Genomic DNA, 143752 nt, shown 5'->3' with positions numbered 1-143752 from the left:
TATGGAGTGTGGGAGGAAACCAAACATATAAAATGCTCCAGGGATCGGACAAGCTAGAGGCAGGAAAAATATTCCCGATGTTCCGGGGGGAGTCCAGAACCAGGGGTCACACACAGTTTAAGAATAAGGGGTGGGCCATTTAGGACTGAGATGAGGAAAAACCTTTTCACCCAGAGAGTTGTGAATCTGTAGAATTCTCTGCCCCAGAAGGCAGTGGAGGCCAATTCTCTAGATGCTTTCAAGAGAGAGTTAGATAGAGTTCTTAGGGCTAACGGAATCAAGAGATATGGGGAGAAGGCAGGAACGGGGTACAGATTGTCGATGATCAGCCATGATCATATTGAATTAGGGTGCTGGCTCAAAGGGCCGAATGGTCTCCTGCACGTAATGTCTATGTTTCTATGTGTCTATCCCGGAGGAAACTCATGCAGGTCACGGGGAGAACGTGCAAACTCCGCACAGACAGGCGCTCGTGTTCAACGACTGACTGCTGTTGGTCGCATCTTCTGCGCGCACCTTCTTATAGACAATAGACAATAGGTGCAGGAGTAGGCCATTCGGCCCTTCAAGCCAGCACCGCCATTCAATGTGATTAAGGCTGATCATCCACAATCAGTACCCCGTTTCTGCCTTCTCCCCATATCCCCTGACTCCGCTATCTTTAAGAGCCCTATCTAACTCTCTCTTGAAAGCATCCAGAGAACCTGCCTCCACCGCCGTCTGAGGCAGAGAATTCCACAGACTCACCACTCTCTGTGTGAGAACAGGAGAAGGTACCCGACTGTAAAAGTCCCCCGTACATCTTCCCCAGAGATGCTGCCTGACCCTCTGGTGTTACTCCGGCAGTTTTGTGTCGATCATCTGTGTGAACCAGCAGAGCCAGTTCCTTCCTTGTCCACCGCCAAGCATGTGTTCACGGCTAATTACGTTGCTACCTAAGCCCCTCGGCCCCATTAAGGTGCACGAGCCTTCATCTTCCCTCATTATCTGAACACAATTGCTGCATCGAATTATTCACAGGATGGCTTTTACGAGCTGCTATCAGGCTATCAAGTTAATGGCATAATGACAGTCAAATTGCAGATCAGAAATCTATCACAAATCATTTCCCCCTTTGCCTCTTTCATCTGAACCTCTCGCCTCACTAAATATATATAAACACACTTGGCCGGCCAGACAAGGCCAAACATTGAAGGTTTGATCAGTGGACGCATAAATCCAGCACCTGCCTCATCTGTCGTTTGTTCGCAAGCTGAAATACCAGCTGGTACTGACTGAAGTTAAACACCATGTCTCGCCCTGAAAACCAGCCCATTACACAATGAGTTTAAGAAGGAACTGCAGATGCTGGATAATCGAAGGTAGACAAAAGTGCTGGAGGAACTCAGGGGCGCCGGGAGAGATGGCCACCTTCGTTCTTTCATCTTTTTTTTAAACTTTTAGCGTTTTGTTGAAAGTGTGTTTTAATGTTGCTCGGTCTGTTTTTGTGTGTGGGGGGGGAGGGGGGAGGGAGGGGGGGGGGGAATGGGGTAACCTTTTTTTCAGGTTCATAGAAACATAGAAATTAGGTGCAGGAGTAGGCCATTCGGCCCTTCGAGCCTGCACCGCCATTCAATATGATCATGGCTGATCATCCAACTCAGTATCCCGTACCTGCCTTCTCTCCATACCCCCTAATCCCCTTAGCCACAAGGGCCACATCTAACTCCCTCTTAAATATAGCCAATGAACTGCCCTCAACTACCCTCTGTGGCAGAGAGTTCCAGAGATTCACCACTCTCTGTGTGAAAAAAGTTCTTCTCATCTCGGTTTTAAAGGATTTCCCCCTTATCCTTAAGCTGTGACCCCTTGTCCTGGACTTCCCTAACATCGGGAACAATCTTCCTGCATCTAGCCTGTCCAACCCCTTAAGAATTTTGTAAGTTTCTATAAGATCCCCTCTCAATCTCCTAAATTCTAGAGAGTATAAACCAAGTCTATCCAGTCTTTCTTCATAAGACAGTCCTGACATCCCAGGAATCAGTCTGGTGAACCGTCTCTCGCACTCCCTCTCTATGGTTCCTGCCTTCCCGGAGATGTGAACAATTTTTCGGATCGCATTCACCGGGCTCTGCAGCCGACCATCGCTGGAGCTGGAAGCCTCCTCAGACTGTGGTGATCCCAGCCGCGGGGCGGGGACTTTAACAGCGGAGCAGGTCCCTTGCCTGGGATCGCTCCCACCTCGACCATCGCGGAACCAACACCAAGGGCTCGCAGTCTTGGGTGAGGCCGAGCGGCCCTTCAAGCCAGCACCGCCATTCAATGTGATCACGGCTGATCATCCCCAATCAGTACCCCATTCCTGCCTTCTCCCCATATCCCCCGACTCCACTATCTTGAAGAGCCCTATCTAACTCTCCTTTGAAAGCATCCAGAGAACCGGCCTCCACCGCCCTCTGAGGCAGGGAATTCCACACAGAGAGATGCCGTCTGACCCGCTGAAATACCGGAGCGTTTAGTGTCTATCTTTGCCTCACCAACCTCCTCCGGCAGCTCGTTCCATACACCCACCACCACTCTGAGTGAAAGAGTTTTCCCCTCAGCTTCCTATTAAACCTTCCTCCTTTTCACCCCAAACCGAAGTCTCCCCGAAATAGGGCAGAAAAAAAAAAAAATCAGGATAGACTCAAAAAGCTGGAGTAACTCAGCGGGACAGGCAGCATCTCTGGAGAGATTCCTTATGGGGGATGTTTCTGGTCGAGACCCTCCCACAGCCGACTGTCTCCACCTCTTCCTTTCTCCTCCCCCCCCCTCACATCAGTCTGAGGAAGGGTCTCGACCCAAACGGTCACCTATTGGTGGTGCTGGCTCGAAGGACCGAATGGCCTCCTCCTTGCACCTATTGTCTATTGTCTATTGTCTATTTCCTTCGCTCCGTAGATGCTGCCTCACCCGCTGAGTTCCTCCAGCATTTTTGTCTACCTTCTTTAGTCTGAGTCTGGAGAAGGGTCTCGACCCGAAACGTCACCCATTCCTTCTCTCCAGAGACGCTGCCTGTCCCAGCTGAGTTACTCCAGCACTTGCTTTAATCCAGCATCTGCAGTTCCTTCCTAACCAAAAAAGAGATCTGTTTTGGCTTTCCTCAATAATGTAATCAGCGTTAAAAGCAACATTTTGCTCCATAAGTGTTGGAGTTATTTATAAATCGAGCGTTTTTCAAAAAACCTTTGTCTGGCGGCTTTGTGTGGTTACTGTACAAAAGGAAGAACATTTACTAAATGTTCTGACTCATCTCTCCTCCAGAAGCTTTTAGATGTAGCGTAAACATGTGCATTGAAGAGACAGATGTTTTGTGCCAATAATCACTAGCCCAATAGAAAGGGAACAAACTCATTATACAGAGGCATCAAAGTGTGTGTATTGGGTCACTAAGGGACCTGACTACCTTCATAGATTAGGAATGGGTGATGTTTTGGGTCAAGAAGACCCTTCAGATTCAGATTCAGGTTCAGATTCAGATTCAATTTTAATTGTCATTGTCAGTGTACAGTACAGAGACAACGAAATGCATTTAGCATCTCCCTGGAAGAGCGACATAGCAAACGATTTATCTGGCGGACATTTTAGTATTTTGACATCTTTTGTGAACGCATAAACGCCACTAATTCCTAAACACAACAGCGGGGATAATGAGCGGCTTCAGCTAGAACAAATCATCGATCTTGTTTTCCCGAGTGTGCCGAATTATTTCTGCGTCTGGCTGTAGGGTGGGTGGAAGGCGGGGTGGCGCAGCGGTAGAGTCGCCGGGACCCGGGTTCCATCCCTACTACGGGTGCTGTCTGTGCGGAGTTTGCACGTTCTCCTCCCCGGGAGCTCCGGCTTCCTCCCACACTCCAAAGACGTGCAGGTTTGCAGGTTAATTTGCTCGGCGCGAATGAAAAATCGCCGGGTGGCGTTAGCGCGCGGGGACCGCGGGCTGGTGCGGACTCGATGGGCAGAAGGGCCTGTTTCCACACTGTATCTCTGAAATAAACCAAATTAAAATTTATACAGCTGGGAGATGGGGAGAAAGCTGCACAACTCTGACAGACTGAGCTGGAAGATTGACACGTTTGAAGTGTTCCACGCAGCGGGAACATTCTTCATCTGTCCTTGGCTACATCAAATATTTAGCAGGCCAGGGACTCTTTTATAGCAGGAACGAATGAAGGAGAAAGAATTATGTGAACTGATTAGTTTAGTTTAGTTTAGAGTTACAGCGCGGAAACAGTCCGCGCCGACCAGCGATCCCCGCACACTAACACCACCCTACACATTGTAGGGACAATTAACCTACAAGCCTGCACGTCTTTGGAGCGTGGGAGGAAACCGAAGATCTCGGAGGAAACCCGCGCAGGTCACGGGGAGAACGGAGTAATTCCGCGCGGGCAGCGCCCGTAGTCGGGATCGAACCCGGGTCGATGGCGCTGTGAGGGAGCGGCTCTACCGCCGCGCCACCGTGACGCCCTGAATCACTCCTCTCGTGCCATCTCCACCCGTCAATCAGTTCACGTCGTAGGCCATTCGGCCCATCAGGTCTACTCCGCCATTTACTATCTACATACACGTGGCTGATCTCTAGTCTCCCACCTAACCCCATTCACCATCACCCCTGACACCCGTACTATTTAAGAGTCCGTTCAACTTCGCCTTAAAAATATCTGACTGACACCCCAACTCCCCCCCCCTCCCCAGCGCTCCCCCCCCCCCCCCCCCCCCCCCCCCCCCCAATCTTTGCACATCTCCAATCCTTTCCACTCATCATTTCATGTTTCACGTATCTTGTTGTGTTTTAATACTGTTGGCAAACCAATTTCCCTCCTGGGCTAAAGGATGTTCTATTGCATTGTGTCGGACGGCATGGTAAAAGGCTCGATTGCAATCTTTCCGTTGCGGGTTTGCACGCAGCAAAAGCTTTTCACTGTACCTCGCTGCACGTGACAATAAACTAAACTGAAACTGAACGGTTCAGTCTGAAGAAGGGTCTCGACCCGAAACGTCGCCTACTTCCTTCGCTCCATAGGTGCTGCCTCACCCGCTGAGTTCCTCCAGCATCTTTGTCCACCTTCGATTTTTCCAGCATCTGCAGTTCTTTCTTAAAGCAGTTTGGTTTCGAGATGCAGCGTATGGTGCCGTATCGTTAGCTCGCAACACTGCGCCTCGGTACACGTGACAATAGCCTCAACTGAACCGAACACCAAAGATCCTACAGCAGAGCAAGATATCCCACTCGACGACAAAGACCTAGTACGGTCATGGGCAGATTCGTGGGTGGTTTTTGGCCCCATTTCCGTAACCGGCTTCCGTCTCCGCACCAAAGATCCCGTAGCGGAGCAAAGATACTAGCGCGGAGACGGAAGCCGGTTACGGAAACATCCTCGTGAAAATAAAAGTTAGTTGGTAAAAATCTTCTCCTCGTTTTCAGAATTTTAATTTATTAACACAAACTGTTCCCCCGCAACGTTGATTACACTGCGAGTCATAGAAACATAGAAACATAGAAAATAGGTGCAGGAGTAGGCCATTCGGCCCTTCGAGCCTGCACCGCCATTCAATACGATCATGGCTGAGCATCCAACTCTGTATCCTGTACCTGCCTTCTCTCCATACCCCCTGATCCCTTTAGCCACATCTAACTCCCTCTTAAATATAGCCAATGAACTGTGGCCTCAACTACCTTCTGTGGCAGAGAGTTCCAGAGATTTACCACTCACTGTGTGAAAAAAGTCGGGTTGGGTCGGGTCGGGTCTGGTTACTGAAATGGATGAAAAAAAGGCCCAGGTTCCGCTCCGCTGCATACTACACACCAGCCCATTGCATTTAGCAGGAGTGGCCTATCCTGCTCTGCTATAGGATCTTTGCTGTAAACTAGAGTGCTCCCAGCAGAGCCAGTCGTGGGGAAAGGTTTCATCTCCGACAGCAATTATGAATGAAGACAAGAGCGTTCACTCGGCTGGTCGTAGTCCCGCTTCAAGCCAGCGGATATTAAAACTGCCGCTGCCGAGACAGCTCTGGAGATCACACATCATCTCTTGCTCAAAAAAAACAGCGACATATTCCTCATAAGAGCTCGAGCTTGTCCCAGAGACATGTACCAGAGAACCGCTTGTCCCAATTAAACTTGAAGCGTCGCAGGCGAGACTGAAATTTATGCCAACTACTCCTGTCGACATTACAAAAGGCAAAATTGCTTCCTCAGTCTCAGCGCTCACTGGGTTTTACACCCCGGCTGTGTTCTCCTTGTTACAACTTCTGCTGAATAATTCAAACTATTCAGAATGGCCTGTGAAACAGGACAGACCATTATACACTAGGTTTTGTTCCCTCGCTGAGAGGCCAGTGAGATATTCTGCCCTTTGAGTTTTAATATATTGCAGGGAACTGCAGATGCTGATTTAAACCAAAGATAGGTGCAAAATGCTGGAGTAACTCAGCGAGACAGGCAGCAGCTCTGGAAAGTAGGAATGGGTGACGTTTCGAAGAAGGGTCTCGTCCCGAAACGTCACCCATTGATAGAAACATAGAAAATAGGTGCAGGAGGAGGCCTTTCGGCCCTTCGAGCCAGTACCGCCATTCATTGTGATCATGGCTGATCGTCCCCAATCAATAACCCGTTCCTGCCTTCTCCCCATATCCCTTGATTCCACTAGCCCCTAGAGCTCTATCTAACTCTCTCTTAAATCCATCCAGTGACTTGGCCTCCACTGCCCTCTGTGGCAGGGAATTCCACTAATTCACAACTCTCTGGGTGAAAAGGTTTTTTCTCACCTCAGTCTTAAATGGCCCCCCCCTTTATTCTAAGACTGTGGCCCCTGGTTCTGGACCCTCCTGCCCTCCAGAGATGCTGCCTGTCCCGCTGAGTTACTCCAGCTCCTTTTAGCTTTAGTTTAGCTTTGAGATACAGCGCAGAAACAGGCCCTTCGGCCCATCGAGGCCCGCACATTAACACCTCTCCTACACACACTAGGGACAATTTACATTTACACCAAGCCAAATCTGTGGGTCTTTGGAGTGTGGGAGGAAACTAAAGATCTCAGAGAAAGCCCACGCAGGTCACGGGGAGAGCATGCAAACTCCGTACAGACAGCACCCGTGGTCGGGATCGAACCCGGGTCTCTGGCGCTGAGAGGCAGCAACTCTACCGCTGCGCCACCGTGCCGCTCAGTAGATGCAGGACAAAGGCCAGAGATAAAAGCAGAAGGCATGAGACAGGCTTGATTGATTTAAATGGAAATTAGGTGAGCCTTCCCGTTAATATTCCCAGGGACCCTTCAATCCTAAATTTCGAATCCTCTGGAAAATCAATAAGCAATTAAACTGGACTAGAGCAAAGGAACTCGTTAGCGTTGATCAGCCTTCCTGCTAAATTGTAACGTTGGGTAACGACATCTCATAGCTTTATACCAATGTGGGAAGGAACTGCAGATGCTGGTTTACACTAAAGAGGGGCATTAAACGCTGGAGTAACTCAGCGGGGCGGGCGGCATCTCTGGAGAGAAGGAATGGGTGACGTTTTGGGGCCGAGACCCTTCATCAGGCTGAGTGGCTAAAGGGATCAGGGGGTATGGAGAGAAGGCAGGTACGGGATACTGAGTTGGATGATCATATTGAATGGCGGTGCAGGCTGCAAGGGCCTAATGGCCTCTACTCCTGCACCTATTTTCTATGTTTCTATGTTCCTGGTGCTTTTTTCTTGGTACAACTGTAAATGGCAAATCAAATTCTTTGTATGTCCTTCTTATATACTTGGCTAACAAATTTCCTTGTAATCCTGTAATCTTTGAAGTTAGAGAAATCCATACTCACACCGCTGGATTGTAAACTGCCCAAGCGAAATACAAAGATAGACAAAAAATGCTGAAGCAACTCAGCGGGACGGACAGGCGGCGTCTCTGGAGAGAAGGAGTGGGTGACGTTTCGGGTCGAGACCATTCCTCAGACTTTTTGAGTCTATCTCCAGTGTAAACCAGCATCTGCAGTTCCTTATTCCATCGACATCTGAGCCCAGATTGGGGAAGCACTGCCCTCTGGTGGTGTGTTAGCAATGCCACAAATTTATAGAAACATAGAAATTAGGTGCAGGAGTAGGCCATTCGGCCCTTGGAGCCTGCACCGCCATTCAATATGATCATGGCTGATCATCCAACTCAGTATCCCGTACCTGCCTTCTCTCCATACCCCCTGATCCCCTTAGCCACAAGGGCCACATCTAACTCCCTCTTAAATATAGTTACTGGCCTCAACTACCCTCTGTGGCAGAGAGTTCCAGAGATTCACCACTCTCTGTGTGAAAAAAAGTTCTTCTCATCTCGGTTTTAAAGGATTTCCCCCTTATCCTTAAGCTGTGACCCCTTGTCCTGGACTTCCCTAACATCGGGAACAATCCTCCTGCATCTAGCCTGTCCAACCCCTTAAGAATTTTGTAAGTTTCTATAAGATCCCCTCTCAATCTCCTAAATTCTAGAGAGTATAAACCAAATCTATCCAGTCTTTCTTCATAAGACAGTCCTGACATCCCAGGAATCAGTCTGGTGAACCGTCTCTGCACTCCCTCTATGGCAATAATGTCCTTCCTCAGATTTGGAGACCAAAACTGTACGCAATACTCCAGGTGTGGTCTCACCAAGACCCAAACTACAACTGCCCCTGTCCCACTTAGGAAACCTGAACGGAAAACCTCTGGAGACTTTGCGCCCCGCCCAAGGTTTCCGTGCGGTTCCCGGAGGGTTTTTGTCAGTCTCCCTACCTGCTTCCACTACCTGCAACCTCCGGCAACCACCTGCAACCTCCGGCAACCACCTGCAACTTTAGGAGCTGTAGATGCAGTGAACAGGACCAAGTTGGTGAGGAGCGGTGTGGGTCAGGCAGCATCTGTTGGCGTATATTATCCCTGCAACACAGTACTGGGAGAATACAGCAGTTGTAGTTCGCTATAAAACCTGTGACGATATTGAGTGAAGCCTAAAGCCCCACCTGTCCCACTTCCACGACCTTATTGGCGACCTCTGCCGAGTTTGCCCTTGACTCATACTCGCAGCATGGTGGGGGAGGAGGCAGGAACGGGGTACTGATTGTGGATGATCAGCCATGATCACATTGAATGGCGGTGCTGGTTCAAAGGGGCCGAATGGCCTCTACTCCTGCACCTATTGTCTATTGTCTATTGTCACCCGTAGTCAGGATTGAACCCGTGTCTCTGACTCTGTGAGGCAGGTTGGGAGTTTGCACGTTCTCCCCGTGACCTGCGTGGGTTTTCTCCGGGCGCTCCGGTTTCCTCCCACACTCCAAAGAGGTGCCGGTTTGTAGGTGAATCGGCCCGCTGTAAATTGTCCCAAGTGTGTGGGATAGAACTAGTGTACGGGCGATCGCTGGTTGGCCCTGACCCGACGGGCCGAAGGGCCAGATTCCGCGCTGTATTGAAAAATAAACATTGCTGCCATGAAGATAGAAAGCAGTTCTTCATTCCCAAGGTCTGTTGATGTGGTACGCTGAGCATTTCTTTGTTAAATTATTAATAATAGGAATCAAAGATACAATCAATATTTCAGGCTCGAGAACCAAACTGTTTAGCGGTGCTGTGTTAATTCTTATTTTGTTGGTAGTTCAGCACATCGAGTCAATGTATTGATGTTTCTGAGTCCACCATCAATAATTCAGTAGATTCTTCGCCAGAGAGAAACAAGACCACGCACTGCATGTGTAGGAAGGAACTGCAGGTGCTGGTTTCAATCGAAGGTAGACACGAAATGCTGGAGTAACTCCGCGGGTCAGGCAGCGCTTCTGGGGAGAAGGAATGGGCGACGTTTTTCGGGTATGAGGGAGGGTCTCGACCCGAAACGTCGCTCATTCCTTGATGCTGCCTCATACAAACCACCCCCTTCCCGGGTACTTTCCCCTGAAACCACTGTATTGAGGGATAATGAAATCGATCTTTCTTGGCTGACAACCTAACCATCGGCCTCCAAGATGCAGGTGCCTTATTTTTGGGTAAAAAAATAGCGTCTTCATTGCCGGGAAATACGGTATTTAACATAGAAACCTAGAAACATAGACATGAGAATTAAGGGACTGAAGTTTAGGGGTAACATGAGGGGGAACTTCTTTACTCAGAGAGTGGTAGATGTGTGGAATGAGCTTCCAGTGAAGGTGGTGGAGGCAGGTTCGTTTTTATCATTTAAAAATAAATTGGATAGTTATATGGATGGGAAGGGAATGGAGGGTTATGGTCTGAGCGCAGGTATATGGGACTAGGGGAGATTATGTGTTCGGCACGGACTAGAAGGGTCGAGATGGCCTGTTTCCGTGCTGTAATTGTTATATGGTTATATGGTTTATATAGAAAATAGGTGCAGGAGTAGAGGCCATTCGGCCCTTCGAACCCGCACCACCATTCAATATGATCATGGCTGATTGGGTCAAAGGGCCTGTTTACACACTGTATTGATCCAATCTACGACTTAGATATACAGCGCGGGAACGGGCCCTTCCGCGCCGACCAGCGATCCCCGCGCACGAAGACTATCCGACACATTTTTTTGCTACATTTACACCGAGCCAATTAACCTACAAACCTGCACGTCTTTGGAGTGCGGGAGGAAACCGAAGATCTCAGAGGGGACCCACGCAGGTCACGGGGAGAACTTGCGCACAGACTCCGTACAGACAACTGCCAGCGAGCAACTCTACCGCTGCGCCACCACGCACCTCGACAGTTGTACCAAGCGTGGAGAGAGAGAGCTGACAGTGATTTATGTGCTGCAAAGTTACCGAAGGAGATGACCTCCCTCTAATGTCAACGCCTCTGGAGGGCCAACGGACCGAGGCAGCAGATGTTTTAAAAATAAGATTTCTTAAAGCAGCACGACCGGTCTCTATAAAACAAAGACAGTTTCGTGCTCCGTACGGATGTCAGGGCTTATGGGGTGGATAGAAACATAGAAACATAGAAATTAGGTGCAGGAGTAGGCCATTCGGCCCTTCGAGCCTGCACCGCCATTCAATATGATCATGGCTGATCATCCAACTCAGTATCCCGTACCTGCCTTCTCTCCATACCCCCTGATCCCCTTAGCCACAAGGGCCACATCTAACTCCCTCTTAAATATAGCCAATGAACTGTGGCCTCAACTACCCTCTGTGGCAGAGAGTTCCAGAGATTCACCACTCTCTGTGTGAAAAAAGTTCTTCTCATCTCGGTTTTAAAGGATTTCCCCCTTATCCTTAAGCTGTGACCCCTTGTCCTGGACTTCCCCAACATCGGGAGCAATCTTCCTGCATCTAGCCTGTCCAACCCCTTAAGAGTTTTGTAAGTTTCTATAAGATCCCCTCTCAATCTCCTAAATTCTAGAGAGTATAAACCAAGTCTATCCAGTCTTTCTTCATAAGACAGTCCTGACATCCCAGGAATCAGTCTGGTGAACCTTCTCTGCACTCCCTCTATGGCAATAATGTCCTTCCTCAGATTTGGAGACCAAATGTGGAGAGGATGTGTCCACCCGTGGGAGAGTCTAGGACTAGAGGTCACAGCCTCAGAATTAAAGGACGTTCCTTTAGGAAGTAGATGAGGAGGAATTTCTTTAGTCAGAAGGTGGTGAATCTGTGGGATTCTTTGCCACAGAAGACTGTGGAGGCAAAGTCAGTGGATATTTTTAAGTCAGAGATAGATAGATTCTTGTTCAAGAAGGAACTGCAGATGCTGGAAAATCGAAGGTAGACAAAAGTGCTGGAAAAACTCAGCGGGTGAGGCAGCATCTATGGAGCGAAGGAAATAGGCAACGTTTCGGGCCGAAACCCTTCTTCAGACTTTAGTCTACCTTAGATAGATTCTTGATTAGTACGGGTGTCAGTGGTTATGGGGAGCAGGCAGGAGAATGGGGTTAGGAGGGAGAGATAGATCGACCAATGATTGAATGGCGGAGTAGACTTGATGGGCCGAATGGCCCCATCCTGCTCCTACCACATATGAACATGAATTAAGAATGTCCTCCAACTAAGGATAGTTCAGCTGCAGACCCTTCGACCTGAAACCTCACCTGTGGATTTCCTCCATAGATGCTGCCTGGCCCGCTGAGTTACTCCAGCTTTTTGTGTTTGTGTCTATCTTCAGTTTAAACCGGAGTCTGCAGTTCCTTCGAGACCCGGGTTCGATCCCGACTACGGGTGCTGTCTGTACGGAGTCTGTACGTTCTCCCCGTGACCTGCGTGGGTTTTCTCCGAGATCTTCGGTTTCCTCCCACACTCCAAAGGCGTGGAGGTTTGCTCTGTATCTCGATAAACATTCTCCGTGGATTGTCACCTTGTCATGGTGGAGAAGCTTGTGTGGACCTGAGATCCTGAGAGCGATGCCGTCTGGAGCTATCGATGCTCCTGGTAGGGCCACCCATGGCGGTAAGGTCGAGGGGGAGGTCTCTGACAAAGAGCCAATCCAACCGAGACCTCAACGGTGGAACAGGCAGAGGACGATGGCTGACCTTAGTGGAGCTAACGTCACAACGGCTGGGAAGGCGGATGAAGGCTGCAGCAGAAAAGGGTCTCCGGTCGTCTTGGACTCCATGCCACTGGATCCCGACCCAGATCTGTCAAGGGCCGTGGGGTGGCTGTCTGTGCACCAGTCTCCCCACGTTAAACAAAGTCACGCACAGGCATCCTCCACGAGGGAACCGTCATACTGCATGAAAAATGGTCCCAATATTGGGCGAGTCCAGAACCAGGGGCCACAATCTTAGAATAAATGGGAAGGCCATTTAAGACTGAGGTGAGAGAAAAAACGTTTTCACCCAGAGAGTTGTGACTTTGTGGAATTCCCTGCCACAGAGGGCAGTGGAGGCCAAGTCGCTGGATGGATTTAAGAGAGAGTTAGATAGAACTCTAGGGGCTAGTGGAGTCAAGGGATTATGGGGAGAAGGCAGGCACGGGTTACTGAGAGGGGAAGATCAGCCATGATCACAATGAATGGCGGTGCTGGCTCAAAGGGGCCGAATGGCCTACTCCTGCACCTATTTTCTATGTTTCTATGTTACTCGTTTCCAGTGACTGCCGATGATGACAATCTCTAAAACTAAAACTAAACTGAAAAAACCCAGGCAGAATCCATCTCTCCTTCTGCTGTTACAAAGAGATCTACAAGCAAGGATTTGCTATTGGAGCTTTGCCTACAAGTGGCTGATTTGTGGAAATGAGCCCTGATAAGACAGTTGGTTAGCAGCTGGTGTTGATGAATAGTGTTTGCAATCTATCGATTTGTTAAGGACTTTTTGTCTATTATTGTTTCACAGGGCTTATTATGTACTAATCCGCATGTACATCTAGTGTATGTTAAAGCATCGATAACATTTCAATTAAAACTAATAAGGTGTCCCAGTTGAATTAATAACAGCAGCTTCAGTTGCGACAACTATAATGAAACTGGGTTGACGTAATCACTTCATAAAACTGCCTTACACTTCCAGAGACGCGGGTTCGATCCTGACTACGGGCGCTGTCTCTGCGGAGTTTTACGTTCTCCCCGTGACCTGCGTGGGTTTTCTCCGAGATCTTTGCTTTCCTCCCACACTCCAAAGGTGTGGAGATTTGTATGTTAATTGGCTTGGAAAAGTGCAAATTGTCCCGATACTGTGTGTGTGTGTGTGTGTGTGTGTGTGTGTGTGTCTGTGTGTGTGTGAGTGTGTGTGTGTGTGTGTGTGTGTGGGTGTGTGTGTGTGTGTGTGTGTGTGTGTGTGTGTGTGGGTGTGTGTGTGTGTGTGTGTGTGTGTGTGTGTGGGTGTGTGTGTGTGTGTGTGGGTGTGTGTGTGTGTGTGTGGTGTGTGTGTGTGCGTGTGTGTGGGTGTGTGTGTGGGTGTGTGTGTGTCTGTGTGTGTGTGTGTGTTATTGTGTGTGTGTATGTGTGTGTGTGTGTGTGTGTGTATGTGTGTGAGAGTGTGTGTGTATATGTGTGTGTATGTGTGAGTGTGTGTGTGTGTGTGTGTGTGTGTAGGACAGTGTTAGTGTGTGGGGATCGCTGGTCGGCACGAACTCGGTGGGCCGAAGGGCCTGTTTCCGTGCTGTATCTCTAAATTTAAAAAATAAATCTGTGATAAGTTAGGAGGGGGGGGGGGGGTCATAAATTGACGGTCAGAGACTTCTACCCACCAGAGAGTTTTCACCCAGAGAGTTGTGAATCTGTGGAATTCTCTGCCACAGAAGGCAGTGGAGGCTGATTCACTGGATGTTTTCAAGAGAGTTGGATATAGCTCTTGGGGCTAACGGAATTAAGGGATATGGGGAGAAAGCAGGAACGGGGTACTGATTGTGGATGATCAGCCGCGATCATATTGAATGGCGGTTCTGGCTCGAAGGGCCGAATGGCCTACTCCTGCACCTATTTTCGATGTTTCTCCACACATATTATCCTGTGTCAGTAATATTATTTAGCGAGATGATCAGTGCACAATGCATTCTTTTCCCTAGCTCCTCTATTCATCACAAGCTGATGTGACATTACTGCATTGCTTTGATAGATACAAAATGCTGGAGTAACTCAGCGGGACAGGCAGCATCTCTGGCGAAATAGACACAGAATGATGGAGTAACTCAGCGGGACAGGCAGCATCTCTGGAGAAAAGGAATGGGCGACGTTTCGGGTCGAGACCCTTCTTCAGACTTTCTCTCCGGAGATGCTGCCTGGCCCGCTGAGTTACTCCAGCTTTTTGTGTCTATCTTCGGTTTAGAAACATAGAAACATAGAAATTAGGTGCAGGAGTAGGCCATTCGGCCCATCCAGCCTGCACCGCCATTCAATATGATCATGGCTGATCATCCAACTCAGTATCCCGTACCTGCCTTCTCTCCATACCCTCTGATCCCCTTAGCCACAAGGGCCACATCTAACTCCCTCTTAAATATAGCCAATGAACTGTGGCCTCGACTACCCTCTGTGGCAGAGAGTTCCAGAGATTCACCACTCTCTGTGTAAAAAAAGTTCTTCTCATCTCGGTTTTAAAGGATTTCCCCCTTATCCTTAAGCTGTGACCCCTTGTCCTGGACTTCCCCAACATCGGGAGCAATCTTCCTGCATCTAGCCTGTCCAACCTCTTAAGAATTGTGTAGGTTTCTATAAGATCCCCTCTCAATCTCATAAATTCTAGAGAGTATAAACCAAGTCTATACAGTCTTTCTTCATAAGACAGTCCTGACATCCCAGGAATCAGTCTGGTGAACCTTCTCTGCACTCCCTCTATGGCAATAATGTCCTTCCTCAGATTTGGAGACCAAAACTGTACTCAATACTCCAGGTGTGGTCTCACCAAGACCCTGTACAACTGCAGTAGAACCTCCCTGCTCCTATACTCAAATCCTTTTGCTATGAAAAACCAGCATCTGCAGTTCCTTCCTCAATACAGCGTCCAGTTCAGTTTAGTTTAGTTTAGAGAAACAGCGGGGAAACAGGCCCTTCGGCCCACCGAGTCCGTGCCGACCAGCGATCCCCGCACACTAACACTACCCTACACACACTAGGGACAATTTATATTTATACCAAGCCAATTAACCTACAAACCTGGATGCCTTTGGAGTGTGGGAGGAAACTGGAGCACCGGGAAAAAACCCACGCGGGTCACGGGGAGAACGTGCAAACACCGTACAGACAGCACCCGCGGTCGGGATCGAACCAGGATCTCTGGCGCTGTGAGGCGGCAACTCTACCGCTGCGCCACCTCTGGAGAAAAGGGGCAGGTAACGTTTTGGGTCGGAACACTTCTTAAGACAATGCATCTCCTTGCATTGCACAACGCTAGTGTGAAGATTTTTGCAAAGCAATAGACAGCAGGTGCAGGAGTAGGCCATTCGGCCCTTCGAGCCAGCATCGCCATTCACTGTGATCATGGCTGATCATCCCCAATCAGTACCCCGTTCCTGCCTTCTCCCCATATCCCCTGACTCCGCTATCTTTAAGAGCCCTATCTAGCTCTCACTTGAAAGCATCCATAGAGTTGGCCTCCACTGCCTTCTGAGGCAGAGAATTCTACAGATTCACAACTCCCTGGGTGAAAAAGTTTTTCGGATGGGGGGGGGGGGGGGGCTGACAATCCTGCAACACCTTCACCTCATTAGCAGTCAGACAATCTCATTCCTGCTCCCAATACCATAGGCTGCAGCATCTAATAAGATGCTCTAATGGTGTCTGAGCTCCAGCCAGCATTCACAAAACATTAGATAGCTCATAGATAATGAGATCACATTGTCTAGTGAGACCACACCTGGAGTATTATGTGCAGTTTTGGTCCCCTAATTTGTGCTATTGAGGGAGTGCAGCATAGGTTTACAAGGTTAATTCCCGGGATGGCGGGACTGTCATATGCTGAGAGAATGGAGCGGCTGGGCTTGTACACTCTGGAGTTTAGAAGGATGAGATGAGATCTTATTGAAACATATAAGATTATTCAGGGTTTGGACACGCTAGAGGCAGGAAAATGTTCCCGATGTCGGGGGAGTCCAGAACCAGGGGCCACACTGTTTAAGAATAAGTGGAAAGCCATTTAGAATGGAGATGACAAAACATTTTTTCACACAGAGAGTTGTGAGCCTGTGGAATTCTCTGCCTCAGAGGGCGGTGGAGGCCGGTTCTCTGGATACTTTCAAGAGAGAGCTAGATAGGGCTCTTAAAGATAGCAGAGTCAGGGGATATGGGAACCAAGCCAATTAACCTACAAACCTGCACGTCTTTGGAGTGTGGGAGGAAACCGGAGCACCCGGAGAAAACCCACGCAGTCACGGGCAGAACATGCAAACTCCGTACAGACAGCACGGTGGTCAGGATCGAACCCGGGTTTCTGGCCTAACTTGAAGGGCTGAATGGCCAATTCCTGCATCTATTTTCTATGTTTGTTTCTAAGTCTCCTGGCCCGTAGTAGAGCAGAGGTTAAAACAGGCAGTTCACCGCCCCCCACCCTCTCAAAGGGTCAACAGCGACAGCCCCAAAAAAATGAAGTGTGTCCACATTTGTGTTCTCATTACAGTCCAATCCTGTCCAAAAACATAGAAACATGCCCCACATTCGAGCCTGCGCCATCATTTGATCGCGTGATCAAATTATCCCACCCTGGACATCATTTATCCCCTTAGTGGGCCACATCTAACTCCCTCTTAAATATAGCACGAGGCCTCAACGCGCGTGCAGAGAGTTCCAGAGATTCACCACTCTCGTAGGCTTCTCATGAAAGGATTTCCCCTTTATCCGCCCCCTTGTCAGGACGTCGGGAACAATACAAAATCTTCATTTGCGCGTAAATTTACGCCATCTGCGTGACTCGCAAACGTGGCAGCCCAAGTGGCACAGGACCCGTAAAGAGCGGTGAGCCGCCCAATCATAAACAGGAGATAATGCATAATGTGCACTTGCACTGTTAAATAATCTTGCATGACTGCTTTAGAATAGCATTGGAAGAATCTTAGACAGGGCCCAGTTGGGACTCGAGGTAATGAAAGCAATTTAAATCCCCAGTGTCAGGTTAACAGCCCTGGTAATGTTACCCTGACTCCATTGATCATTTTCTTTCAACTTCATTTGCAGCAGAGGAACTCACTTGAACCCTGCACAAGGGATGAGAGCCAGATTTTCCCATCGAGTTAACACCCTGTAAAGACGCTGTTTGCATCTGAAATCATCCGTCTCAACTCAAGGAGATGATCTGCATTATTTATGTCCCAGGTGTAGCATAATGAATACTTCAGTGTCGGTCAGTTTTTGGAGGGACGGAGAGGAAACTGGCCCCTTACGGCCCACCGTGTCCACGCCGACCTGCCTTGTCCCACGCACACGCACACTGCGGGACAAGTTACAATCTTTACCGAAGCCGATTAAGCAACAAACCCACACCACTTTGGAGTGTGGGAGGAAACCGGAGCACCCAGAGTAAACCCACGCAGGTCACGGGGAGAATGTGCAAACTCCGTACAGACAGCGCCCGTAGTCGGGATCGGACCCCCGGTCTCTGGCGCTGTGAGGCAGCAACTCTACCGCTGCGCCACCGTGCCACCCCTAAAACTCTCCAAGTTACAAATCTATCTTATTATTAACTGGTATCAACTAAGATAGACACAAAACGCTGGAGTAACTCAGCGGGTCAGGCAGCATCTCTGGAGAGAAGGAATGGGCGACGTTTTTGAGTCGAGACCGTTCTTTCAGACAGGTAGACCTGTTGCCGTAGAGGGAGAAGAAAGACTGGATAGACCTGGTTTATACTCTCTACAATTTAGAAGATTGAGAGGGGATCTTATAGAAACTTACAAAATTCTTAAGGGGTTGGACAGGCTAGATGCAGGAAGATTGTTCCCGATGTTGGGGAAGTCCAGGACAAGGGGTCACAGCTTAAGGATAAGGGGGAAATCCTTTAAAACTGAGATGAGAAGAACTTTTTTCACACAGAGTGGTGAATCTCTGGAACTCTCTGCCACAGAGGGTAGTTCAGGCCAGTTCATTGGCTATATTTAAGAGGGAGTTAGATGTGGCCCTTGTGGCTAAAGGGATCAGGGGGTATGGAGAGAAGGAAGGTAGGTACGGGATACTGAGTTGGATGATCAGCCATGATCATATTGAATGGTGGTGCAGGCTCGAAGGGCCAAATGGCCTACTCCTGCACCTAATTTCTATGTTTCTATGTTTCTATGTTGCCCCACAGTGCCAGAGACCCGGGTTCGATCACTGTCTGTGTGGAGTTTGTACGTTCCCACCGTGACCTGCGTGGGTTTTCTCCGGGTGCTCTGGTTTCCTCCCACGCTCCAAAGTCAGGACGTGCAGGTTTGTAGGCCAATTGGCTTCGTTAAAATTGTAAATTGTCCCTAGTGTGTAGGATGGTGCTAACGTACGGGGCGATCGCTGGTCGGCACGGGCTCGGTGGGCCGAAGGGCCTCTTTCCATGCGGTATCTCTAAAGTCTAAAGTCCATGCCGATCACAGTTCACACTAGTTCCATGTTATCCTGAACCACCCTCCCACAACCAAAGTTGAAGTACTGAACTGCTATCTACCTCATCGGTGACCCTCAGATTATCCTTGTTTAAGAAGGAACTGCAGATGCTGGAAAATCGAAGGTAGACAAAAATGCTGGAGAAACTCAGCGGTGCAGCAGCATCTATGGAGCGAAGGAAATAGGCAACGTTTCGAAACCCTTCCGGAAATAGGCAACGTTTCGGGCCGAAACCCTTCTGGAAATAGGCAACGTTTCGGGACGAAACCCTTCTGGAAATAGGCAACGTTTCGGGCCGAAACCCTTCCGGGTTTCGGCCCAAAACGTTGCCTATTTCCTTTGTTCCATAGATGCTGCTGCACCCGCTGAGTTTCCCCAGCATTTTTGTCTACCTTCGATTTTCCAGCATCTGCAGTTCCTTCTTAAACACTAAAACTAACCAGTTTGGTTTAGTTTTGTCCTGTTTAGTTTATAGATTAGTTTCGTTCAGATACAGTGTAGAAACAGGCCCTTCGGCCCCACCGGGTCCGCGCCGGCCAGCGATCCCCGCACACAAGCACCACCCCCACACACACCAGGGGACAATTTACATTTACACCAAGCCAATTAAGGAGATTGAGGGGGGATCTTATAGAAAGTTACAAAATTCTTAAGGGGTTGGACAGGCTAGATGCAGGAAGATTGTTCCCGATGTTAGGGAAGTCCAGGACAGTCCAAGAACGTTGCCTATTTCCTTCGTTCCATAGATGCTGCTGCACCCGCTGAGTTTCTCCAGCATTTTTGTCTACCTCAGACTATCCGTGATCGGGCTTTGCTGGCTTAACCTTGCACTAAACGTTATTCCCTTAGCGTGTATCTGTACACTGTGAACGGCTCGATTGTAATCATGTATTGTCTTTCCGCTGACTGGATAGCACGCAACAAAAAGCTTAGTACACGTGACAATAAACTAAACTGACATGGTCTTAAGAAGGGTCCCGTCCCGAAACCTTCTCTCCAGAGATCTTGCCTGTCCCGCTGAGTTACTCCAGCATTTTGTGTCTGCTGTCTTCAAGATGCTACCAGATACTTCAGCCCTTTGTACACCACCATCAGCACGGGCCCGAAACGTTGCCTATTTCCTTCGCTGTTTCCTTCCCTCCACATAGATGCTGCCTCACCCGCTGAGTTTCTCCAGCATTTTTGTCCACCTTCGATTTTCCAGCATCCGCAGTTCCTTCTTAAACAGAAAGAAAACTGATGGTGGACAAAAATGCTGGAGAAACTCAGCGGGTGCGGCAGCATCTATGGAGCGAAGGAGATAGGCGACGTTTTGGGCCGAAACCCGTAGAAACATAGAAACATAAAAATAGGTGCAGGAGTAGAGGCCATTCGGCCCTTCGAGCCTGCACCATTCGCCATTCAATATGATCATGGCTGATCATCCAACTCAGTATCCTGTACCTGCCTTCTCTCCATACCCCCTGATCCCTTTAACCACAAGGGCAACATCTAACTCCCTCTTAAATATAGCCAGTGAACTGTGGCCTCAGCTACCTTCTGTGGCAGAGAATTCCACACTCTCTGTGTGAAAAATGTTTTTCTCATCTCGATCCTAAAAGATTTCACCCTTATCCTTAAACTGTGACCCCTTGTTCTGGACTTCCCCAACATCGGGAACAATCTTCCTGCATCTAGCCTGTCCAACCCCTTAAGAATTTTGTAAGTAAACTGATGAGGTTTTTCATCTGACTGCTATTACTTTAATGAGATCTCACTCCAAGCCCAAATGTTGCGTGTCATTCATTATAATGGAAATAGCTCCCTCTCTCTCTCTCTCTCTCTCTCTCTCTCGTGATTTATGGATTGTCGCGAGCCTCAGAGAACAGAGGGGGAGGGAAAAAAATGTGTGCAGATAATTAGATTGCATTTTCTTTTTTAAATCGCATCCATTTATTCATCACGTAGGAATAAAGAATAGTTCTATCGCGTAAACCCCCTCCTAACATACAGAGAGATGACTAATTCCCAATCAATTATCCTTGAAGATAGACACAGCTCAGTAAATCACAGATCTGGAACGGTTCTTTCTTATTAAATATTGCAAATCGGCCAATTTATAGCGCCTAGGCACGAGTCCTGGGATCACAGACTGCCTTCGGAGATTACTGCTGAGAATTTATAAGGCGTTGGGATTTTGGGAGAGGCAGAGAGTGGGAGGAAAACATTTTTTTTCATAAGTGATAGGGGCAGAATGAGGCCATTTGGCCCATCGAGTCTAGCCCGCCGTTCGATCGTGGTTGATCTACCTCTCTCTCCTGACCCCATGCTACCCGGGCGCGAGGGGGGGTCCCTGCACGTGGGGATTCTCCCCCTCTACATTGGGGACCAGGGGTGCAGGGTCCTGCACCGAGGTGTTGGCTGCAGCCGGTTTCTCTCGCGGTTCACAGATCCGCCAGCCGCCTGCCATTTTAGCGGGCTGGGAGAGTCTGTGTACCACGTGTACATGGAGTGTATGAGGCTGCAGCCCCCCCGTTCCAATATCTAAAGGGGCTGCTCCTTCCTTGCCTTGTGGCTGCACTTCACACCCACCACCCTCATCTTCGGACACCCCTGTGCATAGGGGAGAGGGGTTGGGGCTGAGGATGTCCTGGTCGGGTTGCACCTGGGCCTGGCCAAGCTGGCCATCCGCGAGTCACAGCGCCAGGCGGAAGAGGGCTCTACCCGCCCCTTTTCCGTGTATATATTATTTTTTAATAATTGAATACATTTTTTAAATTCAAAAAACCCCATTCTCCTGCCTTCTCCCCATTAACCCCTGGGACCAATCAAACGTTAGAACGTACAGCGTGGGGGTGGTTCAATGGCGCATAGTTTGAGTCGCTGCCTCACGGCGCCAGAGACCCCGGGTTCCACCCTGACCACGGGTGCTGCCTGTGCGGAGTTCGCAAGTTCTCCCCCCCCCCGTGGGTTTTCTCCGAGATCTACAGGTTCTACAGTAGGTTCTACAGGTACAGATCTTCAGCCGCTGCTGCTGTCCTTCTATCGATGCGCCGTGGAAAGTATCCTCACCTATGGAATCCTGGTGTGGTTTGCGGTGCAGGCTCGAAGGGCCGAATGGCCTACTCCTGCACCTAATTTCTATGTTTACTGTTTGCCGGCTGAGAGGAGGGCGCTGCAGGGAGTTATAACAACTGCGCAGCGCATTACAAACGCTAACCTGCCCTCCTTGGATGACATATTGTCATCCAAGGAGGACATGACTTCAGAATTAAGGGACAGAAGTTTAGGGGTAATATGAGGGGGAACTTCTTTACGCAGAGAGTGGTAGCGGTGTGGAATGAGCTCCCACCCTGGTGGAGGCACCACCATTTTACTTGGATGCTACCCACCGGAATGGAGGCGGTATTCAGGCAGGTGGGACTCTGCAGGCCGAGATGGCGCACTGGTTAGACTAAAAATGCTTGCGCAGGGCCATAAATATCAAGAAGGACATAGCCCACCCTGCCAACCACCTTTTTACTCTGCTACCCACCGGGAGGCGATTCAGGTCTCTGCAGGCTCGCACTGGTAGACTAAAAAATAGTTTCTACCATTGTGCGATAACTCCAATAGTGAACATTGGGAAGCAAGAAGTAACTTCGAGGAATACCGCTAAATTATTTTAATCTCTTTTAAAAATGTATTTATATTCTACTATTAACTGTACATATGTGCATTGGTGTTGTGTTGGATTTCTTTAACGGAGGAGAAGCAAATGGAATTTCGTTGCTCAGTTTTGTGCAATGACAATAAACCTATTCTATTCTATTCTATTTTCCTCCCGCACTCCAAAGACGTGCAGGTTTGCCGGTTAATAAAAACATAGAAACATAGAAATTAGGTGCAGGAGTAGAGGCCATTCGGCCCTTCGAGCCTGCACCGCCATTCAATATGATCGTGGCTGATCATCCAACTCAGTATCCTGTACCTGCCTTCTCTCCATACCCCCTGATCCCTTTAGCCACAAGGGCCACATCTAACTCCCTCTTAAATATAGCCAATGAACTGTGGCCTCAACTACCCTCTGTGGCAGAGAGTTCCAGAGATTCACCACTCTCTGTGTGAAAAAAGTTCTTCTCATCTCGGTTTTTAAAGGATTTCCCCCCTTATCCTTAAGCTGTGACCCCTTGTCCTGGACTTCCCCAACATCGGGAACAATCTTCCTGCATCTAGCCTGTCCAACCCCTTAAGAATTTTGTAAGTTTCTATAAGATCCCCTCTCAATCTCCTTAATTGGCTTGGTGTAAATGTAAATTGTCCCCTGGTGTGTGTGGGGGGTGGTGCTTGTGTGCGGGGATCGCTGGCCGGCGCGGACCCGGTGGGGCCGAAGGGCCTGTTTCTACACTGTATCTGAACGAAACTAATCTATAAACTAAACAGGACAAAACTAAACCAAACTGGTTAGTTTTAGTGTTTAAGAAGGAACTGCAGATGCTGGAAAATCGAAGGTAGACAAAAATGCTGGGGAAACTCAGCGGGTGCAGCAGCATCTATGGAGCGAAGGAAATAGGCAACGTTTCGGCCCGAAACTCAAAGGAAATAGGTAACGTTTCGGGCCGAAACCCGGAAGGGTTTCGTCCCGAAACGTTGCCTATTTCCTTCGCTCCATAGATGCTGCTGCACCCGCTGAGTTTCTCCAGCATTTTTGTCTACCTTTGGGTAGATTTATTGTCACATACTCCGAGGTACAGTGAAAAGCTGTTTGCCGCCTGCTAACCAGTCAGCGGAAAGACAATACATGATTACCACCGTTCAAACCAAGCAGCGTTGTATCTCCAATACTAAAAACTAATAAAACAGCATCTGCAGGTACACAAAATTGCTGGAGAAACTCATCAGCATCATCTATGGAGCAGCAGCATCTATGGAGCGAAGCACCCGCTGAGTTTCTCCAGCAATTTTGTGTACCTTCGATCTTCCAGCATCTGCAGTTCCTTCTTGAAAACAGCATCTGCAGTTCCTTTCTGCAGGACCAGGAGGGTGGAGGATGTTCTCTCAAGGATGTTAGAGACACCCGGTGATTCAAGCATGCAGGACAAGTGGTAATGATTCATTCACCCGAGGGCTTCAAACATCTGCCTGCTGACACCGTCGAATCTCCGAGATGATTTATCCTCTCTCATATTGTGTTTTTTGTTTTCATCAGACCGTTATGTGTTGATTCACTGCGGTTATCAGGCAACTGAACCGTCCTCTCACCAACTAGAGAGCGGTCCTGACCTCCCATCTACCACGTTGGAGACCCTCGGACTATCTTTACTGGGCGTTATCTTGTACTGTACTAAACCGCTAAGATCTTCTGAAACCAGTTTGTCTGTTAGTGATTCCCAGAGTAAATACAAAACATGGGAAAGCAGGATTTAGTTACTATGCAACAAATAGCTGGAATAAACTTCCTGCAGATTTAAGACTTGCCTCAACTTGGACCACTTTTAAAACAAGACTGAAAACTTTTATGTTTACTTTAGCTTTCAGCTAAATCTTAACTACATTGCACTTTTAACTTCTGCACTTTTTATAATGCATTTTTAATTTTGCTTTTCTTTTCTTTTAGTTCTATTTTATTTCATTTTATTATTTCATTTTATTGTATGACATGTTTTTATGTGAAGCACTTTGAGTCTGCCTCATGTATGAAATGTGCTATATAAATAAAGTTGCCTTGCCTTGTCTTGCCTTGCCTAAATGTTATTCCCTTTATCCTGTACCTTTACGCTGTGGACCGCTTGATTGTGATCTCGTGTAGTCTTTTCACTTTTGGACAGCACGCAACTAAAAAGGTTTTTAACATGTACCTCGTGACACGTTTAACAGCGACAATAATAAACAGAATTGAACTTTATAGATGTAGGGAGACAAAAAAATGCTGGAGAAACTCAGCGGGTGAGGCAGCATCTATGGGGAGGAGAAATAGTCGGCATTTCGGGTCGAGACCCGTCTTCAGACTGATCAAGGATAAGCTAATACGAGAGATATAGACGGTGACCGGAAGGCATTGCAGAGGGTGGTGAAAATTGCCCAACGCATCACTGGTTCCACGATTCCCTCCATTGAGTTTGTCCACAGCAAGCGCTGTCTGCGGAGAGCGCTCAGCATCGCCAAGGACTGCTCTCACCCCAACCATGGACTGTTTACCCTCCTACCATCCGGGAGGCGCTACAGGTCTCTCCGTTGCCGAACCAGCAGGTCGAGGAACAGCTTCTTTCCGGCAGCTGTCACTCTACTCAACAAACGTACCTCGGTGACTGCAATCCCCCCCCCCCCCCCCCCCCCCCCCCCACTTATTATTTTTTTATTCCAATCGTTTGCTATGTCGCTCTTCCAGGGAGATGCTAAATGCATTTCGTTGTCTCTGTACTGTACACTGACAATGACAATTAAAATTGAATCTGAATGAGGAGAGATACAGAACAATGAATGAAAGATATGCAAAAATGTCACGATGAGAAAGGGAACTGGCCATTGTTGGCTGTTTGTTGGGTGAGAACGAGAAGCTGGTGCGGCTTGGGTGGGGGAGGGATGGAGAGAGAGAGGGAATGCCGGGGCTACCTGTAGTTAGAGAAATCAATATTCATACCACTGGGCTGTAAGCTGCCCAAGTGAAATATGAGATGCTGGCCCTCCAATTTGCGTTTTAGCCTCACTCTGACAATGGAGGAGGCCCAGGACAGAAAGGTCAGTGTGGGAATGGGAAGGAGAATTAAAATGTTTAGCAACCGGGAGGTGAGGTAAGTCCAGGCAGACTGAGCGAAGGTGTTCAGCGAAACGATCTCGCCGATGTATAATAGTCTCGCCGATGTATAATGCCCCTGTCCCACTTAGGAAACCTTGAACGGAAACCTCTGGAGACTTTGCGCCCCACCCAAGGATTCCGTGCGGTTCCCGGAGGTTGCAGGTGGTTGCCGGAGGTTGCAGGTAGTGGAAGCGGGTAGGGAGACTGACAAAAACCTCCGGGAACCGCACGGAAACCTTGGGTGGGGCGCAAAGTCTCCAAAGGTTTCCGTTCAGGTTTCCTAAGTGGGACAGGGGCATTAGAGTCCAAAACAAATCTACCCTGGGGCTAGGGCTCTGCGAGGCACATACAGCTACTGCACTGCAGACACAGTATAAAGAATGAAAAATGATCTACTGAGTGGTACAGTGCTGGCTATTACCTTTATTACCTTCAGTCGGAATAAAGAATTAAAAATGATTTAATGAACTTTAATGCCAAATATAGTACATTCATTAGAAATAAGGAAGTAAAATGAGTTCAGAAAATGGTATAGTAATGGCAATTACATTAATGTCATCCAAGCTTGCCACGTGGTGTTTGAAGTGTTGAGGATAATGAACTTGCTACTGCGGGAGGATTAGCCAGAACGGTGGCGCAGCGGTAGAGTTGCTGCCTCACAGCGCCAGAGACCCGGGTTCGATCCCGACTGCGGGTGCTGCCTGTACCAAGTTTGTACGTTCTCCCCGTGAACTGCGTGGGTTTTCTCCGGGCGCTCCGGTTTCCTCCCACGCTCCAGGTTTGTAGGTTAGTTGGCTCGGCGCGATTGTAAACTGTCCCCAGTGCGTGTGTAGGACAGTGTTAGCCTGCGGGGATCGCTGGTCGGCGCGGACTCAGCGGGCTGAAGGGCCTGTTGCCGTGCTGTATCTCTAAACTAAACCGGTCCGTGAGAACAACCGATTAGCTTGCGGGAAACAGCCGCGTGCGACGTCAGTCGCGCATTGCTGCCGTAACGTAACTTTACGCGCAGTTTAGGAATTCAGCGGTAAGTATTGTGCAAGTTTCCGTAAGTTCCATATTGCGTAATGGAAGAATGTCTGTACTTCATGAACATCAATATGAACAGCAGCTTGCACCCCAGCGGCATGAACATTGACTTCTCTCACTTCAAGTAGCCCTTGCTTTCCCTCTCTCTCCATCCCTCCCTCTTCCCAGTTCTCCCACCAGTCTTAAGGGCCTGTCCCACATGGTGATTTTTTCGGCGACTGCCGGCATCATTGACTGACGTGTCAGGTCACTGATAAAGTTGCGGCGTGACAACGTATAGACGCGCGGAGTTTTTTCAAGAGTGGCGACATTTTTTTGTCGCCGCTGGATTTTGAAATGTTCAAAATCTTGAGGCTGATATGCCGGCTGTCAGCGAAAATATTATTTACTGTCTCAGACTACATTTCATCTCTGTCCCGCCCACTCCCCTGACATCTGTCTCCTCACTCACCACCCCCCCCCCCCCCCCCCCCCCGACACACTCCCCCCACTCCCCCACAACCCCCCCCCCCCCCCCCCCCCCCCCCCCCCCCCCACAATTGCTATCTACTCCGGGTCTTTGCAGAGGAGTTTTCTGGAATTGGACGACTAATGTTTGTAATAACGTGTTAAACCCCTGTCTCACGTTGCAAGTCGACCCACGAGAGACCCCGAAATGAAACTCGTGGCAATCACGTACAATTCACGTACGTAGCGGGAACGTTGGAACTCGTGGATGCAACTTGAGGGCTAGGGAATTGAAGAATACAGTTAAACAGAGGGATCTGGGTATAACCGTGCATAGTTCCTTGAAGGTGGAATCTCATATAGATAGGGTGGTAAAGGAAGCTTTTGGTATGCTAGCCTTTATAAATCAGAGCATTGAGTATAGAAGCTGGGATGTAATGTTAAAATTGTACAAGGCATTGGTGCGACCAAATCTGGAGTATGGTGTACAATTTTGGTCGCCCAATTATAGGAAGGATGTCAACAAAATAGAGAGAGTACAGAGGAGATTTACTAGAATCTTGCCTGGGTTTCAGCAACTAAGTTACAGAGAAAGGTTGAATAAGTTAGGTCTTTATTCTCTGGAGCGCAGAAGGTTAAGGGGGGACTTGATAGAGGTCTTTAAAATGATGAGTGGGATAGACAGAGTTGATGTGGACAAGCTTTTCCCTTTGAGAATAGGGAAGATTCAAACGAGAGGACATGACTTCAGAATTAAGGGACAGAAGTTTAGGGGTAACATGAGGGGGAACTTCTTTACTCAGAGAGTGGTAGCGGTGTGGAATGAGCTTCCAGTGGAAGTGGTGGCGGCAGGTTCGTTGGTATCATTTAAAAATAAATTGGATAGGCATATGGATGAGAAGGGAATGGAGGGTTATGGTATGAGTGCAGGCAGGTGGGACTAAGGGGAAAAAAGTTGTTCGGCACAGACTTGTAGGGCCAAGATGGCCTGTTTCCGTGCTGTAATTGTTATATGGTTATATGGTTATAACTTAGCGACTCGTGGCGCTAACGGCGGGTACCCGTGAAACTTGTTAACTCTTGAAAAAAATGTCAAACATGTTTAAAGTTTTCCACGAGTCAAATTTACTCTGGAAGTTAAAAAATTGAAACATTTACAGAATCAAGCTCCAATCTGTGGTGATATTAATGGTCTCAGCACAGACCAAAGGAAAATCCAGTCGATGCTTGGCCCAGTATCTTGGACAGAACTTCAGACACTCCGATTCTCTCAACCCATCTGTCTCGGATCACAAAGACTTGATAGAGAACACTTGCTCCTAAGAGGAACTCATCTTCCTTCCAACTAAGCTGGAAATGGGCCACGTTGGATCGTGCATAATGCAAGCAGAAGGCTTCACAATGAGGGGGGTGGGGTGTATGAAACAAACTGTCAGAGGAGGTCGTTCAGCCAAGTTCTAAAACAGCACTTAAAAGACAGAGAGATGAAGGGAAAGGAACTGCAGGTGCTGTTTTTCTTTTAAAGACACAAAGTGCTGGAGTAACTCAGGGGGTCAAAAAGCCACACACCGTGTATACAGGCCCCTTCGGCCCAACTTGTCCATGCTGACCAATAGACAATAGACAATAGGTGCAGGAGTAGGCCATTCGGCCCCTTGAGCCAGCACCACCATTCAATGTGATCATGGCTGATCATCCACAATAGACAATAGACAATAGGTGCAGGAGTAGGCCATTCGGCCCCTTGAGCCAGCACCGCCATTCAATGTGATCATGGCTGATCATCCACAATAGACAATAGACAATAGGTGCAGGAGTAGGCCATTCGGCCCCTTGAGACAGCACCGCCATTCAATGTGATCATGGCTGATCATCCACAATAGACAATAGACAATAGGTGCAGGAGGAGGCCATTCGGCCCTTCGAGCCAGCACCGCCATTCAATGTGATCATGGCTGATCATCCCCAAACAGTATCCCGATCCTGCCTTCTCCCCATATCCCCTGACTCCGCTACCTTTAAGAACCCTATCTAGCTCTCTCTTGAAAGTATCCAGAGAACCTGCCTCCACCGCCCTCTGACTAACAAGCCCCTTCTACAATAGTCCCACCTGCCCGCGTTTGGCCCGTATACCTCAAGACCTGCCCTATCCATGTACCTGTCCAAATGTTTCTTAAACATTGTGACAGTGGGTTTAAACTAAAGATAGACACAAGATGCTGGAGTAACTCAGCAGGTCAGACGACATCTCTGGAGAAAAGGATTAGGTAGGTGACCACTCTGTCTGAAGAAGGATCTCGACCAAACATGTCGTCTATTCCTTTTCTCCAGAGATGCTGCCTGACCTGCTGAGTTACTCCAGCTTTTTGCATCTGGCTTAGAACCTCGTAGTTCCTTGTTCCTGCAGCTTCCCTTCTTTGAAGTAACTTCACTTAAATTTGTGTGATATCTTTTGGTTCCTGTTCACCGTATCATTAGAGTCACAGAGTGATCCAGGGAATATTCATCAACCCAACTTGTCCCAGCTACACTAGTCCCACCTGCCTGCGCTTGGTCCATATCCCTCTAAACCCCTCCTATCCATGTACCTGTCTAACTGTTTCATAAACGTTGGGATAGTCCCAGCCTCAACTACCTCCTCCGGCAGCTCGTTCCATACACCCACCGCCCTTTGTGTGAAAAAGTTACCCCTCGGATTCCTATTAAATCTTTTCCCCTTCACCTTAAAACTATGTCCTCTGGTCCTCGATTCCCCTACTCTGGGCAAGGGACTCTGAGATCTATTCCTCTCACGCCTCTATAAGATCACCCCTCATCCTGTGGCGCTCCAAGGAATAGAGTCCCAGCCTGCTCAACCTCTCCCTGTAGCTCACACCCTCTAGTCCTGGCAACATCCTCGTAAGCCTTCCCCTGTACCCGTTCCAGCTTGACAGCATCTTTCCTGCAACAAGGTGCCCAGAACCGAACACAATAAGGTGATAAGGTCATAAGGAATAGGAGGAGAATTAGGCCATTCGGCCCATCGTGTCTACTCCGACATTCAGTCAACGGCTAGGAAAGAACTGCAGATGCTGGAAAAAAATCCATGGTAGACAAAAATGCTGGAGAAACTCAGCGGGTGAGGCAGCATCTATGGAGCGAAGGAATAGGTGACGTTTCGGGTCGAGACCCTTCCGGGTCTCGACCCGAAACGTCACCTATTCCTTCAGGGTTTAGACCCAAAACGTCACCTATTCCTTCGCTCCATAGATGCTGCCTCGCTCGCTGAGTTTCTCCAGCATTTTTGTCTATCTTCAATCAATGGCTGATCTGTCTCTCAGGGAGTCGTAGAGTCATAGAGTGATACAGTGTGGAAACAGGTCCTTTGGCCCAACTTGCCCACACCGGCCAACCATGTCCCAGCTACACTAGCCCCACCTGCCTGCGCTTGGTCCATATCCCACCAATCCTGTCCCATCCATGTGCCTGTCTAACTGTTGAGTCTGAAGAAGGGTTTCGTCCCGAAACGTCGCCTATTCCCTCCGCTCCATAGATGCTGCTGCACCCGCTGAGTTTCTCCAGCATTTTCGTCTAACTGTGTCTTAACTCTCCATTGCAACCCCATTCTCCTGCCCTCTCCCCATAACACCCGTACTATAGATAATAGACAATAGGTGCAGGAGTAGGCCATTCAGCCCTTCGAGCCAGCATCGCCGTTCAACGATCAAGAAATGTGGACTCTTAAAAAGCGCCCTCCCCGACATCGTCCACAACGGCAACATGGCCTCCCACCTTCTGTACTCGCTGTGGAGGCGAGCGGAGAATCGTCCCCGCGCGCGTTCTCGCGGGCGAAAGCGAATCGAGTCAATTTTCGACTAATTATCGCAGCACGCCAAACCAAACGCATTCATTAGCACTAATGTGTTATGACACTTGCATGCTTTTCTGGTGTGACAAGTGTTTTTCTAACATGACGTTCACCTCTGCAATTTAGCGATGATTGATCCCCCGCTAATGCCTCAGCGTTCCCGCCGCACCTCCTGAATATTCATCAACCCAACAATCGTCTGACGAAGAGAATTATCGTGATGGACTGGTGTTGGTGAAGAGTAAATCAGTATATTTATGCAATCATTTCCGAAAAATAATTTCAAAGTGACTGTTGGAGCTGGCGTGAGATTAGACTGCAATTTGCTGTCCTTACAGCAGCTTATTAATAATTTTGAGTTTTCCGAAAATAATGACTCGAGGAATTCGACGCAGGATATTAATCAGCGCGGTGTGATTGTGAGAGAGAGCTTTTCATTAGCGCTATCTCTACACTTTCAGAGGCAATACAACACAATAATACTTTATTTGCCTTGTTTAAGAAGGAACTGCAGATGCTGGAATTGCTACACTTGTCGCTTTACCTCCCCCCTTGACTCCAAGGACCTAAACAGTCTTTCCAGGTGAGGCAGAGGTTCACCTGCACCTCCCCCAACCTCACCTATTGCATCTGCTGCTCGAGGTGTCAGCCGCTCGACATTGCTTCGCCCAACACCTCCGCTCAGTTCACAAAACCCATCCTGATCTCCCAGTGACTCAGCGCTTCAACTCCCCCTCCCATTCCCAATCCGACCTTTCTGTCCTGGGCCTCCTCCATGGCCAGAGTGAGGCCCAGTGCAAATTGGAAGAGCAGCACCTCATATTTCGCTTGGGTAGTTTACACCCCAGCGGTATGAACATTGACTTCTCCAATTTCATGTAGTCCTTGCTTTCTCCCTCTTTCCCTACCCTCCCCTCTCCCACAGCCCACTGTCTCCGCCTCTTCCTTTAATTTCCCGCCCCCCCACATCAGTCTGAAGAAGGGTCTCGACCTGAAACGTCACCTATTCCTTCCCTCCATAGATGCTGCCTCACCCGCTGAGTTTCTCCAGCATTTTTGTCTACCATACTTTATTAGCCAAGTATGTTTTGCAACATACGAGGAATTTGATTTGCCGTACAGTCATACGAATAAAAAGCAACAGAACACACAAAATACATTTTAACATCAACATCCACCACAGTGACTCCTCCGCATTCCTCACTGTGATGGAAGTCGAAAAAAAAAGTTAAATCTCTTCCTTTCTTTGTTCTCCCGCGGTCGGGGGCCTCGAGCCCTCCGTTGACGGGACGATCGGGGGTCCCTCCGATCACGTGAGGGCGGGGGGGAGATCTCAGCTCCCCGCGCCGGGCGATTTGACCCTGGATCGGGAGTGGACGAACCTTCCGCATCGTTGGAGCTCCCGACGTCGCTCTCTCCCGAGACAGCGAACCCTCGATGGTGAATTCCGCAGGCCGCGGTTGGAGCGTCGATCCCAGGCAAGGGATCGCAGGCTCAGGTGGTAAGACCATGGCCCCGCGTTGGGGCTCAGAGTCAGTCCAGAGCGAGGCCGCCAGCTCCACGATGCTAGGCCGCAGAGTGACCGGTGATACGATCCGGAAAACATTCCCATCTCCGGAATCAATTCCCCGCCTTCGACGTGAAATCGATTCCGTGTTTGCCGCCGGTGTTCCCCGGCAACAACCTGCGGCTCATGAGTAGAGACAAGGAACTGCAGATGCTGCTTCACGGACACACAAAGTGCTGGAGTGACTCAGCGGGTCTGGCAGCACCTCTGGGGAGACGTGGGACTGGTGACTTGAAGGGTGGCGACAGAGTTGCTGCCTCACAGCGCCAGAGGCCCGGGTTTGATCCCGACTACGGGTGCTGTCTGTACGGAGTCTGCACGTTCTCCCCGTGACCTGCGTGGGTTTTCTCCAGGAGCTCCGGTTTCCTCCCACGCTCCAAAGACGTGCAGGTTTGTGGGTTCATTGGCTCGGTGTGATGGTAAATTGTACCTTGTGTCATAAGGAGAGAAGGAATGGGTGATGTTTCGGGTCAAGCCCCTTCTTCAGGCCGTGACCCACCGAGTTACTCCAGCGTTTTGTGGGGTCTGACGAAGGATCTCGACCTAAAATGTCACGTATTGGGGTCAGACTGAGAGTCAGGGGAGAGGGGAAGGAATGGGTGGCGGTTCTGGTCGAGACCCTCCTTTACAGTGAGAGGTCATAAGTTCATAAGGGATAGGAATAAAATTAGGCCATTCGGCCCATCAAGTCTACTCCGCCATACAATCATGGCTGATCTATCTCTCCCTCCTAACCCCATTCTACTGACCTCCCCATAACCTCTGACACCCGTACTAATCAAAAATCTATCTATCTATCCACTGACTTGGCCTCCACAGCCTTCTGTGGCAAGGAATTCCACAGATTCACCACCCTCTGACTAGTGTGTGTAGGATGTTGTAAATGTGTGGGGGTCGCTGGTCGGCACGGACTCGGTGGGCCGAAGGGCCTGTTTCCGCGCTGTGTCTCCAAGCTAAACGGGTTCTGTATCAAGAGTCTTAATTGTCGCAGGAACCTACGACGAATCAATTAAATTCTTCCTGTGTCTCTAAACTAAACAAAACTAAACCCACTCACCGAAGTTAGACACAAAAAGCTGGAGTAGCTCAGCGGGACAGGTAGCGTCTCTGGAGAGAAGGAATGGGTGACGTTTCGGCTCGAGACCCGAATAACTTAAACCAAATCACGTGAGCGTAGAAACCTGCCATTTGCTTCCACCGCCCTGGTTTGGCAAGGGTGAGCCGTGGGTAAAGGCATGTCCCACTTTCCCGAATTATTCACGAATTCTCCCGAGTTTTTAAACTTGCAGAATGTTCGTAACGAGTCTGTAGGAGGCCGTGGATATATCGTAGCGGCTCGTTGTGGCAGCCGTAGGTACTCCCTGCCTCAGAGGGCAGTGGAGGCAGGTTCTCTGGATGCTTTCAAGAGAGAACTAGATAGAAACATCGAAAATAGGTGCAGGAGTAGAGGCCATTCGGCCCTTCGAGCCTTCACCGCCATTCAATATGATCATGGCTGATCATCCAACTCAGTATCCCGTACCTGCCTTCTCTCCATACCCCCTGATCCCCTTTAGCCACAAGTGCCACATCTAACTCTCTCTTAAATATAGCCAATGAACTGTGTGGCCTCAACTACCTTCTGTGGCAGAGAATTCCACAGATTCACCACTCTCTGTGTGAAAAATGTTTTGCTCATCTCGGTCCTAAAAGATTTCCCCCTTATCCTTAAACTGTGTGACCTGTGTGATCCTGGAACTGTGACCCCTTGTTCTGGAACAGATTGGGGATGATCAGCCATGATCACATTGAATGGCGGTGCTGGCTCGAAGGGCCGAATGGCCTCCTCCTGCAGCTATTGCCTATTGTCTATTGTAGGACTGTGGATATATCGTAGCGGGACGTTATGCCAGCCGTGGGTACTCGGGGCATCAGGAAAGTCGGGACGTTTTTTCAGCATGATGAAAAATGTCCAGTAATGAAACAATAGCCCCCGAGTACCTACGGCTGGAATAACGAACCGCTACGATATATCCACAGAGTCGTTACGAACATTCTTCGAGTTTGAAAACTCGGGAGGATTCGTGAATAACTCGGGGAAGTGGGACAAGCCCTTTACTGAGCAGGCTCAAAGCTGACATAAACATGGCATCTGGTGTTCAGTCACAGCTGAGCAATGCATGAACACAGGGCCTCGACGAGCGTCGAGCTGCGCCAGTTATCCGCAGACTGTCAGCGCTCAGCTATAATTAACTCAATAAAATGAATCATTTGGGCAGGTAATGTTGCGTGAAGTATCTGGAGTCGCGAGGGAGGGAGGATAACTCTGTTGCAATCTTGAGAGCGAGCCTTTAAACGTAGAGGCTTGGACGCTGGTCCTACCATCGGTCACCCTGAAGAACTTGGGAACCATTTCAGAGCCGCCAGCAAGATCCCTCAGCTGCGTCGATCCATTATCGTTCAACTAGAGGAACCGAACACAGGAGCAAAGAGGTCCTTCTGCAGTTGTACAGGGCCCTAGTGAGACCACACCTGGAGTATTGTGTGCAGTTTTGGTCCCCTAATTTGAGGAAGGACGTTCTTGCTATTGAGGGAGTGCAGCGCAGGTTCACCAGGTTAATTCCCGGGATGGCGGGACTGTCATGTGATGAAAGAACGGATCGACTGGGCTTGTACACTCTGGAGTTTAGAAGGATGAGAGGGAATCTCATTGAAACATATAAGATTGTTAAGGGTTTGGACACGCTGGAGGCAGGAAACATGTTCCCGATGTTGGGGGAGTCCAGAACCAAGTCAAGTCAAGTCAAGTCAAGTTTATTTGTCCCATACACATACGAGATGTGCAGTGAAATGAAAGTGGCAATGCTCGCGGACTTTTGTGCAAAAGACAAACAACAAAACAACCAAACAAATTATAAACACAATCGTAACACCCATATTCTTTTACATAATAAATAATGGAAGGAAAAACGTTCAGTTGAGTTAGTCCCTGGTGAGATAGGCGTTTACAGTCCGAATTGCCTCTGGGAAGAAACCAGGGGCCACACACAGTTTAAGAATAAGGAGTAAGCCATTTAGAACGGAGACGAGGAAAGACTTTTTCTCACAGAGTCTGTGGAATTCTCTGCCTCAGAGGGCGGTGGAGGCAGGTTCTCTGGATGCGTTCAAGAGAGAGCTAGATAGGGCTCTTAAAGATAGTGGAGTCAAGGGATATGGGGAGAAGACAGGAACGGGGTACTGATTGGGGATGATCAGCTATGATCACATTGAATGGCAGTGCTGGCTCGAAGGGCCGAATGGCCTACTCCTGCTTCTATTGTCTATTGTCTCTGTGTTATGATGCCTGCAATCCAATGTGCAAGAGAAGAAGGGCCTCGACCCGAAACGTCACCTATTCCTTTTCTCTAGAGATGCTGCTGCCTGTCCCCTGAGTTACTCCAGCTTTTTGTGTCTCTCATCAGAAGTTCAGTTTCACTTAGTTTAAAGATACAGCAGTGGAAACAGGCCCTTCGGCCCATCGAGTCCGCGCCAACCAGCGATCACCCGTTCACACTAGTTCTTTGTTATCCCACTTACTCATCCACTCTCTACACACGAGTTTAATTTTTAGTTTTAAGATACAGCAGCAGAAACAGGCCCTTCGGCCCACGGATTCCACGCCTACCATCGATCAGCTCACACCCATTCACACCCATTCACACCAGTTCTATTCACACTTGAGGCAATTTGCAGAGTGGCCCAATTAACCTGCAAACCCGCACGTCTTTGGGATGTGGGAGGAAACCGGAGCACCCGGAGGAAACCCACGAGGGTCATAGAAAGGTAGAAACATAGAAAATAGGTGCAGGAGGAGGCCATTCGGCCCTTCGAGCCAGCACCGCCATTCAATGTGATCATGGCTGATGGTCCCCTATCAATAACCCGTGCCTGCCTTCTCCCCACATCCCTTGACTAGCAATGTTACAAAATTTTGAGATTTAAAAAATCAAGTCTGCAATTTATCCCATCAGATAAAGCATAACAATAAGTTTAAGTTGACACCAAATTCACTTTCATATCTCAAGTATTAAAAAAGTTATGACTATTTTCATACTCGGAAATTAGCATCTTGTTCCCTATTGATTTTCAATGGACATTACAAAAAAGCTGTGATCTTGGATAGTCAAACGCCCATTTCTTAAGGAAAGATTAACATTTTTAAATAGCCTAAGTATCCAAAGATTATTCACAAATAATTCACAATATAACATGATTTTTATATCTAATTTACATTAATTTATAGGCCAAATGGAAGGAATTTAGTGTTCAATTGCTGTAAATAAATGCCCATTTAAATCGGCTTTCTAGTGGGTTCATGTGGAACGCGCTGGTTTAGAACGTTGACATAGCGCTGGATTAGTGCCCTCAAATGCCGAGAAAAATACTGCGGGATATAAAAAGCCCAAAATGAACCACTCGCTATAGATAACGATATATAGGGTTATATATATGCCCCATTTAATGTAAAAATAAGGTACATACCTTTAATTGTTTGCTTTATAAAACCCTGGGGCTGCGAGAGGTTGCGGAATCAGAGAGTAATTTTAAAACTATTAGAACTATATTATCGAGGCCTATAAAACTAATAATACCTTTTGCGACCGGGTCTTGCAGCGATTTTTCGTTAATGATTTACTAGGCTGAACATGTGCGATTAGTACAGGCTAGTAAAAATCGCGTTTTAAACCCGCCCCCTCTAAACAGCGCCAAAATCGCCGACATGGCTGAGGGCAGATTCCTAATGATGATTCAGGTAGGTTTTGTAACATACCTACCTTGACTCCACTAGCCCCTAGAGCTCTATCTAACTCTCTGTTAAATCACAGGGTCGCAGGGAGAAGGTGCAAACTCCACGCACGGGCAGGCCCGAGGTGGGGATCGAACCGGGGTCCTCTGGCGCGGTGAGGCCGCGGCTCTACCAGCTGCGCCACGCTGCGGCGGTAACAAATGAGCAGGTGTGGCTGAATGAATACACTTCCCACTTCCCTATTAAGATCGCTACTGATTGCCAGCCAAGGCAGAACTAACCTCGCGCCTTTCCCTTCAACTAACAGAGCCGCAGAATTAATTGGAAACACTCGGTTGGCTTGAGAATAAAGAACTCGTCATCTATTTCTCTTCCAAACCTGGCATCCATTCAACTCAAAGAGGCAGAACTTGGCAGAGAAAATACAACCCAGCCCCCAATCCTCTCATCGACCATCGTCAATGAAGTATGTCGGGATAATCAATTAATAGGCACTAATTATCATCAATTAATCTCCTCTCCAATTTCCAAATCAGTTCATTGAAAAGCTTTACATTCTTTGCACCATTTCACTTAAGGATAAAGGGGAAATCCTTTAAAACCGAGATGAGAAGAACTTTTTTCACACAGAGAGTGGTGAATCTCTGGAACTCTCTGCCGCAGAGGGTAGTCGAGGCCACAGTTCATTGGCTATATTTAAGAGGGAGTTAGATGTGGCCCTTGTGGCTAAGGGGATCAGGGGGTATGGAGAGAAGGCAGGTACGGGATACTGAGTTGGATGATCAGCCATGATCACATTGAATGGCGGTGCTGGCTCAGGGAATCGATGATCATAGGAATGAGGGGAGGAGAAAGATTTGAAGGAACCAATGGCCTAACTTTTTGCACACAAAAGGCTATGAATGTATGGAACGAGCTGCCAACGGGTATTTGGCCCACCGAGTCTACTCCACCATTCAATCATGGCTGATCTATCTCTCCCTCCTAACCCCATTCTCCTGCCTTCCCTCCATAACTCCTGACGTCCGTACTAATCAAGATAGACTTCCGTAAATTGTGGATTGTCCCTAGTGAGTGTGTGTGTGCGTGTGCGAGTGTGAGTGCGTGCGTGTGTGTGCGTGTGCGTGCGAGTGTGTATGTGTGTGTATGTGTGTGCATGCTTGTGTGTGTGCGTGTGTGTTTGTGTGTGTGTGTGCGTGCGTGCGAGTGTGTGCGTGTGTGTGTGTGTTCTGTGCGTGCGTGTGTGTGCGCCCGTACTAATGTGCGATGTGGTGTGCGTGCATGTGTGTGCGTGCATTGTCCCTATGTGAGTGTGTGTGTGTGTGTGTGTTGTGTGTGCGTGCATGTGTGTGTGTGTGCGTGCATGTGTGTGTGTGTGTGTGTGTGTGTGTGTGCGCGTGTGTGTGTGCGTGTATGTGTGTGCGTGCATGTGTGTGTGTGTGTGCGTGTGTGTGTGCGTGCATGCGTGTGTGTGTGTGTGTGTGTGTGTGTGTGTGTGTGTGTGTGTGTGTGTGTGTGTGTGTGTGTGTGTGTGTGTGTGTGCGTGTGAGTGCGTATGTGTGTGTGTGTGTGTGTGTGTGCGTGCGTGAGTGTGTGTGTGTGCGTGTGTGTGTGTGCGTGCGCGTGTGTGCGTGTGTGTGTGTATGTACGTGTGTGTGGGTGTGTGTGTGTTTGTGTGTGTGTGTGTGTGTGTGTAAGATACTGCTAGTGTATGGGGGGCATCGCTGGTCGGCGTGGACTCGGTGCGTCGATGGGGCCTGTTTCTCCGCTGTATCTCTAAAGTCCAAAGGTCCCTTTGAAAACCAACAGCATCTAATCATCCCCTCCATCAATGGCGATCAGGAACAACGCTGACAAATATTGAACTGGCTAATTATTTACTTTAGGTGGATTTCACAGCAAGAGTTAATGATTGCTAAGGGACTTCTGTACTCTTGAAGCTAACCCCGATCAATATCAGAGCTCATATCAACATCAATATCAACACCGATTAATATCTGCTCGCTTTTGGGTTATTGTAATTTCTCAGTACGAACTATTTCGCTTGGGTAGTTTACACCCCAGCGGTACGAACATTGATTTCTCCAATTTCAGGTAGTCCCTGCTTTCTCCCTCTTTCCCCTCCCCTTCCCAGTTCCCCCACAGCCCACTGTCTCCGCCTCTTCCTTTCTTCTTCCCCACTCCCTCATTAATCTGAAGATTCAGATTCAATTTTAATTGTCATTGTCAGTGTACAGTACAGAGACAACGAAATGCAAAGAAGGGTCTCGACCCGAAAGGTCACCTATTCCTTCGCTCCATAGACACTGCCTCGCCCGCTGAGTTTCCGCTGCATTTTTGTCTGCCTTCGATTGTTCCAGCATTTGCAGTTCCTTCTCAAAAAACACAAACTATATAGTGTATTTTTATTAATTCTCAGCCGGCGTGGGGAGTCTTTGGCATTTTTCCGCGATGAACAAGAGGCAGTATAGTTTAGTTTAGAGACACAGCGTGGAAACAGTCCCTTCGGCCCCCCGAGTCAGCACCAACCAGCGATCAACGCACACTAACCCCTATCCTACATACGGCTGGGGACAATTTTGTTTTCACATTTATACCAATTACCTACAAACCCGCACGCACGCCTTTGGAGTGTGGGAGGAAACCGAAGATCTCGGAGACAGGTTATGGGGAGAACGTGCAAACTCCGTACAGACAGCACCCGTGGTCGGGATCGAACCGCGAGTCTCTGGCGCTGCGAGGCAGCAACTCTACCGCTGTGTCGCCCGAGCATCTGCCCAAGGTAGCTGGCATCCAAAAGCCACACCAGACTACAGATGCCCATGGAGGCTGTGGACCGCCCATGGCATCCTCATGGGCAATTAGGGAGAGGTGAAGCATGGAGATTGAGCCAGTGTTACTGGAGTAAATACAGGTTTATAACGACAGGAAGCGAAAGATCAAAACGCCCGTCTCCCGTCATTATCTCGCCAATTGTTTGCTCGGCACGGTTGCTGTCCGGTTGCCATGGAGACAGCGTCAGAGTGAACAAGCATTCCTTTCGCCGGAGACAGACATAAGAAGCCGGTGTATCTCAGCGGGACGGGCAGCATCTCTGGAGAGAAGGAACGGGTGACGAGCTAGATAGCAGAGTCAGGGGATATGGGGAGAAGGCAGGAACGGGGTACTGATTGTGGCTGGGCTTGTACACTCTGGAATTTAAAAGAATGAGAGGGGATCTTATTGAAATATAAGATTATAAAGGGTTTGGACACGGTAGAGGCAGGAAACATGTTTCCTGGTGTTGGGGGAGTCCAGAACCAGGGGCCACACACAGTTTAAGAATAAGGGGTCAGCCATTTAGGGCTGAGATGAGGAAAAACTTTTTCACCCAGAGAGTTGTGAATCTGTGGAATTCTCTGCCTCAGAAGGCAGTGGAGGCCATTTATCTGGATGCTTTCAAGAGAGAGCTAGATAGGGCTCTTAAAGATAGCGGAGTCAGGGGATATGGGGAGAAGGCAGGAACGGGGTACTGATTGGGGATGATCAGCCATGATCACATTGAATGGCGGTGCTGGCTCGACGGGCCAAATGGCCTACTCCTGCACCTATTGCCTATTGTCTATTGATTACAATCGAGCCGTCCACACTGATGAAGGGAATAGATGCTAAAAACATATGTTTCGCTCAGAACTGCTGTTTGAAAAGCACTGGAACATAAAAGGCTTCATATTACCCAAGTGTTTAACACATAAATCACAATTAGTTTTTATAAAACAGGTTGCATTTAATGAGGTGATCTGCAACCAAGTTCTGACACTAATTATATCGATGAGGCATGTTCCTCAAACCTTTGCACTGGAAAGAAATTGTTAATATGATTAGAACATTAGTCCAAGCTCAGCTGTACACATTCAGCGTGTTATTCAAGTAACCTTGATGTTAAGTCTATAAATGTTTAATGTTTTATGCGTCATTCCGAACTGTCACTGTATGTCACGTTGTGAGCGGAGCACCAAGGCAAATTCCTTGTATGTGAATACTTGTTCATTCATTCATTCAAGCGGAGTTTAATAGGCGCACTAGTAGGCCATTCGGCCCTTCGAGCCAGCACCGCCATTCAATGTGATCATGGCTGATCATCCCCAATCAGTACCCCGTTCCTGCCTTCTCCCCATATCCCCTGACTCCGCTATCTTTAAGAGCCCTATCTAGCTCTCTCTTGAAAGTATCCAGAGAACCTGCTTCCACCGGCCTCCGAGGCAGAGAATTCCACAGACTCACCACTCTCAGTGTGAAAAAGTGTTTCCTCGTCTCCGTTCTAAATGGCTTACCCCTTATTCTTAAACTGTCTGTACGGAGTTTGTACCTTCTCCCCGTGACCTGCGTGGGTTTTCTCCGGGTGCGATGGTTTCCTCCCACGCTCCAGAGACGCCCAGGTTTCTCAGCTAATTGGCTTCAGTAAAAATTGTAAATTGTCCCTAGAGTGTGTAGGATAGTATTGGTGTGCGGGGCGATCGATGGTCGGCACGGACAAGGTGGGCCGAAGGGCCTTTTTCCACACAGAACCCCTAAACCAAACTGCTCTGCAGACAGGCTAGATGCAGGAAGATTGTTCCCGATGTTGGGGAAGTCCAGAACAAGGGGTCACACAGTTTAAGGATAAGGGGGAAATCTTTTAGGACCGAGATGAGAAAAACATTTTCCACACAGAGAGTGGTGAATCTCTGGAATTCTCTGCCATAGAAGGTAATTGAGGCCACACAGTTCATTGGCTATATTTAAGAGGGAGTTAGATGTGGCCCTTGTGGCTAAAGGGATCAGGGGGTATGGAGAGAAGGCAGGTACGGGATACTGAGTTGGATGATCAGCCATGATCATATCGAATGGCGGTGCAGGCTCGAAGGGCCGAATGGCCTCTACTCCTGCACCTATTGTCTATGTTTCTATGTAACTCGGCTGGTCAGGCAGCATCTCCAGAGACTAGGAATAGATGGTGAAGTGTGGGCTTGAGTCCCGCTGAGTTACTCCAGCTTTTTGTGGCTGTCTAAAGCAGCATCTGCAGTTGCTTCCGACACGACTCTGCAAAACACGCACACTTCTCCAATCCACCCGCCCGACCCGACGGAATATTTTTCCACCAATGATTTTTCCTTTCACTCATTTTTACTTATCTCCTCCACACGCCACAGACCCCTTGCCGTGAACGCCTCACACACAGACTAACGATCAAACACAAACCTAATGGCCCTTTCCGTGCATTCTGCAGGTGGATACACTCGCTCGGAATGGACATCATTTATCACCATGGATTCATTTTCAGGAGCAGCGCAGCAGTAGGAACGTGCCCCCTCGCTCACAAGGGCCACTGAACTCCCTATATATGTTTCTGCATCGCTGTTGAAGAAGGTCGGCACGTTGGGATGTCAGGACTTTCATATGAAGAATGACTGGATAGACTCGGCTTGTACTCGCTAGAATTTAGGAGATTGAGGGGGGATCTTATAGAAGCTTACAAAATTCTTAATGGGTTGTGGACAGGCTAGATGCAGGAAGATTGTTGGGGAAGTCCAGGACAAGGGGTCATAGCTTAAGGATAAGGGGGAAATCTTTTAGGACTGAGATGAGAAAAACATTTTTCACACAGAGTGGTGAATCTCTGGAATTCTCTGCCACAGAATGTAGTTGAGGCCACAGTTCATTGGCTATATTTAAGAGGGAGCTAGATGTGGCCCTTGTGGCTAAAGGGATCAGGGGGTATGGAGAGAAGGCAGGTATGGGATACTGAGTTGGATGATCAGTCATGATCATATTGAATGGCGGTGCAGGCTCGAAGGGCCGAATGGCCTACTCCTGCACCTAATTTCTATGTTTCTAAGTCCAGGACAAGGGGTCACAGTTTAAGGATAAGGGGGAAATCCTTTTGGACCGAGATGAGAAAAACATTTTTCACACAGAGAGTGGTGAATCTCTGGAACTCTCTGCCACAGAAGGTAGTTGAGGCCAGTTCATTGGCTATATTTAAGAGAGAGTTAGATGTGGCCCTTGTGGCTAAGGGGATCAGGGGGTATGGAGAGAAGGCAGGTACGGGATACTGAGTTGGATGATCAGCCATGATCATATTGAATGGCGGTGCAGGCTCGAAGGGCCGAATGGCCTACTTCTGCACCTATTTTCTATGTTTCTATGTTGGCGCAGCGGTAGAGTCGCTGCCTCACAGCGCCAGAGACTCCAGGTTCGATCCCGACTACGGGCGCTGTCTGTACGGAGTTTGCACCTCCACCCACACTCCAAAGACGTACAGGTTTGTAGGTTAGTTGATTTTGATAAACATTGCAAATAGTCCCTAGTGTGTGTAGGATAGACAATAAAATGTAATGTTGTATGTGTCATTCCTAACTGCCACTGTATGTCGTGTTGTTACTTGCGGGCGGAGCACCAAGGCAAATTCCTTGTATGTGAATACTTGGCCAATAAACAAATTCATTCATTCATAGACAATAGACAGCAGGTTCAGGAGAAGGCCATTCGGCCCTCTGAACCTGCACCGCCATTCACTGTGATCATGGCTGATCATCCCCAATCAGTACCCCGTTCCTGCCTTCTCCCCATATCCCCTGACTCCGCTATCTTTAAGAGCCCTATCTAACTCTCTTGAAAGCATCCAGAGAATCGGCCTCCACTGCCCTCTGAGGCAGAGAATTCCACAGATTCATAACTCTCTGGGTGAAAACGTTTTTCCTCATCTCAGTCCTAAATGGCCTACCCCTTATTCTTAAACTGTTGGACCCCTGGTTCTCGACTCCCCCAACATGGGGAACATTGTTCATGCATCTAGCCTGTCCAATCCCTTAAGAATTTTATATTTTTTCTATAAGATGCCCTCTCATCCTTCTAAATTCCAGTGTATACAAGCCCAGTCGACCCATTCTTTCATCATATGACAGTCCCGCCATCCCGGGAAACTAACCTGGTGAACCTACGCTGCACTTCCCTCAATAGCAAGAACGTCCTTCCTCAAATTAGGAGACCAAAACTGCACACAATACTCTAGGTGTGTTCTCACCCGAGCCCTGTACAACTGCAGTGGTACCTCCTTGCTTCTAAACTCAAATTATCAAAGAGGAGGGTAAATAACAGAGTAACAGAGGCTTTAGGAGAATGGTGTACATGCAGGGATTGGTTCAGAATGGTTTTAGGATTTTTTTCGTATTTTAGTTTTCGGAGATACCACGCAGAAACAGGCCCATCGGCCCACCGAGTCCGCACTCCATATATATTACAAGAACAATACAGCAAATGCAGCACCGGAGACCCGGGTTCCATAGAAACATAGAAACATAGACTTAGAGAAGAGTGGGAACGGGACCTAATGATAAAAATCACGAAGGTTAAATGGGAAAAATACCTGATATATATTCACAAATGTTCAATTAATGTATGACATAATCTAATTCAATTTAAAATTGTACATGGATTATATTATTCAAAAACAAAATTGAACAAATATTATCCAAATATATCCGCCACTTGTGATAAATGTCTAGCCCAAAAGGCAACTATAACACACTCCTTAGTTTCCTGCATAAAAAATTTATAGATTTTGGAATGATATTTTTGAAATATTTACAAAATTATTCAAGACAAGAATGGAACCTAATACTGAAATGATTATATTTGGCGTAATGGAAGATGGGAATAAATTGAACACATCTCAAAATCTATTCCTTAACTATGGTTTAATAATAGCAAAAAAAATTAATACTTAAATTTTGGACGGGTACATCAATACCAACGCTTAAAATGTGGATTGCAAGTATGTTGGACACCGCTCATCTTGAGGAAATGCGATTCCTCCTAATGGATAAATCAGACCAATTCATAACGAGTTGGTCTCCATTCGTCGTTTTTTTTGGAATCATTTGGTGCAACACAATTGTAAAAAATAACTGTTTCAGGACTGGACGAGGGTTGGTCAAGACTATAAATAATGATCTCCTTTTCTTTTTTATTTTCTTTTCTTTTCTCTATTTTCTCTCTCAACTTTCTTCATTTACTCGTTTTCTTTCTTCACACACTATATATTTCACATCTTTCTATCCTTTACTATCTAACTTCTTTTTCTTATTCTAATCTTTTTTCAATGTAACAAAGAAAAAAAAGAAGTTGTACATAAAATGTATTATGAAAATATATATTAGGCACTTTGGTGCCATATGGCTGTACTTACTTCTAATAAAATAAAATATTAAAAAAAAAAAAAGAAACATAGAAAATAGGTGCAGGAGTAGGCCATTCGGCCCTTCGAGCCTGCACCGCCATTCAATGTGATCATGGCTGATCGTCCAACTCAGTATCGTGTACCTGCCTTCTCTCCATACCCCCTGATCCCTTTAGCCACAAGGGCCACATCTAACTCCCTCTTAAATATAGCCAATGAACTGTGGCCTCAACTACCTTCTGTGGCAGAGAGTTCCACAGATTCACCACTCTCTGTGTGAAAAAATGTTTTCCCCATCTCGTTCCTAAAAGATTTCCCCCTTATCCTTAAACTGTGTGACTCCTTGTTCTGGACTTCCCCAACATCGGGAACAATCTTCCTGCATCTAGCCTGTCCAACCCCTTAAGAATTTTGTAAGTTTCTATAAGATCCCCCTCTCAATCTTCGATCCCCACCACGAGTGCCGTCTGCACGGAGTTTGTACAGTCTACCCGCGACCTGTGTGGGTTTTCTCCGAGATCTCCGGTTTTCTCCCACACCCCAAAGACGTGCAGGTTTGTGGGTTAGTTGGCTTGGTAAATGTCAAAGTTGTCCCTAGTGGGTGTTAGTGTGCGGGGATCGCTGGTCGGCGCGGACCAGGTGGGCCGAAGGGCCTGTTTCCGCGCTGTATCTCCGAGCTAAACTGAACGAAACTTATATCGATGGAGGATCACTGCGTTAGCTACGAGTGCCCTCACAGACAGGCGCTAACGCAGCACGATTGGCTTGTTCATTATATATTAATCCGACTCCATATATAACAAACCATATAACAATTACAGCACGGAAACAGGCCATCTCGGCCCTACAAGTCCATGCCGAACAAATTTTTTTCCCCTTAGTCCCACCTGCCTGCACTCGTACCATAACCCTCCATTCCCTTCTCATCCATATGCCTATCCAATTTATTTTTAAATACCAATGAACCTGCCTCCACCACTTCCACTGGGAGCTCATTCCACACCGCCACCACTCTCTGCGTAAAGAGGTTCCCCCTCATGTTACCCCTAAACTTCTGTCCCTTAATTCTGAAGTCATGTCCTCTTGTTTGAATCTTCCCTATTCTCAAAGGGAAAAGCTGGTCCACATCAACTCTGTCTATCCCTCTCATCATTTTAAAGACCTCTATCAGGTCCCCCCTTAACCTTCTGCGCTCCAGAGAATAAAGACCTAACTTATTCAACCTATCTCTGTAACTTAGTTGTTGAAACCCAGGCAACATTCTAGTAAATCTCCTCTGTACTCTCTCTATTTTGTTGACATCCTTCCTATAATTTGGCGACCAAAATTGTACACCATACTCCAGATTTGGTCTCACCAATGCCATGTACAATTTTAACATTACATCCCAGCTTCTATACTCAATGCTCTGATTTATAAAGGCCAGCATACCAAAAGCTCATTGTCACAATTTGCAAAATTCGCTCTCCCTTCGACCCTCACTGTTTCTCAGCTCTGCACAGCTCCCCGCCCAATTAAGTGAACTCAGGAATAGAGACAAGAAGTGGGTAAATAATGACATGGTATTAACAAGGGCGCAAGAACTGGTCCTCGTGTGGAGATATCATTATCATTAGGAAGCAGACAGGTTTGGCAAGATGAGGGTTGTTAGCGCTCTGGTGTAAAAATGCCAACGCAGCCTTCGACAAGAGTCATCCCTTTGATATTGTCTTTAAATACCATGGAGATTTATGTGTTTAAGAAGGAACTGCAGATGCTGGAAAATCGAAGGTACACAAAAAAAGCTGGAGAAACTCAGCGGGTGCAGCAGCATCTAGATGCTGCTGCACCCGCTGAGTTTCTCCAGCTTTTTTTGCGTACCTATGGAGATTTAGGTGTTGGTTTCAGCAACAACAGAAGTGTTAGGCTGGCACCGTGTGGTGGAGTCTCTGCCTCACAGCGCTGGAGACCCGGGTCGGATCCTGACATCAAGCGCTGTCTGTACGGAATCTGTACTTCCCCCCCATGACCTGCGTGGGTTTTCTCCGGGCGCTCCGGTTTCCTCCCACACGCCAAAGACGTGCAGGTTTGTAGGTTAATTGGCTTCGGTAAAATTTGTAAATAGTCCTCAGTGTACGAGGTACGGGGATCGCTGGTCGGCACGGACTCGGTGGGCCGAAGGGCCTGTGTCCACACTGTATCTCTAAACCAAACTATACCGAGGTTAGTTTAACCTGGCATAGGGTCGCCAACTGGCCCGTATTAGCCGGGACATCCCGTATATTGGGCTAAATTGGTTTGCCCCGTACGGGACCGGCCTTGTCCCATATTTGACGGCTGCTACTCTGGTCGAGGGGGCTGTCGGGTCGTCCGGCCCCGCCTCACCCGTCCCGACGTAGTGCAGCCCGTGGAGTGCAGCAGCAGCACCTCGCCCATGGCCCCGTCGGTCGGCCGGCTCTATCTCTCTCCCCCTCCCCCTCTCTCTCTCTCTCTCTCTCTCGTTCTCTCTTGGAAGTTGAATGCAAACCATTTCTTCCCCCAGGTTTGATGTCCTTTGTTGGCAGGCAGCTTGGGCCTGATTTATCTGGAGTAAAGGCTGCAGACAGCGTTGGCTTTTCAGCGAGCGGCCATTCTCAGCGGGTGATGTAGCTGTGAATTATCAAATTCACATAGAAACATAGAAATTAGGTGCAGGAGTAGGCCATTCGGCCCTTCGAGCCTGCACCGCCATTCAATATGATCATGGCTGATCATCCAACTCAGTATCCCGTACCTGCCTTCTCTCCATACCCCCTGATCCCCTTAGCCACAAGGGCCACATCTAACTCCCTCTTAAATATAGCCAATGAACTGGCCTCAACTACCCTCTGTGGCAGAGAGTTCCAGAGATTCACCACTCTCTGCGTGAAAAAAGTTCTTCTCATCTCGGTTTTAAAGGATTTCCCCCTTATCCTTAAGCTGTGACCCCTTGTCCTGGACTTCCCCAACATCGGGAACAATCTTCCTGCATCTAGCCTGTCCAACCCCTTAAGGAAATTCACTGGTTTAATGGGCACAGAAGGGCAATTATCCTCCCCTCAAGCTTGTCAACACACGGGCATCTGGGGATCCAGGGGCGGCGCGGTGGCGCAGCGGTAGAGTCGCTGCCTCACAGCGCCAGAGACCCGGGTTCGATCCCGACTACGGGTGCTCTCTGTGCGGAGTTTGTACCTTCTCCCCGTGACCCGCGTGGGATTTCTCCGGGTGCTCCGGTTTCCTCCCACACTCCAAAGACGTGCAGGCTATAAGACGGATAAACGGACTTTGCCCCCTGCCAAAGTATCACGCACCAACCACCAACCTGGACACACTGCAGCAGAGCCACTGTCGTGCCGCTGCCGATCGGAACGCCTGTTGGTGTTTAGTAGAGAGTAGAGCATTTAATTTGTTCATGATGATATATGTATTTTTATTTCTATTTATTTTTTTACTGCACACTGAATGGACACTGGTTGAGCAATGTTTTTTTGTTTCCTCTGGGTGTGTGAGTACTCAGGAAAATGACAATAAAGATACACTATACTATACTATTTGCAGGTTAAATTGGCATTGGTAAGATTGTAAAGTGGTCCCTAGCCTGTGTGGGATGATGCTAGTGTGCGGGATGATCGCTGGTCGGCACGGGCTCGGTGGGCCGAAGGGCCTGTTTCCGCGCTGTATCTCTAGTTTAATGCCTAAACGCAAACCTTTCGAACAGCATGGAAATGGAATTGTAACACTCTACAGAGTTTTAATAAAGAGTTAAACACAAAGTGATGGGGTAACTCTGTGGGTCAGGCAGCATCTCTGGAGAACATAGATGGGCCACGTTACCAGTTGGGACATTTCTTCATACATAGAAACATAGACAATAGGTGCAGGAGTAGGCCATTCGGCCCTTCGAGCATGCACCGCCATTCAATATGATCATGGCTGATCATCCAACTCAGTATCCTGTACCTGCCTTCTCTCCATACCCCCTGATCCCTTTAGCCACAAGGGCCACATCTAACTCCCTCTTAAATATAGCCAATGAACTGTGGCCTCAACTATATTCTGTGGCAGCGAATTCCAGAGATTCACCACTCTCTGTGTAAAAAATGTTTTTCTCATCTCAGTCCTAAAAGATTTCCCCTTTATCCTTAAACTGTGTGACCCCTTGTTCTGGACTTCCCCAACATCGGGAACAATCTTCCTGGATCAAGCCTGTCCAACCCCTTAAGAATTTTGTAAGTTTCTATAAGATCCCCCCCTCAATCTTCTAAATTCTAGCGAGTACAAGCCGAGTCTATCTAGTCTTTCTTCATATGAAACTCCTGACATCCCAGGAATCAGTCTGGTGAACCTTCTCTGCACTCTTTCTATGGCAAGAATGTCTTTCCTCAGATTGGGAGACCAAAACCGTACGCAATACTCCAGGTGTGGTCTCACCAAGACCCTGTACAACTGCAGTAGAACCCAAAATGTCACCCAGAAATGTTGCCTGAACCGCTGAGTTACTCCAGCACTTTGTATATCTCTTTGAGAGAAACCAGCATCTGCATTTCCTTCTTATCACAGTTAAACACAGAACACTGAAACATTGGGATTATCTGCATTGTTTGTTTCAACCTCACCCTGGCTGCAAAATTGGTTTTGCAATAAGACATCGCCATCTCATGGAGAAACAAGGAACCGCAGATGCTAGATAATTCAGCAGTGGACACAAAGTGCGGGTGTAAAATGCCCCTGTCCCACTTAGGAAACCTGAACGGAAACCTCTGGAGACTTTGCGCCCCACCCAAGGTTTCAGTGCGGTTCCCGGAGGTTTTTGTCAGTCTCCCCACCTGCTGCCACTACCTGCAACCTCCGGCAACCACCTGCAACCTCCAGTTGAAAGGGTCAAGAACTTCAAATTCCTGGGCGTGCACATCTCTGAAGATCTTTCCTGGTCCGAGAAAACTGATGCAATTATCAAGAAAGCTCATCAGCGCTTCTACTTCCTGAGAAGATTACGGAGAGTCGGTTTGTCAAGGAGGACTCTCTCTAACTTCTACAGGTGCACAGTAGAGAGCATGCTGACCGGTTGCATCGTGGCTTGGTTCGGCAACTTGAGCGCCCTGGAGAGGAAAAGACTACAAAAAGTAGTAAACACTGCCCAGTCCATCATCGGCTCTGACCTTCCTTCCATCGAGGGGATTTATCACAGTCGCTGCCTCAAAAAGGTTGGCAGTATCATCAAAGACCCACACCATCCTGGCCACACACTCATCTCCCCGCTACCTTCAGGTAGAAGGTACAGGAGCCTGAAGACTGCAACGACCAGGTTCAGGAATAGCTACTTCCCCACAGCCATCAGGCTATTAAACTTGACTCGGACAAAACTCTGAACATTAATAACCCATTATCTGTTATTTGCACTTTATCAGTTTATTTATTCATGTGTGTATATATTTATATAATGGTATATGGACACACTGATCTGTTCTGTAGTAAATGCCTACTATGTTCTGTTGTGCTGAAGCAAAGCAAGAATTTCATTGTCCTATACAGGGACACGTGACAATAAACTCACTTGAACTTGAACTTGAACTTGGAACCGCACGGAAACCTTGGGTGGGGCGCAAAGTCTCCAGAGGTTTCCATTCAGGTTTCCTAAGTGGGACAAGGGCAAAACTCAGCAGGTCAGGCAGCATCTCTGGAGAACGTGTCTATTGTCTGTGGACAAATGTGCTGGAGAAACTCAGCGGGCGAGGCAGCATCTACGGAGCGAAGGAAATAGGCAACGTTTCAGGCCGAAACCCCTTCTTCAGACTGATGTGAGGGGGTGGGGGGGGGGGGGGGGGGGAAGAAGAAGGAAAGGAAGAGGTGGAGTATTGTGTCTAATGGGCCTGTTCCACTTGGCAATTCTGCTTGCATCATATCAGGGTCGGCAAAAGATTTTTGACCATTTCAAAATCCAGCTGCGATACAAAAAAAATGTTGCCACACTCGATAAAAAACATCGCCACGCCATACGTCATCACGCCACATCACGCCGCGTATTTTTCGGTGACCTGATACGTCAGTTCAAAATCTTTTGGCGACACTAATGTGCCGCTGAAATAATCGCCAAGTGGGACAGGCCCTTTAGTTTGCGGGATTCGCTGGTCGGCGCGGACCCGTTGGGCCGAAGGGCCTGTTTCCGCGCTGTATCTCGAAACTAAACTAAACTAAGCTCGAACTAATTTTGTTTTTGAAAAAGAATGGAAATCGAGGTTCATGCACCTCCTCACGGCTTCAAAGGACTAATCCATTTGATGCAATTATTCGAGTTTTCACACTTCACTGTACAGTGCAGAATTTAAATAGTTCCCTAAACTCACTCTACTTTGTACAAACGGTTATCGGCATTCCCCAATGCTGCATTCAGTCAGTGTATCCCGTTACACTCATCTCTGTGATGGATGAGAATAATTCTTCTTTGTAGCAGCCTGCCATGAATTTGAATTGGACTGGAATAGAACGCAGAACACGGAAACATGACTGAATACTGAGTATGTTATTACCACATGTGACAAGCCGCAGTGTCGTTCTTTGTCTCACACACGCAAGGTATGCAAAGAGTGGCCACCAAAAGGGCGCCGACACAAAGTTACATAGCGGGCGCAGGAAGGAACGGCAGATGCTGGGTTTAAACCGAAGGTCGACACAAAATGCTGGCGTAACTCAACGGGACAGGCAGCATCTCTGGAGAGAAGGAATGGGTGACGTTTCGGGTCGAGACCCTTCTTCAGACTGAGAGTCCGGGGAGAGGGAAACGAGAAATATAGAAACATAGAAAATAGGTGCAGGAGTAGAGGCCGTTTGACCTTTCGAGCCCGCACCGCCATTCAACATGATCATGGCTGATCATCCACAATCAGTACCCCGTTCCTACTTTCTCCCCATATCCCTTGATTCCATTAGCCCTAAGAGCTAAATCTAACTTGAAAACATCCAGTGAATAGGCCTCCATTGCCTTCTGTGGCAGAGAATCACACAGATTCACAACTCACAACATTTTTTTTTTTCTCATCTCAGTCCTAAATGGCCTACCCATCATTCTTAAACTGTGACTAATGTGCCGCAGAATCTTTAGATTCTGGAGTAGTTCCTGAAGATTGGCGGGTAGCAAACGTAACCCCACTTTTTAAGAAGGGAGGGAGAGAGAAAACGGGGAATTACAGACCAGTTAGCCTAACATCGGTAGTGGGGAAACTGCTAGAGTCAGTTATTAAAGATGGGATAGCAGCACATTTGGAAAGTGGTGAAATCATTGGACAAAGTCAGCATGGATTTACGAAAGGTAAATCATGTCTGACGAATCTTATAGAATTTTTCGAGGATGTAACTAGTAGTGTGGATAGGGGAGAACCAGTGGATGTGGTGTATCTGGACTTCCAGAAGGCTTTCAACAAGGTCCCACATAAGAGATTAGTATACAAACTTAAAGCACAAGGCATTGGGGGTTCAGTATTGATGTGGATAGAGAACTGGCTGGCAAACAGGAAGCAAAGAGTAGGAGTAAACGGGTCCTTTTCACAATGGCAGGCAGTGACTAGTGGGGTACCCTAAGGCTCAGTACTGGGACCCCAGCTATTTACAATATATATTAATGATCTGGATGAGGGAATTGAAGGCAATATCTCCAAGTTTGCGGATGACACTAAGCTGGGGGGCAGTGTTAGCTGTGAGGAGGATGCTAGGAGACTGCAGGGTGACTTGGATAGGCTGAGTGAGTGGGCAAATGTTTGGCAGATGCAGTATAATGTGGATAAATGTGAGGTTATCCATTTTGGTGGCAAAAAACAGGAAAGCAGACTATTATCTAAATGGTGGCCAATTGGGAAAGGGGGAGATGCAGCGAGACCTGGGTGTCATGGTACACCAGTCATTGAAGGTAGGCATGCAGGTGCAGCAGGCAGTAAAGAAAGTGAATGGTATGTTAGCTTTCATTGCAAAAGGATTTGAGTATAGGAGCAGAGAGGTTCTACTGCAGTTGTACAGGGTCTTGGTGAGACCACACCTGGAGTATTGCGTACAGTTTTGGTCTCCAAATCTGAGGAAGGACATTATTGCCATAGAGGGAGTGCAGAGACGGTTCACCAGACTGATTCCTGGGATGTCAGGACTGTCTTATGAAGAAAGACTGGATAGACTTGGTTTATACTCTCTAGAATTTAGAAGATTGAGAGGGGATCTTATAGAAACTTACAAAATTCTTAAGGGGACAGGCTAGATGAAGGAAGATTGTTCCCGATGTTGGGGAAGTCCAGGACAAGGGGTCACAGCTTAAGGATAAGGGGGAAATCCTTTAAAACCGAGATGAGAAGAACTTTTTTCACACAGAGAGTGGTGAATCTCTGGAACTCTCTGCCACAGAGGGTAGTTGAGGCCAGTTCATTGGCTATATTTAAGAAGGAGTTAGATGTGGCCCTTGTGGCTAAGGGGATCAGGGGGTATGGAGAGAAGGCAGGTACGGGATACTGAGTTGGATGATCAGCCATGATCATATTGAATGGCGGTGCAGGCTCGAAGGGCCGAATGGCCTACTCCTGCACCTAATTTCTATGTTTCTATGTCTATGTAGACTCTTGTACATCGGCAGGATCAAACGCAGACTGGGCGATCGTTCCGCGGACACCTTCGCTCAGCCCGCCTGAACCAACCTGATCTCCCGGTTGCCCGACAGTTCAATTCTCCTTCCCATTCCCACACCGACCTTCCTGTCCTGGGTCTCCTCCATTGTCGGAGTGAGGCTAAATGCAAATTGGAGGGCCAGCATCTCATATATCGCTTGGGCAGCTTACAGCCCAGTGGTATGAATATTGATTTCTCTCACTTCAGGTAGCCCCGGCATTCCCTCTCTCTCCATCCCTCCCCCACCCAAGTTGCACCAGCTTCTCGTTCTCACCCAACAATGGCCTGTTTCCTTTATCATTGTTATTATTTTTCACATCTTTCATTCACTGTTCTTTATCTCTCCACATCACCGTCTATATCTCTCGTTTACCTTCAGACCAGTCTCGACCCGAAACGTCACCCATTCGTTCTCTCTAGAGATGCTGCCTGATGGGTGAGTAATACCCCTGTCCCACGGTGCGAGTTCATTCCAAGAGCTCTCCCGAGTTAAAAAAAAAAATCAAACTCGTGGTAAGCACGGAGAATGAACGTAGCGGGTACATCGGAGCTCGGGGACGTCTCTTAGCGCTAACGGCAGGTACTCGGGAAGACTCGCTAATGGCAGGTAAGCGCGGGAAGACTCGTGAAGATTTTTCAACGTGATGAAAAATGTCCACGAGAGCCCCGAGTACCGACGAGCGGCCATTACCGTAAATCTCCGAGTTCGAATCAGGGCAAACTCGGGGAGAGCTCTTGGAATGAACTCGTACAGTGGGACAGGGGGTTTACTCCAGCTTTTTGTGTCTATCTTCGGTTTAAAGCAGCATCTGCAGTTCCTTCTTACACAGCGAAACTGGCATAACGACTAAGGTGGGGGAGGGATGGAGAGAGGAAGAAGAGAGGGGGGGGGGGGGGGGGGGGAGGGGATGCAAGGATTACTTGGAGTTAGAGAATTCCATATTCATTCGCTGGTCTGTGTAACAACAGTGAGGCTGTGGGAGTGTCAGGAACACTAGACACTACCAATAGAGACGGATAAACCGAGCCACAGTGACAACAAGAATTTGTCCAGTTCTGTGATAGAGGCAAAAAGTAAATGTTTTTTTACACTTCATTGTTGACTCCTGCAGGCTAAAACCTGCCCAGATGGAAGATAAGTTATCCTGCCACAACCTTACATTGACCCCGAGTTTAGAAGGATGAGACATATACTGTTTTTAAGGGTTTGGACACACTAGAGGCAGGAAACATGTTCCCGATGTTGGGGGAGTCCAGAACCAGTGGGCACAGTTTAAGAATAAGGGGTAAGCCATTTAGAGTGGAGATGAGGAAACATTTTTTCACATTGAGAGTGGTCAGTCTGTGGAATTCTCTGCCTCAGAGGACGGTGGAGGCGGGTTCTCTGGATGCTTTCAAGAGAGAGCGAGATAGGGCTCTTAAAGATAGCGGAGTCAGGGGATATGGGGAGATGGCAGGAACGGGGTACTGATTGTGGATGGTAGACAAAAATGCTGGAGAAACTCAGCGGGTGAGGCAGCATCTATGGAGCGAAGGAAATAGGCAACGTTTCGGGCCGAAACCCGGAAGGGTTTCGGCCCGAAACGTTGCCTATTTCCAGAAGGGTTTCGGCCCGAAAAGTTGCCAATTTCCTTTGCTCCATAGATGCTGCTGCACCCGCTGAGTTTCTCCAGCATCTATGGAGCGAAGGAAATAGACAACGTTTCGGGCCGAAACCCTTCTTCAGATTGTGGATGATCAGCCATGATCACATTGAATGGCTCGAAGGACTGAATGGCCTCCTAGCACCTACTGTCTATTGAGTTACTCCAGCTTTTTTGTGCCCATCCAGCTTTTGATTAGTTTTTTTTAAGAAGGAACTGCAGATGCTGGAAAATCGAAGGTAGGCAAAAGTGCTGGAGAAACTCAGCGGGTGCAACAAGGAAGCGTTGCCTATTTCCTTCGCTCCATAGATGCTGCTGCACCCGCTGAGTTTCTCCAGCACTTTTGTCTACCAACGTTTGATAGTGTCTGCTCTCCGCGGCGTGGTCTATGTGTGTGTGTTAGTTTCAGCGACGCGCTACAACCTTTGATACATTTCAGCTGATACATTACATGTTGCAAGTTGCGCGGCGGCAGTGGGGAGCGGAGTGTGGGTCTGTCGCCGAGAGACTATCTTCCCCCCCTTGTCCCATGGCTTCTCGACTCCCTCTGCGAGTCTACTACGACCTGCTATCCCAGCCCTGCAGGGCCGTCCTTCTGTTCCTCAAATGCACCGGCATCCCTCACGTCGAGAAGCCGGTCGCTCTGCGGAATGGTGAGCAATTTTTTTACCGGGCCCCTTGTTTGCCCCGGTGCTATTACTAATTCGCAGTTTGACACCTTGCACTTTCTCCCCCCTTTAGTGTAGAGAGAGAGACACACACAGCGCGGAAACAGGCCCACCGACCAGAGATCACCCCGCACACCAACACTATCCTACACACACACACACACACACTAGGGACAGTTTTACAGGAGAAACTCAGCGGGTGCAGCAGCATCTCTGGAGCGAAGGGTGTGGGGATCCCTGGTCGGTACGGACTCGGTGGGCCGAAGGGCCTGTTTCCTTCGCCCCATAGATGCTGCTGCACCCGCTGAGTTTCTCCAGCATTTTTGTCTACCTTCGATTTTCCAGCATCTGCACAGTTCCTTCTTGAACACGGGGCCAGTTTTACATATGCGCCAAGTCAATGAACCTACAAACCTGTACGTATTGTGGGAGAAAAGCGGACACCTCGGAGATAACTCAAGCAGGTCAACCTTACAAACTCCATACAGGCAGCATCGAGTTCGTGGTCAGGATCGAACCTGGGCCTCCGGCGCTGTGAGGCAGCAACTCCACCGCTGCGCCACCGTGCCGCCCCCTAAATCTTTGCTTGTTCATTTGCACTCTTCAGAATGAGGGGGGAGAGAGGAGGGAGGGAGGGGGGGAGAGAGAGAGGGAGAGAGAGAGGAGGGGGGGGAGAGAGAGAGGAGGGAGAGAGGGAGAGGAGAGAGAGAGGAGAGAGGAGGAGAGAGAGGGGGAGAGAGAGAGGGAGGGGGGGGAGAGAGAGAGGGAGGGGGGAGGGGGGAGGGAGGAGGGAGAGGGGGAGAGAGAGGAGAGGGGGAGAGGGAGGGGGGGGGAGGGGAGGGGGGGGAGGGAGGGAGGAGAGAGGGGGGGGGGGGGGGGGGGGGGGAGGGGGGGGGGGGGGGGGGAGGGAGGGGGGGGGGAGGGAGGGGGAGAGGGAGAGAGAGGAGGGGAGAGGAGGGGAGGGGGGAGAGAGAGAGAGAGGGGGGGGGAGAGAGAGACGGGGAGAGGAGAGAGAGGAGAGGCGAGAAGGGGGGAGAGGGAGGGAGAGAGGGGGGAGAGAGGAGGGGGGGAGGGGGGGGGGGGAGGGGGGGGGGGGAGGGGGGCGGGTCGAGACCCGGACTATCAGACTTGCAGAGAGGGGAAAGGGGAGGAGAACGAGAGAACAGAACCAGAGAGCGAGACAACATGGAAATATGTAGGAAGGAACTGCAGATGCTGGTTTAAACCGAAGATGCTGCCCGTCCCGCTGAGTTACTCCAGATTTTTGTGTCTATGTACTGCATGGAAACAGGCCCTTCAGCCCATATCGTCTGTCTTCAGCAGAAAGACTATACGTGAGGCGTAGACAGAGTGGATGTGGAGAGAATGTTTCCACTGGTGGGAGAGTCTAGGACCAGAGGTCACAACCTCACAATTAAAGGGCGCTCTTTTATTTATTGCCATAGAGGGAGTGCAGAGACGGTTCACCAGACTGATTCCTGGGATGTCAGGACTGTCTTATGAAGAAAGACTGGATAGACTTGGTTTATACTCTCTAGAATTTAGAAGATTGAGAGGGGATCTTATAGAAACTTACAAAATTCTTAAGGGGTTGGACAGGCTAGATGCAGGAAGATTGTTCCCGATGTTAGGGAAGTCCAGGACAAGGGGTCACAGCTTAAGGATAAAGGGGAAATCCTTTAAAACCGAGATGAGAAGAACTTTTTTCACGCAGAGAGTGGTGAATCTCTGGAACTCTCTGCCACAGAGGGTAGTTGAGGCCACTTCATTGGCTATATTTAAGAGGGAGTTAGATGTGGCCCTTGTGGCTAAGGGGATCAGGGGGTATGGAGAGAAGGCAGGTACGGGATACTGAGTTGGATGATCAGCCATGATCATATTGAATGGCGGTGCAGGCTCGAAGGGCCGAATGGCCTACTCCTGCACCTAATTTCTATGTTTCTATGTTTCTTTTAGAAAGGAGGCGAGGAGGAAGTTCTTTAGTCAGAGGGTGGTGAATCTGTGGAATCTGTGGAGCTGTGGAGGCCAAGTCAGTGGATATTTTTAAGGCCGAGTTTGACAAATTCTTGATTAGAACAGGTGTCGAGGGTTATGAGGAGAATGGGATTTCAGAGATCATCCATGATTGATTGGCGGAGTAGACTCGATGGGCCGAAGGGCCTAATTCTACTCCTATAACTTGTGAGTGAGGCATCCGATCTCTGACTTCATCGGGCCGATCAGCAGGTCGAATTTGTCCCCTGCAGCCTGGGCTGTGGAACTCCGGCCTGGCCAGAGCTGACTTCCGTGGCCGATTTTTCGGGTCTCCACAGATGCTGCCTGACCCGCTGAGTTCTTAGGGTCACAGAGTGATACAGGGCGGAAACGGGCCTTAGGGCCCAAACTTGTCCACACCGGCCAACATGTCCCAGCTACACTAGTCCCGTCCCGTCCCGTCCCCGTCCCCACCCCATAAACCTACGCCCTCTGGTTCTCGATTCCCCTACTCTGGGCAAAAGACTCTGTGAATTTACCCCCATGTGTTTGTTTAACTTGACCAGGTGAGCAAACTAGTGTGGAGTTTACCAAACTGAATCCGATGCAGAAAGTACCAGTGATTGTGGACAATGGGTTTGTTCTGACAGAGAGGTGAGTTTCCATTTGCATCTTTCATTCATTTGCAGTCAAAGTCAAGTCTCCGTTGGTGTTCCCAATTGCCGGTTCCATGGAGCCTGACCTGGGGTGCTGTCTGTGCGGAGTTTGCACGTTATGCTTGTGACCTCGTGTGTCTTTCTCCCCCCTTCATCTTTCTCCCCCCTCAAATCAATGTCCTCTGGTTCTCGATTCCCCTTACTCTGGACAAGGGTCTCGGGGGTGCCGGTCTCATAAATGATAGGAGCGGAATTTGGCCATTCGGCCCATCAAGTCTACTGTACTCGCGGCCGATCTATCTTTCGCTGGGTCTCTCTAAGCGAAACGTGAAAATGTAGGACAGGCACAACGTGCAGTGAGAATAAGGAGGCGACACAGTGGGGCAGCGGTAGAGTTGCTGCCTCACAGCACCACAGACCTGGGTTCAATCCTGACTACGGGTGCCGTCTGTATAGAGTCTGTACGTTCTCCCAGGGACCGCATGGGTTTTCTCCGGGTGCTCTGGTTTTCTCCCGCACTCCCCAGGTTTGTAGGTTAATTGACTTTGGTATTAAAAAAAAAAGCAAATTGGCCCCAGTGTGTAGGATAGTGTTAGTGGACAAGTTGATCGCTGATCGGCACAGAGTCGGTGGGCCGAAGGGCCTCGTTTCCACGCTGTGTCTCCAAACTAAACTATATATTCGATAAAAGACAAAGTCTTCCAGCGTGGAAACAGGCCCTTCGGCCCAACTCACCCACTGACCAACTCACCCTCACTGACCCCTCTACACCAGTCCCACCTACCTGCTTCTGGCCCATGTCCCACCAATCCGAGTCCTATCCATGTACCTGTCTAAATGTTTCTTAAGTGTTGCGATGGTCCCTACCCCAACTACCTTCTCCGGCAACTGGTTCCATACACCCACCGCCCTTTGCGTGGAAAAAGTCACCCCTCGGGTTCCCTGTTAAATCTTTCGCCCCTCACCTAAAACCCATGCCCTCTGGTTCTCGAGTCCCTTACTCTGGGCAAGAGACTCTGTGCGTCTCCCCGATCTATTCCTCCCGTGATTTGTACACAATACAAAAGTAAAATGACACGATATATTTACATGGACATCGGAGTAGATGTGGTCTTGTTGATAGGGTCCAGATTAAATGCAGTAAGAAACCTCTCTTTCCTTCACTGGACGCAAGACATAAGGTCGTAGGTGATAGGAGTAGAATTAGGCCATTCGGCCCATCAAGTCTACTCCGCCATTCAATCATGGCTGATCTATCACTCCCTCCTAACCCCATTCTCCTGCTTTCTCCCCATAACCCGACAACCATTCTAATCAACAATCTATCTCTGCCATAAAAATATCCATTGACTTGGCCTCCACGGCCTTCTGCAGCAATAAATTCCACACATTTTCCACCCTCCGACCAAATAAATCTCACCTCATCGCCTTCGGAAAAGAATGTCCTTTAATTCTGAGGCTGTGACCTCTAGTCCTAGACTCTCCCACTAGTGGAAACATCCTCTACACGTCCACTCTATCCGAGCCTTTCACTATTCTGTACGTTTCAGTGAGGTTCTTCTAAACTCCAGCGAGTACAGGCCCAGTGCCGACAAACGCTCATCATAGGTTAACTCACTCATTCCTGGGATCATTTCCTTCCACGGATTATGGTGCTCACAATGTCATTTCCTGAGTATTCGCATACCCAGAGGAAACCAAAAAACGTTGCTCAACCAGTTATTCTCTGCCTCCGAGGGTGGTGGAGGCAGGTTCTCTGGATGCTTTCAAGAGAGAGCTAGATAGGGCTCTTAAAAATAGCGGAGTCAGGGGATATGGGGAGAAGGCAGGAACGGGGTACTGATTGGGGATGATCAGCCATGATCAAATTGAATGGCGGTGCTGGCTCGAAGGGCCGAATGGCCTCCTCCTGCACCTATTGTCTATTTGTCTTATAGAGCCTCAGCATTACATCCCTGTGTTTTTGTGTACACAAGCCATCTTGAAATAAATGCTGGCAGTGAGTGAGGATTTTTGTTTGCAGTGTGGCTATCTTGAAGTACCTGGCGACTAAGTACGATGTCCCTCAATTCTGGTACCCGCCTGACCTACATCAGCGGGCAAAGGTTGACGAGTACATGGCCTGGCAGCATGCCAACGTGAGATTCCACGCAGCCAAAGTCTTCATCCTGGAGGTCTGTATTAAAATAGCAAGATGACTTTCATTTGTACGGCAACCTTTCCTTCATTTATACGACCCGCAGGCACACCAAGGTGACGGGACTTTTATTTTTTTAAAGAGAAATTCATCGCGGAAACAGGCCCTTCGGCCCACCGAGTGTGTACACACACGCACACACCGTACAAATTCCGTACAGACAGCACCCGTAGTCTCCAGCGCTGTCAGGCAGCAACTGTACTGTTGCGCCGGATCTTATTGAAACATATGACATTATTAAGGGTTTGGACACGCTAGAGGCAGGAAACATGTTCCCGATGTTGGGGGAGTCCAGAACCAGGGGCCACACACAGTTTAAGAAAAAGGGGTTGCCATTTAGAACAGAGATGAGGAAACACTTTTTCACTCAAGACAGTGGTGAGTCTGTGGAATTCTCTGCCCCAGAGGGCGGTGGAGGCCGGTTCCCTGGATGCTTTCAAGAGAGAGCTAGATAGGGCTCTTAAAGATAGCAATGTCAGGGGATATGGGGAGAAGGCAGGAACGGGGTACTGATTGGGGATGATCAGTCATGATCACATTGATGGCGGTGATGGCTCGAAGGGCCGAATGGCCTACTCCTGCACTTATTGTCTCTCTCCATCGCCGTCTATTTCTCCAGTTTCCCTTCCCCGTGACTCTCAGTCTGGTGAAAGGGTCTCGACCCGAAACGTCACCCATTCCCTCTCTCCAGAGATGCCGCCTGCCCCGCTGAGTTACTCCAGCGTTTTCTGTCTTATCTCCGGTTTAAACCAGCACCTGCAGTTCCTTCCTGTACATGGAGCTGGGACTCGAATGGGGCCCAAGGGGCTACACTGTGACTCGCGGGGGAAAAAAAAAAAAAAAAAAAAAAAAAAAAAAAAAAAAAAAAAAAATCGCATCGACTTTTTGTAACTTTTCTTTTTGCGTAACATTGTCGTGCAGGTTCTGATGCCCAACATGTCCGGACAGCCGGTGGATAAGGACAAGTTGGACAAGGCCCTGGGGGAGTTAAGCGTCACCCTGGATAAATTGGAATGCATGTATCTGAAGAACCAGCCGTTCCTTTGCGGTGAGGAGATCACGCTGGGAGATATATTGGCCATCTGCGAACTGATGCAGGTATGGTGTTTACATACAGGTTATCGAGTGATAACAGCGTTGAAACAGGCTCCCCTCTGGCCCAGCTTGCCCACACCGGCCAACACGTCCCAGCTACTCTAGTCCCACCTGCCTGCGTTTGGTCCATATCCCGACCAAACTCGTCCCATCCAAGTGTTTAAGAAGGAACTGCGGATGCTGGAGAATCGAAGGTTGACAAAAATGCTGGAGAAACTCAGCGGGTGCAGCAGCATCTATGGAGCGAAGGAAATGGGCAACGTTTCGGGTAGTTTACACCCCAGCAGTACGAACATTGACTTCTCCAATTACAGGTAGTCCTTGCTTTCTCCCTCCTTCCGCTCCCCTTCCCAGCTCCCCCACTGTCTGTGCCTCTTACTTCCTTCTTTCCGCACCTCCTCATCAGTCTGAAGAAGGGTCTTGACCCGAAAGGTCACCCATTCCTTCGCTCCATAGATGCTGCTGCACCCGCTGAGTTTCTCCAGCATTTTTGTCCTATCCATGTACCTGTTTTAACTGTTTCTTAAATGTTGGGATAGTCCCAGCCTCAACTACCTCCTCTGGCAGCTCATTCCATACACCCAGAACCCTTTGTGTGAAAAAAGTTACCCCTCGGGTTCATATTAAATCTTTTCCCTTTCACCTTGAACCCATGTCCTCTGGTCCTCGATTCCCCCACTCTGGGCAAGAGACTCTGTGCATCTACTGGTCCACCACCAATTTGCCAGCACCCTTGGATCTTGTAGGTTAATTGGCATGGTATCATTGTAAATTGTACCTGGTGTCATAAGGTCATGTGATAGGAGAAGAAATAGGCCATTCGGCCCATCAACTACACCATTCAATCATGTCTAACTCTGATCCATCTCTCCCTCCTAACCCCATTCTACTGCCTTCTCCCCATAACCTCTGTCACCCGCACTAATCAAAAATCCATCTATCTCTGCCTTAAAAACATCCACCGACTTGGCCTCCACAGCCGTCTGTGGCAAAGAATTCCACAGATTCACCACCCTCCGACTAAAGAAATTCCTCCTCATCTCCTCACCTCGGTCCCCGTTTCGGGTCGAGACCCTTCAATCTCAATTCCGGAAGGGCCTCGACCCCAGAAACGTCACCTATTCCTTCGCTCCGTAGATGCTGCCTCACCCGCTGATTTTCTCCAGCATTTTTGTCTACCTTGGCTAATAAAGTAAGCATGAGTAAAGTTGTACCGTATCGCAAAAAGCACCGTCGACTGAAGACGTGACACTTTTAACAATCTGTGCGCATTGTGCTTTAAATCCAGCCTCTGGGAGCAAATCGTGACATCCTGAAAGACCGGCCAAAGCTGGTCGCTTGGAAGGACAGAGTGAAGACATTCGTCGGCCAGCCCTTTGACGAGGTGCATTCTTTCGTTTACAAACTGAGGGATAAAGCCAAACTTTAAAACCAAATCACCTCGAAAACCCGGCCAATTTTGCCTGGACTCCTGTGCTACTAATCCTTTGCTTTGAAAATACGTGCCTTATTAAAATCAGTTACACGAGTCAAATGTACCAGCATATTATTATTTAGTAGCGTTAAGCAGCCTGTTTCAGCAAACTTGGTGCGCTGGTCACCCAGTTACAATTAACTCTTAATGCCCCTACCCCACTTAGGAAACCTGAAAGGAAACCTCTGGAGACTTTGCACCCCACCCAAGGTTTCCGTGCGGTTCCCGGAGGTTACAGGTATTGGCAGCAGGTAGGGAGACTGACAAAAATCTCCGGGAACTGCACAGAAACCTTGGGTGGGGCGCAAAGACTCCAGAGGTTTCCGTTCAGGTTTCTTAAGTGGGACAGTGGCATTACAGAAGACATGGTGAAGACTGGCCCCAGCTGTAACCGTTTGTAAAAGGAACCATAATAACTATTTTTAATTGGTTTAAATACATTAGTTTGATTTTAATTGCTCAGCCACTGGCATTTTGCGAGGGTTCCTGCCTCATGTTTACTTTAAACAATCTCCTTTACTCCATCACTGAATTTCCAAGGACAGAAAATAGACAATAGGTGCAGGAGTAGGCCATTCGGCCCTACAAACCAGCACCGCCATTCAATGTAATCATGGCTGATCATCCCCACTCAGTACCCCGTTTCTGCCTTCTCCCCATATCCCCCGACTCCGCTATTATTAAGAGCCCTATCTAGCTCTCTCTTGAAAGCATCCAGAGAACCGGCCTCCAAGGAAGAGAATTCCACAGACTCACAACTCTGTGAGAAAAAGTAAACCCATGTTATAACAGACAATAGGGGGGAGGAGAATGGCGTCTGCTGTTGCTGGTTGTCCGCTATAACAGAGCAAGGGATTATCATTGTATAGGTCGTTGTCATCATCATCATTGTTGAAGACATCAAGGGGCACGGTGCCTTACAATGCCGTGTACGACAGTGATCGCAACCTCTACTGAAGTGTGGACGGCCGTTGGCTCGCTAGGAGCTCATCCGCCCTTTGACAGGTCTTGTTTCTGGTCCTGCTGGGGGTCCATAGCCCCCACTCCTGAAGTGGGGGAGACAGTTTAGTTGCCGACTATCCGACCATGGAGCAGGTAGCACGGGATTACATGGTACCCATGGGAACTCCCTCCCCCCCGACCTGACCGAAACAAACAACTGCAGGTGCTGGGTGATACACAAATGGATGCAGAGTGCTGGAGTAACTCAGCGGGTCAGGCAGCATCACTGGAGAACATGAATAGATGACGTTTTGGGTCGGGATAAAAGATAAAAGATCATTGGGTCCTCCCATAGATTTCAGACTATTGTCCTTTAAAACCTTTTTTTTTTTTTTTTGTTTTTTAAAGTGGGGCTATACTGGATATGCCAAGTTGAGGGACAAGAAGTGACATATCTGGCCCCATAGGTGTGCTTTTGTGGCGCTTCTGATAGGAGCTGCTGCCTCACAGCGCCAGAGACCCAGGATCGAAACCCGACCTCGGGTGCTGTCTGTGCGGAGTTTGCATGCTATCCCCGTGACCGCCTGGGTTTCCTCCAGGAGATCCGGTTTCCTCCCAAATCCGTAGGACGTGCGGGTTTGTCGGTCAGTTAGCCTCTAAAATGGCCCCTAGTGTGTAGCAGGTGGATGAGAAAGTGGGATAACATAGAACTAGATCGATAGATAGCGTGGTCTCAGTGGGCCAAAGGGCCTGTTTCCATCATGTGTCTTTAGATGTCAACTTAAAAGGCCAGAGCAGAACAGATTCCCCCCCCCCGCATCGGCTGAGCTCCCAACCTGTACGACTGATTTGTTGCATCTGAGTATTAAGGCAAGCATACCATGCATTGAGTCACTGTGTTAGAAGCAACAGCAATATTTGCAATTGGATTGAGAGACAATGAATCCCCCACCATTGTGCCCAGAGAGAATTACCAGGAGGCAACAATAAAACCTTCGACACTTTAACAAAAATTTTATTTTGCCCAAAGACAATACAATCTCTTGATTTGTACAAAATTTGCAATAGCTTTGCATTATAAAACAACCTTTCAGGTAAGCAATCTTCTGCAAGTGCAACCTAAAAGGCATAAAACACCAACGGTAGTTAGAAGCACTCCTTACTTGTCAATTAGGATTCGACAAAGCAAGATCGTGAGGTTGTGGTGGCTGGAATTACTTTCATTCAAATGATTCACTGCAGCTTGGAACACAATGTACTGGGAGTCGGCATGTCATTTTAAGCAACGCTTGGATCCAAATCATCCAATACCTTCTGCCATGAGATGCTTGTGTAAATGGGCCCCACGGACAATCCTCATACAATTACGCTAAAAGTTGACTTGCTTCACCCAATTTGGTTTCAGTGTATCAATCTTGTTGGTGGTATCCCTGTTATCGCAGCTCACTTCTACAGTTTAAGCAAATTAGACACATCTTCTTCAACACTGATTGTGGATAGTACCGATTGGAAAAAGGAACGTGTAGGAAGGAACTGCAGATGCTGGTTTAAACCGAAGATGGACACAAAAAGCTGGAGTAACTCAGCTGGTACGGGCAGCATCGCTGGAGAAAAGGAATAGGTGACGTTTCGGGTCGGGACCCTTCCTCAGACTCTGGAAGGAATCACATTGCCACATCTCAGACTCCAAGGAAGGGTCTCGACTCAAAACGTCACCCGTTCCTTTTCTCCAGAGGTGCTACCTGACCCGCTGAGTTACTCCAGATTTTTGTGTCCATCTTCGGAGAAAGGAACGGTGGATGGATTCTTTATCCATCCGAGACAGTGGCAGCTGGAAGGCCAGCGAGCCGTTACCAGCTTTTAAATCAGAGTAAAACTGGAAAGGCAGCGAGGTTTGAGGGGATACATTAGACGTGAACACACGTTTTTCCAAAATGGAGGACAAAAATGCAAGAAGTTTACATTTTCAGTTCGCGCTAACTCGCTCCGGATTTGCCACCTTGATTCATCATCACGCTGGGATGACAAGGAAACAGATAAGAGCACACGCCAAACTACCCCGACTTAAAAAAAAAAAAAATAAACCAACACTCAGTTCATCAGCAAAACCACACAGCAAAACGAAAAGTCACATTGATGGTTCCAAAAAACAATAAAATGCCCAAATTAAATGGAACGCAAAAAAAACGGCAAGTTTGAACTTCCAAAAGTAGTTTAACTACAACAGAAAGAGGAATCACAAAACTGAATAACAAAAAAAAACCACAAAGCTCATAAATGCATAGTGCTTGGAATGTATTGGTGCAGATATTAAATATCCCTGATAACGTCCGCAGTATTACTTAGTCGGCACCAAAGCAAACGAGAACATTTTGGACACAGACACGGTATCCAAACAAAAAGAGTGCCACGCACGATAACACAGCAGGTGGAAATCCCAACGGCACTTCTCAGATACGTACAGTGAATATTCGCAAAGCTGCCCCTGAGATTAGGTTTCAGTCATACTGCATGTGCGTCATTTTCAAAAATCAACTTTTAACATAGATTGTCCTTGGTTCTCTGCCAGCTTACAATGCAGATTTACGGGTAGAGCCATCAAATAACACACGCCACTTAAATCAGAAGGACCAGCAAACCAAAAAAAAAATGATGTTCAAAAATCATTGCCGATTAATGCAAACTTGAACAGAAAGCTTTGCAACCAGCCTAACACGATGCATTACCATCAGTTACAATCAAAGGGTGAGTGAACGAACACACACACACACACACACACAAAGCTATGGGTATACATCATGGATACAAAAAAGGTATGAGAATCAAAAGCTTTGAGGAGATCTGCTATTCCATTTGGAAGGTCCTAGTGCAAGGGGAGTTTTGCTTTTTTCAGAGAAGCAGACCCTTTGGTCCACCGAGTCCGCGCTGGCCAGGGATCCCCTGCACATTAACACTATCCTGCACATATTCACATTTATACCAACCCAATTAATCTACAAACATTTACGTCTTTTGGAGTGTGGGAGGAAACCGGAGATAACCCACACAGGTCACGGGGGGAGAACGTACAAACTCCGTACAGACAGCACCCGGGACTCTGGCGCTGTAAAGCAGCAACTCTACCACTGTGCCACACATTCAATCAATCTGTCACAGCGCCTACAATGATTGCACAAGTTTATCTCGTTTGGCACACACGCGCTTGATACAACACACGTTGCCACAGGGTTAAAATGATTATCAACAGAAGTATCGAAGGAAGCGACAGGCTTTCGTGAACACGTGGCCTCAGAATGGTCCACAGCTTAAAATGACAGACATTTGCATGATTAAACACCGGGATATGCCTCCGACATAAAAGCAAATAAGTCAAACAAAATGCCTCCAGCAGCGTCATTTTGGCACAAGCAATAGAATCTACAACGTCGAATGTAGTTTGCAAATATTGCATTGAAATTTCCAAACAAATGGATTCATAATTTCTCTCTCCATACCCACTTCTGCCTTCCCCTGCCGGTCTATCGATACTCCAGCAAGCACCGTAGGCTCGCATCCGCAGCAGCACAGCACGTGCCAGGCCGGTGGAGAAGAGAGCAGGATGCTTCGAGCATGGCCAAAGCTGCACTTACACACTCCGGCAGAAGTTAATCCTTAAGCACTCGGTGGCCCAAGGCAAGAGTTGTGTGGAGCCGCAAGTGATGGCTGACACACAAGAGGGCTGGAGTAACCCAGTCGGACAGGCAGCATCTCTGGGGAACGTGGACAGGTGACATTTCAGGTCGTGGGACCTTCGTTCAGACTGATTGAAAGGAAGGGGGGGTTGAGAGATGAGAAGAGAATAAGAAAGGTGGAAAGGAGTAGTGTAGCACATAATAGGTCAACACAGGGGGGGGTTGATGTGTAGAAACAAAGCATGAAGAAGGGTCCCAACCCGAAACATCACCTATTCTCGTACTCCCGGCCTGCTCAGTTACGCCAGCCCTTGGCGCCCATCCTTCTGAACTGTTGAACATGGACCGAGGGATTTCACATTGGGACCCCTCATGTTTTATACGGCTCGGAACAATAAATGGTGGGGGCGCCTTTTCCAAAACACTGGGGTGCCAGTAGAAGAAAAAAAAAAAAAAAAAAGACTCTCATTACACGGGCAACCTCTCGCTTACAAAAATGGCAATAGAGTTAAAATGGCAGTTCACTCAGACAAAGAAAAGCTGAAGGAAGCCTCCAGCTCCTGCCCTATTATAAAGTGCCTGAGCCTTCACCACGTCGGGCCAAAGGCATTGTTTGAACATCGCGGGATCCAGCCCACGCGGTCAAATGACAGCTCAAACGTCAACTCTTACCAGCAGCAGTGATTAAAGTGGTCACTTTACCCTAACGGCACAAAATCTCATTGACTTTCTCACCTCCACCTGTGAGCAGTGGTGTGAAAGTCAGCATTATGTTTAAATCTCACAGATTCTCTCTCCCCCCCCCACACCCCCCACCCCACCACCACCTATTCAGAATCACAACTTTTCATCAGTGTAAGGGTAGCACTAACTTTTTTTTTTATGAATGTGGTCATCGCACATTTTTTTTTTAGCATATAAAACCTTCTTCTCGATTAGGCCTGTAATTTATCATCGTCCATTACTGGGTCCAGAGAGCATGGTGATGAAACCAGCTGGAGATACTTTAATCTCAAACATGACTGTTATTATGTATAGATTTCTATTATACTTGATGCAATAAACCAATATTTTCCAAAGCAGAAAAAAAAAACAAAAAAAAAAGTTCACTTAAATGGACTCGAGACGTCCCCAGAGTCGGTCGTGGTTGCTTGGTCCCATACACCAGCGCTAGGTAAACAGTATGCTGCACCCACTGTCGTTTACCTACTCGCGGGCCACCTTGTTGTTCGGAGCAGGGTAGGTGGGCAGTTTAGCAGTTGAGGGCCAGTCTTCTTCATGTGGTCTCTTTCTGCTGGTCGACGGCTGAAAAATAAAAAATAGATCCTTGGTTAATCAAGCCCCCCCTGTCCTGGGCCTCCTCCACTGTCAGAGTGAGGCCCAGCGCAAATTGGAGGAACGGCACCTCGTATTTCACTTGGGCTGCTTACAGCCCAGCAGTACAAACATTGACTTCTCTAACTTGTAACCCTCACTCTCTCTCTCTCTCCCCCCCTCCACATCCCTCCCCAGTTCTCCTGACCGGTCTGACTGTCCGATTACCATATAACCAATAATACCATATAACAATTTACAGCACGGAAACAGGCCATCTCGACCCTTCTAGTCCGTGCCGAACACATATTCTCCCCTAGTCCCATATACCTGCGCTCAGACCATAACCTTCCATTCCCTTCCCGTCCATATAACTATCCAATTTATTTTTAAATGATAAAAACGAACCTGCCTCCACCGCCTTCACTGGAAGCTCATTCCACACAGCCACCACTCTGAGTAAAGAAATTCCCCCTCATGTTACCCCTAAACTTCAGTCCCTTAATTCTCAAGTCATGTCCCCTTGTTTGAATCTTCCCTACTCTCAGTGGGAAAAGCGTTTCCACGTCAACTCTGTCTATCCCTCTCATCGTTTTAAAAAACCTCTATCAAGTCCCCCCTTAACCTTCTGCGCTCCAAAGAATAAAGCCCTAACTTGTTCAACCTTTCTCTGTAACTTAGTTGCTGAAACCCAGGCAACATTCTAGTAAATCTCCTCTGTACTCTCTGAGGAGCATTTTATTTCTGTTTGCTTTGTTGTCACCTTCCCCTCGCAAACAATGATCTATTCTATATTTTCCTTGATCTCCACCCCCTTTGATCTCTCGTTCTCACCATAGACAATAGGTGCAGGAGTAGAGGCCATTCGGCCCTTCGAGCCAGCACCGCCATTCAATGTGATCATGGCTGATCATCCCCAATCAGTACCCCATTCCTGCCTTCTCCCCATATCCCCCGACTCCACTATCTTTAAGAGCCCTATCCAGCTCTCTCTTGAAAACATCCAGAGAACCTGCCTCCACCGCCCTCTGAGGCAGAGAATTCCACAGACTCACAACTCTGTGAGAAAAGTGTTTCCTCATCTCCGTCTAAATGGCTTACCCCTTATTCTTAAACTGTGGCCCCCTGGTTCTGGACTCCCTTATCTCTGTATCTCCCCCTCCCGACTCTCAGTCTGAAGAAGGGTCTCGACCCAAAACGTCGATTTGTGAAGGGAATTGTTGGTGCAAATGAAAGCATTTCCTACCTGTTCACCTGTGCCCGGTGGCAACATCAATTCACTTTGTGGATACATCAACTGTTTCACTTTTCTCTTCATGTCTTCATCCTGGATTGAAACAACATTATTTGATAGCATTTGCCACAAGTTTCTAAAGCCCACTCACAAAATTCATACAGTAGACACGGGGCGGCAGAGTTGGGTGTCGGTAGAGTTGCTGCCTCACAGCACCAGAGACCTGGGTTCGATCCTGAGCTCGGGTGCTGTCTGTGTGGAGTTTGTACGTTCATCCCACCCCGCCCCACCCCATGGGTTTTCTCCGAGTTCTCCGGTTTCCTCCCAGGCTCCAAAGGCGTGCAGGTTAAGAGGCTTCTGTAAATTGTCCCTAGATTGACTAATTGACAGAGAAGATTTACTAGAATGTTGCCTGGGTTTCAGCACCCAAGTTACAGAGAAAGGTTGAACAAGATAGGTCTTTATTCTTTGGAGCGCAGAAGGGTAAAGGGGGGGGATTTGATAGAGGTCTTTAAAATGATGAGAGGGATAGACAAAGTTGACAATGGATAAGCTTTCCCCATTGAGAGTTGGGAAGATTCAAACAAGAGGACATGATTTGAGAATTAAGGGACAGAAGTTTAGGGGTAACATGAGGGGGAACTTTTTTTACTCAGAGAGTGGTGGCTGTGTGGAATGAGCTTCCAGTGGAAGTGGTGGAGGCAGTTTCGATTTTATCATTTAAAAATAAATTGGATAGGTATATGGACGGGAAAGGAATGGAGGGTTATGGTCTGAGTGCAGGTAGATGGGACTAGGGGAGAGTAAGTGTTCGGCACGGACTAGATGGGCCGAGATGGCCTGTTTCCGTGCTGTAATTGTTATATGGTTATAACGCTAGTGTATGGGGTGATCGCTGGTTGGCGCGGACTCGGTGGGCATGAAGGGCCTGTTTCTACGCCATATCTAAAGGCTACAAATGATCTAAAATGGTCTTTGGGGTTGAGGCAGCAGAACCACCCGCTGAGCCGCAGTGTGACCCCCCCCCCTCCCACAGTGAACGAGGCCACTTCTACCTGCATCCACGGGTGATTAAGTGCATCTTCCGTCGAGAGCCTTTTCACTGGGTCCACAATAAGCAACTTCTTCACCAAGTCCTTTGCTGAAATAAAAGAAGGGACATTCGGCTAGGCTTTGGTGGAAGCAAACGGAAGAAATAGGATTGGCTTTAAGACTGGAGGCAGACAAAAATGCTGGAGAAACTCAGCGGGTGCGGCAGCATCTATGGACCGAAGCAAATAGGCAACCGAAGGGTCTCGACCCGAAACGGAGTCTGAAGAAGGGTCTCGACCTGAAACCGAGTCTGAAGAAAGGTCGAGACCCAAAACGTTGCCTATTCCTTCACTCCATAGATGCTGCCGCACCCGCTGAGTTACTCCAGCATTTTTGTCTACCTTCGATTTTCCAGAATCTGCAGTTCCTTCTCAAACATGGCTTTAAGACAGCATGGTTCAAATCACGTAGCCGTAAGGAACAGTCGATGGTAGTTCATCAAAAAAAGACACAAAGTGCTGGAGTAACTCAACAGGTCAGGCAGCATTAATGGAGAACGTGGATAGGTGATGTAAATTGCCCCGAGTGTGGAGGATGCAAACGTGGGATAGCACGGAATTAAGTGAATGGGTGATCGCTGGCCGGCATGGACTCTATGGGCCGAAGGGCCCGTTTCCACGCTGTATCTTTACAACTACAAACTACCAGAAGACTAAATTCTCACGGGGAAAAGGCAACGCCTGAAGGACTGAAATAAAAGCTTAAATCATACCCAGTTTGTTGAATTTGCCACATCTATTAGGCAAAACACCAACAACGTTTTAAGATAGTGGTTCAACGTTGCCTTTCAAAACTGCTAGCCCTTCAGGAGCACTCACTTGCCGTAAAGGATTTAAAAAGACTTTGGAAAATTTGCCCTTACCCGTTTCAGAGACATTCACCCAGTAGTCACGGATGAATCTGTAGTGGCCTTTAATGATTTGATCCCTCAGTGCCATTTCCTTGTTTTGGTCACTGAAAGGTGGATACCCAGCCAAGCTAGAGGGAGAATAAAAATACACCGTCATAGAATTTGGCTTTGACCGAGATATCAACTTTCCTAATTCTTAAAAAGTGCTGCAAGTCAACTCAAGTCACTTTTATTTCGATAGCACATTTAAAAACAACGTGGAGGTACTAACGTTATACAACAATGGTCCATAGTTGAAGTACATACATAAATACATACATATAGCCCTCCCTCAGAGGATTGCTGGGGGCTGCGTTCATCAGCAGCCTGCGTGTGTGCGTGGAGCAGACCAGCAAACAGCACAGCAGCAGCACGGCATTTTTACTGCGCTGTCCTCCGCCCCCCCCCCCAGTGGAGGGGTAGACCTCACGGCCCTCGCCAACAGCACATTGAACTGGCTACAGCGCCTGGAGGCCGTTACACAACTGCTGCTGCCTCAAACGCAAGAAGAAGTTTAGACTTAAGAAGGGTCACGACATGAAACGTCACCCAATCCTTCTCCCCAGAGATGCTGCCTCTCCTGCCGAGTTACTTCAGCATTTGGTGTCCATCTTGGTCTAAATACAACTAGTCACACAGCATGGGGAAAAGGTCCTCATGCCCACACCGACCAACATGCCCCTATCTACACTGGTCCCACCTGCATTCGGCACATATCCCTGCAAACCTAACCAAGTACTTGTCAAAAAGTGTCTCTTTTGTTAAATTACATTTTCCAATCTAAAAAGTTGTAAATTGCTTGACAATTCAGAACACAATCTTTCATTGTGCTTGGATACAGAGCAAGATATCGTCAAGGAAAATTGAATTAAAAATTAAGCATCAAATATTTTAAGACATACTGTACTTACTTGGCTGAGATTTTCTCAAAGGTTCAATATAAATAACACTCAACAGAAGATGTTCTATGGGTTAATAAAATACCATGTAATAGAGTCAGGTCCTGATAATGATTTTGAACAAAAAAAGAAACTGCTGACACAGGGTGAATAGATTGGCACTGTAGTTAAAAGATACTGATTTTTAACAATCCACACTAAAATGTTATGGACTCTCAATTACCCACCAAATTCCACGATCCATTTGGGAAGAAGGTGGTGGTAGATTGCTTCAATATGATGAATGTGAAGAGTTATATTTTACTTCACAATGCCAATTATATCCTGAAAGCCGTTTTAGTTTAGATTAGAGATCCAGCGTGGAAACAGGCCCTTCGACCTACCGAACCCATGCTCGCATAAGTAAGTAAGTTTATTGGCCAAGTATTCACATACAAGGAATTTGCCTTGGTGCTCCGCCCACAAGTAACGCTATCCCACACACTAGGGGCGATTTGACCAAGCCAATTAACCTACAAACCTGTACGTCTTTGGAGTGTGGGGGGAAATTGAAACTCCCGGGGAAAATCCATACTGGTCACGGGGAGAACGTACAGACGGCACCCGGCAGTCAGGATGGAACCCGGGTCCCCTGGCGCTGCTAGGCAGCGGTTCTACTGCTGCGCCACCGTGCCGCCCCATTGTATGCTGATAAATCGTTATAAAAGTTAAGCGACCTTCCATACAGATAGTTATGAAAGTTAAGTGGCTTACCAAATGAAGAGTATTACACCAAGGCTCCAGCAGTCCACTGCTTTAGAATAGGACCCTGCTCCAGCCCCCAACAACACCTCCGGAGCTAGATAGGTGGGCGTTCCGCACAAAGTCTTCATCAGTGAGGCTTCTCCTACAATCTTCGACAGACCAAAGTCTGTAATCTTAAAAAGGGAGAGAGAGAGAGAGAAAAAAGTCATTCTAAAAATTAAACTCAATGTAGCAACAAGAGTAAAAGTCTCCCAAACATTTGTTTAGTTTAGTTTAGAGGTACAGCGCAGAAACAGGCCCTTCGGCCCACCGAGTCCATGCCGACCTGCGATTACCCCGTACACTAGCGCCATCCTACATACACACATGGGACAATTTACAATCTTTACCACGGCCAAACGCGTGTGCATGGAGGAAACCGGAGCAACCGGAGAAAACCCACGCAGGTCACGTTAACCACGTACAAACTCCGTGCAGACAGCGCCCGTTGTCAGGATCGAGCCCAGGTCTCTGGCGCTGCGAGGCAGCAACTCTGCCGCTGCTCCACTGAGCCTATCCGCGCCACCTTCCACAAACTTCAATGCAACCTCTTAAAATAAGATGATCTCTTAATATTCATAACCTTGGTTGAACCAGCAGTTGATAAAATACATCCCAATCCTTACCTTAAGAAGGCAGTTCTCCTCGTTGCTTTTGAGCAACACGTTTTCAGGTTTGAGATCTCGGTGCGTGATATTGTTGTCATGAAGATACTGCAAGAAGAGACATCCACAAATGAATATACTTTCCTCCACCCCAATTTGCTTTTGTTTTTAAAAAAAAAATAAAAAAAAAAAAATCACTCCATCCCTCCTCTACAGCACTCTTATTCCCCTCACCCCATATCTTTGCTTTGCACTTGAAAGAAGGACGAGCCCTTGTAGAATTATAAACCATGTCCACGTGGGTTTTCTCCAGGTGCTCCGGTTTCCTCCCACATTCCAAAGACGTGCAGGTTTGTCAGTTAATTGGCTTTGGTAAGAATCGCAAATTGTCCCTCGCATGTGTAGGATAGTGTTAGCGTACGAAGATGGCTGGTTGGCGTGGACCAGATGGGCCAAAGGGCCCCGTTTCCCTGCTGTATCTCTAAACTGAACAAAAACGAAATATGACTGCACTGGAGCGTATTAGGAAAAGCCGATTGAGGAAGTTGGCATCATCTTCGGCAAGGATATGGTGGGCCGAAGGGCCTGTTCCTGTGCTGTGCCTTTACACGGTAGAGGGAGCTTTTCTTTGGAACAGAAGCAACTGAGGGGAAATACATGGTGTAGAAAAGATGAATAGTATAGTATCTCTAAACTAAACTAAATCACCCAGTTCATATCTTCTAATGCAATGGGAGTGGATGGAGGAAAACATGGCCAGCTTTCAACAAAACCAAAAAAAACAAAAAAAACTGCATCCAAACTCAGCAACTAGTGTGGTTAAAAAGCAATTAAAATATAAATTATTGTTGCATACCTGGACTGCGAGAAGCATCTGATAGAACAGCAGCTTGGCTGTTTGTTCTTTCAGTCCTTTTGAGCAAGCCACTCGATCAAAAAGTTCCCCACCTTCCATCCTTAAAGAAGAAAGCATCTTGTTTAGGAAAGAACTGCCAATGCTGGTTTAAAATCGAAGGCAGACATAAAAAGCTGGAGTAACTCAGCGGGACAGGCAGCATCTCTGTAGGGAAGGAATGGGTGACGTGTCGAGACCGTTCTTCCGCATCTTGTTTAGTTTAGTTTAAACAATAGACAATAGACGCAGGAGTCGGCCATTCGGCCCTTCGAGCCAGCACCACCATTCAATGTGACCATGGCTGATCATCCCCAATCAGTACCCCGTTCCTGCCTTCTATCTTTAAGAGCCATCAAGCTCTCTTGAAAGTATCCAGAGCACTCAGAGGCAGAGAATTCCACAGACTCACAACTCTGTGTGAAAAAGTGTTCCCTCGTCTCCGTTCTAAATGGCTTACCCCTTATTCTGAAACTGTGGCCCCTGGTTCTGGACTCCCCCAGTTTAGTTAAGTGATGCACCGCGGAAACAGGCCCTTTGGCCCATCGAGTCCGCGCCGACCAGCGATCACCCCGCACATTAACACTACCCGACACACACAAGGGACAATTTTACATTTTTATACCAAGCCAATTAACCTACAAACCTGCACGTCTTTGGAGTGTGGGAGGAAACCGAAGATCTCGGAGTAAACCCACGCAGGTCACGGGGAGAACGTGCAAACTCCATACAGACAAGCATCGAGGTCAGGATCGAACCCGGGTCGCTGGCACTGTGAGGCAGTAACTCTACTACTGCACCACCGTGCCTCCCCAACTCAAATCGTGCTCCCTTGTTTTTGACAGGACTTGATAACCCACTACTCACAATGTAATCACCTCACTGCAGTAACAGTGCTTGGAATGCAAAAGCAATTGAAAATATAATTATGGTTTTGCGATTTAACTACTGTTGTTATGACAAACCCCAATGGACCTTTTGTCAAACTCAACTGAGCTGTAAATGGGAATACATTTATTTTTAAGCAGGCATTGCATAACCAGGTGCATTTCAAAGCCAGAAGTGGCTGACCAAAATAACTCAAACAAAGGAGCAGTCGGGCAACAAGAGTGGCGCAGCGGGCAGAGCCGCTACCTTACCGCGCCAGAGACCCGGGTTCGATCCCAACCTCGGGTGTGTCAGAGCGGTGACTCTTTGCACACTGTGACATGTTACATGTGATTGTAAAGGGTTTGGACACGCTAGAGGCAGGAAACATGTTCCCGATGTTGGCGGAGTCCAGAACCAGGGGCCACAGTTTAAGAATAAGGAGTAAGCCATTTAGAAGGGAGATGAGGAAACACTTTTTCTCACAGAGAGTGGCGAGGCTGTGGAATTCTCTGCCTCAGAGGGCGGTGGAGGCCGGTTCTCTGGATGCTTTCAAGAGAGAGCTAGATAGGGCTCTTAAAAATAGCGGAGTCAGGGGATATGGAGAGAAGGCAGGAACGGGGTACTGATTGGGGATGATCAGCTACGATCACATTGAATGGCGGTGCTGGCTCGAAGGGCCGAATGGCCTACTCCTGCACCTATTGTGATACTGAAATATAATTCATTCATATCTCGTCATTCAGGGACCGTCAAAGCCGCCACAGCCAGACATAAAAACTAACCAAAAGTCTGTAGCCTCCTTTTGCTCTGGTATTTTATTTCATTCACATATTTAAACAATAAATGTTTCATTCTTAATGTTTTATTCTCAATTATTACTGCGTGGCGTATAGTTACTTGCGAGCGGAGCACCAAGGCAAATTCCTTGTATGTGTACATACTTGGCTAATAAACTTATCCATTCATTCATTCGGCAAATAAGTGAAATAAAAGCACTTACAAATCCAGCACAATGTAGAAAGAGTCGTCAAAATCAAACACCTCCTCAATCCTGATGATGCAAGGCTTCAATAAGAACAAGAAAAATCATTAGCTAGCCAGCCAGCAGCATCTTTCAGCGGCGGTATTAGTACAAGTGTCAGGGGTTACGGAGAGAAGTCAGTAGAATAGGGCTAGGAGGGAGATAGCTCAGGCATGATTAAGTGGCAGAGTAGAAGTGATGGGCCGAATGGCCTACATCTACTACTTATGACTACTCTGGCTTTAACATAGAAATTACATTCGGCCCTTCGAGCCTGCAACGCCATTCAAAATGGCCCAACTCAGTGGCTTTAAAATCCCCTTAGCCACATGGGCCAATTAACTCCCTTTAGAATTTCAATTTCCGTGTGGCAAGAGTTCATTTGAAGCACTGCATTTGGAAGAAGCTGGATCCTGCAGGGAACAAGATTCCTGAAGCTGCCAAATAAGAAACAGCCCCTCATGGCGGCCAGTATTTAAAACTTACATGGTCCAATTTCTGGTCGTGGCGTGCGGCATTTGGAAGATCGGATTTGTGTAGCTGGGCAGCTGCGAACATGAGGCCAGATGCCGACCACAAACCAGATTCAATGGCAGGGAGCAAAAAAATAAAGAGAGAACTGCTGGAAAACATCAGTGGGTCAGGTAGCACCTTAGTTTAGGTTAGTTTAGAGATACAGTGCGGAAACAGGCCATTCGGCCCACAGTGTCGGCACCCTCTTGGGAATCCCCGCATCTGTGGGGGGGGGGGGGGGGGGGGGGGGGGGGAAATAGATAGTCAACGTTTTGGCTCTGCACACTCACGATGATGGATCTCTCCCCTAAATATAGATTTTTCTCCCCCCTTCCCCACAGATGCTGCCTGACCTGCCGATTTCATTTCTTCCAGGCTTCGGCATCTGCAAGCCTCGTGCTTCTTCAAAGTAAAGCCCTCACTAAAATCAAGAACCTGCCAATATCCACTTTAAAAATATCCGATGGCAGCCTCCACAGCCATCGGCGGCAATAGATTCCACGTATTCACCACCCACGGGCTAAAGAAATTCCTCCTCATCTCTAGTCTAAAGTAGTGTCCTTTTCTTCTGAGTGTTTAAGAGGGAACTGCAGATGCTGGAGAATCGAAGGTTACACAAAAAAGCTGGAGAAACTCAGCGGGTGCAGCAGCATCTATGGAGCGAAGGAAATAGGCAACGTTTCGGGACGAAACGTTGCCTATTTCCTTCGCTCCATAGATGCTGCTGCACCCGCTGAGTTTCTCCAGCTTTTTTGTGTAACCTCCTTTTCTTCTGAGGCTGTGTGTGCCCTCTGGTCCCAGACTCTCCCACTAATGGAAACATCCTCTCCACATCCACTCGATCCAGGCCTTTTCACTAATCAGTAAGTTTTAGTGAGATCCCCCCCCCTCGTCCTGCGAGACGTGACCGATTGCACTTACTCGCTCAGTGACAAGCTTCGCAAATTTTGGTTTATGCACGATCTTCACGGCCACCTTCTTGCAGTTTGCCTTTTCAAACGCCAGTTTAACTTCCCCGCACACACCGCTGCAGAGTAACAAATGTGTTAGAAATTAACCAACAAGATAAAAAGACCAAACACTCGGGTAGAACATACGCAAGGGAATTGATTTACAGTAGACTGTGAAGGAAATATCTGTCATCGTAGAATTATACAGCGTGGAAACAGGCCCTTCGGCCCATCTCGCCCACACCGGCCAACACCTCCCAGCTACACTAGTCCCACCTGCCTGCATTTGGTCCACATCCCTCCAAACCTGTCCTATCCACGTACCTGTCTAACTATTTCTTTTTCTTTTTTAATTTTATTTTTATTAGCAGTACAGTAAATCACATTAATACATCGCATATATCTTGTTACATTATGTTGTACCACTTCATTTTTTGAGCTCTATAAAAGATAGAAATAAAAGAAGTAAGGAAAGTAAGCAAGAATCGTGAAGGTACAGGAAAGTGTTGGGAGAAGAGAACCCCTTAGGGAAGGAATTAGAGAAGGAAGTAAAGAAAAGAAATAAGCCCCTAGAAAGAAAAAAAAAAAAGAAGAAAAGAAAATCAATCGCTCTATTGTAACACAAAACTCCGCAAAAAAGGATATACCAACCGTGTTTTTATTAAAAATTATTTAACTATTTCTTAAACGCTGGAATAGTCCCAGCCTCAACTACCTCCTCTGGCAGCTCGTTCCATACACCCACCGCCCTTTGTATGAAAAAGTTACCCCTCAGATTCCTATTAAATATTTTCCCCTTCACCTTATACCCATGTCCTCTGGTCCTCGATTCACTTACTCTGGGCAAGAGACTGTGCATCTACCCGATCTATTCCTCTCCTGATTTTATACAGGATACAGTAATTACAGTACAGTAATTCACTTGGACAAATTCTGATTTGGGCATTTTAAAAATCGGCAGCACGATGGCGCAGTGGTAGAGCTACTGCCACACAGCGCCAGGGACCCTTGTTTGATCTCGACTGCGGGTGCTTGTCCGCATAGAGTTTGTACATTCTCCCCATGACCTGCGTAGGTTTTCTCCCAGATCTTCCATTTCCTCCCACACTCCAAAGGCGTACAGGTTTGTAGATTAATTGGCTTGGTATAAATGAAAAATTGCCGCTCGTGTGTGTAGGGTAGTGTTAGTGTGTGGGGAATCACAGGTCGGTGCTGACTCGGTGGGCCTGTTTACGCGCTGTATCTCTGAACTAAACTGAAATGGAGGTTTACAACTGGGAAATGCTGCACTTTCACACACGGATAACTAAACTGGAGCAAGAACGGACACAAAGTGCCGGAGTAACTCGGCAGGTCAGGCAGCGTTTCTGGAGAACACGAAGAGGTGACGTTTCCAGTCTGAAGAAGGGTCTTGGTCCAAAACGTCACCTACCTTAGAAGCTAATTGCAGTTTGTACTTACGAGCCAAGTGCTTTTGAGATGATGTATTTCTCTCGAAACTCTTTCGGTAAGTTCAGCTGGTCATCCGTCATGAGATCAGAGAAAACAAAAACTGGAAAACAGCAAGGTAGGTGAACAATCTCAGTCACATGTGGAGGGAGGAACTGCAGCTGCTGCTTTAAACCCAAGATAAGACACAAAATGCTGGAGTAGCTCAGCGGGACAGGCAGCATCCCCAGAGATGTTAGTTGCATCATCTATAAAGCTAGAACAACAGTAATATTGCTCAACTTATGCACGGTAGACCAACAGCAATGTTTATGGTTAACAAAGATAGACACAGAGTGCTGGAGTAACTCAGCGGGCCTGGCGGCATCTCTGGAGAAAAAGGATGGGTGACGTTTCGGGCCGACCCGGACCCTTCTTCAGACCCAGTGGGTCAAGCAGCATCTCTGGAGAAAAAGGATAGGTGACGTTTTGGGTCGGGACCCTTCTTCAGACTGATGAAGGGTATAAACCAACATCTGGAATTCCTTGTTTAAGAAGGAACAGCAGATGCTGGAAAATCGAAGGTACACAAAAAAGCTGGAGAAACTCAGCGGGTGCAGCAGCATCTATGGAGCGAAGGAAATAGTCAACGTTTCGGGCCGAAACCCTTCTTCAGACTGGAATTCCTTTCTACACAATGTATATGATTAGTTTGGGGAGGGCACAATACTATCAATACAGTGATGTGGCGATAGAGCTACTGCCTCACAGCGCAATAGACCCTGGTTCGATCCTGACTATGGGTGCTGTCTGTATGTTCTCCCCGTGACCACGTGGGCTTTCTCCGGGTGCTCCGGTTTCCCCCCACACTCCAAAGACGTGCAGGTTTGTAGGTTAATTAGCTTCCGTAATCTGTCCCAGCGTATAGGATAGCGCTACCGCACAGGGTGATCGGAATGGATAGTGCTGCCGCACAGGGCGATCGGAATGGGCGACGTTTCAGGTCAAGACCCTTCTTCAGTCTGAAGAAGGGTCTCGACCCAAAACGTCGCCCATTCCTTCTCTCCAGAGATGCTGCCTCACCCGCTGAGTTACTCCAGCATTTTGTGTCTACCTTCGAGGGGAAAGGGCTACTTGAAGTTAGAGTTCATAAGTGATAGGAGAAGAATTAGGCCATTCAGCCCATCGACTGCACCATTCAATCATGACTGATCTACGTTTCCCTCTTAACCCCATCTAAATAGACAAACTGTCTAAATTTGATGCATTCAGTTGCAGTTTCTTGCTGTTTCAGTCAATTAGGTACATAGGTTACATGCTTCGAATGTTACAAAACACCCACACAACTGAAAATTCAGAAAGTGCAGAATAAGTTAACCCACATTGTTCATTCACTAGTTAACATAAGCATTTAGTTGTGTATTCAGCTGGAGTCACTCAGCTAGCATTGTACTGAAGAGTAGCAAGCCTCACACTAGTTCAAAAGCAGGATAATAGAATCAGAGGTTAAATACATATTAATAAGTAAAAACAACATTAAACATTTACAAGATTTTTTTTTAACTCGGGAGAGTTCTTGGAATGAACTCGTACCGTGGGACAGGACTTTTAATCTGTACTACCAGAGAGCTGAACTATATTGGATCAACCAAAGTGTTCAAGACTACATTCTTACCTTTGTGCAATTCATGATTAATTGCTATTTCTGCATTATTGTACAATGGTAATCTACGATCCTTTCCTATTATCTGCCCGTTCAGGAAGGTCCCATTCGAACTGTGATCTTCAATGAAGACTACAAATGAATTTCCAGGGCCCTGCTCCTGTTTGAGGCAAAACATTAAAACAAAACTGAGTTGTGCATCTTATTCAGCATTGTAGGAAAACAGAATTGCCCAGGTTCACAAGTGATAGGAGAAGAATTAGGCCACTCGGCCCATCACAGCTACTCCGCCATTCAATCATGGCTGGTCTATCTCTCCTTCCCAACCCCGTTCTCCTGCCTTCTCCCCATAACCCCCGACACCCATACTGTTCAAGAATCACTCAGTCTCCATCTTATAACAAGGCATTGACTTGGCCTCCACAGCCGTCTGTGGCAATGAATGATCTGTGGCAGATTCACCAACCTCATCTCTAAAGACTAAAGAAATTCCTCCTCATCTCCTCTCTAAATTTCTTAATCTCAAAGAAATATCTACTGAAATTCATTCAAGAACAACATTCTTGTGAGCCTGTGTAGCCCATAACACAACAGTATGAGCATGGAATTTTCCATTAGGTCACCTCTAACAAACACTCCTCCCCGTCCACTTTCCCTTCTACACCCCACCCCCCTTCGACCTGTACCTCACCTGGACTCGCACCCATATCTCCCCTGCCCCCTCCATTCCCTCCTCTGGCTTTACATCACCATACATGCTTTTTCAGATACACGACTCCTACACATTTTATGAGGATATGGAGAAAACCTGTACCAGTTAATAATTTATGTAGATACGAAATGCTGGAGTAACTCAACGGGTGAGGCAGCATCTCTGGAGAGAAGGAATGGGCAACGTTTCGGGTCTCTCAACCCGAAACATGGCCCATTTCTTCTCTCCAGAGATGCTGCCTCACCCGCTGAGTTACTCCAGCATTTTGTGTCTACCTTCGATTTTAATCAGCATCTGCAGTTCTTTCTTACACACTTAATAACTAGTATGTATTTAGGTTAGTTTAGAGTTAGAGGGTGGAAACAGGCCCTTCGGTCCAGCGAGTCCACATTGACCAACAATCGTCCTTGCGCTGGTTCGATCGTACAAACTCGGGACAATTTACCGAAGCCAATTAACCTGCAAGCCTGCTTGTCTTTGGAATGCGGGAGAAAACCGGAGCTCCCGATGAAACGGCGGACAGTCAGAGGGAGAAAGTGCAACCTGGGTAACATACAGACAGGATCTTTAGTCAGGATCGAACCTGGGTCTCTGGCGCTGTAAGGCAGCGACTCTACTGCTACACCACTGTGTCAGTCCCATGCAGCTAGATTATACGTGACGACCACTACACAGGGCAGGGCAGAACACAATCAGACTTTTTATTCAGCGGTGTGCTCACTTGAAAAATTCTAGTCCATTTTTCTAACATTTTCCCCTTTCGTGGCTGATGACAAATGGTGGATTACGTGGGCACAACTGGCAAAACCCAAGGACATCATGATCTTGAGACGCAAAGTGCTGGAGTAGCTCAACCGGTCAGCCAGCATCTGTGGAGAACTTGGGATAGGTGACGTTTCGGGTCAAGACCTTTCTTCAGTCTGAAGAAGGTTCCCGATCCAAAACATCACCTATCCACGTTCTCCCGAGATGCTGCCTAACACGTTGAGTTACTCCAGCACTTTGTGTTCGAACTCAAGATTCCAGCATCTGCATGAGCATGAAGGAACTGCAGATGCTGGCTTAAACCAAAGATAGACACAACATGCTGGAGTTACTCAGCAGGACAGGCAGCATGTCTGGAGAGGAGCGGATGACATTTCAGGTCAAGACCCTTCTCCAGTCCGAAGAAGGGTCTTGACCGAAAACGTCACCCATTCCTTCTCTCCAGACATGCTGCCTGTCCCGCTGAGTTACTCTAGCTTTTTGAGTCCAGCATCTGCAGTTCCTGGAGTCTACACCATGATCTTAACACAGACTACTACTCACTCTGACTATCCTGAAATGCTTCTTACTGTAGGACTTGAAATGTTCCTTCTTCTTCAACATTGGATGATCAAAACTATAGTGGCAGGATTTATCCCTCCCAAACCAATATTCATTATGAATGCAATCTGTGACCAAAGAGAAAAAAAAGAGACATTGTTAGATGTCTTAAAATACATCTAATGATATTTTAGTTTAAATGTGATATCTCTTTCACTGGTATCTACCACATCAGAAAATACTATTAATAAGTGTTTAAGAAGGAACTGCAGATGCTGGAAAATCGAAGGTAGACAAAAATGCTGGAGAAACTCGGCGGGTGCAGCAGCATCTATGGAGCGAAGGAAATAGGCAACGTTCAGGTCTGAGGAAGTGTTTCGGCCCGAAAAACGTTGCCCATTTCCTTCGCTCCATAGATGCTGCTGCACCCGCTGAGTTTCTCCAGCATTTTTGTCTAATACTATTATTACCCCTTCAGCAGGTCAGAAAGAATCAATGGAAAGAGAAATGATCAACACATGTTCATCCTGTTTATTAAAAAGGGAAGAATATGCTATTATTATACAACTGCAAGAATATCGTAATGTTTTACAGAGCAGCACGGTGACACAGCAGTAGAGTTGCTGCCTCACAGCGTCACAGACCCGGGTTCGATCCAGACTACGTGGGTGCTGTCTGTAAGGAGTTTATACGTTCTCCCTGTGACCTTGCGTGGTTTCTCCGGGTGCTCCGAGTTCCTCCCACACTCGAGGCACCCGGATCAGTGGTCTTTGTGGACTCAGTTGGCCGAAGGATCTGTTTCCATGCTGTGTCTCGAAACTAAAACTAAAGATTTGATTAAGGTAGATACAAATCAAGGATCTTGGAGAGGAAGGAAATTAAAAAAAAAAACATTCTAAAATTAAAGTGGACAGATTTTAAAACTAATCCTAAATTTAATCCACAGGAATTCAGTGAAACCTTGTCCACTGGAGTAGGGTTGAGATTGAACTGGGTAGGTGGTAGGAGGTTAGTTGCAGAACTAACTTTAGGCGGTCACGGTGGCGCAGCGGTAGAGTTGCTGCCTTACAGCGAATGCAGCACCGGAGACCCAGGTTCGATCCTGACAACAGGTGCTGTCTCTACATTCTCCCCGTGACCTGCGTGGGTTTTCTTCGAGATCTTCAGTTACCTCCGACACTCTAAAGGCGTACAAGGTTGTAGGTTAATTGGCTTGGTAAATGGATAAATCGGACTTATTTCAAAGGGAGACGAGGCAGCCTACAGAGAGGAAGTCCTGAAGTTGACAACCTGGTGCTCAGAAAACAATCTGGCTCTGAACACCAGGAAAACAAAAGAGCTCATTGTCGACTTCAGGAGGCACAGCACCGACTTAGCCCCCCTACACATCAACGGCGAGTGTGTGGAGAGGGTCAACACCTTCCGGTTTCTCGGCGTCCATATCGCTGCTGATATCTCCTGGACAGACAACACGACAGCGGTCATCAAGAAGGCTCAGCAGCGGCTGCACTTCCTGAGGGTCCTCAGGAAGCACAACCTGGACTCTAACCTGCTGCTGACCTTCTACTGCTCGTCCATCGAGAGCCTGCAGACATACTGCATTACAGCATGGTATGGCAGCTGCACCATGGCAGACAGGGAGAGGCTTCAGAGGGTAACTAGGACAGCGCAGAAGATCATTGGTTGCCCTCTCCCCTCCCTGATGGATATCTACACCTCCCGCTGCCTTAGCAGGGCAAAGAAGATCATCAAAGACAGCTCCCATCCTGCGTTTGGACTGTTCGACCTGCTGCCCTCTGGAAGGCGCTATAGGTGCATCAAATCCAGGACAAATAGACTCAGAAATAGTTGCTTTCCGAAAATTATAACTACTCTTAATTCAAATTCACACATGCACTGACTTCACAGCCCAACACCCGGACTTCCATCTGTATATATGTATATATGGCCGCAGAATTGTGCACCTATCCCCCCCCCCTTCTCCCTTCTGTTTTTGTTTTTCTGTTTCTTGTTTTTTTGTACTAAATTATATGTATGCACTGAGTACGAGCAGCTTTCAATTTCACTGTACATGTATAGTGACAATAAATGGCATATCTATATCTATCTATAATTGGCCCTAATGGGTGTAGGATAGTGTTAACGTGCGGGGATCGCTGGTCGGCCGAAGGGCCTGTTTTCCGCGCTGTATCTCTAAACTAAACTAAACACAAGAGATAATATCTCCACTGAGCATTGACACGAAGACACGATCACACTAAAACCATAACGCGCACACAGCCTCTGTTAGAAACAGAAGGAAGTAACTGTGAGACTTTCTATTTTTAGGCTGCCCTTTAATGGCAGATGGCCATCAAATAAGTGCACAAGAAATTAAAACGGAAATTAAAATAAAACGGAAACGGCCTCATAAAATCATGATTTCTCTGGTTATGGAATAAAGAAATCAATGTTTTTAATCTAAAGAGTCCATTTATGAAAAAAGTCACTGGGTTTACAAGCATTAACTTGAGAAAGCTTTCGCTGTCTATTGAGACCACATAGAATAGTACAGAAGAGGTGCAAGAAGAAACTGCAGATGCTAGTTTACACTGAAGATAGATAAAATGCCAGAGTAAAGGGCCTGTCCCACTGTACGAGGTAATTCAAGAGTTCTCCCGAGTTCTCCCCCGATTCGAGCTCGTGTAATGTACGTAGCGGGTACGTAGGAGTTTGTGGATGTCTTGTAGCGGCTCGTACGAGTAACGGTAGGTACTCGGGAAATCCGGTAAACTCGTGATGTTTTTTCAACACCGTGAAAAATGTCCGCGTGTAAAAAAATACTCGAGATGAAAAATGTTTTTACTTTTTACTCGTACGAGCCGCTACGTACATTACATGAGCTCGAATCAGGGGAGAACTTGGGAGAAGTCTTGAACTACCTCAAACAGTGGGACAGGCCCTTAACTCAGCGGGTGAGGCAGCATCTCTGGAGCAAAGGAATAGGTGACGTTTCAGGTCGAGACCCTTCAGACTTCATCGGTCTGATGAAGGGTCTTGATTAGAAACATCACCTACTCCATTTCTCCAGAGATGGTGCCTCACCCGCTGAGTTACTCGGGCATTGTGTGTCTATCTTTAGAGTACAGAAGAGCACAGGAACAGGCCATACAGCGCACAATATCCGTGCCAAACGTGATGCCATGATAAACTAATCTTGTGTGCCTGCGCACAATCCGTATGCCCCCATATCCATGCGCTATCTAAATGCTTCTTAAACACAACTATCGTATCTATGGAGATAGGAAATGAATTCAGTTACTAACAAACTATTTATCGCAGGTAGACAAAAGTGCTGGAGAAACTCAGCGGGTGCGGCAGCATTTATGGAGCGAAGGAAATAGGCAACATTTCGAGCCGAAACGTTGTCTATTTCCTTCGCTCCATAGATGTTGCCGCATCCAGATTCAATTTTAATTGTCATTGTCAGTGTACAGTACAGAGACAACGAACATCCGCTGAGTTTCTCCAGCACTTTTGTCTACCTTCGATTTTCCAGCACCTGCAGTTCCTTCTTGAACAACTATCTATCCCAGGTACTTACTAGGCACTCGATACATCTTTTCCCTTTCCTCCCTCTTTACTAGTTTGGCAATGCAACCGCAAGTTCTATTTGATGAGAGCATTAGGCAAACAAAAACATTGTGGAAAGTTTACATGCCTTTGCTGACCCGATAGCTCTACAAACAACCAAAGATTTAAAGGATCAATCATTTGGAATTCAGAATCCATCTTTTAAAATCAGAAACATACATGCAACAAAAGTTTCAAGTGCAGGGCGACACAGTGACACAGTGGTAGAGCTGCTGCCCTATAGCACCAGAGACCAGGGTTCGATCCTGACTGCGGGTGCTGTCTCTGCGGAGTTTATACGTTCTTCCCGGTACCTGCATGGGTTTTCTCCGGGATCTCCGGTTTCCTCCCACACTCCAAAGACATGCAGGTTTGTAGGGTTAATTGGCTTCTGCAAATTGTAAATTGTCCTTAGTGTGTAGGATAGTGCTAGTGTTCGGGGTGAATGCTGGTCGCTGGGCTGAATGGCCCGTTTCCACACTGTATCTCTCTCTCTCTCTCTCTCGTCTAAAGTTTGAAGAAGGGTCCCGAACTGAAATGTCCGCTATCCATGTTCTCCAGAGATGCTGTCTGACCCGCTGAGTTACTGCAGCACATCGAGTCCTGTTTTTGTAAACCAGCATCTGCAGTTACTTGTTGCTACCATGTACGGTTTGATTGCTTCTCCAGTTTCCTAATCTGAAATCAATATAGTATGGTTTTTCTTCCTCCGCCCATGTTCAATACGAAGCACATTGTGCAGGTCTATTCTATCTCTGACCCCAGGCAGCCATTCAAAGATAACTGCAAACTAAAACTACCATTTCATACCATGATGCCTATAAGAAAGATAGACACAAACTGCTGGAGTAACTCAGCTGGTCAGAAGTAGCATCTCTGGAGAAAATGGACAGGTGACGTTTCGGGTTGGGACCTTTCTTCAGACTGATTGAGGGGGTGAACTGGAAGCAAGCAGAGACCAGGACAGATCAGGGCTGGCAACAGATTATTTCAGGCAGGGTGGTAGAAACCGGAGGGGCAGCTTTTACCACAGAGAGGGTGGGGGGGTGTACGAGTTGCCACGGGAGGGAGTTGAGTCGGGTACTATAACAACATTTAAAAGACATTCGGACAGGTACATGTATAGGAAAGGTTTAGATGGCTATGTGCCAAACTTGGGCAAGTGGGACAAGTGTAGATGGGGCATGTTGTTCGGCATGGGCAAATTGGACTGAACGACCTGTTTCCATGCTGAATGACAAAAAATTTACGACAAGCTATTAATATAGCATTACTGTGTAATATCCATGAAATCATTTTTCAAGGTGGCCAAGGTAAATAAAATTACAAAAACACGCAAAAAAAACACAAAGTGTTGGAGTAATTGCGGTTCTGTTTACGCCAGCACTTTAGGTCTTTTTTTGTATAAACAAACATCTGAAATTCCTTGTATCTTCATTTTACAGAACACACAAGCTGTAATACAAGTGCAATAATTTCAAAATCAAAGATCGTACTCAGGTAATTTATAACCCCTCCCAGAACACATTTCCTTAACAGGTCTGATCCGCCGCAGCGTATATGCCACTTGTTTTTATTTGTTCAAATCATGGCTGATCAATCCTCCCCCCCCCACCTTATTTTCAGTCCGAACAAGGATCCCGACCCGAAAAGATCACCTATCCTTTTTCGCCCGAGATGCTGCCTAACCCACTGAGTTACTCCGGCACTTTGTGTTTATCTCAAAATACAGCTCTTTGGTACCAACAGCCAGGAAAGACTTTGCCGATGATAGACACAAAATGCTGGAGTAACTCAGTGGGACAGGCAGCATCTTTGAGAGTAGGAATGGGTGACGTTTCAGGTCAAGATGCTGCCCGTCCCGCTGAGTTACTCCAGCATTTTGCGTCTATCTTCGATTTAAACCTACATCTGTAGATCTTTCCTACACACAAGGACTTTGCCGAGCTGCAGTAAATTATGGCTTAGGTTTACTATTGTCACATGTACCATTGCATGCTATCCGAACAGATCAGATATACGCTGCATAGCTCCAGTGGCCTCCATAATGTTTGGGACAAGAACCCATCATTTATTTATTTGCCTCTGTACTCGACAATTTGAGATTTGTAATAGAGGAAAAAAAAAAAAAAAAAAAATGAAAAATCACATGTGGTTAATGTGCACATCATCAGATTTTAATAAAGGCCAATTTTATACATTTTGGTTTCACCATGTAGAAATTGCACAGTGTTTATACATAGTCTCCCCATTTCAGGGCACTATAATGTTTGGGACACTTGGCTTCACAGGCGTTTGTAATTGTTCAGGTGTGTTTAATTGCCTCCTTAATGCAGGTATAAGAGAACTCTCAGCACGGAGTCTTTCCTCCAGTCTTTCCATCGCCTTTGGAAACTTTGATTGCTGTTTATCAACAAGAGGACCAAAGTTGTGCCAATGAAAGTCAAAGAAGCCATTATGAGACTGAGAAACAAGAATAAAACTGTTACAGACATCAGCCTACGCTCAAGCTTACCAAAATCAACTGTTTGGGACGTCATTAAGAAGAAAGAGAGCACTGGTGAGCTTACAAATCGCAAAGGGACTGGCAGGCCAAGGAAGACCTCCACAGCTGATGACAGAAGAAATCTCTCTATAACAAAGACAAATCCCTAAACACCTGTCTGACAGATCAGAGACACTCTTCAGGAGTGGATTTGTCAATGACTACTGTCCGCAGAAGACTTCATGAACAGAAATACAGAGGTTACACTGCAAGAAGCAAACCACTGATTAGCCGCAAAAATAGGATGGCCAGGTTACAGTTTGCCAATAAATCTTTAAAAGAGCAACCACAGTTCTTGAAAAAGGTCTTGTGGACAGATGAGACAAAGATTAACTTGTATCAGAGTGATGGCAAGAGCAAAGTATGGAGGAGAGAAGGAACTGCCAAAGATCCAAAGCATACCATCTCATCTGGGGGTGTTATAGTCTGGGCATGTATGGCTGCTGAATGTACTGGCTCCCTTATCTTCATTGATGATACAACTGCTGATGGTTGTAGCATAATCAATTTTTTTTAAATGATTGATTGAATAAAAAAAGTTGAATTCTGAAGTGTATAGACACATCCTATCTGCTCGTTCAAAAAATGACTCAAAACTCATTGGCCGGCAGTTCATTCCACAGCAAGACAATGATCCCAAACAATGATCCCAATCAGTCTGAAGAAGGGTTTTGGCCCGAAACGTTGCATATTTCCTTCGCTCCATAGATGCTGCTGCACCCGCTGAGTTTCTCCAGCTCTTTTGTGTACCAATGATCCCAAACATACTGCTAAAGCACCAAAGGAGTTTTTCAAAGCTAAAAAATGGACAATTCTTGAGTGGCCAAGTCAATCACCCGATCTGACCCCAATTGAGCATGCCTTTTATATGCTGAAGAGAAGACTGAAGGGGACTAGCCCCCAAAACAAGCAGAAGCTAAAGATGGCTGCAATACAGGCCTGGCAGAGTATCATCAGAGAACACACCCAGCAACTGGTGATGTCTATGAATCGCAGACTTCAAGCAGTCATTGCATGCAAAGGATATGCAACAAAATACTAAACATGACTAATTTCATTTACATGACATTGCTGTGTACCAAACATTATGGAGGGCACTATATAATCAATTCAAACTCAAATACGATAGAGCAATGGGGAAGTTACAGAGTGCAGCTATATTTATTGGTAGAAGAGGTACAGATGAGTGCATGCTCAAACATATCTATTATAGAAATTTGAAATTCTTCAAATTTCCCTAGTTAATGTAAGAGAGTATTCCCTCTATCCTGAATTTATACACTGTGGACGGCTTGATTATAATCATGTAGTCTTTCAGCTGACTGGATAGCACGCAACAAAAAATCTTTTTGCTCGACTTTGGTAACACTTGACAATAAGTTAAACTACAATTAGGAGCGGACACAAAATGTTGGAGTAACTCAGCGAAACAGGCAGCATCTCAGGAGAGATGGAATGGGTGACTTTTCGGGTCGAGGGTCTCGACCCAAAACGTCACTCATTCCTTCTCTCCAGAGATGCTGCCTGTCCCGCTGAGTTACTCCAGCATTTTCAAGAGTCAAGAGTGTTTTATTGTCAAGAGTCAAGAGTGTTTTTGTGTCTACCTCAGATTTAAACCAGCACCTGCAGTTCTTTCCTGCACAAACTATAAATAGGAGCATTTTCCTTAGCAAATTGCAGATCCAGAATGAGAAATTGTTAAATTAAATGGTTTACCCAGATTCCAAAAGCCGCTTTCCAGGGCCCAGAGCCGTCCCCAAGGCTTCGGTGGTTCCTCCTCGGGGATGGGGGCGAGATCCTGGGAAGGCGCTGAATCCAAAATGACAGTGGCGCTGCCTGCCGAGGAGAGGCTACTGGATCCGGTGGCACTGGAAGACGAGGCGCTCTGGGACTGAGATTGGGACTGCGATTGGGACTGGGACGTCACGGTAACGCTCTCTTTCGACATTCTTGGCTGATAATCGATCCCTAAAACACATACATATAGATATTATATATATAAAACCAGTGCTGACTCCACGTGAGGTGGTATCCCAGCCCCTACAGTCAGCCTTGGAGGGGAGAGGCAGTAAAACTCAACCACTGAACTCCTACCCAATGTTAAACCAATGCTCATACCACTTACTTTTATTAAACCAGCACACTTTAACCATTATACAGAAGCGGGTGAAGAGATGACAGAAAGGCGGACAGCAGAGAGAGGACAAAGGCGGGTAGAGGAAGAACAAAAAGGCAGACAGAGAGAAGACAGAAAAGCAGACAGAGAGAGGACAAAGGCGGGCAGAGGGATGGACAGAGAGACAATCGGGTCTCGACCCCAAACGTCGCCCATTCCTTCTCTCCAGGGATGCTGCCTGTCCCACTGAGTTACTCCATCCAGCATTCTGTGTCTCCCTCCAATAGATAGATGGACTGAGATGGTGATAAAAGAGATAAAGGCGAAGGAGGTTACTAGGAAAACAGGAAACTGCAGCCCAATAAACCAAGTATTAAAAAAAAGACACCCACTTTAAAAAAATAAATCCCTGCTTTGCAAGCAAAGAACAAATTCTCACCCTTCACTCTTTTGGCGAGAGTCGTTTTTTTTGCTTCCCCTCACTTTAGGCAGAGGTCGGTGGGGTCAGTGTGGACTCAACCCATTGCTGGCTGTGACAGGAGATGGAGGGGGGTTTGTGGAGGGGCTAGGGAAGGAGGGAGAGCAACTCTGAGCCGAGACCCCGCTTATGGAGAAAGGGGAGCAACATGTAGGAGCCCTGGGGAGGGGAGGGGAGGGGAGAGACAGACTGTGTGTGTGTGTGTGTATGTAAGTGTGTGTGTGTGTGTGTGTATGTAAGTGTGTGTGTGTGTATGTATGTATGTATGTTTGTGTGTGTGTGTGTATGTATATGAGTGTGTGTGTGTGTATATATGAGTGTGTATATGAGTGTGTGTGTGTATATGAGTGTGTATATGAGTGTGTGTGTATGAGTGTGTATATGAGTGTGTGTGTATGAGTGTGTATATGAGTGTGTGTGTGTATATGAGTGTGTATATGAGTGTGTGTATATGAGTGTGTGTATATGAGTGTGTGTGTATGAGTATGAGTATGAGTATGAGTGTGAGTGAGTGTGTGTTTTTTTATGTGTGAGTGTGACTTGACTCTAAGCTACAAGGCGGCTCTCTGCCCCTTGTGCGGGCCTTGGCAGCGAACCTCCACAATCCCGACCCCCGCCCAACGCCGAATCCACGCCAACACCGTCCACTTTGGTCAATACAAGCGCGCTTTGGCCCCGGGACTCCGCCATGAACCCATTTAATCCCCGCACATGGCGCCACCTCTTCACCCTCGACCTCTCCCCTCTCCCTCGCTGCAAATGATTTTACAAATTTGTTTTTTTTTTCACAATAGCGCACAGAACCGACGTCAGTTTGACTCCAGAGTCCTAAATATGCGCTTTAAAACATAATGAACGTGTTTGTCGTTAGCCCGCCTTGTGGCAGTGAGTCTGGGCGGGACTAGGCCTCAGCCCTCCCTGCACGCTTTTGTCGGCCTTTTCCTCGAATAACTTGCCATTTGAAGGGGGTTTTCGGGGGGGGTGTACGCTTCTGGGCAGGTGGGACCGCTTTGTTAGTTGCCAGGTGTGAAGGAATGAGAGTTTGAGCGGGTTTTTGGCGGCGGTGGGAGCCGCGGCGGTGGGTTATTTGCTCGGTTGCCATGGCGACGGGGTCAACCTAACCTGCTGGGCGGGCGGGGACACGCCCCCGCGCTCTCCCATTGGCGGAGATGCTCCCGGGGCCGCCCATCACAGCCCGGCTATTGGTTGGTTCCTATGTCCGTCAGCGGAGGTAGTCGCGGTAGGTTGAGGCGCGGGTAAGGAGGCTGTTGAAGCAACATCTCTCACTCTTCATCCTTATATCTCCTGATAAATCCTATATTCCCTTATACATTCTATATTCCCTTATACATCCTATATCTCCTTATACATCCTATATCTTATACATCCTATATCTCCTTATACATCCTATATATCTCCTTATAAATCCTATATTCCCTTATACATCCTATATTCCCTTATACATCCTATATCTCCCTTATACATCCTATATCTCCTTACACATCCTATATCTCCTCCCTCCTATACATCCCTCTTCATCCTTATATCTCCTTATAAATCCTATATTCCCTTATACATTCTATATTCCCTTATACATCCTATATCTCCTTATACATCCTATATCTTATACATCCTATATCTCCTTACACATCCTATATCTTATACATCCTATATCTCCTTACACATCCCATATCTTATACATCCTATACCTCCCTCTTCATCCTTATATCTCCTTATACATCCTTATATCTCCTTATACATCCTTATATCTCATTACACATCCCTATATCTACCTTTCTATCATTGAAGAAGGGTCTCGACCCGAAACGCTGCCCATTTCCTTCGCTCCATAGATTCTGCCTCACCCACTGAGTTTCTCCAGCATTTTTGTCTACCTTCGATTTTCCAGCATCTGCAGTTGTTTCTTGAACAAACGTTCTATCCTTATACATTACATCGGGAGGGGAATGGGGAGTGCAGGGGAGAGATAATTTTTTTTTGCCTTCCATCACAGCGAGGAGGAGATGGATGTATATCATAATTGTGATGGATGTCTGTGTAAATTGTGTTGTGTCTTGGATCTCTTTTGTTCATGTGTGTATGACTGCAGAAACAACATTTCATTTGAGTCTCTATGAGGTTCAAGTGACAAATAAATTGTATTGTGTATTATATACCCTTATTGACCACCGGGTGGTGCTTTGTTGGCAGCCTTGCCTACAGTCTGTCCTTTACGTCTTTTTTGGGGTATTTTTAGTGTGTTTAAAAGTATGTTTTACTGTTCTCCGTTTTGTTTTATGTGGGGGGTGTCGAGGGAAACTTATTTTCAATCTGTTACATTGCCGGAGATGCGATTGTTTTCCGGATCGTATCTCCGGTCGCTCTGCAGCCTAACATCGTGGAGCTGGAGGCCTCGTTCGGGACTGACTTTGAGCCCCACCTTGGGAACTTACCATCGGAGCCGATTCCTTGCCTGGGATCGACGCTCCAACCTTTAACATCAAGGAGTTCGCAGCCTCGTGTTGAGACCGACGTCGGGAATCTCCAAAACCGCACGACGTTCGACTAGCCCCGACCCGGGTTAGATCGCCTGGCGCGGGGGAGCTGAGATTCCCCCCCCCCCCCCCCCAATGTAGGAGCTTGATCGCCCCGACGATGAGGCCCGCCGCCAGCTACGGGAGTAAGATCGTCCCGTCAACGGAAGGTTAGAAGCCCCCGACCTCTGGAGGACAAAGAAGGGAGAGATCGAACTTTTTCTCGCCTTCCATCACAGTGAGGAATGTGGAGGAGTCACTGTGGTGGATGTTCATGTTAAAATGTATTTTGTGTGTTCTGTTTCTTTTTGTTGGTATGACTGTGGCAAATCAATTTCCTCGTATATTGCAAAACATACTTGGCTAATAAAGAATGATTATGATTATTATGGTTATGATACACTCTTATACATCCCAAAATCTTTGTATACATAACTATATCTCCTTTAACATCCCTATATCTCCGTTATACATCCTTATACATGCCTTTATCTCCCTATACATCCATATACATCCCTTTATCTCCTTATACATCCCAAAATATTTTAATCCCACCTTGTCCCTCTTTTTACCTCCGTATACCTCCTTATACATCCCTATACCTGTCCACGGTGTCTGAGACGGGCTGGGAAGATCATCAAAGACCCCTCACACCCCAACCATGGACTGTTTGCCCTCCTCCCATCAGGGAGGCGGTACAGGAGCCTCAGGTCACGTACTAGTAGGATTAGGAACAGCTTCTACAACAATACAATCACATTGCTGAACTCGGAGTCCCGCCGATAGATTTCTACGGTCCCTCGTCCCCATTGTTTAATTATTCTGTATTTTTTGATTATTCTGTATCTTCTTTCTTTCTATTTTTTTAATTTCTTTATGCACAACTACTACGGACTGATGCAAAACTGCATTTTGTTGTACTCATACTTGTATTTGTGCGATGACATTAAAGTTGAATTGAGATTGAGAATTGAGATTGAGATACCTCCTTATACCTTTCCCTCCCTATACCCCCCTGCTGCCATAGAGCAGTGCTGAACTACTATCTACCTCTTTAGACTATCCTTGATTGGATTTTGCTAGCTTTACCTTGCACTAAACGTTATTCCCTTATCATGTATCTATACACTAAATGGATCGATTGTAATCAGTTGTAAGTCTTTCTTCTGACTGGTTAGCGCACAACAAAAGCTTTTCACTGTACCTCGGTACATGTGACAATAAACTAAACTAAACTATACCTTTTTATCCCTCCTTATATCGCCTTATGCCTCCTTAAAATTCCTCGTATATTGCAAAACTTACTTGGCGAATAAAATCTGATTCTGATTCTGATTATACCTTACATTCCCTCTCTCTCCGTCCCTCCCCCACCCTAGTTCTCCGATCAGTTTCACTGTCATCCTGATTAATTTTACTCTTTGTATGCCTCGTTGTCACCTTCCCCTTGGCTAACAGTGATCCATTCTTCATTCCCTTTCTCATCGCCTGCTTTGATCTGTCGTTTTCACACCTTGCCCTTCCAAATATCTCCAGTTTCCCTCTCCCCTGACTCTCAGACTGAAGAAGGCTCTTGACCTGAAACGTCGCCCATTCCTTCTCTCCAGAGATGCCGCCTGTCCCGCTGAGTTACTCCAGCATTTTGCGTCTATCTTCGGTTTAAACCAGCATCTGCGGTTCCTTCCCACACGAGTTACTTACTCCGGAGTTTTGTGTCCACCCAGGCATCCCCCCTCGCCGATCACCGTCGCCATGGCACTGAGCAAGGAGCTGCGGCAGACAGGGAGCGCGTCAGGGACAGCGACCACGACCGTGATCTCGACCGCAACCTCGTCCGTTCTGGCCCAGGAGACGATCCTGTCTACCGTGGATTCGGAAGCCGTGGGCGATTTGAGTCTCGGTGGCGTCGGCAGCCGCATGCCCAACAGGCCGGGCAACCCCCGCAGCAGAGGCAGCGTGGACGACAGAGTGAGTCCAGCACCAACACTGCCATGTCATCTTCTTCTTGCATATGGCGTGCACAGCCTAAAGTTGTAGGACAACTTGTTCTATTTGATCTTATTTGATTGTGCACACCAGGTTGATTGCATTCGTCGAAACAGGGTGGACCACGTGAAGGTTGCAATCTCCCACCCCTGCCATATAGTCATAAGGTCATAAGGAATAGGAGGAGAGCAACTGGTATGGACGTTGGGCAGTAGGGCCTGTTTTCGTGCTGTATGGCTGAAATTATCTGCTCCTCTTGCTGGAGAAAACAGCCCGACAAAGGGTCTCGACCCAAAACCTCATCTATTCTTTCTCTCCAGAAATGCTGCCTGTCCCGCTGAGTTACTCCAGCCTCTATGCTCAGTTAATTGACTGATGAAAGTCAACAAGCCAAAGGTCTTCTTTACCACCCTAACCATTTGTGACGCCGCGTCCAGGAAACTATGACCCTGTACTCGTAGATCCCTCTTTGCGCGAGCACTCTCCAGGGCCCTGTGAAGATGAAAGTCAACATTCAAGAGAGAGTTAGGTTTAGCTCTTAGGGCTAAAGGAATCAAGGGATATGGGGGAAAAAGCAGGAACAGGGTGCTGATTTTCGCCGGTGGGGAGGCACTGATTTAGGACTTACCTGGACTTACCTTGTCTGTACATCTGGACGCCCGCAGCGGCGACTGCGGAGGGTTGAGGTCCCGACCACGGGGGAAAATGGAGGAGGACTGACCAAATTTTGTGCCTTCACCGCAGTGATGAATGCTGTGGTGGATGTTTGTGTTAGATTTTTATTGTGTATTGTGTGTTCTTTTTTATTGTACCGCTGCTGGCAAATTCATTTCACTGCACTTTATGTGCAAGTGATGAATAAAACTTGATTGATTGATTGATTGATTTTAGATGATCAGCCGTGATCAAATTGAATGGCTCAAAGGGCCAAATGGCCTACTCCTCCACCTATTTTTCTATGTTTCTAAGATCCTGCCCTGGCATTGACTATCCAAAATGCAACACTTCACATTTATTCTTATTTTAAACTTTCCAGTTAATATCTCGAAAACTAGCCATGGAAATTCCATGGATGGGTCAACGAGAAGTCTGCAAAATGTTGCAATCTTCAAGCAGTTCCTCTGAGGAGTCGAGTGAAGAAATTTCTGATGATGATACGCAGGCTGAGCAACGAGAGGCAGATCTGCTTGGTAAGGCAAACATACTATGTCATTAGATAGACACAAAAAACTGGAGTATCTCAGCGGGATAGTCGGCATCTCTGGAGAGAAGGAATGGGTGACGTTTTGGGTCGAGACCCTTCTTCATACTGCGTCAGTCTGACAGTTTGAAGAAGGGTCTCGACCCGAAACGTCACCCATTCCTTGTGTCCTGCTAAGTTACTCCAGTTTTCTGTGTCTATCTTGTGTTTAAACCAGCATCTGCAGTTCCTTCCTACACATTATGCCATGTCATTAGATTCCTTTGGCTTCCAACCTCCATTTGATTTTTATTTACTGCAATAAATCCCTGAAACAAAGCAACCAACTCTTTAGAGTTTAGAGATAAAGGAAACAGGCCCTTCGGCCCACCGAGTCCGCTCCAACCAGCGACCCCTGGTTATACCAAGCCAATTAGCCTACAAACCTACACGTCTTTGGAGTGTGGGAGGAAACCAAAGATCTCGGAGAAAATCCACGTAGGTCACAGGGAGAACATACAAACTCCGTACAGACATAAGATTTACTAGAATGTTGCCTGGGTTTCAGCAACTAAGTTACAGAGAAAGGTTGAACAAGTTAGGGCTTTATTCTTTGGAGCGCAGAAGGTTAAGGGGGGACTTGATAGAGGTTTTTAAAATGATGAGAGGGATAGACAGAGTTGACGTGGAAAAGCTTTTCCCACTGAGAGTAGGGAAGATTCAAACAAGGGGACATGACATGAGAATTAAGGGACCAAAGTTTACGGGTAACATGAGGGGGAACTTCTTTACTCAGAGAGTGGTGGCTGTGTGGAATGAGCTTCCAGTGAAGGTGGTGGAGGCAGGTTCGTTTTTATCATTTAAAAATAAATTGGATAGTTATATATGGATGGGAAGGGAATGGAGGGTTATGGTCTGAGCGCAGGTATATGGGACTAGGGGAGATTATGTGTTCGGCGTGGACTAGAAGGGTCGAGATGGCCTGTTTCCGTGCTGTAAATTGTTATATGGTTATATGGACATGCACCAGTAGTCCGGATCGTACACGAGTGTGGCGTCGTTTATATGAGATCGGAACACACTTCAATGTGTAGGAAGGAACTGCAGATTCTGGTTTACACCAAAGGTAGACACAACATGCTGACTTTTCAGCGGTCAGAAGAGGCTGAAGATAGGTCCTGATCCACAACGTCGCCTATTCCTTTTCTCCAGAGATGCTGCCTGACCCGCTGGGTTACTCCAGCATTTTGTGTCATTCAGATGTTGTGTCATTCAGTGTTGTTTATCAAAGTTGCTAATCCGATATGATTTTCTTCCAGCAACTACAAATGTCTATGATTCTACAGGAAAGGCTACCTATAAACAGGCATGTGAAATGTATGGAGTGGTACCAATCTCCTATTTTGTACGAAACATGGCCAATCCAGAACTGTCTTTAATGCATTATGGACTTGGACCACAGGTTAGAACAACATCTACTCAGTACTTTTATTTGAAGGAACTTTTCTCGCTGTTCTTATTGGCAATGAAGAAGTTTACCACTTCATTTTTTTGTTGTTGTCATTGTTGTTTTCAGGGGGCCAAAGCTATTGCCGTGTCTCTGATAACCAACACCACCGTCCTGAAGATGAACCTGAAGGATAACTGGCTGGAGGCAGGGGGAGCCAAAGCAATTGCCGAGATGCTGAAGGAAAACTGTTACATTACAGGTTTAACCACCTTTAGATATAGCCTTCAATCTGCAGGGCAGCGTGGTGGCGCAGCGGGTAGAGTCGCTGCCTCACAGCGCAAGGGACCCGGGTTCGATCCTGTCTACGGGCGCTGTCTGTACGGAATTTGAACGTTCTACCGTAACCTGCGTGGGTTTCCTCCCACACACCAAAGTCGTACATTTGTAGGTTAATTGCCTTGGTATAAATGTGAAATTGTCCCCTAGTGTTTGTAGGATGGTGTTAATGTGCGGGGATCGCTGGTCGGCGCGGACTCGGTGGGCCGAAGGGCCTGTTTCCGCGCTGTATCTCTAAACTAAACTAAACTTATAACTGGGACTTGAAAATGGCGCCAAATTGGCGACTCCGTTTTCTGTCTCAGTGTACTAGTGTTATGCACTTATACTGTATCTGAGATGCTTATCTAAGATGTATCTAAGTGCTTATGTATAGTGATACTTGTACTGAACTGTATACAGAAGTGAGTTTCACTATACCTCGGTACAGGTGCCAAATAAAGTACCATACCGCACAAAAGTACCATACCGTACAATAGCGTTGGTGTCTTTCGGGGCTAGAGATCCGGATATCTCGTGACCTTTGCTGAGATGTTTAGGTTTACTATTGTCACCTGTACCGAGGTACAGTGAAAAGCTTTGTTTTGCATGCCATCCAATCAGATCAGATAATACCACACGATCAAACCAAACTCAAGCACAATAGGTAGAGCAAAGGGGAAGATACAGAGTGCAGAATATAGTTCTCAGCATTGTAGTGCACCAGTTTCATAGACAAAGTCCAATGTCCGCGATGGGGTAGAGGTGAATTGGACACCTCGACCTTATGGATAGTCTGTTCCAAAGCCTGATAACAGAGGGGAAGAAACAGTTCCTGAGTTTGGTGGTGCACGCTTTCAAACTTCTGCCCAATGGAATGAATGAATGAATAAGTTTATTGGCCAAATATATTCACATACAAGGAATTTGCCTTGGTGCTCCGCCCGCAAGTGACAACTTGACATACAGTGACGGTTAGGAATTACACATAAAACATTAAATATTAATAATAAAACATTATCGATTAAACATGTGAATTAAATAAAATACCAGACCAAAAGGAGTCTACAGAATTTTGGTTATTGAAGTAGAGCTACTGCTCGTGGGGGAAAAAAACTGTTTTTATGTCTGGCTGTGGCAGCTTTGACAGTCCGGAGTCGCCTTCCAGAGGGAGGTGATTCAAAGAGTTTGTGGCCAGGGTGAGAGGGGTCAGAGATGATCTTACCCGAAGCGGGAAGAAGGAATGACCGAGGTGGGACAAGTCTTTGATTGTAGACAGGAGTAACCTATAGGGTCGGGCAGTATCTCTGGAGAAAAGGAGCAGGTGATGTTTCGGGTCGAGACCCTTCTTATGCCAGCTGCTTTCCCGAGGCAGCGTGAAGTATTCTTGCACAGGTGTCTCTGGATGGGAGATGGACACAAAATGCTGGAGTAACTCAGCGTGACGGGCAGCGTCTCTGGAGGGAAGGAATGTGTGGCGTTTCGGGTCGAGACCCTTTGTCTGAAGAAGTGTCTCGACCCGAAACATCACCCAACTTCTCTCCAGTGATGCTGCCTGTCCCGCTGAGTTACTCTAACATTTTGTGTCTAATTCCAATGTAAATCAGCATCTGCAGTTCCTTCCTACACATTTATCCAGATGGGGCAAGATTTACATCTCTAAACTAAGCAGGATTGTGTGTTTGTCGTATGCACTGGATATGAACCGATTAAGAAAGTTTTGCCTTTTAAATATTAAAACATAAAATACATTATTAACACAAAAAGATTATTAATAGTTGAGTCAATTATATAATAATTGAGTCTGAAGAAGGGTCTTGACCGGAAACGTCACCCATTCTTCTCTCCAGGGATGCTGCCTGTCCCGCTGAGTTACTTCAACTTTTTGTGTCTATTTAAGATTATTCATTCACCATCGAGCCTTTTTTCGAGCAAATCAAATAACAAAATGCCTTTCTTTCTATTAATGTAGAAGTTGACTTATCCGACAATCAACTGGGAACTGATGGGGCTCGAGCAATCAGCACCATGCTCATAGAGAACACAATTCTGGTCAAGATCGCCCTCTCTGGAAATAATTTTGATGACCATGCTGCTGATTACCTGGCTGAAGCTATAAGCAACTCGGTCAAGTTGCAGTTCTTAGACCTGAGCCACAACAAAATCAGCAATACTCTAGGTAGGGCTGTGCGACATATCCCTAACAGCTTTTATTTTCAGCAATCCTGTCTTCTTGTTCATATACGATCTAGGAGCAGAATAAGGCCATTCGGCCCATCAAGCCCACTCCGCCATTCAATCATGGTTGATCTATCTTTCCCTCCCAACCCCGTTCTCTGGCCATTGCTGACCAGCGATCCCTGTACACTAGCACTATCCTGAACACTAGGGACAATTTACAATCCGATCTTTTATCGAAGCCAATGAACCTACAAACAGGTATGTCATCGGAGTGTGGGAGGAACCCGGAGCACCCGGAGAAAACCCACGCTGTAAAACTGGTAACAAATAAATAGACAATAATAGTGCAAAGTCAAAAATATTGCCCCCAAGATCGAAAACTCTTTCCTTTGTTTCTGTACATTGCATGACTTCTGGGCCCATACTAATGTATAGTTCATAAGCTCATGTGTTTTAGGAGCAGAATTAGGCCCATCAAGTCTACTCTGCCATTTAATCATTGCTGATCAATCATTCCCTCTCAATTCCATTCTCCTGCCTTCGCCCCATAACCCCAGACACCTTTGCTAATCAAGAATCTGTCAATCTCCGCCTTAAAAATATCTATTGACTTGGCCTCCACAGTCTTCTGTGGCAGTGGAACTCCATAGATTCACACCCTCTAAATAAATTCCTTCTTATCTCCTTTCTAAAGGTACGTCCTATTATTCTGTGACTGTGCCCTCTGTTCCTAGACTCTCCCACTTGTGTCATCAAAAGTCTTCATTAAACTGGACTTCTTCTTCTGTATGGCGTGCACAGCCTAAAGTTGTAGGGCAACTTTTTTCTATTTGATCCTATTTGATTGTGCACGCCGGGTTGATTGCATTCTTCGAAACAGGGCGAACCACGTGAAGGTTGCAATCTTCCACCCGAAACTGGACTAAAAGAACTAAGATAGACACAAAGTGCTGGAGTTACTCAACGGGTCGGGCAGCATCTCTGGGGGGAGAAGAATGCGAGACTTTTTGGGTCGGAATCCTTATTCAGACCTGAGAACTAAGAACGTAAGGGGCGGCACAGTGGCGCGGCGGTAGAGTTGCTGCCTCACAGCGTCAGAGTCCTACGTTTGATCCTGACTACGGGTGCTGCCCCGACGGAGTTTGCACGTTCTCCCTGTGACCACGTGGGTTGTCTCCGGGTGCTCCGGTTTCTTCCCGCACCCCAAAGCCGTGCAGGTTTGTAGGTTAAAGGTACACAAAATTGCTGGAGAAACTCAGCGGGTGCAGCAGCATCTATGGAGCGAAGAAAATAGGCGACGTTTCGGGCCGAAACCCTTCTTCAGACTGATGGGGGGTGGGAGGGGAGGAGGAGGAGGAGGAGCCCGAGGGCGGGGGGATGGGAGGAGACAGCTCGAGGGTTAAGGAAGGGGAGGAGACAGCAAGGGCTAGCAAAATTGGGAGAATTCAACGTTCATGCCATCCGGATGCAGGCTGCCCAGGCGGAATATGAGGTGCTGTTCCTCCAATTTCCGGTGTTGCTCACTCTGGCAATGGAGGAGACCCAGGACAGAGAGGTTGGATTGGGAATGGGAGGGGGAGTTGAAGCGCTGAGCCACCGGGAGTTCAGGTAGGTTATTGCGGACCGAGCGGAGGTGTTCGGCGAAACGATCGCCCAACCTCCACTTAGTCTCCCTGATGTAATTCAGCTGACATCTAGAGCAGCGGATGCAGTAGATGAGGTTGGAGGAGATACAGGTGAACCTTTGTCGCACCTGGAGCGACTGCTTGGGTCCTTGAATGGAGTCGAGGGGGGAGGTGAAGGGACAGGTGTTGCATTTCTTGCGGTTGCAACGGAAAGTGCCCGGGGAGGGTGTGGTACGGGAGGGAAGGGAAGAATTGACAAGGGAGTTTGCGGAGGGAGCGGTCTTTGCGGAAGACAGACATAGGGGGGAGATGGGAAGATGTGGCGAGTGGTGGGGTCATGTAGGTTAATTGCTGCTGTTAATTGTAAATTGTCGCTGGTGTGTGTAGGATAGTGCTAGTGTACAGGGTTGACCGCTGGTCGGCGTGGACTTGGTGGGACAGAGGGGTCTGTTTCCACGCTGTATCTCTAAAGTCTAAACGCACTTGAGGGAGGACTGTCCTCTTCAATCTCTTCTTTATCGTCCAAAGCGCGGGGTCCTGCGACTCTGCCCGGCTCAGCCTGCGGACTCAGGAGCTGCAGACTCCGGCAGCGGGAGGCGGCTGATCAGGAGGTCCGGGCCGCTGAGGAGGAGGATGCTCACCGTCGGGGTTCGGCGTCGGCGTTCCACCAGCCCGGCGTGAGGGCCTGAACATCGGGCCACCCGGGGCGGCGACTGCAGGTGCTCGTAAGGCCCCGACCACGGATGAACACGGAGGGGAGGCTGGCTGGACTATGGTGCCATCCTCACCTTGGTGCCATTTATGTTATGTTGTGTCGTGGACTCTCTGTGTTTCTGCTTTTTTTAATTCAATTTCAATTTTATTTTTAATATGTTTTATTATTTATTTATTATCTATTTTTATTGTGTGATTTTTTTTTAAATTTTTTTTATTTTTATGATACTGCCTGTAAGGGAAATTCATTTCGTTGTCTCAAATTGAGACAATGACAATAAATTTGAATACAATACAATACAATACAAAGCCTCTGGAAACTAATGAAGAGGGACAAGAATGGCTCCAGCATTGTATGTAGGTACATATCTCCGGAGAAGCAGTTTATTAGGTTTTACTAAGTTGTTTTGGTTTACTAATTCGTCTGTTACTTTCCAAGGAAATGAGCTGGGAATGGCGATCGGAGAAAGTACTGGGCTGCTGGAACTAAACCTGAGTTGGAACTGTATACGTGGCAAGGGATGCATAGGACTAGCAGAAGGCCTCAAGGTAGGTAGTGCAAGGCAGCTGACAATTAGCCTTGAACCATGTTGAAGAGAGGGGTTGATACATTTAGTTTAGTTTAGAGATACAGCACGGAAACAGTCCCTCACTCCGCGCCGACCAGCGATCCCTGCGCATTACTACCATCCTACACACACTGGGGACAAATTTTAAGACATTTAATACCAAGCCAATTGAGCTACAAGCCTGTGTTCAAGAAGGAACTGCAGATGCTGGAAGATCGAAGGTACACAAAATTGCTGGAGAAACTCAGCGGGTGCAGCAGCATCTATGGAGCGAAGGCGTTGCCTTCGCTCCATAGATGCTGCTGCACCCGCTGAGTTTCTCCAGCAATTTTGAGCTACAAGCCTGTAGTGTAGGTCTTTGGAGTGTGGGAGGAAACCGAGGATCTCGGAGAAAACCCAACGCGGGTCACGGGGACGACCGTACAAAGCTCCGTACAGACGAGCAACTGTAGTCAGGATCGAACCCGGGTCTCTGCCGCTGAGAGGCAGCAACTCTACCACGCCCACCAGCGATCCCCGCACACTGCACTATCCCACACACACACACACACACACACGGGACAATTTACAATGATACCAATCCAATTAACCTACAAACCCGTACGTGTTTGGAGTGTGGGGGGAAACCAGAGATCCTGGAGAAAACCCACGCAGGTCACGGGGAGAACGTGGATTATTTCGCTTCGGCAACTTACAGCCCAGTGGTATGAATTTTGTTTTCTCTAACTTCAGGTAGTCCCGGCATTCCCTCTCTCTCTTCCCTTCCCCCACCCATGTCACCTAGCAAAACAGCTAACAATGGCCTGTTTCCTTTTATCATCATCACTTTTTTTGCATATCTTTAATTCATTGTTCTTTATCTCTCTACATCATCGCCTATATTTCTGGTCTCCCTTATCCCTAACCAGTCTGAAGAAGGATCTCGACCCGAAACGTCACCCATTCTTTCACTCCAGAGATGCTGCTTGTCCCGTTGACTCACTCCAGCTTTTTGTGTCTTATCTTCAGTGTAAACCAGCATCTGCAGTTCCGAGTCATAGAGACATACGGCGTGGAAACAGGCCCTTCGGACCAACTTGCCCACACCGACCAACATGTCCCAGCTACACTAGTCCCACCTGCCTGTCTTTGGACCATATCCCTCCAAACCTGTCCTATCCATGTATCTATACAACAATTTCTTAAGCATTGGGATAGTCCCAGCCTCAGCTACCTCCTCCGGCAGCTTGTTCCATACCCTTTGTGTGAAAAGGTTACCCATCAGATTCCTGTTAAAAGTCTTCCCCTTCACCTCAAACCTCTGTTCTCTGGCCCTCGATTCCTCTACTCTGGCCGAGAGACTCTGTGCATTTACCTGATCTATTCCTCTCGTGATTTTATACACCTCCCTCATCCTCATGCGCTCTAAGGAATAGACTCCCAGTCTCCCTATAGCTTAGACCCTCTAGCCCTTGTAGTTTGGTTATTTTCTCTCCTATTTTCTCTCCTGCAGGATAACATTTATCTCAGAGTGCTGGATTTGTCCTATAACGGATTTGGGAATGAAGGAGCGAAAGCTCTTGGAGAAGCACTTAAAGTCAACAATGTTCTAGAGTATCTCAATATCAGGTGCACTTTTCTTTTTTTGACATGTGATAAAGTTGTCCGGGTGTAGAATGTTGGCAGACACCAGATGTGGGAATCGTGAATGAAGTACAAAGTTGCCGGAGTAGCTCAGCAGGTCGGGCAACATCTGGGCTGGGAATAGAGTTGGGGACCCTTTATCAATCGGAAGAGGAGCCCTAATCCAAAACATTACCTATCCGTTCCTTTCCCAGTGCTGCCTGACCCACTGAGTTCCTCCAACACATTGAGTCTTGCTCATGATTCCATCGCCTGCAGTCTCTTGTGCCTCCATTATGCTTTTAAAGCCCGGTTAAGGGTTGCTTTGGTGGAAGTACGCTTCCTTGAGTCAGACGTCTGCCGGTTATTTTGGTGGGTTTTAGGTGTTCCTTTGGTCTTATTCAGAGTGGAAGCAGTCCTCCAGGTCTCTGGTGTGAAATTCTCCTTCAATCAACAGCGGCAAAAACAAACAATAATAATAATACCTTTTATTGTCATTGCACATAAGTGCAACGAGATTCGCAACAAAACTGTGTAGGAAGCAACTGCAGATGCTGGTTTACACCGAAAATAGACGCAAAGTGCTGGAGTAACTCAGCGGGGCTGTCAGCATCTCTGGGGAGAAGGAATGGGTGGCGTTTCAGGTCGAGACCCTTCTTAGCCTGACCCGAAACGTCACCCATTCCATCTCCCCAGAGATGCTGACTGCCCTGCTTAGTTACTCCAGGATTTTGTGTTTGCCAGCAAAAGCAAACTGGTTATTCATCCTAAAGATAGACACAAAGTGCTGGAGGAACTTAACCTACCTGATCTCCCGGTGGCTCAGCACTTCAACTCCCCTACACACTAGGGACAATTCCCATTCCCAATCTGACCTTTCTGTCCTGGGACTCCTCCATTGTCAGAGTGAGCAAATTGCAGGAACAGCACCTCATATTTCGCTTGGGTAGTTTACACCCCAATGGTATTAACATTGACTTCTCCAATTTCAGATAGTCCTTGCTTTCTCTCTCCATCCCCTTCCCCTTTCCAGTTGTCCCACTAGTCTCACTGTCTCCATCTACATTCTATCTTTGTCCCGCCCCCTCCCCTGACATCAGTCTGAAGAAGGGTCTCGCCCATTCCTGCTCTCCAGAGATGCTGCCTCACCCGTTGAGTTTCTCCAGCATTTTTGTCTGCCACCGAATGATACTTCAGTCACATGTGACAAATCACATGCTAGGCGTACCCACGGTATGCAAAGAGTGGTCACACTAAGGGCGCCGACAATGTCACGAGTATCCCTATTTCAACACAACCCCATTTTTAACACGTTTTTATATTCGTGGTCCCCCTCAATTCTCTGCAGTCCCTCCACGACGTTAACTTACAGGTTTGATCCACAAAACATGCAAAACTCTTCTACGTACCAGCGTGCTGGTCTGAGATACCAACATTTTGAGTTTGATTTTGTTTTGCAGTAATAATCGTATTTCTGTGGAAGGAGCTGTGTTGTTATCCTTGGGATTGAGGAGCAATGCCACTCTCGTTGACCTGAATGTAAGTGTGCTGACGAGCAGGTATGGTAATCAAATGACTCTTTATAATGCGGCAGAAATGCTGGAGGAACTCAGCGGGTGAGGCAGCATCTATGTAGAGAAGGAATAGGCGACGTTTCGGGTCGAGTCCCTTCTTCGGACTGATGTCGGGGGGGGTGTTGGGCGAAGCGGAGGTGTTGGGCGAAGCAATGTCGAGCAGCTGACACCTCGAGCAGCCGATGCAATAGATGAGGTTGGAGGAGGTGCAGGTGAACCTCTGCCTCACCTGGAAAGACTGCTTGGATCCGTGGATGGAGTCGAGGGTGGAGGAAAAGCGACTAGTGTCGCTTCACCTCCATCTTTATAACACCTCCGTCTATGTAATGCGACTATGCCATTCACTATATCAAATAATTAATTTAAGATGAAGATAGACACAAAATCCTGAAGTACCTCAGCGGGACAGGCCGCATCTCTGGAGAGAAGGAATGCGCGGCGTTTCGGATCGAGACTTGTTTTAGTTTAGTTTAGTTTAATGTCACGTGTCCCGAGGTACAGTGAAAAGCTTTTAGTTGTGTGCTAACCAGTCAGCGGAAAGATAATACATGATTACTACTGAACCATCCACAACATACAGATACGTGGTGAAGGGAATAACATTTGGTGCAAGGTCAAGCATTGTCTGATTAAAGATAGTCCGAGGGTCTCCAATGAAGTACAGTAGATAACCATATAAACCATATAACAATTACAGCACGGAAACAGGCCATCTCGGCCCTACAAGTTCGTGCCGAACAATTATTTTCCCTTAGTCCTACCTGCCTGCACTCATACCATAACCCTCCATTCCCTTCTCATCCATATGCCTATCCAATTTATTTTTAACGAACCTGCCTCCGCCTGCCTAGATAGTAGCTCAGGACTGCTCTCGAGCTGATGACAGGATGGCTCGGTTGCCTGATAACAGCCGGGAAGAATACTGTATGTTTAAAGTTTATCGATGTTCACAGATGGCCCGGAATCCAATGCAGAGCGCTGGATGTTACGCGATATTGAAAGCTGTCAAAGACAACGCTAAAAGTGCCATAGTGTCATTGGACTTCTCTGTAAGTATTGTGGTGTTCTTTGAGAAGTTCCTGATATCGAAGGTAGACAAAAGTGGTGGAGAAACTCAGTGGTGGAGAAACTCAGCGAGGTGCAGCAGCATCTATGGAGCGAAGGAAATAGGCAACGTTTCGGGACGAAACGTTGCCTATTTCCTTCGCTCCATAGATGCTGCTGCACCCGCTGAGTTTCTCCACCACTTTTGTCTACCTTCGATTTTCCAGCATCTGCAGTTCCCTCTTAAACATCAAAATAGAACTGTTAGCTAGAAAGCCTGATGCATGTGTTTACATTGGGAATACATCTACTGTGAAATGATGCATCTAATCTGAGTGTGCAGTAGTGATGATAATTGTTTTGCAAAATGCATTTGATGTAATCCCGTTGTTTCAGCTATAATGCATGCATCGGTGCTTCATAAGGAATAGGTGCAGAATTAGGCCCATCAAGTCTACTCCACCATTCAACAGACAATAGGTGCAGGAGTAGGCCATTCGGCCCTTCAAGCCAGCACCGCCATTCAATGTGATCATGGCTGATCATCCCCAATCAGTACCCCGTTCCTGCCTTCTCCCCATATCCCCTGACTCCGCTATCTTTAAGAGCCCTCTCTCTTGAAAGCTGGCTGACCTGTCTCTCCCTCGTAACCCCATTCTCCTGCCTTCTCCCCATAACCCCTGACATAGAAACATAGAAACATAGAAATTAGGTGCAGGAGTAGGCCATTCGGCCCTTCGAGCCTGCACCGCCATTTAATATGATCATGGCTGATCATCCAACTCAGTATCCCGTACCTGCCTTTTCTCCATACCCTCTGATCCCCTTGGCCATAAGGGCCACATCTAACTCCCTCTTAAATATAGCCAATGAACTGGCCTCAACTACCCGCTGTGGCAGAGAGTTCCAGAGATTCACCACTCTCTGTGAGAAAAAAGTTCTCCTCATCTCGGTTTTAAAGGATTTCCCCCTTATCCTTAAGCTGTGACCCCTTGTCCTGGACTTCCCCAACATCGGAAACAATCTTCCTGCATCTAGCCTGTCCAACCCCTTAAGAATTTTGTAAGTTTCTATAAGATCCCCTCTCAATCTCCTAAACTCTAGAGAGTATAAACCAAGTCTATCCAGTCTTTCTTCATAAGACAGTCCTGACATCCCAGGAATCAGTCTGGTGAACCTTCTCTGCACTCCCTCTATGGCAATAATGTCCTTCCTCAGATTTGGAGACCAAAACTGCACGCAATACTCCAGGTGTGGTCTCACCAAGACCCTATACAACTGCAGTAGAACCTCCCTGCTCCTATACGCAAATCCTCTTGCTATGAAAGCCAACATGCCATTCGCTTTCTTTACTGCCTGCTGCACCTGCATGCCTACCTTCAATGACTGGTGTACCATGACACCCAGGTCTCGCTGCATCTCCCCCTTTCCCAATCGGCCACCGTTTAGATAATAATCTGCTTTCCCGTTTTTGCCACCAAAATGGATAACCTCACATTTATCCACATTAAACTGCATCTGCCAAACATTTGCCCACTCACCCAGCCTATCCAAGTCACCTTGCAGTCTCCTAGCATCCTCCTCACACCTAACACTGCCCCCCAGCTTAGTGTCATCCGCAAACTTGGAGATATTGCCTTCAATTCCCTCATCCAGATCATTAATATATATTGTAAATAGCTGGGGTCCCAGTACTGAGCCTTGCGGTACCCCACTAGTCACTGCCTGCCATTGTGAAAAGGACCCGTTTACTCCTACTCTTTGCTTCCTGTTTGCCAGCCAGTTCTCTATCCACATCAATACTGAACCCCCAATGCCATGTGCTTTAAGTTTGTATACTAATCTCTTATGTGGGACCTTGTCGAAAGCCTTCTGGAAGTCCAGATACACCACATCCACTGGTTCTCCCCTATCCACGCTACTAGTTACATCCTCGAAAAATTCTATAAGATTCGTCAGACATGATTTACCTTTCGTAAATCCATGCTGACTTTGTCCAATGATTTCACCACTTTCTAAATGTGCTGCTATCCCATCTTTAATAACTGACTCTAGCAGTTTCCCCACTACCGATGTTAGGCTAACTGGTCTGTAATTCCCCGTTTTCTCTCTCCCTCCCTTCTTAAAAAGTGGGGTTACGTTTGCTACCCGCCAATCCTCTGGAACTACTCCAGAATCTAAGGAGTTTTGAAAGATTATTACTAATGCATCCACTATTTCTGGAGCTACTTCCTTAAGTACTCTGGGATGCAGCCTATCTGACACCCGAACTAATCAAGAATCCCTGCCTTAAAAATATCCATTGACTTGGCCTCCACAGCCTTCTGTGGTAATGACTGCCACCGATTCACCACCCTCTGATGAAAGAAATTCCTCCCCATCTCCTTCCTAACAGAATGTCCAAGGCTCTGACCTCTGGCCCTAGACTCTCCCACTATGTAGAAGTGGAAAGAATAAAGCGTTTCTAGTGTCCATGAGAAATTCGATATTGAAGATAGACAATAGAGAGTAGGTGCAGGAGTTGGCCATTCTGCCCTTCGAGCCAGCACCGCCATTCAAGATCTTTTGTAACGGTCCCAATGTTGGAAATATGGCGTGGGATGAGATCAGTGTCTGTTGTACCTACTTGCACTGTATCCCATTATCCATTGGAGACGCATGTAACCCACCCATAGAGTCACACAGCACGGAAACAGGCCCTTCGGCCCAACTTCTCCATGCCAGCCAAGGAGCTCCATCTCCTCTAGTCCACCTGCCTGCATTTCCCATACTCCTCTAAACCCTCTGTATCCGATTTTTATCTGGGAGCTCCGGTTTACTCTCACACTCCAAAGACGTATAGGTTTGCAGGTTAATTAGCTTTGGTAAAATTATAAATTGTCCCTAGTGTGTAGGGTGGTACCAATGTACGGGATGATGGCTGGACTTGGGAGGGCTGAAGGTTCTGTTTCCGCGCTGTATCTCTAAAGTAACTGTGTTCCACTTGAAACTGTCTTTAAGTGTCTGCTGAGTAAGGTGACACTGATCCCCTCTATTTCTTTCAGGATATCACAGTTAATAACGATTTTGCGGACTTGTTCAATAGCGTAAAAGAACAGGTTCCAAATCTGGAAGTGAAACATGAGAGGAATTTGGATCAGTTTAAAAAACCAAGATCTAAGGTAAAAATTTGCTCTTGTTTTGTAACCGATAGAAATGTTTAGGGATCAACGAAATGACATTACCCATTAGACAATAGGTGCAGGAGTAGGCCATTCGGCCCTTCAAGCCAGCACCGCCATTCAATGTGATCATGGCTGATCATCCCCAATCAGTACCCCGTTCCTGCCTTCTCCCCATATCCCCTGACTCCGCTATCTTTAAGAGCCCTATCTAGCTCTCTCTTGAAAGCATCCAGAGAACCTGCCTCCACCGCCCTCTGAGGCAGAGAATTCCACAGACTCACCACTCTCAGGTGCAGGGGAATAAAATATTGTAAGAAAAAGTGTTTCCTCGTCTCTTCGTAATCAAACAAAAAGAACTGCAGATGCTACGCTGTACAAAGATAGACATGTTATTTTTAGTTCAGTTTAGTTTATTGTCACATGTACCGAGGTACAGTGAAATACTTTTTCTACCATCCAGTCAGCGGAAAGACAATACATGATTACAATCGAGCCGTTTACAGTGTATGGATACATGATAACGTTTAGTGCAAGGTGAAGCCAGCAAAGTCCGATCATGGATCGTCCGAGGGTCATCATTGAGGTAGATCAAGGGTTCCCAACCTGGGGTAAATTTCCCTCAATACCCACCGTGCTGGAGTAACTGGAGTAACTCACCGTGGGCATTGAGGGAATAGATCACTCTCCTGCTGATGCTGATGACCACGTTTCTTGTCACAGGCTGATCCGCTTACTAAACTGAAGGAATTCATGAAGGAGAACCAGCTGCAGGCAGAGCATTTCTTGGACGCATTCGATCTCGTGGAGAACAGGCCCATCAAGCTGCGTAAATTCCAAGATGGACTGAAGGTCAGTGTGTCACAGCATCCGGCACGACCAGAATACAGTGAAGCAGTCTTCCTCAGAAACTCCATCAGTGTTTAGTGTCTGTAATGTTTGTGAGATAATTAGACGGACATATGAAAGGATACAGATACACCGAGCATCAGTTCAGTTTCAGTTCACATGTACCGAGGTACAGCAAAAACCTTTTGTGGTATGCTGTCCAGTCAGGGGAAAGACAATTTAGGGACAAATAGGGCGGTCACGATGGCGCAGCGGTATAGTTGCCGCCTTACAGCGAATGCAGCGCCGGACACCCGGGTTCAATCCCGACTATGGGTGCTGTCTGTACGGAGTTTGCACGTTCTCCCCGTGACCTGCGTGGGTTTTCTCCGAGATCTTCAGTTTCCTCCCACACTCCAAAGACGTGCAGGTATGTAGGTTAATCGGCTTGGTAAATGTAAAAAAACAATTGTCCCTAGTGGGTGTAGGATAGCATTAGTGTGCGGGGATCGCTGGTGGGCCGAAGGGCCTGTTTCCACACTGTATTTCTGAACAAAACTAAACTAAACAGTACATGATTACAATCGAGCCATTCATGGTTTAGATACATGATAAGGGACGCGCAAGGAGATGGGTTGAAACAGGCCATTCGGCCCAGCGACTCCGCGTCGACCAGAGATCACACCGTACACTAGCACTATACTACACAGTAGTGCCAATGCACAATTTTACCAAAGCCAATTAGCCTACAAACCTGCACGTCTTTGGAGTGAGGGAGGGGACCAGAGCACCTGGAGAAAACCCACACGGTCACATGGAGAGCGTACAAACTCTGTATACATCGGCTGTTCCAGTGCTCTGTTATCCTAGCAAGGGTTCTGACCCGATACGTCGCCTATCCATGTTCTCCAGTAATTCTGCCCGACCCTCGGAGTTACTCCAACGCTTTGTGTCCTTTCTAGTTGAGGGACTATAGAACCAAAAAAAAAACACAAAAAGTTGCACAGAGATATGATGAGAAGGCAGGAACGGGGTACTGATTGTGGATGATCAGCCATGATCACATTAAATGGCTCGAAGGGCCAAATGGCCTCCTCCTGCACCCACTGTCTATTGTCTAACCCATATCCTCCTTCCCCTGCATATCCACATGCCTTACCTTCAGCATCATTAAGGGGCAGGAGATTGCAACATTCACGTGGCCCGCCCTGTTTCGACGAATGCAATCAACCCGGCGTGCACAATCAAATAAGATCAAATAGAACAAGTTGTCCAACAACTTTAGGCTGTGCACGCCATACGCAAGAAGAAGCATCATTAAAAGCCTTGACATGAGATATCGCAGCCCTGCGGAATGAAATCTTGTTTGGTGGAAGGAATGCGGCTGAACTTAATGTCTTAATGATATCATGATTAAAATTGTTCTGTTTCAGAATGCCAGAGTCCCCTTAAACGACATGGAACAGCAAAAGCTGACGGAGTTATTGGACAAGGAGAAAGACGGAGAAATAGATCTCAGGTAAAAAACAAAATCAACTTGATAAGATTCCTAACATTCATGAGTAGCAGGAAGCTAATTAGCCGCGAGGCTTAACAATGCTACAGTCATTAAAGCATTAATCCCTGTTACATGCTGACTTTCAGTGATGTTTTGCATGATGTTACCAACAGTGACTTTTGCACAGGTCTCTAATCAATATTGTCACAAAACCCATCGTTAGAGCTGCTTCCCATACTTTTTAGCCGCGAAACTGAAAAAATAAAATGGGGTAAATTGGCACATTGTGAATCTGCATTATCGGGTGCAGTGAGAAAGAATTTATTTTGTGTAAATTAGCAGGTTTACCATCCAGGCATGTGTGAATAATCTAAAGGCCTCATAAATCAAGGTGAATTAACTTTAGAAACAAGGAACTGAATGAATGGGAGGTCATGTTGCAGTTGTATAAGACGTTGGTAAGAACGCATTTAGAAACATAGAAAATAGGTGCAGGAGTAGAGGCCATTCGGCCCTTCGAGCCTGCACCGCCATTCAATATGATCATGGCTGATCATCCAACAGTATCCCCGGGGGCATGAACATCGAATTCTCCCAATTTTGTTAGTCCTTGCTGTCTCCTCCCCTTCCTCAGCCCCCCTGCTGTCTCCTCCCATCCCCCAGCCTTCTGGCTACTCCTCCTTTTCCCTTTCTTGTCCCCACCCACCCCCGCCCCCGATCAGTCTGAAGAAGGGTTTCGGCCCGAAACGTTGCCTATTTCCTTCGCTCCATAGATGCTGCTGCACCCGCTGAGTTTCTCCAGCTTTTTTGTGTGACCAGTATCCCATCCCTGCCTTCTCTCCATACCCCCTGATACCTTTAGCCACAAGGGCCACATCTAACTCCCTCTTAAATATAGCCAATGAACTGTGGCCTCAGCTACCTTCTGTGGCAGAGAATTCCAGAGATTCACCACTCTCTGTGTGAAAAAATGTTTTTCTCATCTCGGGGAAGAGAGGGGAAGGGTCCTTAGTTACCTAAACTTGGAGCGTTCAATGTTCATTGCTTCTTTGAACCTCATTTATACCTCTAGTTTTCCATCTCCCCTGATTCTCTGATTCAGGGTCTCGACCCAAAACGTCACCTATTCCTTCGCTCCGTAGATGCTGCCTCACCTGCTGAGTTTCTCCAGCATTTTTGTCCACCTGCTATCATTCATCTTCATTCAAACGTAAACTCTCTGGAAATGAGAAAAACTGGAGGGTATTTTTCCTGAAGGGTACAATATTCTGAGGGGCTTGACAGCACGGTGGCGCAGCGGTAAAGTTGCCGCCTCACAGTGCCAGAGACCCGGGCTCGACCCTGACTACGGGTGCTGGCTGGGTGGGGTTTGTCCATTCTCCCCGCGATCTCGTGGGTTTTCTTCGGGTGCTCTGGTTTCCCGCCACGCTCCATTTATTTGTACGATAAATGGCTCCCGTAAAATAGAATTGTAAATTGTCCAACGTGTGCTAGTGTACGGGGTGTTTGCTGGTTGGCGTGGACTCGGCGGGCCGAAGGGCCTGTTTCCGTGCTGTTTCTCCAAAGTTGAAACCAAAGACTAGAGAACATGCTGTGGAGGTGTTTCTCCTGCAGAGGGAGTCCGAGTCTGGGGAACATCAGCTCAGGATAATGAGAACACAAAGTGCTGTAGTAACTGGGCACTCAGTGGGACAGGCAGCATCTCTGGACAAAAGGAGCAAGACCTTCTTCAGACCAAAGATCCTATCTCGGAGCAAGATAGACCACTCCTGCTAAATGCAATGGGCTGACGTGTAGTACGCAACGGAGCGGAACGTGGGCCTTTTTTTCATCCATTTCAGTAACCGGACCCGACCCGACCCGACTCGCAGTGTAATCAACGTTGCGGGGGAACAGTTTGTGTTAATAAATTAAAATTCTGAAAATGAGGAGAAGATTTTTACCAAAGAACTTTGATTTTTACGAGGATGTTTCCGTAACCGGCTTCCGTCTCCGCGCTAGTATCTTTGCTCCGCTACGGGATCTTTGGTGCGGAGACGGAAGCCGGTTACGGAAATGGGGCCGAAAATCACCCATGAATCTGCCCATGACCGTACTAGGTCTTTCTCGTCGAGTGGGCTATCTTGCTCTGCTGTAGGATCTTTGCTTCAGACGGGGAGTCAGGGGAGAGGGAGATATAGAAGGGTAAGGTGTGAAAGCGACAGATCACATTTCCTTCAGACTGCATCACTTCTCCGACCAGGCTGACTGTCCCAGATTACATTTTATCTCTGTTTGCTTTGTTACCACCTTCTCCTAGCTAACAATGATCTATTCTACATTTTCCTTGATCCCCATCCCCTTTGATGTCTTGTTCTCACACCTTGCCCTTCCTTATCTCTGAGTCTTCCTCTCCCCTGACTCTCAGTCTGAAGAAGGGTCTCGACCCAAAATGTCACCCATTCCTTCTCTCCAGAGATGCTGCATGTCCCGCTGAGTTACTCCGGCATTTTGTGTCTATCTTTGGTTTAAACCAGCATCTGCAGTTCCTTCCTGCAGATGACATTTCCTTATCAGCATCCACTGTGATCTGACATTTTCACACCTTACCTTACCCATCTATATCTCGAGACTCCCTTTCCCCTGAGTTACTCCGGTATTTTCTGTCTATCTTCTGAGCAAAATAAATACTGCTGTCCAAATAATCCACTGGCAAACACTGTCTGAGCAAACACCAGATAATGGCACATGAGATGAAAATCTCCTGGTTTACTCAGCAGGTCAATGGAGAGGTGAACTCGTGGCACGGTGGTGCAGCGGTAGAGTTGCTGGGGAGACCTGGGTTGTACAGGGCCCTAGTGAGACCCCACCTGGAGTATTGTGTGCAGTTTTGGTCTCCAAATTTGAGGAAGGACATTCATGCTATTGAGGGAGTGCAGCGTAGGTTCACCAGGTTAATTCCCGGGATGGCAGGACTGTAATATGCTGAGAGAATGGAGCGGCTGGGCTTGTACACTCCGGAATTTAGAAGGATGAGAGGGTGTCTTATAGAAACATATAAGATTATTAAGGGTTTGGACACATGTTCCCGATGTTGGGGGAATCCAGAACCAGGGACCACAGTTTAAGAATAAGGGGTAAGCCATTCAGAACAGAGATGAGCAAAAACATTTTCACACAGAAAGTTGTGAGTCTGTGGAATTCTCTGGAGAGAAGAAATAGTTGACATTTCGGGACGAGACCCTTCTTCAGACTGAGTTTGAGTGAAGCTAGTCTGAAGAATGCATAAGAAGGAACTGCAGATGCTGGTTTAAACCAAATTTAGACACAAAAAGCTGGAGTAGCTCAGCGGGATGGGCAGCATCTAGTTTAGCTTAGTTTAGTTTAGTTTAGTTTAGAGATACAGCGCGAAAACACTATCCTACACCCACTAGGGACAATTTTTACATCTACCAAGCCAAATAACCTACAAACCTGCACGTCTTTGGAGTTGGGATATGTAACCGAAGATCTCGGAGAAAACTCACGCAGGTCATGCGGAGAATGGACAAACTCCGTTACAGATAGCTCCCGTAGTCGGGATCGAAAACCGGGTCTGCGCTGCAATCGCTGTAAGGCAGCAACTCTACCACTGTGCCACCGTGATCTCTGGAATATTGTAATATCCTTGTAATATCATTGTAATATCCTTGTAATATCATTGTAATATCCTTGTAATATCATTGCTGGGGTGACCCGTTGTCTTGTCAAAAACATTTCATTGTACCGTTGACCCTGTGTTAACCTACATATGACAAATAAAACTGAACTGAGAAAAGGAATGGGTGACGTTTCGGGTCAGAGTGGTTACTATGATCAGCAAAGTTAACATTCTCCCTCATTTTTATTTCAGTGCGTTGAATGAAATGCTCCTCAGCGACTAATCTCACTCCGAGCAAAGGCCAGTTTTAAGAAGATGCCAAAATGAATTCCGTTATATGCAGTGGAGCCTTTATGAATTTGCCTGTACGGACATGGAGCATTAGCACTGCAGTGCTCCAGTCTTTTCTCAGCGCTAGACCTAACACTACTGATGTTTCCCAATGACTTTTGCTCTCCCCCCACTGTACATGAAACTGTACTTCAGATCCGTAGATGTTTAAATTGACAAATAAATAAATAGTATATTTAATATTGTCCACATATGATGTGTTCCCCTTCAGTGATCTTGTATCAAAATGTCCCACCTTAGTTTAGTTAGAGATACAGTGCGGGCACAGGCCCTTCAGCTCACCGAGTCCGCACCGACCAGGTACATGGATAGGACAGAAGATAGACACAAAAAGGTGGAGTGACTCAGCGGGACAGGCAGCATCTCTGGAGAGAAGGAACGGGTGACGTTTCGGGTCGAGACCCAACACGTCACCCTTGGTCTCAATCCGAAACATCACCCATTTCTTCTCTCCAGAGATGCTGCCTGTCCCGCCGAGTTACTCCACCTTTTTGTGTCTCTCGTTGGTTTAAACCAGCATCTGCAGTTCATTCTTACACATGGATAGGACAGGTTTGGAGGAAGATGGACCAAACGCACGCAGGTGGGACCAAAGATACCAGAGCGGGGACTAGTGTGGGTGAGACATGTTGGCTGGTGTGGGCAAGTTGGGCTGAAGGGGCGTGTCTCCACCCTGGATCACTCTTTGACTCTAAGTGTTCTCAAAGATGAAAGGAGATAGATGGCAGTGGGAATGGAGCCAATCAGTTATTAAAATAGATTGGATTATGTGAATATTTGAGCATCATATTTAGAGGCAAGGTACACAAAAAAGCTGGAGAAACTCAGCGGGTGCAGCAGCATCTATGGAGCGAAGGCAACGTTTTGTCTCGAAACTATCCCAACGTTTAAGAAACAGTTAGACGGGTACATGCATAGGGCAGGTTTGGCGGGATATGGGCTAAACGCGGACAGTGTAGCTGAGACATTTTAGGCCAGTATGGGCAAGTTGGGCCGAAGGGCCTGTTTGCACGCAGTATGACTCCATGACTCTAAAAATTGATTATCCGGCCAATTTCCAATTTAGTGCATGGTAACTTGACCGATACAAATGAGCTACTGTTATCATCTGCGTCACGGCATTGACTGCACTTCAGAGAACACATAAAAGTACAGCTCGGGGAACAAGATGTCTGTGCCAAGCATGATGCCAAGATATACTAACTTTATCTGTCTGCACATACACTGTGTCCCTCCATTCTCTGCACATCTATGTACCTTTCTTAAATGCCAATATTAGTTTAGTTTAGTTTAGAGCACTGCTTCTTGAACTATTTCAGTGAGATTCATTTATCACAAAAATGTATTTATCCTCAGAATTCCCTGCGCTCCAGGGAATAGAGTCCCGGCCTGCCCGCATTTGGCCCATTTCCCTCCAAACCTGTCCTATCCATGTACCTGTCTAACTGTTTCTTAAACGTTGGGATAGCCCCAGCCTCAACTACCTCCTCTGGCAGCTCGTTCCATACACCCACCGCCCTTTGTGTGAAAAAGTTACCCCTCAGATTCCTATTTAATTTTTTTCCCCTTTCACCTTTAAACCTATGCCCTCTGGTCCTCGATTCCCCTACTCTGGGCAAGAGACTCTGTGCGTCTACCCGACCTATTCCTCTCATGATTTTGTACACATTTATATAATGATTGGGGCAGACAAATCTTCCACAGGGACAGAACCTGCTGACTACGGGTGCTGTCTGTATAGAATTTGTACGTTCTCCCCGTGACCTGCGTGGGTTTTTTCCCCCTGAGATCTTCGGTTTCCTCCCACTCTCCAAAGACGTGCGGGTTTGTAGGTTAATTGGCTTCGGTATAAATGTAAAATATGTCGCTAGTGTGGGATAGTTTTATGGTGCGGGGATCGCTGGCTGGTGCAGGCTGGGTGGGCCGAAGGGCCTGTTTCCCTGCTGCATCCCTAAACTAAACAAGACTGTTAAAATGGGGCCACAATGATGCCTCTTGTATATGGACACGGTGGACTGATCTGTGCGGACTGCTCTAACTGCCATGTACAGGGACAGTCTAGCTGAGCTGTAGGAAAACTGGTCCACATCACAATAAATAAACCATTGACTATTGACCATGCAGAGGGCAGGGGAGCCTGCAGTCTTGCAAACATAATTTGGACAATGTGTAGATGGCAGGCGGTGAAGGAGTTAATCAAACTGTGCTCCCTGCCTCCCCGCATTAATGTTTCACGACTCTACCATCTGTCTGCCGAGACCATTTTGCTCCGTTAATCCACCGGGTTATTTTCCATGTGTTTAAGAGGGAACTGCAGATGCTGGAGAATCGAAGGTTACACAAAAAAGCTGGAGAAACTCAGCGGGTGCAGCAGCATCTATGGAGCGAAGGAAATAGGCAACGTTTCGGGCCGAAACCCTTCAAGGGTTTCGGCCCGAAACGTTGCCTATTTCCTTCGCTCCATAGATGCTGCTGCACCCGCTGAGTTTCTCCAGCTTTTTTGTGTAACCTCCGGGTTATTTTCCATCCCTGGGAGATTATCCCAGGGGATAACTCCTCCTGGAAAAGGGGCACAGTCACGCCCCACAACCCCTCACACATCCTGGCATTCGCAGAGACCCTTTACCCTTGAGCTAAACGTTACTCCCTTCATCACGCATCTGCATGCTGTGGACGGCTCGATTGTAATCATGCTTTGTCTTTCCGCTGACTGGTTAGCACGCACGGTGGCGCAGCGGTAGAGTTGCAGACTTACACCGCTTGCAGCGCCGGAGACCCCGGGATTCCATCCTGACTACGGGCGCTGTCTGTGCGGAGTTTGCACGTTCTCCCCGTGACCTGCGTGGGGTTTTCTCCGAGATCTTCGGTCTCCTCCTCCCGCACTCCAAAGGCGTGCAGGTTTGCAGTTTAATTGGCTCGGTGTAAATGTAACAATTGCCCCCAGGGTGTGTAGGATGGTGTTAGTGTGCGGGGATCGCTGGTCGGCGCGGACCCGGTGGGCCGAAGGGCCTGTTTCCGCGCTGTATCTCTAAACTAAACTAAAAACTAAATTGCCTCTAAATATGATGCTCAAATATTCACATAATCCAATCCATTTTAATAACTGATTGGCTCCATTCCCACTGCCATCTCCTTTCATCTTTGAAACACAGAAACATAGAAATTAGGTGCAGGAGTAGAGGCCATTCGGCCCTTCGAGCCTGCACCGCCATTCAATATGATCATGGCTGATCATCCAACTCAGTATCCCGTACCTGCCTTCTCTCCATACCCCCTGATCCCCTTAGCCACAAGGGCCACATCTAACTCCCTCTTAAATATAGCCAATGAACTGGCCTCAACTACCCTCTGTGGCAGAGAGTTCCAGAGATTCACCACTCGCTGTGTGAAAAAAGTTCTTCTCATCTCGGTTTTAAAGGATTTCCCCCTTATCCTTAAGCTGTGACCCCTTGTCCTGGACTTCCCCAACATCGGGAACAATCTTCCTACATCTAGCCTGTCCAACCCCTTAAGAATTTTGTAAGTTTCTATAAGATCCCCTCTCAATCTTCTAAATTCTAGAGAGTATAAACCAAGTCTATCCAGTCTTTCTTCATAAGACAGTCCTGACATCCCAGGAATCAGTCTGGTGAACCGTCTCTGCACTCCCTCTATGGCAATAATGTCCTTCCTCGGATTTGGAGACCACTTTGAGAACACTTCGAGTCAAAGAGTGATCCGGCGTGCAAACACGCCCCGTCAGCCCAACTTGCCCACACCAGCCAACATGTCCCATCCACACTGGCCCCACCTGCCTGCGTTTGGTCCATATCCCTCCAAACCTGTCCTATCCATGTGTCAGAAGGAACTGCAGATGCTGGTCGACACAACCAGCGGGGATCGCTGGTCGGAGCAGACTCAGTGGGCTGAAGGGCCTGTTTCCACGCTGCATCTCTAAACCTCTTCTTATCGAGTCCACACACACAAGATGTGAAGCTGTTCAGCCACACATTCTCCGCATCTGCAGACAATGGTGTCTGCCTTGTCGCTTCTAGTGCGTGCTGGTGGAAAGATCGGTGGAATCAAGGGCCGCGACGTGAATGCTCTTTCCTTGACCCCCCATCTCTAAACCAAATGACTCTGCTACATGCCGGCTATTTCAGTGTAAATATCCCCCACGTGATATGTGCCGCCTGACCAGATTCCGCAGCATGAAGTTACAATTATTTTACTAATTGGCGGAGAAAAAAAAACATCAGGCAGAGGCAAAACAGGGTAGACTTGACCATGGAGATTGGTGATGCACGGTGCCTCTGCTGGCTTATATAATGTCAGCTGAATTAAATTATGTTCCGCGTGATGCTTCATTTTCCCCATGCAACGGAAACAGCGAGAATGCAACAAGAGCAAGCAGTGTTTCAAATGGCAATCGGCCTTTAACTTGATCGGAAGGATTGATTTTTAATCTGCAGCATCTGCCGAATCCAGTGGCTGTTACAGGCGTAGCAATCTGTCAAAGCTTTTTCCAGAGATACTGCCTGCCCTGCTGAGTTACTCCAGCACTGTGTCTATTTAGTTTAGAGATACTAAAGGGCCTGTTCCACTTTCACGACCCAATTCACCACCTCTGCCGAGTTTGCCATTGAATTATACGTTTTTCTAGCCTGATGGAAAATGTCCACGAGTAAAAAAGGTCGTGAATTAGGTCTTGGAAGTGGGACAGGCCCTTAAGGCACGTATGTTCATCGGTAAACCACAATTGGCTTCTGTAAATTGCTCCACAATTGTGAAGGGGGCGGATGGGAGAGTGGGATAGTGGAGTCAGGGGATATGGGGAGAAGGCAAGAACAGGGTACTGATTGTGGATGATCAGCCATGATCACATTGAAGGGATAACCATATAACCATATAACAATTACAGCACGGAAACAGGCCATCTCGGCCCTACATGTCCGTGCCGAACAACTTTTTTTCCCCTAGTCCCACCTGCCTGCACTCATACCATAACCCTCCATTCCCTTCTCATCCATATGCCTATCCAATTTATTTTTAAATGATACCAACGAACCTGCCTCCACCACTTCCACTGGAAGCTCATTCCACACCGCTACCACTCTCTGAGTAAAGTTCCCCCTCATGTTACCCCTAAACTTCTGTCCCTTAATTCTGAAGTCATGTCTGGCTCGAAAGGCCGAGTGATCTACTCCTGCACCTATTGTCTATTGCAATCACAGCGCCAGAGACCCGGGTTCGATCCCGACTACGCGTGCTGTCTGTACAGATTTTGTACGTTCTCCCCGTGACCTGCGTGGGTTTCCTGCAGGTGCTCTGGTTTCCTCCCACGCTCCAAAGACGTACAAGTTTGTAGGTTAATTGGCTTGGTGTAAATTTCAAATTGTCACTAGTGTGTGTAGGATAGTGTTAGTGTGCGGGGATCGCTGGTCGGCGCGGACTCGGTGGGCCGACGGGCCTGTTTCCGCGCTGTGTCTCCAGACTAAGGTTCGATTCTGACTCTGGGGTGCTGTCTGTGCGATGAATCTGTGCGTTCTCCCGGTGACCACATGGGTTTTCTCCGGGCGTTCCAGTTTCATAGAAACATAGACAATAGGTGCAGGAGTAGGCCATTCGGCCCTTCGAGCCTGCACCGCCATTCAATATGATCATGGCTGATCATTCAACTCAGTATCCCGTACCTGCCTTCTCTCCATACCCCCTGATCCCTTTAGCCACAAGGGCCACATCTAACTCCCTCTTAAATATAGCCAATGAACTGTGGCCTCAACTACCTTCTGTGAGTTCAGAGAGTTCCAGAGATTCACCACTCTCTGCGTGAAAAATGTTTTTCTCATCTCGGTCCTAAAAGATTTCCCCCTTATCCTTAAACTGTGACCCCTTGTTCTGGACTTCCCCAACATCGGGAACAATCTTCCTGCATCTAGCCTGTCCAATCCCTTAAGAATTTTGTAAGTTTCTATAAGATCCCCTCTCAATCTCCTAAATTCTAGCGAGTACAAGCCGAGTCTATCCAGTCTTTCTTCATATGAAAGTCCTGACATCCCAGGAATCAGTCTGGTGAACCTTCTCTGCAATCCCTCTATGGCAATAATGTCCTTCCTCAGATTTGGAGACCAAAACTGTACGCAATACTCCAGGTGTGGTCTCACCCACATCCCAAAGACGTGCAGGTTTGTCGGTTGACTGTAGATTGCCCCCTAGCGTGTAGGGAGTGGATGTGAAAATGGGATAACATATAACTGGTGTGAACGGGCGCGGACTTGATGGGCCAAAGGGCCTCTTCCCACGCCGTGTCCTTCAGTCAAAATCAAGAGGCGGGAATGAGGATAATGAAATCAAAGAGCCAATAATGTTGTTAGCTTGCCTCAGAACATTTATTCATCATATTTGAAATATATCCACAAAATAAATACAACATTGACAAGAATTGCGATAGAAGTCGAGATTACGTTCTTGCGGAGAATAACGTTTATAAGAGTGCAGTGCAGAACACTTCCTTTATTTAAAAAAAATTCCTATGCTACAAAAATATAAATACCTGTTTGTCAAATAGTGAAAGGCCTGGACAGAGTGGATGTGGAGAGGATGTTTCCACTGGTGGGAGAGTCTCGGACCAGAGGTCGCAGCCCCAGAATTAAAGGACGTTCCTTTAGGAAGGAGATGAGGAGGAACTTCTTTAGACAGAGGGTGGTGAATCTGCGGACTTCATTGCCACAGGAGGTTGTGGAGGCCAAGTCAATGGATTTTTTTTTTTAAGGCAGAGATAGATTCTTCATTAGTACGGGTGTCAGGGGTTATGGGGAGAGGGCAGGAGAATGGCGTTGAGAGGGATAGATCAGCCATGATTGAATGGGCCGAATAGCCTAATTCTGCTCCTGATGAACTTATGGACGGGAGAGAACTGGATTGGCCTCTCCCCCCCCTTCTTACGGTGAGGGGAAGTGCTTACACTGTTACAGAGTAGAGATTTAATGGAGGTTTCACTTTGAAACTCAATCCACCTCGAATTGGGACAGCGAAATATCTTTATGAGGACTATTTTTATAGAAGGATTTTCGGATTTATCTCGAGAGTTTGTAGCCATGTCTTGGCTATATTTAAGAGGGAGTTAGATGTGGCCCTTGTGGCTAAGGGGATCAGGGGGTATGGAGAGAAGGCAGGTACGGGATACTGAGTTGGATGATCAGCCATGATCATATTGAATGGCGGTGCAGGCTCGAAGGGCCGAATGGCCTCTACTCCTGCACCTAATTTCTATGTTTAGTTTATCTTATTGTCAGGTGAACCGAGGTACAGTGAAAAGCTTTTGTGTTGCGTGCTAACCAGTCAGCATGAAGACTATACAGGTACAAGATAGACCGGTCTTTGGAGCGTGGGAGGAAACCGAAGAAAACCCACGCAGGTCACGGGGAGAACGTACAGGCAGCACCCGCAGTCAGGATCGAACCCGGGTCCCGGGCGCTGTGAGGTAGCAACTCTACCGCTGCGCCACCGTGACGCCTAATAGGACTGATTGAGGATGATCAGCCGTGATCACATTGAATGGCGGTGCTGGCTCGAAGGGCCGAATGGCCTACTCCTGCACCTAATGTCTATTGGCAAGTTTAGAGGGATATGGGCAAAGCGCAGGCAGGTGGGACAGGTGTAGATGTGGCGTGTGTAGGAACGAAATGCAGATGCTGGTTTAAACCAAAGAAAGACACAAAGTACTGGAGTAACTCTGGGGGACAGGCAGCATCTCTGGAGAGAAGGAATGGGTGACTTTTTGGGTTGAGACCTTTGTTCAGATTTCATCTTTCAGTCTGAAGAAGGGTCTCGACCCGGAACGTCACCCATTCCTTCTCTCCAGAGATGCTGCCTGTCCCGCTGAGTTACTCCAGTATTTTGTGTCCTTCGGTTTAAACCAGCATCTACAGTTCCTTCATTCACGAACCGTGATGTTGGGTGGTGTGGCCAAGTTGGGTTGATGGGCCTGTTGCATGACTCTATGACTCCATGAAAGTGAACGTTTGCTTGGAGTCTGCGAAAAAGGGACTCAGAGGGTTAAGATAATCTGAAACTGTTTGAATGTGGAACTCATTCAGCCTTGAATGTGAATAACTCTTTCAGGGAACACTGGTGCTGGTCATGGGAATTTGTTCAGCCCTTAGGCATTGCTACAATCAGCTGGAAGACAGACACAAAATGCTGGAGTCACTCAGCAGGGAGAGGCAGCAACTCTGGAGAGAAGGAATGGGTGACGTTTCAGGTCGAGACCCTTCTTCAGAGTCTGAAGTCCCGCTGAGTTACTCCAGCATTTTGTGTCTATCTTCGGTGTAAACCAGCATCTGCAGTTCCCTCCCTGTGAGGCAGCGACTCTAACGCTGCGCCACCGTGATGCCCATTAGGGCTGATTGTGGATGATCAGCTAGATAGAGTTAGATAGAACTCTAGGGGCTGGTGGAGTCAAGGGGTGTGGGGAGAAGGCAGGCACGGGTTATTGATAGGGGGACGATCAGCCATGATCACAACGAATGGCGGTGCTGGCTCGAAGGGCCGAATGGCCTCCTCCTGCACCTGTTTTCTATGTTTCTATGTTTCCTGCACGCTCTGATCGGCTTGCCTTCAGAACTCCATCCAAGACCTCAAGAAATTGAGTTGTGGACGCAGCCCAGACCATCGCACTAACCGACCTCCCTTCCACCGACTCCATCTACACCTCACGCTGCCTCGGCAAGGCCAGCAGCACAATCGAGGACCAGTCTCACCCCCCCCACCCCCCCGTCACTCTCCCTTCTCCCCTCTCCCAATGTGGCAAGAGGTACGGAAGTGTGAAAATGAACGCACACACCTCCAGATTCAGGGACAGTTTCTTCCCGGCTGTTATCAGGCAACTGAACCGTCCTCTCACCAGCTGGAGAGCAGTCCTGACCTCCCATCTACCTCATTGGAGACCTTTGAACAAATCATTAATCGGACTCGATCAGGCTTCATCTTGCACTAGATATTGTCCCCTTTATATTTAGTGTCTAAGAAGGAACTGCAGATGCTGGAAAATCGAAGGTACACAAAAAAAGCTGGAGATACTCAGCGGGTGCAGCAGCATCTATGGAGCAAAGGAATATGGATCAGGCTTCATCTTGCACTAAATATTGTCCCTTTTATATTTAGTGTCTAAGAAGGAACTGCAGATGCTGGAAAATCGAAGGTACACAAAAAAAGCTGGAGATACTCAGCGGGTGCAGCAGCATCTATGGAGCAAAGGAAAAAGGCAACGTTTCGGGCAACCCGAAACGTTGCCTTTTTCCTTTGCTCCATAGATGCTGATGCACCTGCTGAGTTTCTCCAGCTTTTTTTGTGTACCCCCTTTATATTTATCTGAGCCTGTAGACGGTTTGATTGTAATCATGTACACTCTTTTCTTTGCATAGGGCGTGAACAAAACGCGTTCCACTGCCCCAGGGAGGTGATAACAATAAACTGACCTGAACTATAAAGAGGGGTCTGTTGTTCTGAGCAGCCTCAAGGAAGATAGATCCATTTGTAATTGTCAATACCTATGTGTTGGATAAATCCCGGGCTAAACATCCCGGGCGCGGTGACGCGGCGCTAAATTTGCCGCCTCACAGCGCCGGGAACGGGATAACGATTGGGGATGATCAGCCATTCATATGAAGAAAGACTGGATTAGACTCGGTTTGTACTCGCTAGAATTTAGAAGATTGAGGGGGGGGAGATCTTATAGAAACGTACAAAATTCTTAAGGGGTTGGACAGGCTAGATGCAGGAAGATTGTTCCCGATGTTGGGGAAGTCCAGAACAAGGGGGTCACAGTTTAAGGATAAGGGGGAAATCTTTTAGGACCGAGATGAGGAAAACATTTTTCACACAGAGAGTGGTGAATCTGTGGAATTCTCTGCCACAGAAGGTAGTTGAGGCCACAGTTCGTTGGCTATATTTAAGAGGGAGTTAGATGTGGCCCTTGTGGCTAAAGGGATCAGGGGGTATGGAGAGAAGGCAGGTACAGGATACTGAGTTGGATGATCAGCCATGATCATATTGAATGGCGGTGCAGGCTCGAAGGGTCGAATGGCCTCTACTCCTGCACCTATTTTCTATGTTTCTATGATTACAGTGAATGGCAGTGCTGTCTCGAAGGGCCAAATGGCCTCCTCCTGCACCTATTGTCTATTGTCTATTGTCAGGCACCATCTCTGGAGAACATGGTTAGGTTACATTTCTGGTCGGGACCCTTCTTCAGACTGGGATGTCACCCGCTGAGTTACCAGAATGATGCCTGGAATAGATGGAGAGGGTGGACAGACAAGGACTGTTTTTCTTAGGAAGGCGAGAGGAGGCGGGGGGGTAGAAGTAAATAAAACGATGACATGTAGAGATAGGGTAGACAGTCAGAATCTTTATCCCAGAGTGGAAATAACAATAACACACACACACACACACACACACACACACACACACACACACACACACACACACACACACACACACACACACACACACACACACACGAGGGACAATTTACACTTACACCAAGCCAATTAACTTACAGACCTGTACGTCTTTGCAGTGTGGGAGAAAACCGGAGATCTCGGAGAAAAACCCACGCAGGAGAACGTGCAAACTCCGTACAGACAGTAGTACTCCCGTAGACGGGATCGAACCCGCCCATTCAAGGTTCTATCAGTGATTGCAAAGTCGAGCAGCTCGGTTCTCCTCTTAATCCTTTCCCCACATCATGTTCCGCAGGCCATCTCTCCCACAGTTTAACCCTTTATCGGGCTTTCACTTAGACCTCTTGACCTTTAAAGGAGATGCACAGGGCAAGTTTACTACACAGAGGGTGGTGGAGGCAGATACGAAATACCCTTGGGCAGATTACACCCCAGCGGTATGAATATTGACCTCTCTAACTTCAAGCTACCCTTGCTTTCCCTCTCTCTCCATCCCTCCCCCTACCCAGTTTTCCGACCAGTCTGACTGTTTTATCTCTGTTTGCTTTGTTGTCAACTTCTCCTGACTAACAATGATCTACCCGACATATTTCTTTATCCTCATCTCTTTTGATGTTTCGTTTTCACACCTCTAACCCTTCCTTGTTCCATGTGTCTCCCTCTCCCCTGACTCTTAGTCTGAAGAAGGGTCCCGGCCCGAAACGTCACCCATTCCTTCTCTGCAGGAGACACTGCCTGTCCCGCTGAGTTACTCCAGCACGTTGTGTCTATCTTCGGTGTAAACCAGCATCTGCAGTTCCTTCCTACTATGCACTATGAGGGAACCACCTTGTCTTTTGTGGACCCTCATTTGTCCTGGTCTTATCTCGCCAGTCAGATCTTTCCCCCACCCCTCTCCCACCTCTTCCCCCCACCCCCACCACTTTCAGACTGAAGAAGGGTCCTAATCCGCCACTTCAACTATTCGTGTTCTCCAGACCTGACCTGTTGAGTTATTCCAGTGGTTTGTCACAGAATGATACAGTATGGAATCAGGCCCTTCGGCCCATCTTGCCCACACCGGTCAACATGTCCCAGCCACACTAGTCCCACCTGCCCGCGTTTGGCCCACATCCCTCCAAACCTGTCCCATCCATGTACCTGTCTAATTGTTTCTTAAACATTGGGATAGTCCCAGCCTCAACTACCCCCTCCGGCAACTCGTTCCATACACCCACCACCCTCTGTGTGATAAAAGCCACCCCTCAGATTCCTATTAAATCTTCTCCCCTTCACCTTAAACCTGTGTCCTCTGGTCCTCGATTCCCCTACTCTGGGCAAGGGACTCTCATGATTTTATACACCTCTGTAAGATCAGAAGTGTCTATCTTTGTTGCGATCTTTGTCTGAAATGTCCCCGTCTGCCCCAGGCTGTGTATTAGGAATCCACTCTGTGTCTCAGGGGGTTAAGTCACCGCAAGACCTTATGAATAATACATCAACTCAATGGGTTCATATATATTTTAGTCGTCAACACTGAATCTCTGATCCACTTCCAAGGATTAGGAATCGTCTGATCATAGCATGGCCTGGTCATTATTTCTATCTCCACTGTCCCGTACCATGGCCTTGCCAAGACAACCCATCTACCCAGGCAAAGTTGGCATTGGCTTCTGCGCTCTACCTTGCCCCATTGGAGTTAATAATGAAGCAATAATTTGGGTGGCGCAGCGGTAGAGTCGCTGCCTTACAGAGACCCGGGTTCGATCCTGACGGTCCTGCTCTCTTTGCGGAGTTTGCACGTTCTCCCCATTTTCTCCGGGTGCTTCTCCGGGGTTTCCGCCCACCCTCCAAAGACGCGCAGGTCTGTAGGTTGATTGGCTTCGAAAAAATTGTAAATTGTAAATTGTGTGTGTGTGTGTGTGTGTGTGTGTGTGTGTGTGTGTGTGTGTGTGTGTGTGTGTGTGTGTGTGTGTGTGTGTGGGTGTGTTTGTGTGTGTATATGTGTGTGTGGTTTTTTGGTTGTGGTTGTGGGTGTGTTTGTTTGTGTATGTGTGTTTTTGTGTGGGTGTGTGTTTTTGTGTGTGTGTGTGTGTGTGTGTGTGTGTGTGTGTGTGTGTGTGTGTGTGTGTGTGTGTGTGTTGTGTGTGTGTGTGTGTGTGTGTGTGTGTGTGTGTGTGTGTGTGTGTGTGTGTGTGTTTGTGTGTGTGTGTGTGTGTGCGTGTGCGTGTGGCGTGTGTGTGTGCATGAGTACCGTGTGTGTGGTGTGCGGTGCGGTGTGTGTGGTGGTGCATGAGTCGAAGGTGGGTCGAAGGGCCTGTTTCTACGATGTACCTCTAACATCTAAAGTAAAAGAACGGGTGACCCAATTTCATCTTCACCTCCTGAAGTCTCAGAGGGAATGATCTCGTTTAGTTTTACTTCGGGGATGCAGCACGGAAACAGGCCCTTCGGCCCACCGAGTCCATGCCAACCCACTTTCCCCATCCACTCCCCTACACACTTGGGGGCAATTTTTACAGAGGAGGGTTAACCTACAAACCTCGCTGGATCTGTTAACTAAACTAAACAGCCAGGGAGACGTCAGGGCGGGTGGTGGTGGTGGTGGTGGTGGTGGCGGTGGCGGTGGTTGGTGGTGGTGGTGGTTGGTGGTGGGTGGTGGGGCATCTCATTGGGTCCGCCCTCGTCACTATCTCCCCGCCTCCTCTCCCGTCGCCTCCACTATGCCGGCCGCCCCTCGAGACTCCGGCTGTACCGTCTGCACCGTCTCCACCAGGCCGCCGCTCGGCAGCACCACGTAGCGGGCGGAGACGTCCCTGGGCTTGGGCTCCCGTAGGTTTTCCTTGCTGTGCCATATCCCGTAGCCAAAGTAGATGAGGAAACCTTTTCAAAGAGACGAGAGGCCGTTAGTCAAGATCCAAGATTCAAGATTCAAGATTCAAGATTCAATTTAATTGTCATTTGGACCCCTTGAGGTCCAAACGAAATGCCGTTTCTGCAGCCATACATTACAAACAAATAGACCCAAGACACAACATAATTTACATAAACATCCATCACATCGTTGTGATGGAAGGCCAAAAAAACCCGCGGGCTCCCGGTGCCGCCGTCCGCCAGACCTGCAGTTGCAGCCTCCGAATCTCCGGAGGTCGGGCCGCAGCAGCAGCAGCGCTCCACCACCGCTCCACCCGCTCCGGACACGGCCAGCTCCGCGACGGTGACGGTGAGTCGTCGGCACCAGAGTCCCCGGTCTTCTCCTGTTGGAGGCCGCTCCTCGTTGCAGCCCCAACGACAACGGAGACCCGAAAGAAATCCGCGATTTCCCCCTTATCCTTAAACTGTGACCCCTTGCTCTGGACTTCCCCAACATCGGGAACAATCTTCCTGCATCTAGCCTGTCCAACCCCTTAAGAATTGTGTACGTTTCTATAAGATCCCCCCTCAATCCTCTAAATTCTAGCGAGCACAAGCCGAGTCTATCCAGTCTTTCTTCATAGGAAAGTCCTGACATCCCAGGAATCAGTCTGGTGAACCTTCTCTGCACTCCCTCTATGGCAAGAATGTCCTTCCTCAGATTAGGAGACCAAAACTGTACGCAATACTCCAGGTGTGGTCTCACCAAGACCCTGTACAACTGCAGTAGAACCTCCCTGCTCCCAGCTTAGTCTAGTTTAGTTTAGTTTAGTCTAGTCTAGTTTAGTCTAGTCTAGTCTAGTTTAGTTTAGTTTAGTTTAGTTTAGTTTAGTTTAGTTTAGTTTAGTTTAGTCTAGTTTAGTTTAGTCTAGTCTAGTTTAGTTTAGTTTAGTTTAGTTTAGTTTAGTTTAGTCTAGTTTAGTTTAGTTTAGTTTAGTGATACAGCACAGAAACAGACCCTTCGGCCCACCGAGTCGGCACTGACCAGCGACCCCCGCACATTAACATTATTCTAGGGACAATTTTACATTTACACCAAGCCAATTAACCAACACACCTGTACGTCTTTGAAGTGTGGGAGGAAACCGAAGATCTAGGAGATCAGCCACGGGGAGAACGCACAGACTGCGTACGGACAAGCGCCCGTAGCCAGGATCGAACCCGGGCCTCAGGCGCTGTAAAGCAGCAACTCTACCGCTGCGCCACCGTGACCTCCCAATGTATCTGCGCACTGTGGACGGCTCGACTGTAATCGCGCATTGTCTTTCCGCTGACTGGCTAGCACGCAGCGAAAAGCTTTTCACTGGAGCTCGGCACACCAACCTCAACGCTACACAACCTCGGCGGTCAAAAGCAGGTGTACAACACAGAAGCTCGATTGGGAAAAAAAGGAAGGAACTTTCGAAGATAGTTGTCATACCTATTGCTAGCCAAATGAAAAATCTCAACCAGGTCATCAAACTTAGCTTCAACATCAGGAACACGTTCACTAAGATACTCAGAGCGGGAATCAAAGGCACCAGCGGAACCTGTGGAGATATAAACAGTCTGAGCAGTGATACATCTTGGTGGTGGTCATTTGTTTGTCACAAGTAGCAAGGCACAATGGCGTCACGGAGTGATACAGCATGGAAACAGGCCCTTTGGCCCAACTTGCCCACACCGGCCAACACGTCCCAGCTACACTAGCCCCACCTGGTAGACACAAAATGCTAGAGTAATGCCCCTGTCCCACTTAGGAAACCTGAACGGAAACCTCTGGAGACTTTGAGCCCCACCCATGGCTGATCATCCCCAATCAGTACCCCGTTCCTGCCTTCTCCCCATATCCCCTGACTCTGCTATCTTTAAGAGCCCTATCTAACTCTCTCTTGAAAGCATCCAGAGAACCTGCCTCCACCGCCCTCTGAGGTAGAGAATTCCACAGACTCACCACTCTCTGTGAGAAAAAGTGTTTCCTCATCTCCGTTCTAAATGGCTTACTCCTTATTCTTAAACTGTGTGGCCCCTGGTTCTGGACTCCCCCAACATCGGGAACATGTTTCCTGCCTCTAGCGTGTCCAAGCCCTTACCAATCTTATATGTTTCAATAAGATCCCCTCTCATCCTTCTAAACTCCAGAGTGTCCAAGCCCAGCTGCTCCATTCTCTCAGCATATGACAGTCCCGCCATCATAGAAACATAGACATGGACAATAGGTGCAGGAGTAGGCCGTTCGGCCCTTCGAGCCTGCACCACCGCCATTCAATATGATCATGGCTGATCATCCAACTCAGTATCCTGTACCTGCCTTCTCTCCATACCCGCTGATCCCTTTAGCCACAAGGGCCACATCTAACTCCCTCTTCAATATAGCCAATGAACTGGCCTCAACTACCTTCTGCGGCAGAGAATTCCAGATCTGACATCCCAGGAATTAACCTTGTAAACCTACGCTGCACTCCCTCAATAGCAAGAGTAAGGGTGACCTTAAACAGGGAGCTGCAAACTGAAGGTCTCACCTGGAAAGTGCTGAGCTTCTCCTGTTGTTCGTGAATCCAGATGAGGAGCAGGCTGAGGAGAAAGCCAGCGGCGAAGAGCGTGGCGAACAAAATGAAGGCCCAGTGGGGTAGCTGAAGATAACTTGCGCCGAAGATCAGGACGCAGCTCAGGCAGACGGAGCAGGTCACCATGGCGACCACCGCCACCGTCACTAGTTCGCCCGGGGCAAAGTCGGCAAGGAAGGGCAAGTAAGGCTCGAAGGCCGACCTGAGTTGGCCAGGCCCCCTCTTCTCCTTGGTCGACCGCTCCCTCTCCACCAGCTGGAGTTTGTCGGAGAACGACTCGTATTCCTTCAGCCCTCCTCCTCCTCCGTCCGGCGGTTGCGGGCTGCCGGCGGTTGCCGCGGGCGACGCCGGAGCCTCCGCCTCGCCCCTGCTGCCCCGGTAGCGGAGCACGATGATGCTGGCCGCCACGAAGGTGTAGGCCAGCAGCGTGCCGATGGAGAGGAACTGCACCAGGGACTCCAGGTCGAACACCAGGGCCAGGACGGCCATCAGAACGCCAAACACCACGATGCCAATCACCGGGACCTTGGTGACCGGGTTGAGCCGAGAGAACACCCTGAAGAGCAGCCCGTCCTCGGCCATGGCGTAGGCCACCCGCGGCAGGGAGAAGAGGTTGCTCAGGAGGACCGTGTTCATCGCTGGAGAAGGCGGGGGGAGAGAGAGGGAGACAAAGGGAGATCAGACGTCGAAGAGTAATCTTATAGACGGGTTCAAAATCATGGGAGGAAAACCAGAGCAATTTTCGAAGACATGGACTCCATTCATTGATTCGTTACAAGGTTAATATGTTGCAACACAACTTCGGAATTAAACCGAAAGAAGGTCCAGCAGAGACTGCACTTCCTGAGGGTGCTCAGGAAGAATAACATCACTCAGAGACTGCTGCTGTCCTTTTATCGGTGCTCCATTGAGAGCATACTAACATACTGTGTATGCGTGTGGTACACCAGCTGCACAGCGGCTCAGAGGAAAGCGCTCCAGAGGGCCATTGACAACGCCCAGAGGATTGTCGGCTGCCCTCTCCTTACCTTGGAGGACTTACACAGTTCCCGCTGCACCAAAAAATCCCAGAATATCATAAAGGACATTTCCCACCCCGGACACTCCCTGTTTGAACTGTTGCCGTCAGGCAGACGGTACAGATCTACAAGGACAAGGACAAATAGACAAAAAACAGTTTTTACCCCACTGCTATAAAAGCACTAAATGTAGCCGCCAAGGAACGCAGGGGCGATACAGACTAAGGGACTGTGGTACACTGTGGAATCGACAGAAGGATGGAGGGTTGGGTGTGTATGCGTGCTTTGTCCGTGATATTTATTTAGTTGTTTATCTTTAATATTTTACCTTGTATGTATCGTTAGCTTTTAGAAATGTTTGAATGCTGCACCGACTGGCTGACATTTTAAATTTTGTTGTACATGGTTCATGTTACAATGACAATAAAGAAACTATTCTATTCTATTCTTACGGGTTGTGTGATGGGTGGGGAGAAATACGAAACAGGTATATCATCACATTTTGTTTTTCTTTTCAGTTTTTCTCTTTTTATTTCTTTACGTTTTTCTCATTTCATTTAGATCAGATTCAGATTCAGATTGAATTTTAATTGTCATTGTCAGTGTACAGTACAGAGACAACGAAACGCATTTACTTACTCATTATTCAGCTACGCCAATTTGGTAGTCTAGGGGTTCTATTCTTGCACATTGACCTTATCTTTCACTTTCTCTCTATCTTGGTTTTTCTCTCTTTTTCTTTTTCATCTTAGCTAAAAATTAAAATTGAAGCTGTACCATAAATGTATTATGTCATATGCACCAGTTTATGCTTCTGTACACTGCTTCTAATATTGATAAATTAAAAAATATATATATATAACAGTCTTATATGTTTCAATGAGATGCCCTCTCATCCTTCTGAACTCCAGAGTGTACAAGCCCACAGCCGCTCCATTCTCTCAGCATATGACAGTCCCGCCATCCCGGGAATTAATCTACGCTGCACTCCCTCAATAGCAAGAATGTCCTTCCTCAAATTAGGGGACCAAAACTGCACAGATTACTCCAGGTGTGGTCTTTAAGAGGGAGTTAGATGTGGCCCTTGTGGCTAAGGGGATCAGGGGGTATGGAGAGAAGGCAGGTACGGGATACTGAGTTGGATGATCAGCCATGATCATATTGAATGGCGGTGCAGGCTCGAAGGGCCGAATGGCCTACTCCTGCACCTAATTTCTATGTTTCTATGTTTCTATGTCTCACTAGGGCCCTGTACAACTGCAGAAGGACCTCTTTGCTCTTATACTCGCAGCGATTTCTTGCCGTTTTGGACGGAGCTGACCCCGAACTGGGCTGCGATGCATCCCGATTAAAACGCGCATCTGCGGAGTTGGCGAGAGGGGCGGGGGGGGGGGGGGGGGGGGGGGGGGGGGGGGGGGGTGGGGGCCTGAGTCACTTCCCTCTGGAAGGCGACTCCGGACTGTCAAAGCTGCCACAGCCACAGACGTAAAAACAGCTTTTATCCACGAGTAGTTGCTCTACTCAACAGCCACAAATCTGTAGGTACACAAAATTGCTGGAGAAACTCAGTGGGTGCAGCAGCATCTATGGAGCGAAGGAAATAGGCGACGTTTTAGGCCGAAACCCTTCTTCAGACCGAATCTGTAGCCTCCCTTTGATCTGGTATTTTGTTGGTTCACATGCTTGATCAATGGTGTTTTATCATTAATATTTTATTATTATTAATGTTTAGTGTTTTCTGAGTCATTCGCAACTGTCACTGTATGTGCCGTGTTGTTACTTGTGGGCGGAGCACCAAGGCAAATTCCTTGTATGTGAATACTTGGCCAATAAACGTACTTACTTACTTACTTAGTTACTTACCGCAGATGGACCCCACGGCCACGATGAATCCAGCCCAGGAATACCCCCGTCGGTAGAAGGCATCGGCCAGGGCCGAGTCGGGGTCGAGGGTGTGCCAAGGCACCATGAGGGTGAGGACAGCCGACACCAAGGTGTAGACCACGGTGACTAGGCCCAGGGAGATGCCGGTCGCTATGGGGATCGACCTCTGGGGGTCACGGGCCTCCTCGCTGGAGGCAGCGATCACGTCGAAGCCCACGAAGGCGAAGAAGCATGTGGCGGTGCCCGCCATGATGCCCGAGAGGCCGAAGGGGGCGAAACCGCCCTGCGCGGCCCCGTAGTTGGCGGGATCGGCCAGGATGAAGCCGAAGACCAGGATGAAGAGGATGATGCCCAGACTAACGGCGGCAAACAGGTGGTTCAGCCAGGAGGACACCCTGGCACCGCAGGTGATGAAGGCGGTGGCCAGCAGCAGTATCCCCGCGGCCAGGAAGTCGGGGTTGGGCGCCAGGAAGGGCACGTCCCACGAGGCCACGTGGGTCTCGGTGAAGTTGCGGATGCGGTGGCTGAAGATGGCGTCCAGGTACCCGCTCCAGGCACGGGCCACCGCCGCCCCCCCGATCATGTACTCCAGGATGATGTTCCAGCCGATGAGGAAGGCCCAAAACTCGCCCACGGAGACGTAGGTGAACATGTAGGCCGAGCCGGTCTTCGGCACGCGCGAGCCGAACTCGGCATAGCAGAAGGCGGCCAGCAGCGAGGCGAAGCCGGCGAAGAGGAAGGAGACGATGACGGCGGGGCCGGACACGTTCTTGGCCACCGTGCCGGTGAGGACGTACAGGCCGGAGCCCACCATGCCACCGATGCCCAGCATGGTCAGGTCGAAGGTGGACAGGCAGCGGTTCAGGGCCGTCTCCATCAAGTTCTCCTCCAAGGTCTTCACCCTGGTCAGCTTCTGGCAAAAGCGCGCCAGCGAGTGGCGGCTGAGCAACCGGCTCACCATCTTTGCCGCTCGGGCTCTCTCCCCCCGACTAAACAGAGGGCTGGTCGACGGAGGCGGTGGAGCCTTTGCCTATCTATCTGCGTTTCATCGTGTCGACCAGGTATCTCATCCCTGGTACAGGAGCGTTGGGCCAGATCTACGAACCAAAGGAGAAAACAAACAGGTCAACAAACGATCATCTTCGTGTAACTGGATATCTTCAAGAGCTCCTCTGGCAGCTCGTTCCATACACCCACCACCCTCTGTGTGAATCTTTCCCTAATCTGAGGAAAGACGTCCTTGCCATAGAGGGAGTACAGAGAAGGTTCACCAGACTGATCCCTGGGATGTCAGGATTTTCATATGAAGAAAGACTGGATAGACTCGGCTTGTACTCGCTAGAATTTAGAAGATTGAGGGGGGATCTTATAGAAACTTACAAAATTCTTAAGGGTTGGACAGGCTAGATGCAGGAAGATTGTTCCCGATGTTGGGGAAGTCCAGAACGAGGGGTCACAGTTTAAGGATAAGGGGGAAGCCTTTTAGGACCGAGATGAGAACATTTTTTTTCACTCCTGGTGAATCTGTGGAATTCTCTGCCACAGAAGGTAGTTGAGGCCACAGTTCATTGGCTATATTTATGAGGGAGTTAGATGTGGCCCTTGTGGCTAAAGGGATCAGGGGGTATGGAGAGAAGGCAGGTACGGGATACTGAGTTGGATGATCAGCCATAACCATATTGAATGGCGGTGCAGGCTCGAAGGCCTACTCCTGCACCGATTTTCTATGTTTCTATGTAAGAAATAACTGCAGATGCTGGTAAAATCGAAGGTAGACACAAAAAGCTGGAGTAACTCAGCGGGTGAGGCAGCATCTCTGGAGGGAAGTAATGGGCGACGTTTCGGGCCGAGACTCTTCTTCAGACTGATGTCAGGGGAGGGGGCGGGACAAAGATAGAATGTAAGCGGAGACAGTAAGACTAGTGGGAGAACTGGGATGGGGATGGAGAGAGAGGGAAAGCAAGGGCTATCTGAAGTTAGAGAAGTCAATGTTCATACCACTGGGGTGTAAACTACCCAGGCAAAATACGAGGTGCTGTTCTCCAGAACGATCATCTTCTCTGCAACATGGTCAGAGAGTTAAATACACCATGGAAACAGGCCCTTTGGCCCAACTTGTCCATGCTCCCCACGGTGCCCCTGCTACACAAATCCAACCTGCCCACATTTGGCCCATAACCCAATAAATCTTTTCTAAGGTAGACAAAAGTGCTGGAGAAACTCAGCGGGTGCGGCAGCATCTATGGAGCGAAGGAAATAGGCGACGTTTCGGGCTGAAACCCTTCGTCAAATCTTTTCTATCTATAAGATTTATTTTAGTTTAATTTAATTTAGTTCAGTTTAGTTTAGTGTGGTTTATAATAATAATAATAATATAATATCTTTTATTGTCATTGCACATAAACGCAACGAGATTTGGTATGCAGCTTCCATCCGATGTCATAACTTAAATAACTGATAACATTTAGATTTAGATACCTCGAGAACATGGATTGTAAAAAGAACATTACAACAGTTCATTCCACCCTCTCCCTTGAGCCTCACATCCGCCATGTCATTAAAACCTCCTTCTTTCATCTCCGCAACATCGCCAAACTCAGACCCTCTCTCACACCGCCCGCTGCTGAAAGACTCATCCATGCCTTCATCTCCTCCCGACTGGACTACTGCAACTCACTTCTCCTTGGCATCAGCTCCACCTACATCAACCGACTCCAACTGGTCCAGAACGCAGCCGCCCGACTCATCACCCACACCAAATCCTGGCATCACATCACTCCAGTCCTCAAACAACTCCACTGGCTTCCCATCTCCCACCGGATCACCTACAAAATCCTGGTCCTCACTTACAAAGCCCTCCACCATCTGCTCCCCCCCCCATCTCACTGACCTCCTCTCCCCCTACCAACCCTCGCGGTCCCTCAGATCCACATCAGCCGGTCTCCTCTCCCATCCACAAGTCCAACCTCCGCAGTTTTGGGGACAGAGCCTTCTCCAGGGCAGCTCCCAGGCTCTGGAACTCCCTCCCCCAACTGATCCGCAATTCCGTGTCCCTCACCATCTTCCAGTCCCGCCTCAAGACCCATCTCTTCACCTCTGCCTATCCTTAGCCCCACGTCCCCCTCCCTTTTCATCTGTGCATGAATTGCCTCATACTGTGTTTTGAATTGAATTGTCTTTAATTTATAATTTGTGTACTAGTCATGTCTCTACTATTTATTTCATTCCCCTTACATGTTTTTCCTCTACCCGCTAAATTTTTCTAAGGTGTCCTTGAGACTCTTGAAAGGCGCCCATAAATAAAATGTATTATTATTATTAACAGTAAAATAGTTAAAAGTTCAAACAGACTAAAGTGCGGACGTGACTATCCGAGGGAGACAGTCCATGGGGGGTGGGGGACACTCAGCAGGGCCGGTTCAGAGCCGCTATAGCTCTGGGAATTATAGTGTGGAAATAGGCCCTTCGGCCCACCGAGTACGTACTGACCAAAGATCTCCCGACAACTCGTCCTATGCTGGGGTCAAGGAAAGAGCCCCGTTTCCACCGACCGAAGCCCGAAACGTCGCCTATTTCCTTCGCTCCATAGATGCTGCTGCACCCGCTGAGTTTCTCCAGCACTTTTGTCTACCTTCGATTTTCCAGCATCTGCAGTTCCTTCTTTAAGCGCTGGGGGTTTAGTTTAGTTTAGTTTAGTGTCCCGTGTACTGAGGGACAGTGAAAGCTTTTTTGTTGCATGCTCTCCAGTCAATGGAAAGACTCTACAGGATTACAATCCAAACTGTCCACAGTGTACAGATACAGGATAAAGGGAATAGTGTTTAGTGCAAGATAAGGCCCAATAAACTCCAGTAAAATCAGCGGGTCATGCAGCATCTCCACAGGAAATGAATAGGTGATGTTTTGTGTTGGGAGACTTCTACAAAACCCTTTATTGAATTTACCTCAGTCCTAACGGGTAGATTAGATTAGATTAGATTAGATTAGATTAGTTTATTGTCATGTACAAATAAATGATCAGTTCACATTGAGTTCACGGCATATTCTACGACTCCATCTATTTTTTAATGTGGATGAAAAGCTTCCCCCTAAGATAATCGCCTTAGACTGGAACGGGCTCACAATATTAAACTCGGAGTTGGACTGGGAACTGGTTGGAGGCCGACAACCTGCAGATGCTGCAGTTCCGAAATAAAAGTGCAGACCATACACAGTGGGTCAGGCAGCATCTGTGGAGAGAGGAAGGGAGTTAGCATCTCGGGTCGAAGAAACTTCATCAGAACTGGGAAGAGAAAATAAGTTAGCTTGGGAAGGAGAATTAACATGTTCCCGATGTTGGGGGAGTCCAGAACCAGGGGCCACAGTTTAAGAATAAGGGGTAAACCATTTAGAACGGAGACGAGGAAACACTTTTTCTCACAGAGAGTGGTGAGTCTGTGGAATTCTCTGCCTCAGAGGGCGGTGGAGGCCGGTTCTCTGGATGTTTTCAAGAGAGAGCTAGATAGGGCTCTTAAAGATAGCGGAGTCAGGGGATATGGGGAGAAGGCAGGAACGGGGTACTGATTGGGGATGATCAGCAATGATCACATTGAATGGCGGTGCTGGCTCGAAGGGCCGAATGGCCGACTCCTGCACCTATTGTCTATTGGCTATTAGAGTGTACGACCCCACTACTCGCCACATCTTCCCATCTCCCCCCATATCTGCCTTCCGCAAAGACCGCTCCCTCCATAACTCCCTTGTCACATACACTATAAACCCACTGACTCCCATGGCTATCTGGACTACACTTCTTCCCACCCTGCTTCCTGTAAGGACTCCATCCCCTACTCCCAATTCCTCCGTCTACGCCGCATCTGCTCCACGGATGAGGCGTTCCACACCAGGACATCTGAAATGTCCTCACTATTCAGGGAACGGGGGTTCCCCTCCTCCACCATAAATGAGGCTCGCACCAGGGTCTCTTCCATACCCCGCAACACTGCTCTCTCTCCCCATCCCCCCACTTGCAACAAGGGCCGAGTCCCCCTAGTCCTCACATTTCACCCCACCAGCCGTCACATACAAAAAATAATCCTCCGTCAGTTTCGCCACCTCCAACATGACCCCACTACTCGCCACATCTTCCCATCTCCCCCCATATCTGCCTTCCGCAAAGACCGCTCCCTCCATAACTCCCTTGTCAATTCTTCCCTTCCCTCTCGGTCCACCCCCTCCCCGGGCACTTTCCCTTGCAACCGCAAGAGATGCAACACTTGTCCCTTTACCTCCCCCCCTCGACTCCGTTCAAGGA

The 143752-nt window shown here is 47.7% G+C and overlaps 4 protein-coding genes across 6 annotated transcripts in view; 2 read left to right on the top strand and 2 right to left on the bottom strand.

Moving 5' to 3' along the window:
* Positions 1 to 56216: 56216 nt before the first annotated feature.
* Positions 56217 to 63962, top strand: gstt2 (glutathione S-transferase theta 2). Its single transcript, XM_055655401.1, has 5 exons — positions 56217 to 56497; positions 59053 to 59140; positions 61166 to 61316; positions 62261 to 62437; positions 63723 to 63962. The coding sequence occupies exons 1-5, from the start codon at positions 56296 to 56298 to the stop codon at positions 63861 to 63863; spliced, it is 759 nt and encodes a 252-aa protein (XP_055511376.1). The 5' UTR covers positions 56217 to 56295; the 3' UTR covers positions 63864 to 63962.
* A 5382-nt stretch (positions 63963 to 69344) lies between these two features.
* Positions 69345 to 93771, bottom strand: chek2 (checkpoint kinase 2). Its single transcript, XM_055655404.1, has 15 exons — positions 93404 to 93771; positions 92565 to 92816; positions 84695 to 84819; positions 82687 to 82834; positions 81045 to 81135; positions 79551 to 79660; positions 78458 to 78510; positions 78100 to 78167; positions 76194 to 76293; positions 75359 to 75445; positions 74703 to 74866; positions 73024 to 73139; positions 72125 to 72210; positions 71082 to 71162; positions 69345 to 69826 (listed from the first exon to the last, which is right to left on the bottom strand). Exons 2-15 carry the CDS (start codon positions 92794 to 92796, stop codon positions 69728 to 69730), a joined length of 1560 nt encoding a protein of 519 aa, XP_055511379.1. The 5' UTR covers positions 92797 to 92816; positions 93404 to 93771; the 3' UTR covers positions 69345 to 69727.
* Positions 93772 to 94612: 841 nt separating this feature from the next.
* Positions 94613 to 119855, top strand: lrrc74b (leucine rich repeat containing 74B). 2 transcript variants are annotated; one of them, XM_055655399.1, is made up of 14 exons: positions 94614 to 94698; positions 97701 to 97944; positions 98999 to 99152; positions 100462 to 100604; positions 100719 to 100851; positions 102880 to 103086; positions 105867 to 105976; positions 107489 to 107604; positions 109059 to 109137; positions 110126 to 110221; positions 113261 to 113377; positions 114101 to 114229; positions 115639 to 115724; positions 119575 to 119855. In XM_055655399.1, the coding sequence occupies exons 1-14, from the start codon at positions 94658 to 94660 to the stop codon at positions 119603 to 119605; spliced, it is 1686 nt and encodes a 561-aa protein (XP_055511374.1). In that variant the 5' UTR covers positions 94614 to 94657; the 3' UTR covers positions 119606 to 119855. The 2 variants fall into 2 exon arrangements, with proteins under 2 accessions (XP_055511375.1, XP_055511374.1); XM_055655400.1 differs by lacking the exon at positions 114101 to 114229 and having other exon boundaries at positions 94613 to 94698.
* A 12904-nt stretch (positions 119856 to 132759) lies between these two features.
* slc7a4 (solute carrier family 7 member 4) overlaps positions 132760 to 143752 on the bottom strand; it is a 25668-nt gene continuing 14675 nt past the window's right edge. For both annotated transcript variants that reach the window (XM_055655397.1, XM_055655398.1), the window contains exons 2-5: positions 138439 to 139556; positions 135512 to 136194; positions 134431 to 134539; positions 132760 to 132980 (exon numbers count right to left, since the gene is read on the bottom strand). In XM_055655397.1, coding sequence (XP_055511372.1) covers positions 132787 to 132980; positions 134431 to 134539; positions 135512 to 136194; positions 138439 to 139420 — 1968 coding nt within the window. In that variant the 5' untranslated portion in view covers positions 139421 to 139556 and the 3' untranslated portion in view covers positions 132760 to 132786. The remainder of the gene's footprint in view (positions 132981 to 134430; positions 134540 to 135511; positions 136195 to 138438; positions 139557 to 143752) is intronic.

This window comes from Leucoraja erinacea, chromosome 25, assembly GCF_028641065.1.
Source record: "Leucoraja erinacea ecotype New England chromosome 25, Leri_hhj_1, whole genome shotgun sequence".
NCBI classification, from domain to species: domain Eukaryota; kingdom Metazoa; phylum Chordata; class Chondrichthyes; order Rajiformes; family Rajidae; genus Leucoraja; species Leucoraja erinaceus.
The sequence above is the reverse complement of the archived record's forward strand: the minus strand, read 5'-3'. Positions and strand labels throughout refer to the sequence as shown.

What these genes read in the sequence shown, in the direction of transcription:
- lrrc74b (XM_055655399.1), top strand. Translation starts at nt 94,658, where the DNA reads ATGTCCGTCAGCGGAGGTAGTCGCGGTAGGTTGAGGCGCGG. An exon ending in GGAAAACTGTTACATTACAG is followed by an intron (nt 100,852 to 102,879) that starts GTTTAACCACCT and finishes CTATTAATGTAG; the next exon opens with AAGTTGACTTATCCGACAAT. An exon ending in CTAGAGTATCTCAATATCAG is followed by an intron (nt 107,605 to 109,058) that starts GTGCACTTTTCT and finishes TTTGTTTTGCAG; the next exon opens with TAATAATCGTATTTCTGTGG.
- gstt2 (XM_055655401.1), top strand. Translation starts at nt 56,296, where the DNA reads ATGTTGCAAGTTGCGCGGCGGCAGTGGGGAGCGGAGTGTGGGTCTGTC. An exon ending in GCCGGTCGCTCTGCGGAATG is followed by an intron (nt 56,498 to 59,052) that starts GTGAGCAATTTT and finishes TAACTTGACCAG; the next exon opens with GTGAGCAAACTAGTGTGGAG. An exon ending in CCATCTGCGAACTGATGCAG is followed by an intron (nt 62,438 to 63,722) that starts GTATGGTGTTTA and finishes CTTTAAATCCAG; the next exon opens with CCTCTGGGAGCAAATCGTGA.
- chek2 (XM_055655404.1), bottom strand. Translation starts at nt 92,796, where the DNA reads ATGTCGAAAGAGAGCGTTACCGTGACGTCCCAGTCCCAATCGCAGTCC. An exon ending in AGATGCTTCTCGCAGTCCAG is followed by an intron (nt 75,446 to 76,193) that starts GTATGCAACAAT and finishes CTCTTCTTGCAG; the next exon opens with TATCTTCATGACAACAATAT. An exon ending in AGGAGAACTGCCTTCTTAAG is followed by an intron (nt 74,867 to 75,358) that starts GTAAGGATTGGG and finishes TCCCTTTTTAAG; the next exon opens with ATTACAGACTTTGGTCTGTC.